The sequence below is a fragment of the Nesoenas mayeri genome (genome assembly GCF_963082525.1).
Source record: "Nesoenas mayeri genome assembly, chromosome: 13".
Classification (NCBI taxonomy): Eukaryota; Metazoa; Chordata; class Aves; order Columbiformes; family Columbidae; genus Nesoenas; species Nesoenas mayeri.
Genome location: NC_137550.1, coordinates 12573984 through 12718162, shown reverse-complemented (window position 1 = coordinate 12718162; position 144179 = coordinate 12573984). Strand labels below are relative to the sequence as shown.

Sequence of the window (144179 nt, the reverse complement as noted above, 5' to 3'; positions counted from 1 at the left end):
CCTGGGCAGTAACAGAGGTGACACTGCAAAGGACCTGATGTCACAGCAATGCCTGGTGGTCTGGAGCACTTTCATTTTCCATTAAATTGATGCTGCTGTGGAATTCTGTTGTGTTGTGTTCCACTATGGGGTTGAAAGTGGCCCTCTGGTCTTGCACTGTTGCTTTCTGGTGCATTCCTCAGCAGGTGAAGCACAAAGCACGGTACCTGCTGAGCCCAGGGGAGGGAACTCCACTCCTCAGAGATACCATGTAGTACGATACAGCACAAAAGGGGTCTCTAGCCCTTTCTCCCCCTCATTTGTGAAAACATGGCTGCAAAGATAACGAACATACAGCACATGGCAGCAGGTAGTATAGTGTCTGGCTAATTCCAGCAACAACCACCTGCCCTCAAGTTGCAGCAAAAGGAGGGGGTGGATATGGAGGCGACTCAGCTGAGAAAAGCAGCTCAGCTGAAATCCGACTGAGCCTGGAACAGACTGATTGTGTTTTTTAAAGGACCATTCCCACGATGTGAAAATACAACTGAAGAAACTTGCTTTGGCAAGTATTTGTTACAGATAACACAAGCCCTCAGCTGCATTTCATGGACATCGCTGCCTACTCCTTTAAATCGGGCTTCCCCAAGCACTGCTCTGAACTCCAGCTCTCATTAATGACTTGAAAGATGTTGTGACTCAATGCAGATACCAACCTCCCTTGCACTGCCACGGTACAGATCTCTTTGTGCACATTTCTTACTGCCCACACTCTTCCTGCAAAGTAATAATGTGGAATTAGCACCACTCACCTGGTGCTACACATCAGGACCACATCTCAACAGCAGAGCAATGGGAGCTGCAGCAAGAATCTCTGGAGCTTGGACTTCCACTTAATTTCTCTGAACTATCAGATTGTCAGGATAGCGACACTCCCCAAAAAAACCCAACCACAACACAAACGTAGCTTGAGTCAAAATATAACTGCAAATTATTTTTTTTTGCCAGTACGGCAGAACTATTTTGAGCACTAGTTTAGATTATAACAAAAAATTAACTCTTCTTTAAGGTGCATTTCCAGTAGGCTACTGGTAGTTTGGTGTAGGCTATAGCTGTCTTGACAAATCTTTTAAGGATTACTGAACTCTGAGCTAGAAGCTGTACTTTGTATATACTGTGTTGCAATATGGGACCTGCAAGGGTCCTCTGATTCTCTTAATTTCTTTACAATATCACCAAAGGAAGCAAAAATAGCTCCCATCTCCTCTATGATATAGCATATGTGCGAGGAAAGCAATTCTGTTGTCCCTTCATCTTACTGTTGAGCTCCTCTAATCACACAGAATGGAAGGGGTTTTTCAAAAAGGGCATTAGAGTTTACTTAAGATCTTGCTAATTATTGTCAAATTATGATTGGTTTGAAATAATGTGCTTTTTCCTTTGCTGTTATTTACACCATCCCTGAAAGAAAGAAAAAATCCATAGATGTATAGACTGAAAATAATAAAGTGATTATATTAAGTCAGTCAAGCTTTTCTGTATTTGAATTTCAATTTGACTACAGCCAGAGATGCACAAGAAGCCATTTCCCGAGTTGTGCACTCCAATCATGTTTCAAATCATTAGACATGATTACCACCCAGTAACTGTTTATGCAGAATACCTGTCTCATCACATTTATACACAACATCATTTTATTTCAGCACACAAAGTCATGGCCAAAGCAGCAGATGAAGAAGCTGACGCTGATTCTAGAATACAGATGAAACAGTTCTACAATTCTATATTACAAGCTCAAAGACATTATCACAAAACAGTGTTTGTTTAGACCAGGGGTGTCAAATTCATTTAGGACATTTATACAGACCTAAAATTACATTTGGCCCTTTGAAGGCAACCACGAGGCTGATGTGGCTGCCGGTGAAAATGAGTTTGACACCCCTGGTCTAGACCTTCAATTGGAGCTGGAAATAGCAGGAAGAAATACTCTAGTTCTGTTGCCACTAACAAAACTACAAAACATTCTCCTCTTCCTTATTTTAAGACATCATGCCTTGACGTATATGCTGGTTTTATAATTATCTTCAAAGCATTTACAGTTAACTGGAGATTCAAAGTGTACACTGGGCTCAAAGACTCCTAGATCTCTTATAGTATTCTCTGGGCTATTGTCTATGAATGGAGGAAACAGAGCATCTCCTTTATTTCTTCCTATTGCATATTGACATTTTATAGAATAACTTCTAAATAAAAGCCTCTCCCTTTGTTGTTTCACTACATCTGTGTACAGACCTGCAGATCTTCGTTCATGAGCTTCCCTTCCCTGATACACAATGTGTGCAGGATCTGCGCACCCCCAGGGATGCTCTCCCATCTGTAATTTCCTCATTTGAAAGGTGGTCTTTAATTTACCATTATTCTTTGTGAATCTACATCACAAGTAAGTCTGGTTCTTTCTATTTCTGGTGACATCCCCATAGAAGAAATACTATACTAACAAGTCTTGTAATACTCAAACTCAGGCTGCATCATCTGGCAAGATCAAACCTGCTCTGTTGGGTTTGGATCAGACGATGCCTCAGCAGCCAGCTGAGAATCCCCGTTGTCTCATAGCAACAGGACCATTTGCTGAAAAAGCAGCATTGATCACCAGCTGGAGCGTTTTTTTCTTGTCCCTTATTCATTAGGCAAAATCAGATGCTTTCAGTGGATCTGGAATATCACTTAGACATGCCTTGAAACCAAATTACATCGCCTATAATTAATTTGTTCATAAATCAGTTAGCAGTTACGAACAAGAGAGAGATGTAACTCTTTTCTTGTTTACAACAGTAATTTTAGGAATGTAATTAGCAATATTCATTACACCGATCCAGAAGTAGAAGCTGCAGTTCTTCGTTACCCTCAGGACTACCTAAATCTATCAAAGCATCTTTATTGTCTCCTTTCCAACAATTCCTGGAGCAAGGAAGACCTCACTGTACTGGACTTGTGTTGTGTTATGACCAGCAAACAAAACCAGCACGTTTTTCCTTAAAACTACTTTAGGAACTACGTGTATCTACAAGTAAAAACAATAAAAAAAAGCAAAGATAATTCACCAGAGATATTTCTATATCAGATCCTGTTCTGTGGTTGTTTTGTATTGGTGGATCACTCAGCAGAATCACAGAATCACAGAATGTCAGGGGTTGGAAGGGACCTGGAAAGCTCTCCAGTGCAATCCCCCCATGGAGCAGGAACACCCAGATGAGGTTACACAGGAAGGTGTCCAGGTGGGTTGGAATGTCTGCAGAGAAGGAGACTCCACAACCTCCCTGGGCAGCCTGGGCCAGGCTCTGACACCCTCACCGGGAAGTTTCTTCTCATATTTAAGTGGAACTTTTTGTGTTCCAGTTTGAACCCATTACCTCTTGTCCTATTGTTGGCTGTCACCAAGAAGAGCCTGGCTCCATCCTCCTGACATTCACCCTTTTTATATCTGTAAACATTAATGAGGTCACCCTTCAGTGTCCTCTTGTCCAGCTCCAGAGCCCCAGCTCCCTCAGCCTTTCCTCACACGGGAGATGCTCCACTCCCTTCAGCATCTTGGTGGCTGCGCTGGACTCTCTCCAGCAGTTCCCTGTCCTGCTGGAACTGAGGGGCCACAACTGGACACAAGATTCCAGGTGTGGTCTCCCCAGGGCAGAGCAGAGGGGCAGGAGAACCTCTCTGACCTACTGACCACCCCCTTCTAATCCACCCCAGGTACCATTGGCTTCCTGGCCACAAGGGCCCAGTGCTGGCTCATGGTCATCCTGCTGTCCCCAGGACCCTTTCCCCTATGCTGCTCTCTAATAGGTCATTCCCCAACTTATACTGGAACCTGGGGTTGTTCCTGCCCAGATGCAAGACTCTGCACTTTCCCTTGCTATATTTCATTAAATTTTTCCCTGCCCAGAGGTTAGTATCTAAGCCCAGATTTTATAAAGTCAACCGTTTTGGATGAGATAGGAGAAAATCCTAGTTGTGGTCAACTTTCAAAAGTTTTTATATGCAAGATTTGTTCAGACTATGGGGTTTGGGATTACAAACGATAACGCACATGGAGGCACTCTGATAAGTAGCAATATCCTCATCATAAATTCCTGAGAAATCAGGCTACTGATACAGACTATCGTTACTGCAAGACAAGAAAACACCTAAATGTATGCAACGGATGATCGATCAAGATCCATACAGTTGTACTGAGATGTATGTCTGTGCAGACTATGAGAGAAGGATGTTCCCAACCCAGTCTCCAGGCACAGCCTAAGTATAATATATCTATGCTAATGGAAAGCAGCTAACAGCTATCAAATATCATCTTTTGTCTCTGATTTGATGAGACCGGGCACATTTGACAACAGAGGAACTTGCAAAAATCTCAGAGATGACTTTGAAAATATGTCCCTGTAACATCACATCTAGTATTCTGTCATAGAAAAACTCCTACCAATGTATACATACATATAATCAAACAAGGGTTTAACCTAAGGCCGATATTTTCAATTGCTTTAAATATTAAAATTGCTGCTGTATTATAAAAAGTGATTTTATTAAAAAGTTGTTAAACAAAATCAGCATTAACACCTGAGCACCACCTCTGTCAGCCAGATACATCATCCTGACAAGGTTTCCCACAGGTGTGACTGCAGACAAAACTTGTCTGTGTAACAGAATGCTTAAGAGTTTCATTTTTAAAGAACATAGATGGTTCAAGAGCTGCTTCTCCAGCTCTATGAATCTAAAAGGAGTTAAAAAAAGAAAAGGTTTGTCACTAAAATGAGAAGATGGCACTTTGAACACATTTAAGAAATAGCTCTTTGGAGGAAGAGGCTGCTATTTTTCCCTGTTGATTTACAGGGTAAAACCGTATTTCAGCAGATGGCTCATTAAATCTTTGCACCATGACTGCAGGACAAAACCACCACCAACGAAAACAGAAAACGAAACAAAACCACCACAGACATAGGAACAAGATACGTGGGCTGCTTGCTTGCTGTGTAATAAAAACATTCCTTAGTTTTTATTCATGCACTGATCAGCAGACTTAATAGCAAACCTAGTTTACAGAAGAATTCTCCCCATGTTTACAAGCCAGTCTCTATTCCAAGTGGCATTGTTTGTGGATAAGATATGTCTTTAGACAAAAGACTGAAAACAGATTCCATCTAGCATTTCCTGCTAGGGCTTCTTTTCCTCGAAAACTTTAAAAAAGGGAAGGTTCATGTGTTTGTTCTGTACACCTTCTGCTACAATTTGAGATCCAAGCTTGGAAATCTCAGCAACAATCTTTATTGCTGTCCATTCCATGACCTGCCCTTCCTGTTTCCCAAACCAAAAATGGTGTATTTATTTTGAAAATGGGATATCCTGTTGGAAGGCTTTGAGAAAAGAAGAACGAACATACTGATCTTGGGACCTCAAGTACTCCTTCCTGTACCTTAAGAGAAATAAAGAAATAGCCCTGGTCAAAAAAGGAAACATGGCAGGAAAAATACTTGGGAGTTACAGTCAGAGCACTACATGAGGAATAAATAGTACAGAAACAAATATAATTCTATAAATGGCTATTTTTCCATGGAAGTTCCTACACACTCTGTATAAAACCCACTTTCAATATTGTAAACTTGGAGTAAAACACTTGGACAAGAACACATACGAGCCCCATTCATGGACCAGACTCGATTGCATTGCTCTTCAGCAGGAGTGGAGCAGAGGGCCCTTTTGCTAAATCAGGAAACGCTTGAACCTTCATTCGATACCCGTGGCTTGCTCCAGATAGCCGTCTGTACAGTCACCTCCTACACAAGGTCCCTCATTTTTATTTCAATAGCATTAGCCTTATAGAGCCAGACAGTGGATAAAATAATGACAGTCAAAGTGAAATAGTGAGAGTTTGCTCAGGTCTTTCTGAGTGAGACCCAGCTGCCCAAAGAACACTGGCCCCTGCTGCCATCTCCAGCACTGTGGGGCACCCTCTTCAGCCTCCAGCTGCCTTCCTAGAGGAACACAGCTCTTTTGCAGATGCTGTGTTGCATCTGCCAGCCCTGTAGAAACCTTTTGGATAGCCTTAAGGGTACAGCTACAGCAGCAGATACTGACTATAGTTTCCTGCTTCCCCCTGTGATTTTGTACCCTGATTATACACCATCTACTACAGATGTTAGTTTATCCCAAGCTCCTTTGGAGTGAACCACTCTGGTCACCCTGAAATGCATCCTAATGCAGCTCTAAGGAAGGAAGGCAGGAATCTCCTTCCATAGGACAGACCAGGTCCTCACAAGGCAACTACAGCTAATATCTTACTTGCCGCAGCTCAGATCACCAGAACTGAACTATCAGAACTTATCTCCGTTTTTCAGAATGGAAATTACATTACAGCAGTTTCCCAAGCTCCTGGTCAGCCTTAGGAGTCTACAAATGCCAAGTGCTAAGTAAACCCATAGAAAATAGGAGGCAATCTCTACTACTACCAAAGCTTGAAGTCAAAAAGGAGACAGGACATAACAGTTAGGAAGTGATGTTCACATAGCAAAAGGAGAGACAGAAGATAAAAATTACTGTTGCTGAAACAATCAATGTTATTATAGATTTATATGAACTGAAGCTTCTACTATCATATTTAATTAAATCAACGTATTATAATTGCAAAGACTGCACCTTAATATCTCACTCTGTTGCTGGAGTCATATTAGCTTTGCAGCTTGAAAATTCAAGAATGGCCAGTATATCAGAATATAAGAATTAAGAATGTAAAACAGAACTCTTGATGTTAAAGAAAGAGCTTTTTAAATTTAGCCAAAAAAGACGACATTTAAATCAAAGAAACCAGCTAAATTTCAGCGAAAAGCTAGGATAATCATTATCCATTTGTTCCTAGTGTTTTTTAAGCACTTTGTGCAAGGGCTTATGTGGGACTAGAAGAAATGCTCATCCCCATACGAGGAAAAAAAACAAACAAGCAAAACACAACTTCTTTCTTTTCAATAATCAGATTTCCCCCCAAAATCTTCACGGTAACTGGAAACACATGGATTGGTTGCAAAGGATGAGAATATGAGAACATTAACACTGCTATTCTTTATTACCTGTGCTCTGAGATATAAAGCAAAACTCCACCGTTATTTATAATGTGAAAAGCAAAAGATTTTTGTAAGCATGAGCCATGGCGCAGGGTTAATCCATGCAGGCTATTAAATTCATTAACATGCACTAAGTAGCCCCCTAGTCCAGCCACATTAGCTGCGAATATTCAGAGTGCTGCTACAAGAAGGAGAATGACATTTTGACATATCATATACAACTCAAACTATTCTAGCTACAATATACTGGTTTTCTGTGACATGCAGAATAAGGCTACTGGAAGATATTCACAGCTGGGTCCTGAGAATTTCTAAAGAGAAGAACAACTAGGATATGACTCAGCAGGAGACGGGTGAATGTTTGAGAATTGTGTAAATCTGAAAAACTGCAGAAAGCAAATGGTACAGGAAAGAATACACTGAGACAGTCTACAGAGCTGGGTCAAAACTCCTGGAAAAATTATTGGTTCTGTTCCAGAATCACAATGGGACCATAGGCAAATCTCAGCACCCTATTTGCCCATAAGAAAAATGAAGCCAACACTCGTATAAATTTAGACTTACAATGCTTATTCAAACACTTCGGAGACAAATAACTGCCTTTACATATCCATAAAGGAGTCAGAGATCCTTGGACTTAGAGCACTTCTCAAGTATTTCTCTACATCTCTAAATCTTAATGGAATCATTACCTTTGTGGATTGGGGTTTTTTTTAGTCTCCAAAGACAGCACATATTCTTTGAAGGCAGAGTACCAATGCTTTACACTACAAAAATGTGGGAAAGGTTCTATGTACTTGTGCAGCAACCATTCAGCAATTACCTGCATCTCTTTCTGTCACTGCCACCAAAAGCTAAGAACAATAAGCACCTACGAATGCATGGAAAATAAATCAGTGGGATGCTCAGAGCTCTTCATTGTGGCCTCCAGGCTTGTTTTTGGAAAAGCTATGCTGTGTGGTGATAATCACCTTTAAACATCACCTCCATTCTAAAAACTACTGTATCCTTCCTGTCCAACCACAACAGGATTTTTCATGCCACCCCTTTATGGATCAATGCAGGGATGACTCAGTTGAGGAGAACCAGAGAACTAAGAGCCAGGCACCTCCAATAACTTTTTCAGTCCTAAAGTCTGCACAGAACTAATGGTGTTGATACAATAATCCTGTTTACTCTGTATTTGTGAGACTGTATGACTGACAGCTATTGAGAAACATCTGCCATGGCGACATCAAGCACCGGTTAGTCACACATTATCTTTTAATCTCCTGCCACATTGGCAACAGTTTGGTTGTGCTGGTCTCAAAATTGAAAGGTATCTCTGCCTTACTTGGAACAAGAACTTGCCTGATTGAAGTGGTAATATTTCATTCTAAAGCCTTTTGTGGCAGGGAATAATTACTTCAGACAGACACACTAGAAAAGAAAGAACCAACTACGAAGTTATTTTAATGCTGTCTCATTAATACACAAGCAGCATCTTCCAAAACCTAAACTCAGGTGTCAGTCAACAGCTACATATATCGAAAGAAGAGAATAAGCTGATGTAATTTTCACCTTCATTTAGCATTTCTGCATGTCAATGATGCCAGCTGAGAGTCTCTCATCGACGTTCAAGCTCAGCCCAGCGAGCCGAACAGAAAACAGCCTTCCCCTCCACAGCACTGGAGTGGTGAAAGACCTGAACAGGCCCAAAGATTGATAGCGCTTGAGATTTGCTTCTCATTTTACTGCCTCTATCTTTTGGAGACTCATCACTTATGCAATCCCAGGACTACTTAAATATATGTATGTGTACATATATATAAAAATGGTATTCTTTAGTTATTTCTCCAGAATCCATATACTAGGACTGTGTGTGTCTCTTCAAAAGGATTATTTGCAAAATGAAGTCAGGATACAATGCAAAAGTTCTGACATTGCCACTGACATAATGATCAGAGTTTCACTGCTTCAACACATCCTATACATCAGGTCAAATGCCCAGTGACAGTTTAACAAGCATAAAGGAGGAGAAGGAACACCACAGTAGGTAAGACACTGGGTTGTGTTTTAAGAGCTATATTCCAGTTGTACTTAAAGTTCCTGCTGTACCATTGACTTCTTGCCAGATGAATTCTCTCTGCCTCACTTCTCAACTTATAGAAAATGTATATTATTGTTGTACCTACAAGTAGCACTACAAGGCTAACCCAGTTAATGGTTGTGAGATGATGCTGTGTTCCTTCAGCAGTAGCTATATAAATAGCTAGATACTCAGGATATTCAGCATAGCAAACATGCAAATAAACATTGTTAGTTAGCCATGACTCTTTATTCTCAAGATGCCCTTACTCCATATAATTATGCCAAGTGATTTATAAATAGCTCATAGAAGTATCTATGCAGATAATCGTCTATGTCTTAACTATCTCATGCTCAGTTTAGCAGCCACAGAAGTCACAGTGTAAAAGATTAGATTTGAGCAAAAATACTAATCCAGCTGCTAGAAGTATAAAGATAGAAAATATCTGCAAAATACTTTGATCTTCATGAATATAAGGCACTGCAAGCTGTATGAAATGCTATTATACAGTTGTAATAGTGGAAACAAGCATTGTCAGGCAAAACGAATGCAATGATGCATATACTCAAGCGTACTGTCTTTCAAATAATCGGAACCTAAGCTCAGATACTTTAGAAAAAGCTTCAGATTATCACACACTAGACAGTTCTGGAAAACTACCCCTGACAATTTGTACCTTGAAGCACAACGACTGAGATTCTTTAAACATTGTATGACTCATGTAATTATCACATCTTTACCCAAATCCTTCTAAGCTCTTTGTTCTGAATAATATCTCGCAGCAGTGAATTGCACACACCATTTGTCCCTGCATAAAAACCAGAGCCACTCCCACTTAGCACCTTTTGAAGAAAAGCAGAGAGGAGCGCCTTTGCATTCTCCCTTTTAGAAAAACTTTGCCACAATATCTGTGTTGTTGCGCAACTCCCCTCATGGCCAAGGTACAGATCTGAGTTACTGAGGAACAGCCTCCCAGCTACACGTTCTTTAGCACATCAAGGCTACAGTCGAAAAGGCCACTCACTGGGCAATGACAGATACGGTACCTTCCCAAATAAGCAGATTCGGTGCCCACACATTTCTATTTTTAAATCCATCTTCTGCTTCCACGTTGCAGACGCTGCGCACTCACAGCAACAGCTGCACGGTTACAAACCTCCCACATCAGACACTTCAGAGCTGCTTTCAGGGTGACATTGGAAGTTTTGCTTTTAACACCAAACTCAAATGTTTCCAACTCAGGAGTTTATACTGGGATTTGCAGAAATACGTTCAGCTAATCAGAACAAGTGAACCAAAAGTATTTGATTTATTTTTAATAATCTCATCTGGTTCGTAATGAATTTTTTATGATGTTAATTGCAAGCCTACTACTTAGAGTAGCTTCCCTCAAAAGGGCACAGTCAACATAAATAGCTTAAAGGCTCTTTTTGAGTTTACTGAATAATTTTGAACCCTATAAAGCACTCAGTTAGAAGACTATGTGCAAGCTTAATACTCAAAACCACTTACATATTTCAGCTGCTGAGAAAGTACTTGTGACCATAAGAAGAACTGCTGGAAGAGACGCAACTCAGTTCAGTTCTCCCAGTGACTACAACTCATGGTGAAGAACTGGATTTCATCATCAGATCCCTGAGCAGTGCAAGATTTATTGTACTGCCATAAATCAGATTATGTAATGTGCCAACAGCAAAACTGAACTTGATGATCTGAGCTGAAAACTGAATCTAGGTTTCCTCAGCTGCTGTTCAGTATCTTCATCCTTTCTGCACTCACCAAACAGCTGTACATTCAAAATTTAGGATAATAAGTGTGATCCATAGCAGTGAGGATTTATTGGTAGTAAACCGACATGTGATGATCACTGAGCCCATCAGTCAATATGACTCTGTTAAGGATATGTACGTCTAAAGCCTTTTCAAAGCTTCTATCCATTCCCCAATAGCTTTCAGTTTGGGCAGCAAACATCATGTCACTGTACTGAGGATCTTCTCCTTTCTAGGTCTTGCCTGTATTCCATCCTGAACAGACTACAGCTCACTCACCTCCAAACAAACCCAGCAAGGATTCTTATGTTTCCTTCAGTTTTTTTTCTTGAAGCTCCTGGGCAGTTCCAACAGCACTAACAACTACAAGAGCCGGAGAACAGAGCTTTAGCGTAAGTAAATTCTACACCACGTGGCTTTTGGTCATGTCTTATGTATAGAAAGGGCATTAGGAAAGCCCATTTTTGTAAAGTGCTTCAAATCCAGAAATAAAACATTAGGCACATTCAAACAACCACCCTCTAAATATATAAACTAACACTACCTGGGTCTCTATGCAGTTTTCCCTTTGCAACTCTCGTTTTTCTCCAAGTCATTTATTTCCTTGCCCTTCCAGTGTCACTCAAGTCCTTGCTTATTTGCCTATTTTATTTGTGCATATTCCAACCTCCTGTGCCATTCTGAGTAGAGCTTGGAACAACAATGGAAATGAAGCCTGGTGAGTTGGTGAGGGAGAAGGGTGGAGCTAAGCAACGATGTTTGATGCCCACTTGTTTATTAGCAGTGGGGAAATATAACAGTATTTCATTTTAGTTGTATCTGGCAACTTGAAATAAAACTTGTTGGGTTGTTCTGTTTTTTAAAGAACACTATTATATTTAATTTCTAGGAAGAGAAAAGATAAGTTGGGTTGCTGAGGGTGGGGGGATCCGTGGTGCAGCGGAGAAGGCTGGATGCAGGGATTTGGAGAGGATAATTTCTGAGCTAATTCTCTTTTACACTGAGTTGGGGCTGGGGATTTAATCAATGTTAGTATTAAAGGAGCTGTGAAACTTGCTGCAGGCAGCACTACATTGATCCTTTTTTAGCTTGGTCAATTACTAACTACAAATTTGAATAGCAGTTAATAGGGGTACTTAATCAGCTGCCTAGGCTTTGTCTGTGCTATGTATTCAAAGTGCCACCTAGTGGAAAATATCACCTTAGTGAGGAGGCTATTTCTGTGACTATTTGTAACGACTATACAGCTCTATGAAATGTAGCTGTAGATCACTCAGTCACCTATACTGAGACATTCTGTCATATCCAGGGATATTTTCCCTGCTAAAGGTCGGCGGTGGTGTTGGAATCCTTGACGGTAGTTAAGAATTAGACCACATAGTCTGCGGCTGGAAGTTAACTGCCTAATAACACAGACACTGCAAAGAACAGATTGTGCATCTAGAGACCTTTGTTCGTAGAACTCTTAAAACCATTATCTAAGATAAAAGCATTTCACCACGCAGGATTTAACAGCCCTAGTTTAGTTTTGCCATACATGAAAAAATAACACCATTTTCTTCTAAATTTCAAAGAGCTGCAGACATGTGAGTTTCCACCAGCAGAAGAGCATTAAACATATATGCACAAACACATAAAAAGCAGAGTACTGGTATGCCAGATTACATTTCACTTAGGTGGCCACTCAGTTCATTCTAAGCATTTGTTTCTCAGTATTGAGGGTTTTGGGCAGGGACTGCAAACATCCTGTTGTGCATCAGGTCTGCTGCGAGGCCAGGTATGGACTGTGGATCTGTTCTTTCCTCTGGAAAGCTTATTGAGCAGAGCCCTTTGGTTTCTTCCTGTGTTTGGCAGTGAATTATCAGGTTAGGCTGCAAGAATTTCAGCACTTTGAATCACATTGCGTAAGCCGCATGACTCACACAGCCTAAGGAGATCCGCCGTACTGCAAGGTGTTAAAAATTCAAAGCACAGAGCACTCTGAAAATAACAGTTAGGAAAAGAGATATTCTTTCCAGAACTAGCAACATTTTCCGTGTTCTTATGAGACAGTCGTTTACCTTAGCCATCCTAAAGGCTAAACAGACATCAACATATATTAGCTAATTCATCTCACAAGTGATGAAAGAAAGAATTCATGTTTTTGCGCTCCTCATACAGGATCTCTTTTTGTGGCATGTATTAAATTCTGTCATATAGCTTGAGGTCATGAGTGTTACTTTTATTTTACAGATTACCAGGTACACGCTATCTGGTTAGCCCAAGGTAACTGAACAAACTAGTGGCACTAAGAATCATCTCAATGTTTATTCTCCCTCACTTCTGTATCTTATTATCTACTCAGACAGGTCAGCTTTCTCTTTATACAACAGGACACTAAGCAGTGCCATCCTGGAAGCTGATGTCATTCTTTTAAAAGCATATACACCGATTAACAAATAAAATACATTAGAAACAGAGCTGCTCCTTAAGGAATACGAGATGAAAATACTACAGTCCTGCTCTGCATTCTTCACTGTTGTCACCTCATAAGACATTTCTACCTCCGTGAAGTGGGTGTGACATACCAGCATTCTGATGAGATGCCATCCTGCATTACACGAAATCAGCCCCATGTACTCACACCCGCCCGCCTGTGCCAGCTCAGTAATTCAGCTCTATACTGCATCACCTTTTAGACCTTTCAGCATCCTGTTACACAGAAAATCACTCAGAAAAGTTAACTTTCAGAAGCCTGGCATATTCCCTAACAGCATTACTTCAGGTTGCAAAAGAAGAAATGCTAACAATTAATTAAATAGCATGGCAAAAATCCCCGCAACACAACCAAAATTCTAAGTTAGGATTCTTCGCTGGCCTTGCGGCTTCCTCCATCAGGGCATGTGACAGACACGATTCACGTCACTTAAAGTATTCCTATTCCATATAGAGCAGAACAGACCGAGAACTTTGAAATCTGAATAAGGACAAAGTCACTGAAAAACCTACTTGAAACATCTCCTTGCCATTCAGACAGCTGCCCACTAGTTGTCCCCATTGCTTCACAGGAGTACAGGAGCAGTGCTGGAACGGGAACAAAACCTGGGTCTGAACATGAGGGCTGCTACTGGCAGGGGGAAGAAAAAAATATTTAAAAGAAATAAAAAAATATAATTAAAAGCACCTCTGAAAAATTAAAACGAGCTACTTTAGTTCTGTAAGTCTGTAGATTAGAAAAAGGATGTGTAGGACAAGGCCTACATCCCAGGACAGAGATGTGGTTACAATCTGAGATGACCAGCATGGAAAGCTTAAGATCCAACCTTAGCAGATCTATGGCTTTATGACATGACAAATGAAAGCCCTGGAGATTCATTCATGCAGCAGAACAGGAATAATCCAAGTGGACTGGCACATTCCAGCCATCATATCACCATCTGCACTATCCAATAAAACGTTTTCCCAGCTAGTATCTATAGTAGACACTACCTTCTAATCTCAGAACATAGAAACTATTTACATTTAGAACTGTGTATCAGAGGGGCCATACGGTGAAAGTGGTTTAGACTCATCTCAAAACCATAAAGCTCTTTCTTCTCTGGAAAATTCAGGACAATTTCTCAGTTCCATTCCTCTTTTGGCTTCTCAATGTGAGCCCGTAACACAGAATTGTAACTATATTTGTTAGATTTACAAGATTCTGGATTTGGTCTCTTCACAAATCAACTTGGAGAAATCTCGTTTCATGCTGGTAATGGTTGGGATTTATTATCACATAATAGATGCTATTAAGAAGGCAGAATAATATTTTACAAGGCAGTTAATTCCACCTTAATTGCTTTTTTAGCCTTAATGCTGCTACTCACGAAAGAATTATGAAAGCCTGCATATGCTTAACAAAATGTATGCTATGAATCTGGATGCTGTATATTGCTTTTTGTTCAGCCTTTGTAAATCCAACTGATTACCTACTCTATAATATTTGCTCATAAAAATCAAAGACAAGGCAATGTCATTTCTAACATGCCAGGCCTCCGGTACAGCCCTATAGCTGCTCATATGTCATCCAAGGGCAGCTGTCACTTAAGTCAGCTCTGGAGATCAGAATCTACCTTTTTGTTTGCTACATTCCACTCCAGCAAAGTTGAGAAGGGTAGTAAAGGATGAGATTCCTGTATCTTCAAAAGATAGTTACGGGGAAAACACACTTAGGGAAAAAAGACATTCCTGCTTTGTTACTCCAAGCTTCTGCTTTACTCTTTACTCTTACATCTCTTTACTCAGCCACTAGCATTTAATTCCTGCATGTCACAGCATAGCACACTAAGCCAAAATGTTTGCAGAGAGCTTTATCAGTACAGCAAAGCAAAATTCAGAATTGTCAGTGCAGGATTATTAGCAAAATAATATAAGAAGTAAAATGCAAGTTCTAAATTTCACCAAGTTGAAGAGGAAGAGTTCAGAATTCAAAATACACTGGCAATTTTATTTAAACTGGGCTAAAATCCTAAACCAGAATTCCTCTCAGTTTGAAATCTACAATTTAGTTCCAAATTCTAAACTTTGCTCTACGTAGTATGAATGGGCACAAAAATGCTGGGCATCTGATGTGCCACCAGCTACCTACCGAATGCCCATGTGAAGTCAATTGTGATTTTTTTCACCTGTGAGTGCACTGTATTAGTGCATTCTAACAGACTTAAAGCTTTATTCATCAAAATAAATAGCTCCAAACACTGTACACATATCGTACTGTTTACAAACACTTTACAGATGTAACAACCGACTGGAGAAACTTCTGAATTTTTTTTTCCTGAAGCAGCTTTGACTGAAAAATGTAATGTTTCCAAAGGACTGGGTGTACATATAGACTGATCTCCCCAAGATGACACCTGTTACTAACATATATTCTTGCCAGAAAGTATGAAAAGCAACTCAAATCCAAATCACTTCATACTTCGTGTTTGAGAACCTATGAAAATATTTAGTTTTAAATGAACTATATCAGCATGCCACTACTCACATAAGCCCAGCAGTTAAAAATGCACCTAAGTCTAAAGACTGGTTCAACCAACAGCTTAGATTCAAATGATGTAAATTCAAAAACAAAAAAAAACTTGGACTAACTGCAAATGAAATAGAGCTTGCTGAAATCAGCCCAACTTAGGGTACTTGGGAATCTAAAGGAATCAGTTTCCTGCTTAGTGGTCACAGCATGTGGCCAGAGGAGTGAAGTATTGTTAGTTTAACAAGTACATATTGTAAAGTGCTTTCTTTAAGCAGCATGGAACAAGGGGAACAGCCTCCTTCCATGTCGATACATACACACACTAGCTGAAAGCATCAAAATGTATTTTTATATAATAATTTCTATTTTTTTTCTAATAAACATGAATAAACATTATTTTAATGCTTATAGCATGACTACAATCTGGTGTATGCAACAGTGCTGACTGCTGAAGAAGGGCAAGTCAGGATCTAAACCGGGCAGTGAGACCTGGCCCTTCTGCAGCGTTCTGTGCTGTTGGTATATTAGGTAACTAAGGCCCGCAGGAAAAGTTTTGCTGAATCACAATGAGAACATTTTCCAGACAGCTGGAGGGCTACAACTAATGCTACTGTAAATAAGCAAATGCTGCTTCTTCCTCTGGCTGACTTCATGTTACACCTGGATTCAGGAGAGGTACAGAAATGCTTAAAAGGATGAGTCTCCAACAGTTTTGAAGAGGAAGAAAAGGAAATTGAAATGAATTTACAACAAAAAGCTGTAAAGTATCTTTTCTTTATAACTATTTCAATAAAGTCTGAACTTGAGAGGTACAAAGCAATGTCAGTGCTCTAAATGATTGACAAAGGGAGGGAAACACTCCAGAAAAAAAAAAATAAATAGAATATAGATCATGCTACATTTAAATCCCATTGCACTGCTAACTACAGACACAAGCTATCTAGAGACACCAAATTCAGAATTAAATGAATATTATTTACTCTGCTGCTACAGGAGAATTAGGCTGTTCAGATACATGACATACTGCTTATTGACCTCCCTAGATTTGAGGAGTCTGTACCAGCAGCTGTACGTGCCCACTTTGAATGGCCAGCTCTCCCAGATGTGTACGTTGCAAATGAATAAGCTCACATATACCAGCAGAAGAAACAGTTTCTGCCAACTTCCCCCCACCTAATGATTTTTAGACTACCTTTCAGCAATGATGACGGCAAAACATTATCCTCCAGAAGGGCACAAGAAGCAAGAAGTACAAGTTTTACCAAAGCGCGCAGGAGGAAAATCTTAAATACTCAGAGATGGCAGCCTGTGCTTCTCCACCAACCCCTGAAATAAACAGCCACAAAAGGTTTTTCCACAACTAGAGCTACAAACCATCTTGTGAACACTGCCTAAGGACACCATTCTCTCACAAAAGGAAACAAGGGTGTTGTCAGGTGTGCAAAGTGATTCTTCCCTCCTGTGAACCAGGAGGAACCTGTAAGTTTAAATGGTGTTAAAGTGCAAAAGACTCTCAAAGAAAAAATACACCTCTGAACAAAGAAAAAACTCATTATACTTTGCACCTGTTTAAGAAAAAATCCTTTTAACCAGTCGGTTCATCAATAAAGGTGCAACTGAGTATCACATCATTAAAGGAACAGGAATGAAAACAGAGTAAATTCTCATTAAGAAACAATCCTAAGTATCTATCTCATTAAAAAAACCAGCACTTTCTCTCCATGGTCCTGGTTATAGAGAATCTCTCATAAGAATGTGTTACTTACAAACATAGGATTGCTCCTGTAAGTTAGGAAACTGCTTTTTGAGCTAAAAAGCTAGAACTTGTACCCGTATTTCTAAGAAAAGGTGTCACTTATTGTGAACAAGCATAGCAATGAGAACAGAAAAACCTTTAGGGAAAACTGGCACTCATTTCAATATCACAAACAGGACACAAGCATAGGGAAAGTGACAAATTTTGCATTCTCTCAGTAACAGATTCTCTTTCTGTTAACATTGTAAGTAAGAATAGAGAAACTTCAATCACTGTGGCAAGCAGCCAGCTCATGAATAGGCTTGCTAACATCAACAAGACTATTCGTATGAACAAATGCTCAAAATGACTATGAGACTTCTTGTATATCCTTTGTAATGTTAAAATCAGAGGATTACTGCGGTTTCTAAGTGCTCTCCCACATGGACTAAGAGCTGAAGTCAAGAAGAGCACTCATGTGAGCAGCTAGGTAAAAGCTGCAATTAAAGACTGAACTGATGTTTTCAGTTAAAAAAAATAATATGGCATATTCTAAAAAAAAGAACTACTGGACTGGCAGATACCAGGCTTTAACTAACTAGAACCTAGCGCCTGAAGTTAGATCCTGACATATATTACTCAAGAAAAATGCTACTACTACTGTCTGAACAGTTATTGGTTAACTATATATGCAACTCTGCTTGAAGACCACAAGATTTCAAACTACATTCAAAAAGTATAGAACTGGGATGGTAATATATAAAGGCTCTGTGAGAAAGGAAGCACTAGAACTAGCAGCAAGGTGGGGTTGCCTGCATGGCCAGCCCTTCATTTGAATGCAAATGTAATTTTGGGGCAGGCAGTTATCTGTGACATCAGGCAGGACCTTAGTAAACTGTTACCACCAGCACCTGGTAAAACCATTGTTAATCATGTGTAGTAAAGGGACATCAGGGCTAGCATGAGTCATTTATAGAGCCAGTCAGGGCTAGAAAAGAGAGAGAAAGAGGAGGGGAAGAGAGATCAAACAAACCCTGTGAGGAGCAGGATGTCCCAGCAAGACACAGCCAAGCTGTGAGCATCATGTATGTGAGTTATCTTTTGGATAAAGAAACCAGCATGTATCCAGGATCTGCAAGGTGCAGCAGCAACAACCTGCCAGCGCAAAACTTTGTGTCTACACCGCCCTACTCCGATTACATGGGATATCATCATGTGCCAAGTCTGGACACCCATGGCCAGCCCGCAGGAACCTGGGGATCTCACTACGGCCCACAGCGGGAGGACTGGAACGCCTACGGCCCAGGACCTTCCAGCACGGTCGCTGCTGCCCAGCTCAATGGCTCGTCTCCTGGACAGGTCTCCTACAGTTCTGCTGATTACAGCTCCCTCCATCCTGCCGCACCTGGGGGGTTACCGCCTGTAGACACAATTAATGCCCAGCAAATCTCTCCCAACAGCCAAAGGCACAGCTCTTACGAATGGATGAGGAAAACAGTGCAATCCACTTCTACAGGTACGAGGGCACTGAGGTTTTATGCTGAGAAGATATTTCACATTTTTGTGTTGTGTTTTTTTTTTTTTGCCAGGTTCCCTGTTTAGAGGGAAGCATACTGTTTAACAGAGGAAGATCCTAATTGCTCTGAAGGATTCCCTTGCTAGCAGTTAAATATTAGTTCAATTACTGGATCCTGGTTTTGATCAGCTGTTTCTTATATTTCTTTCCTGACCTTTAATGCTGAGGCAAATGAAAAGCAATGTCCTTTGACAGTGAAGTATTTTCCCTTCGGATATGTTAACAAAATTTGTGATATCAAATAATTGCTTTTAATAGGAGTCCTATAGATCAGAACAAAGCAGCATGTCTGCAGAAAGAAGTAATGATGAAAGCATTGTCTTTCACCACCACCTATATTTTGCTTGTTTTCCTCAAGATATAGAGTACATACGAGGAGTTCAAGTAAAATATATACGGGGGGAGGGGGGGCTAGAAATCAGACTTTGTATTACAAACAACCTGTCTAAACCTCAGAACACCGAAATGAAATGAGTTCTGCTAGATCAAGCAGTCAATTCTTTTAAAAAATGAATGATATGGAAAGGGTTGCTTCACTTCGTAGTAGTAGCTCTCAGAATATGAAGAAATACAAAGATCCATGGTAACACAATCAGTTAATTCAGTGACAGATCAGTCTCTGATGCATAATAGTACACGAGTACAAAACATTTAACTAGTAAAAAGTATTTAACCAGTAAGAGTCAGTCATGAAGCATGAGAAATGTTCTGTTTGGTTGTGATGAGGAATGATAGAAAAAATACAAATATTGAGCATCCCTAAAACAAACATCTGTACCTTGCATGAATAGAAAAAAAAAAAAAAGAAGAAACAAGAAAGCAAAGAAGGAAAAGGGGGAAAACTGCCTGAAAGAACAGAGGCACGATCCATTATGTAAAAGTATTTGATCCTCCAAGGTGCTGAGCAGCTTTGACATGCACTGAGATCAGTAGAAATGAAGGATGCTCAACACCCTCCCTCAAGAGATGCTCACAGCATTTCAGTTACGCCTCAGAAAGGTTGCTTTCCTTTCAGCCCTTCCTCCCATCCCAGCTCTGGCCACACATGCCTGCAAATATTAGTTTTCAAAGCAAGTACTGAATCAGTCTCTGATGGGAAAGTAATTACTTCAAACATACTTTAGGAAAATGAAAGCAACTGTACAGAAAAACTGTTGTTATTAAAATAATGCATCTGATCTATACGGACAGAGTCACCCTCATTCCTGCTGAATACAACTTCAGTTCATAGTCCATAGAAGTCAACAGGACAATCAGAGTAGGTTGTTACTCTGGGTGAATAAGAATTTGGGTTTTCTAAAATCATATTTGTTCTTCGCTGAATACTACCAAAAACACCCCCCAAAACCAGAAGAGAGCCAGTCTGCAGAAACTTACAGCTTACTTTTGAGTAGTCCTTACAGGGCAATGACATTGCTCACAAACTATATGACTTGCAGATGGCAGCATATTTGCCCAAATAAACACTACTTCTCATCTCTTCTTCACCTATCTGCCTCTTGCTCCTGTGGATTTAAATTGCTGCCTGCCTGAAAGACCAAATTTGATCTGTCTGTGCTGTTACTTGTATAGTGGGGATGCTGTGAGATATCCATCTATATATATAATATAGAGATACAATATATAGATAGAATAGATAATAACATTCTATCTGCTTAAGAAGCTTTCTAACCTTCCAAATTTCATGCCTACAAGGGTCAGAGCATTCACAGGAGGTGTTGGGAGTCTCTTCGTTCTCAAATGGTCCAACAAGATATTGAGCATCTTCATCTCAAGAAGCTAAGAAATCAGCATGTCATAGGAGTGCATCTCCCCAAACACCCATGGGCCAGTGTAAGGCTCTCTGAAGTTAGCGGGAGCCCGTCCATTCATTTAATAGGTACTAGGTCATGCTTCAGGGAAAAATCCAGATAAGTAATTCTCCTTCTGCCTCTTCCCTTCTCTTTTTTTTTTGCTAGTCCAGCAATGCTTAGTACCAATACATCTGCTTCACTGGAGTTGGTTCCTTTTTCTTCATTAACTCCTTTTGCTCTGTTTAAAAGCACAGGCACTCTGTCTTTCCCCATTTTTGCCCCAACAGTAATGTCAAATCTAGTAATGCACTTGAGTTTGGTTCTGAGCATGCAAGTGTTTTCCAGTGTGTGACCAGGCTAACTGCAAGTACCAGTATTGTTTGCTGGATCATGATCAAAATCCTCAGCATTTTCTTAGATGGAACCCATTGCTTTTTATACCGTCAAAGCTGTATGCATACATTGAGCATTCCCTTTCTGTCTCTTTGCAAAACCTTTAGGAATTGCAGTAGAGGTTTTATATAGGCAAGAGTGAAGGAATCCTACCTATTATTTATTAGATTTCCTTATTCCAAGTGAAACAGATATGAGCCATTATTCTTGAGGGTGGAAAAATTGAAGCTCAGACTTACCTGAAGTGATCAGAACAGAAATTACTCAGAGAAATTAATCTTATTACTTGTTCATTACTTGTTGCAAAATACTAGTTATTATTTCACTATGGAAACAATAACAATTAAGGCAAGTGATTTTTGCAAGATATTCTTGAAAGTGTGCCAGAAATGCTCCTGTTATCTGCTCAAGATCAGGAGTGATTCTTTCCAAAGGTTTACTTACATTGAGTAGACTTGACTTGTAACAGCTACAGAAACAAGGCCCAGAATCAATGACATTCCATCTCCAGAGATATCAGGGTTAGCTTCTCTCCTGTGGCCTCATGACCTGAGAGATGACAAACAAAATACTTTATTGAAATTGCTACCACTGGCTCAGGCCCTACAGGTCTTTTCATACTCTGTTACCTACACAACTAACCTGGAACAAAAGAAGAAATTATTTCAAGTCTTACTCTGTAACTTCAAAAACAACATTCAGTATAAACCCACATCTTCAACTGGTGTTAAGTGATGCTTGTGAGGTTATGTTACTTGAAACCACTGGAAGATCTCAGTATTAAATGCAAGACTATCATCCTGGTTTAGTGCTACTGGAAGGCATTTCCCGCAGGAAAGACCTAACAAGGCTTTCATCCATCACTGTCCCGCTGGCTGAAGGGTGGCTGAATGCCTCTCCCTGTAGCTTTGGAACTGGAGGGATTGGGACCCAATCCTAAATGCAGTGCACACAGGATCCAATGTGTAATCACTGCATTCTTGAGGGTGTTTGGGAACCAGGAGAAAGCAAATATGTTTTGACTCAAAACACTTGAAGAAGGAAACACTGACTACTTAGTATTTTCAACTGAGAACTGCAAAAGACCCTTCTCTAACTCTTAAACTGCTCCTGTCCCCTCTCCTAAACTACCACTTTGACAGGGCAAGCAAAGCCAAGGCAACTAGCAGTTGTAACGGGACATAACAAAGCCAAAACTAGAGATTTGAGGTGGCAATTCCACACACACACACACACACACACACACACACACACACACAGCGTAATTACAGGCAAATTATTTCATGGAAAGCAGAATAAACCCACCTTAGAACAAGTTACAAATCTCCTCCTGTTGATTTTGAAATTTTTATGGAGATATGCAACCACTCACACAAAAGGAGCCTTTACTGTTTCCTTTGTGAGAAAACCATGTACATCTGTGGTAAAACTGCGCCCAAAACCATGAGTTTGAACAGTTAACTACAGGCAGTTCCAGCAGCAATAAGAATTTGCTCACAAAGCTGAAAGTACCTCTTAAAATCTCCACTTAGGTTACCATATAACAGGGAGGGAACCAGTTTAAAACAGACGTAAACTACGAGCAGAGACTTTTCCTGTAGATGACACCTCTCCTATCATCCGTGTTCAATAAAAATTCACTCTGATCATTACCAAATGGACTATAAATATATAGCATCTAGTATTTGAAGAAGGGTGAAGTTATATTCCCTCAAAGTTAGTGAAGAAAAACAAGCCTCCTAAGAAGCTATTCCTTAAAAATGCTGAATGCCTAAAGAACATACAACACTTGGGAAAAAAATCAGTTACTCATTTGCTTTTTAGTCTATACAGTCCTTGGAAATATGACTTCTCGGCAGTTAGAAATCCACCTACATTTTCTGCAGGTTGGATCCTTCTGGCAAACAAAATCCATACAGGCTGGTCTCTGTTCAATCATTGTTTAAAGGTGACAAAAATGAATCTGCTTTGGATTCAATTGCTTCTGTATCATGAACAAAAAAGTTTCCACTAGCAAAGGGAAGGACAGTATTTGGCCAATGAGCTATATGACAGAATAGCAGAACATAGTCAAAACGGAAAACTTCACCAGTTTAAATAGAAGCCAACAGAACAGAAGGCAAATTCTTCAAGTCTGTTGGAAGGCTTCAATTCTATGATCCTATCCTATTCTTTTTGGCACAAGTCATGTGAACACATATAACAAGAACAAATGATCAAGACTCAGCAGAAAATACAAACATAGAATTTCACCATGTTCCACAAACCTCTATGCATCCAACTTTGCAATAATGAATACTCCTACTCATCACACTAAGACTTCTGGCCAGAGTAATATTACTCACATGATAGAGGATCAGATCTGTGTAACATTTTCTAATATAATGGCAGTGTATGATAGGTTTGTGGGGTTTTTTAATTTAACTTTACAGAACGTCATGTGCAGCACATGTCCATCTTCAATACTTAACTGTCATATTACTTTTGCTTCACAACTTCAATTAAGTCAGTGAAATTACACTAGGGAGAATTTGCCCCCTTCTTTTCCCATACTTTTAAAGTGCATAAATATCAAAAATCTCCAAATTCTGAGGCCTAATCTCTGACAGTCTTTATCTTTATAAACTCAAAAACTAAGACTAATCTCTCTCTTAATACTGAGCTAACATAAAGATGCAGATTTAAACTGCATACAACTTCAGCCCAGAAAGCTGTTTCACATTTTGAGCTGACTTAAGCTAACGTCCAGTCATCAAGTACAGACATTAACTCCCTCTGAAACAACGGTAGACTATGAAATTCAGATTAAAATGTTTTATAAGTAATCTGACAGTAATCCCACATTATTCTATACTATGACATCTTCTGTCTAAATTACGTAGCTTCTGGAGTTGATGAAGGCTGCCAATTTTAGTAGACTAAAAATATCCTGAACATTGAAGAGAGCAAGCACTGAAAAAAGGACCAAAGCTAGTTCTAATGCTAATTCATTTTGCTTTGTAAACTAGTTGTGAGGTCCGATGGTGGGGTTTTTTTTCCTTTCCTGGGCTACATTGTCTGAGGTTTTGAGGCCTATCTGTCATATTGAGGCAACAGACCCTTTTAACACTTCACTTTGCTTTGATATGCAGTCTTGTCTCTTCCTTCTCCCTCTTTTCTTCAGGAGTTATATTGCCGGAAAGGGTGATGATTTTCACAGCAAATAAAGAGGCCTTCTCCTGGCTTTATTGTCTTCAGAAGAAATGCTCTGTGAATTTTATGACCAATGGGAAAGCTGTTCCCTTCCCCCAACTCGAAGCCTGGCCAGTCACAAAAATTGCTGGAGCGGGTGTGATAGAACAGGATTGTTAAACTATATCTCACGAAAAGTTTTCTAAGTCTGAAATGTCCTGTTTCTTGGTACTCCAAAGGCACTCTTGAAGAGCCACTATTTGCAAAATAAGATTTTGACAAAACTGTCTGTTCTTAAACAGCTCATTAAATGCAGGAAATCCACTCCCCCGACACAAAGGCACTCACACTGCAAAGGTAGTTGCTTCAAAGCTCTTTTGTGTCATCTTCCTTCCACCCAGCTACTAATAACCTGTCCAACCACTTGCAGCTCTGTAGTACAGCTGTCCAGGACAGAACCCATTTCCAATAAAAACGACACTATATTGCTGATCAAAATTATAATTTGTCATTAACAAGATTAATTTAGGTTGCAGAAAAGTAAATGTTGCTAATTTCACTCACCTGAGTAAAATATGCAGGATTTGACTAAAGAATTGGATTGATTAAAATATTAACTTCTATCATTGCACCATTATCTCCTAAAGAAGTCTGAGAAGTGAAGAACATCCTTCTGCTGTCTCTGGGGTGAAACCATTAGTCCTACCTCAAATTGTACTCAGGTAATACTTCTTGAAATAAAATGCATCCCTGTAAATAAAACCAGGAAGCAGATCTGAAAGATTTGGCTCAGAATGCAGTAGAATGGATCTATTCCAGCTCACAGATGGAATTTAGAGGCTGAAGTCTCAAACTGTTTAGTGATAGGTTTTGTTGCTGCTGTTTAACTTTGGCAAATAAAAGAAAGGTGTACTTTGCCTTTGAAAGGAAATGCCATATGCAGACTAATTCCAACCCAGAATCCAACAAAGGCATTAGCAAGACTCTCACTGACATCAATGGGAGTCTGGAGAAAGGCCTAACAGAGTCAAACACAGCTAGGCCAGAACTAAAAGTATCCTCTCAGAAGAGCCAGGCAGATCTCAGCTCCCATTGTCTGGTGTCTTACCCTACACAAATTATCAAATTATTAAAGACAAGATTTATGTGACAAATCATAGAGACTCATAGACTAGACTAGAAGGAAGCATTCACCTTTTGATTGTTTACTTTTAAATTATTCTCTTAACTTACCTTAAAGAAAGAAATTAGATGTGAAAGCTCCCAACCTTCCTTCAAAAAGAAGCCAGATATTATCATTGCTACTAAAAATAAACATAAAGCTACCCATACAAAATTAAAATATTTTTATGGAAGAAAGTTCTGTTTTCTACATGCATTTAATTTCTTCTTCAGTTTAAAAAGCAAAAGACCCAACCCTCTCCTACTCAGATAATAAGGGTTTTTAGCACTTAAAACCAGAATCAGGAAGGTTTATCTTGAAGTTTACCACCTTGTTTTGGCAATAGAAGAACATTTGATATTTGTCTATGGCTTCTGAATGAGAATAGAGTTCAAGATAAGATCACCTTGTTGCTCTTTTGCGTAATCCATCTTAACAACATAAAGGGGACTAAGGAAACATTTTTAAACATTTTCTTCCATCGAATGACCCTAAATTCTCATTTAAAGAGAGAGAAAAAACCTAACCAAACCACCATCTAGAGAGATCAAAAGTTAAAAAATATCAAGTGAGGCATTAAAGCACCACAGGTGACTGGATGTTAAACAAACAATTTACACTTCGAATGAACAAAACCAAATGTCCCAGTGGTTATGTGGACTGAACTGAATAACTGCCGCTCATTGGAGACTCTCAAATTCTTACCATAATGTTGTAAAATTAACAGCACTTTTCACTTGATTATCAGTGTAAACATACTTGAGCTAATTCTGCTTTCACTATGGTTTCACAAGGACAGAAATTCTACTGAAATGAGAATGTCCTGTGTATGTACCCCAGCCAAACACAGCACAGCAGACCCTGCAGAGGGAGGTTAACACTTTTGAGTCAAAGTGGTTTTAACTGTGCAGATTGAGCAGAAACCCGAGCATAAGGAACAAACACACCTATTTTCCCTATTGAAGTATTCCAAGTAAACAGGCTGATGGCCTCAAGACACTTGGAAAATACTCACAGCCTTGTAAACTCACTATTCACACATAGTCCTTGCCCAGGGTTGCACACCATGGTGCATGGAAGCTGAAGGATCAAATTCTGATGTAGACTTTGTTCTACAAGCCTGGGAAGAGTCCTAGAGAAACTCTGTTGTGTAGGGCAAGCAAGTTATTATTCACAACCAGAGGTGTAGCAACATCTGTTTACAGCATTACACTAACCAGGACTTCCAGTACAGAAATATATCTATATACTGTGTATATATATATATGTAATGTGTGTGTATATAGATAGATAGATAGATCGATCTAGCATCTATACCAACAGTAAAAAAAGGACTAAAGCCCCAAGAACCCTCTAATGCAAAGAGTACCCTGGTGAACTAAAAAGTCTTACAAGTAGTAAAATACTAACTGTTATATGCTTGAAGAGAAAATAGTGATACGGCTCTCGAGACTTTACCACACAGTGTATACAAGCAAGCAGAAGGCAATGTCAACTTTAAATATGTTTAGCTATTATAACAAAGGGATATTATGTCACCCTCAACAGATGAGAGGGGAAAAACAAAACAAAACAACATGAACCTGTGAAACTAAATAATGAATTAAGGGATAAAGTACTTCAAGATTCTGCTATAGTTCTGTACCCTGAATTGTGATCTCTGGGTGCTACTTAAACTTCAAAAGCAAGGGGAGTTAGAAGGAGGGGCCTTTGGTACCACTGATAGACAAAACCTCCAGCTATTCTCTCCTGCAGGGGGAAGCTGGTTGCTCGGGGCATTGTGCCGCAGTGATCTGCTCAGAGAATGAAATTTTACCAACTCACTCTCTGATAATCTATTTTAGTCCTTTCCAATCAAAATTAACTGCTCTCATTAGGAGTGCAACTATTACGAGTTCGAGGAACCTGTATTTTGAAGAGCTAGGCATGCACATATTCTTTTGAGAAAGTGATCTGTAAGCAAACACGAGCTGTTGTGTGCTACCCTCTGGCAACAGCAGACTGATACAGGCAGCAAGCCATGATATGCCTTGAGTTTTATGCATCATCTGAGAGAATCTGAATCCAAGGGGGCTGTTCTATTATAGTGACCACTGAGGACACAAAGATTCACAACCTACAGTGTGACAGCAAGACTCACTGCAAAACACAATACCAGCTAAAAATAGATTCCCTGACAATTTACAATCTAAATATATACATCTGAAGAAATGTCCGCATGATGACAGACAAGGAAGCACAAAAAAAGGTAAGACTGTGGTTAGCGAATATGGGAATACTATTCTCAACACAGCAATGATCCAATCTTTCAAAAAATGTAAGATGACCTTAGGCTAGAGCTCAGGATTCTTGGTTTTAAGCAGGTGTTTATATCCAATATATTCATTGCCTAATATGAACATAAACAACAGAAAAAAGGTAGGTGAGAAAGGAAGCATCAGTAGCCTTTCCCATTCTCAACTCTCTTTCACTACCGCCAACACATTCTGTTCTCAGGAATTATCCTGCATAGGATCCATAAAATTCCAGCTACTTGCATCTGTGTTCACTGGCTCATGTCATTTGCCATAACCTTTTAATGACCCAGATACTGCTGAGCCACGTCTGCTTCTGTCAGCTGTACCCACAGCTGAAAGGATGCAGCAGTGCTGCTGGCAAAAGAACAGATGCTGCAGTTCTATCATTGTTCAACGTCTTTTGTTAAGTATTATTGGTTTCTTTTTCTCTTTTTTATTAACCATCACCTGAAAATCCATGTTACTATTCCCTGTGCTATTATCAAGTCGTGGAGAGACTCTGCCAGACTCAAAGGAAAAACACAACCTCCAAATTGCAGTAACAATCACAATACTGTATTCATTTTCCTAGCAAAGAGAAGCGAGGAACTTTGGAAGCTCTCAACAGAAGTATTTTCTGTGCAGTAAAATATCCTTCACAATTTCCTCTGAAGCAGGTAGCCGTGTATCAGCTTTAGGGATAGAGGAACAGAGCGATTCAAGAGCAGGCAGGAAGCCTGCATCAGAGTTGGGAACAGAATCCAGGTTTCCTGGCTCCTTGCTCTTAACAAGAACGCCTTCCCTTTCCCAACCGATAACACAGGGGTGATAAAGGATATGAGAAGCAGTTTATCATCTATGTACTAAGAAGCAAACCCAAAATCTGATGGTATGAACCTCTTGTGTTGTAAATCAAGACCAAGTCCCCTGCAGTCAAGGGAATTACTCTGGGTAAGTGCATGGAGAACCAGGCCTAAAATACCCACAAACATTTTCAAATGTAAAGCCAGATATTTTGTGTTACTAAAGTTAAAAAATTCTAGCTTGAAGCAATGTGTTCTTCTTTCAAAACAGGTAAAACAAGAACAAGAGAGAAGTACCGAGTGGTTTACACAGATCATCAGAGATTAGAATTAGAGAAGGAATTTCATTACAACAGATACATTACAATCAGGAGGAAGTCTGAACTTGCTGCAAACCTAAGACTTTCCGAGAGACAGGTAGAGTATGGATCACCCATTCAGGATTTCCTTTGAATTTATTATTGTGGATGAGGACATAGCCATACTGGTTAAGAATACGAAAATGCTAATGCCTCAAATAACCAAACAATGTGACTGGGTTCCCTTTGCAGTGCAGGAACTCAAACTATCCAGCTGAACGGCCTGATAGCCCTTTTTGAAATGAGTGCATTTCTAAATATCCCATCAGCACTTCTTCAGCTCTCATAGTGACATCAGGGAGCTGTGCAACAACACAGAAAAAGCAGACACCGCTCTTATATACAGTCCTGTTCTGAGAAACGAGAGTTTAAAAATATCAACAAAATCCTGCCTGTATTTCTCTCTGTTTTACTGGGGTAGTTGTAGTAGGGAGAAATTTTTGCCAAAATTTCTAAAGCAGATATCCTGGTTTTGCTGAAGTCAATGGGAATACTATAATGAGTTTCAACAGGGTCAGTCTTAGCAGAGAATACAAGTGATGAGCTCAAGTATGTTGAGGACACTTGAAGGTATTTGTTTCTTTGGCTGCCTTTAGCCTTTTGATAAAGATTTCCTACATACTTGCTGCTCCTTTTTCCTACGCCTATTTCCCTGTACGTCCTCCAAATTCTACTTCTGTTCCCACAATGTAAATCGAAGCACAATCCTTTTGGTCAAAAAATATATATGTGCCTCATTCTTCAGTCATGCAGCTGCGATGCCTGTGGCACCCCCCACCAAAGCCAAGCAGGTCCATGGCCCCTGGCTCTCCTGCAAACAGCCGAGATAAGATGCCAAGCCAGATCTCCCACAAAGACACTCACGACACAGGTCGAGCAAATGGTCGGCCCCATTTTACTTGGCAGTTTCTTGATGCAGTACACTGAAGTACGCAGCCAAACAGAAAATTAAAAGCTTTACTGAAGGAACTCCCTGAAGAGATTTCAGCACACAGTATGCTCACTTGGTGCCTCTTCTATTTGCAAACTGTCACAGCACTGTTTGCTCAGTCAGCTGTTTTTCAGTATCATTCATTGAAGATTGTGCCTGATTCACCATTGTCTACTGGACAGGGATAGTCCAAAATCCACCTAGTTGTAGCACTGTTCATCCAAACTGGACTTGTTTACACAGCATTCACTGAAAGAGCTTACAGAAATGCAGAAGGGAAGACCCATTTTGCAAATATTTCTCAGTCAGCTGCTTAATGTATTTAATTATTGAAAATTAAAATTATTTCAAAGAGGTATAAAAGAAAAATACACTATGTGTCTTTTTGCTGGCTATTAAAACCTTAGGAACTTGGCTTCATTTTGCCAGATTTAAAAATTATGACCCCGCTTCTGTAAACAACCAAAAATATTTACTTGAAACTTCCTAGTTCAGTGATAATTCCTGATAAGCCTATTCATTAATAAATTTGAAGTGATGAAACAAAAAAAGACAGGATATAAGACTTGACATATATGGGGGAAACATGTCAAGAGTTTTGGCAATATTTGCTCTTCTTCATAATCAATATATGTCATGAATGAAATTAATTCCAGTGCATAAAGCCTACATCTCAGAAGTCAATTTTGAAAATGTAAGATTAAGAAATAACTGATCTATATTCCCATTACTACCCTTTCATGCAAATTAAACCACCTCATCATATGAATGTGACTGAACATGCCCTGTTCGATCCCAAGTTCCACTGTACTCAGCCTAAAACCTGAAATTATTTTTCTGGAAAAGCTTTTTACTGGCTATGCCAAAATCCCATCCAGGGCACTGGAAGGAACATCTCAAGACCAAAGGAAACAGAACAATTGTTTAAATGAGTAAGGAAAGATGTAATATCTAATGAAGAAAGAAGCAGACAAAACGAAGCTTTGCTAATATAGGAAGGACACAGAAATAAAGATGATGATGAGGACAAGAAAGAAGAGAGAAATTAGACTTCAGAGGAGGAGTTATTTGCATAACAAGTGAACAGTGGATAAAAAATACTGAAAAGAAGGAGGACAACACATGAAGAACAAGTGACCAAGTTGGCTTTTGGTCTAACGTTACAGATCTGTATTTACTTGTAGTTATTTGACAGTATTTGAGACTGGTTTAATGGAACATAAATTCATACTGAAATGATGTTCCAGAGACTAGACAACAAAATGAACTGCCAGATGTCACACATAACAGCCTGGGACTTAAGAGACCTAGTGCAAATTTCCACAAGCTTTGGCTATATCCAATTTTTTCAATTGTAAAATGCAAATAATAATGCCTCAAGGATAAGTACACCGAGACTGTCACAGATGTTCCTTTAGGTGTTTTGTGGGACTTCACCACTGGTTTTCTTTCCAAACACAACCTAGTAGCCACAGATGTTATCACTTCTTACTGTTTCACCTCCTTTAGGATCATCATTCGCTTTCTAGCTTCTAGGAAAGAATAACCGAACAAACCAGTATTTCTCAGCGAACTATTGATTGTTCTTTGGGTTACAGAAAACGGTGACAAAAGTTTTTCCTTTGCCATCTGAACAGCAAGAAAACACAACATATTAGAATGAGGTAGCTTGATTCATTACACTGACTAGACATAATACAGAGCCACTTCCAAGGATAAATAGCTGGCATGCACTGCTTTAAATCCAACACTGGGGATTCATGTCCAAAGACATTTCAGTTCCCATACAACATTCACCTTTTCACACCTAAAAGTTCTGCCATGTTTTCAACTGACCATTCCTCATCCATTTCATCTCATGTCCTCACTTGTTCCATCCTAATCAAAACCCATATGCTCTTCAATAGTTGCTTCATTTCTTCCCAAAGATGATTGCATTTCTGTGACAGCACAATGACCATGGGATCAAGCAGTGGACTGTGAGGGAAGTAGCAACAGATTCTGGCTCCATCTATGAATGCAATAAAAGGCACTCAGCTACTAAGGCACTGCTAATACAGTATTTTGAATTAGCGTGGTGCACCAAAAGTAGTGTGCTGGTGTTTCCATTGGGTTATATGTTGAAGCTAACCACCTAATGTGCAGCATCCAAACGGAAAAGATTTTGTGCCTCAGTCACTAGGCCAGTAACAGGTTTTGACTTGCTCTGACTAGCACATATAGTTTTCAATTTAAAGATACTCTCAGATTCTTTTGGCCATCATTATGATACAGAAGGTTCTGATCTGTTAGATTTTGTACCAAAAAAACCCCAAATCTAAGTTCATTCCATAAAGAAATACCTCCTAAAAATAAGGGATAACACTGAAAAAGCTCTTTTTATCAAGCTACTACTAAATATGTTATTACCAGATAGAAAAGATTACATGTATGAAGAACAAGCAAACAAGTCTGTTGTCTCAGTTTTCCACTGCACTCCTCATTGGTCCTCATGCAATTGGTACTTCCTATAACCCTTGACTGTATACATAAAGGACTGCATTGCATTCTATTAGCAACTGACAAAGAATTTTCCTTTGCTCGTCTGCAGGTGAAAATCTGGTTCCAGAATCGCCGAGCCAAAGAAAGAAAATTAATGAAGAAGAAAATGACTCATTTTGATGGCAGCAATCTTGGCTCTATGCAGAGTGACTCCGGCTCAGTGAGCCCGATGCCAGTTCCTGACCAACAGACTCACTCAGAGATGCCCAGTTCTTTATTCCCACCTCCACCTCCTCCACCGCCGCTTCCCATGAATGGTTTGCAGCACAACGGGAACCTGCAGCAGGTAGTGGCCTCTCAGTGAGGCTGCGCGAAGAGCGACTGCATCACGAACACTCTAAACTACCAGTACACGGAGCACTACAGTAGGAAAGAGAGAGGCCAGCGGTAGCTGTTTTGCAGGAGTCCCCAGCATGACACAGTTCTGGGCACATACGCTTCAAGTACAGTAAACCAAAAGCCACTTGCCAGGTCTGCAGCATAGCGCAAGTTCCCAAGGGCGACGGAACTGTTGTGTGCCAGAGTCCTAGTCGCAGGGAGCCTCTGCCAGAGGATGCCGTGCCGCGGTGGAGCCAGCCGGCAAGGATCCCTCCAGCCACGCGGTGGTGGGCAGGCACTGGGAGGGAGGAGAGCTGAAGACCAGATACAGCCACAGGTTACAGAACACTGCAGACAAAAACCAACACAAAACGGGCCACGAGCAACACAAGAAGTGCTCTGTTGGTTCCCTGCCCCTAGGTGAAGAGTATATTCCTTCTCTTTTGATCTCCACACAGGTTCCATGTACTAATCTCACTTTCATGGACTTCACACATGGATCTTGATAAATTAAAACCTGGCTTATATGTTTTGACCCACTTGATGGAAAGCCTGGGTCGTGGTGATTGCACTCACTACATGTTAAGGGCAAAGGTCAGTGATGAGCTTTTTGGAATGTTTTGGTTTTGACAGGTATGATTTCCAATTCTCCATACACTGGTATAAACATGCACTCTTCAGTTTTACCATAAATGTTTTGAAAGCATTCTGGAATTGTGAATCTGGGCCCAAATTCATTTTTGATAGAAGAAAAATCATGTCAGACTCATCTCATGTCCTAAAAGAAAGAGTAAAGTAGGGGGAAATGCTTTTCAGAAATGTAGGTATTTCAAAACTGACTGCATTTCATGAGACAGTATAGCCCATGGATATGAGACAACATAGCCCATGGATAAAGATGCAATAATTGCATTCAACCAATTTTAAATGTGGTCCAGCTTTCAGAGCTATCCTGACACTAAAAAAATCTGATAACTCAAATTAATGAAAGACAAAACAAACAAACATTTCACTTAAAAATAATCTCTCAGCAATTTTTGATTGGGTCTCAATTCCTGAAGTGCTGATCCTTTCCATCCTAAGCAGAATTTGGCAGGTAAGCAGTACTTAACAATAATCCAGATACTTACGCCTAACAACTGAATGTGTATAACTTGTCTGCAAAGGGAAAATTTTTAAAGCACATAAGTGATCTGGGAATTTATATCATTGTCAAAAGCAATTTAGAAATTTAGGATGCCCACTCTCACTAATTTTCATCAAGGTGTCCTCCTAAATATCTCTGTCACTGTTGCAAATAAGACTTAGAAGCATTAAGTCATTTAGGCACTATATTCTTGGTTTATTTTTTTTTCCTTAATTATAACAAATAGTACTATTAGATCATAAAAATGTTGGCAATGTAAAACTACTTTGTATATAAAGAACATTAAAATAAATGACTTTTTTCATAATCATTTTCTAATGTGGTATCCGAAACTGTAGAAAGTGAACATGCAGATTTTCATGATTAGCCTGTTATCGAATTGTAATATCAAATTTAAAAGCAAGGTGATGGTAACAAAGCTTACAAAAAGCAGAAGAAAGTAGTAAGACCAGGATGGTTCAGAGAGCTGGCAGTTTTCATGATTTCTTAATTTTTCTTGATCATTTTATGGTTGCAAGAAAGGCTCTTACTAAATAAGAGTAAAATTCCAGCTTTAAATAGATACATATCTACATTGCAGAATTCCCACTTTTTGCCCTCACAATGCTGCTCCTCTTGCTGGCAACAGCAGTTTGAAGCTTGGCATAGGTAATACAAATGAGATGAAGAAGCTGCAATTCAAAGTTCAGCACCAGAAAGGCTCCGACTGATTTCCACATCTTATGAAAAGTGGAATATGACAAGCGGCATGTAGGAAACAAAAGTGATTTATCATCTCTATTGATGAGCGTGGCAACCAAACTAAAACACTAGTCTCCCAAAAGAGATATCCATTGGATGTGTCCAGACAAGGAATCCATTGGAAGTATACAGAGCAGCCATCCTGTCTACAAAGAGAAATACTAGAGATATTTTACCTACAGTTAACACACACACATGCACATATATTTAACTTCACAGAGACTGCAAAAGGATCAAGGAGAAAAGCATCCTCACATCGGCCAATTAAATGAAGTATGCTTGCATACTAGAGAAAAATCAATCAAAATTTCCAGATTTAGGCTTTCAAAAGGTAAGAATATAGAAGAAAACTTTGTATTTTGTACTGATACACAGTAATCTAGGATCTAGTTCTAGCTCAGTGCACAGAACCCTGGCCCTAGGGTTTTGCAGTATCAAGCTCACAGCTACCTATTTTAATCACATTTCCATTACATAGTTTAATTTCGTATTAAAATTTTAAAAAGGAAAAAGAAAAATGTCCTTCAAGAAAGAACTTCAAGAAATATATCTGAACACAACCTCTTTCTCTTTAAAATTATTTAAACATCATTCAAAGAGAGGAGAATCTGGCAAAATGACCTGGTTTATCTTGTTTACATGTAGAAGAGTTATTGAGGAAGATAAGTGACCACTTTGAAGATCTGCCTCATTTCTGTTCCAGTTTGCTGAAAGCATGCTTGCTATAGGTTGCTATGTGTTTCCAATCAGAAGTTGTTAAGTACACAAAATAAGGCTGGATTTTATTTGCAGAAGCACATGTTCAAAGGTTAAAATTTATTGCTCCAAAAGCAGTATCTATAAAACAGGGCAATACCTTAGAGATTATTAACCTTCTAGTTATGCCAGGGATTGTTTTCAGTAGTACAATTTTTTTTGTAAAACCTACCAGCAATCTATTCAGCTAAATATTTTCAATAAGGCTTAATCCTTTCAACAGTTGCCCACCAAAACCAAAAGAAAGCATTTTTTTTCTCTAATAAGGCTGTGTAGTGCTGTTGCTTAGATGCTGTATTGTGTATAATTAAAAATAAGAAAGACGTAACAGTGGAGACAAATCAACTGCAAGTATTTTGGTCCAACACTGAGTCATGAAATACTGGTGCCCGTACTCAGAATAATACTTATTTTATTCCTGGCTTTGGGTATATCATATAACCTATCACTTTTATCACATCTGAAAACTAGAGACACTAAAGCAGAGCTGCTGTGAAGATTGATTGGTTGTTAGCAAAGTACCTTGAAGAAGAAAAGCATACCTTAGACTACATCACAAGAATATCTAAGCCCTTAATCCTAATTGTGATTAAAAGAACAATCAAGGTATGTCCAATTTTCAGAGGAATTCACTAACCTTTAAACCCCATTACCCAGAGAGAATTGTGGTCTATATGATACAAAAAGATCAAGAAGAGCATAGCAAACAAGACCTTGTGCAAAAACCTCATGCAGCTAAGCAAGACATATAACTCAAAAGTACACTTCTAAAACAAAAAACTTCAAACATGCAGTACCTGCAATTGCTTAGAGGTTATGCAACCACTAACATACACATGAGAGAGCATCTAATATGTGCTACCTTCTACTCATGGAGTAGATTCAAAAGTTTACTCATTCTGGATGTTAACATAAAAATTAAAAAGCATACTCATACTTTAGCACCCTTATTCGGTTTGCTGGTGCAGTACAGGCTTACTTCAACCTAGGCTTTTACATCCAGAAAATGTGCTGAAATGATGTGTCCCTGCAGATGACTTCCACAGCCAGGCACACTTCAGAACAGCATGGGATGCTACTACTAGGACACAACATTGTGCAAACCCCACTCAGTAAAGGAACAGGCACTGCTTTACAACTAAAAGTTTGCCAGCTGTTTTCACACGCAAAGAGCAGAAATAATTCCTTGTATGTTTTGTAACAAGCACTGTTCTAAGAGGTATCACATTAAATAGAGAGGCTTAATTAAGATACACCCTGAATGTTCCTGGTCTTCTAAGCCACAATAAAATACAGTCACTCTAAAGCAGAACAGACTTTACATAGACAATAACCTCTCTCTACGTGAGAGCAGGCAAGAAGAGTTACAGTTGTGCAACAAAAATGCCAGTCTACCAGAATATAAACTATGCACATGGCAAGAATGGCAAATGGTAAAGGCAGTCGATTACTTTGTTACTTCATGAAACACGACACCAAAGAGCGTCTCAAGGACTCAGTAGTGAGTACCCAATAATCCCATCAAATTATATTTTGGTCAGCATGAATTACTTACAGCAAGTGGGAGCTCTATGCTACAGGACTCAAGAAAGAAACCAAATAAATATCAATAGAGGGTTTGCTGTTCATTTTCATGGCTCTGCTAAAAACAATCTATTTAACCTGGAGTTCACATGCAGACTCTGTAACTTCTGCTGTATTGTCTGCTTGTGAGCAGTAAAACATACTCTTATTACTGTCAGCATTGATTTTGTAGCAGATTTTAAGCTATTTAGATTTCAGAATACTAAGACCTCCTTTAGCTCCAGACCATTCTTTCCTGGCATATACAACACTGACGCAGATCATACATGACATATATTTTTGCTCCTTCTAGTAAAATAAAAAGTTAACATCAAGAAGTGAAAGAAAAGTCATTGTTAGCAGCAGTTAGAAAAACATTAGTGGAACAGAGAGAAGGGCAAATACAATCACCATGCTCCCAACAAGTCACTTTTCATAATTTTTCAAATGGATTTGTTAACCAAACTTTCAGAGCATGGAGTTAAAAGTGAAACCATTGAGGAAGGCTTCATGGGCAACCGAGGCTTTTATTTCTACTACTGGTCTCTTATGAAAAAGAAATACATATTAGGGATGAAAAAGACACAGTACAGAACTGAAACGTGTGATATATCCATTTTTCTTTTTCCCCAGAAGAGCTCATTTCAGCAGGTGGAAATAGTTCAGCTACCATTGCTCGTTTGGGTCTCTAGGCTGTGCCACACTGTCAATTTGGAGATACAATTTGGTATGTGCTTGCATTTCAAACCCTGAAAATGAGACCTAACTAGGGTGTTACATATTAAACCAGCCCAATTAAAAAGGATAAATAAAATTTTAAGCAGCTCTGTGTTTGTAGAAGCTTCAGTGAAAGCAAGGGCAGTCTCTTTAGCAGTGTGTTCTGGAGTTTTAAAACCATCTACCCGCCTTCATGACTAGTCAGATTTTCTTCCAACAGAACTGATCTTTCCTCAAGATTTATACAGCTGACTATTAATTTTAGGAGGCATGGGTATGTGTGCAAAGCCCAGCTTGAATAAAGGGTCAGTAACATCTCCAAAATACTGCTTAAAACTATCAGCAATACATAGTTTGCTACTAAAGTCCTTTGTTAGCCATTCCACTCAAATTCCAAGTGTGATGTGTTATTAGAATGGTCATCTGGACGCACAAAAACAGACACATATTCTATCACCTTAGCTACAACAGGACACACAATGCTCACCTGCTTATTTTGCCTCAGAAACAAACCCTCAGATACGTTTCAATGAATTTTCAAGCTTCAAAGACGGACAGGTTTGTTCCTTTTAATATCCATATAAAAGGAAGAGTAACTTTATTGAGCAAGCATTCCTAATTAAAAGCTATTACAGGTATAAACACCTTTAATAGAAGTTATTGTTGTACAGGCCAGTTTTAATCTACCAGTAGTCCCTGAAATTGCAGTTGTTATGGCTGTCATTAAAATATTTGATTGCATGTTTGTGATTATATTACTACTACTCAGTTTGGAAATGTTCTTTAGAACAGCACATATACCATAGTATACTATCTACATTGCTTGTACAAACAAAACTTCAATAGTTCCAATGGTTATCAACATGCTTGTTATTATTGCTAGATTTTCATCAACCACTTATTAGAAAACTAGAAAATTTTCTTCCCCAAAGATCTCAAAATACATTTAATTTTACACACATACAACCACACTTCAACAAACAGTGATGCATCTCCTGTAGAGACTGGTTTAGATAAATTATATACAGCATTTTAACAGGTAGATGGGGAAAAAAAGGGAAAATTGTAAGCCTGGCATTCAGTTAGAATAGAATCATAAAATCGTTGCAGTTGGAAGAGACCCTCAGGATCATCAAGTCCAACCATAACCTAACCCAACTCTAGCATCAAACCATGTCCCTAGGAACCTCGTCTAAATGCCAGTTATCTGGCAATCACTTTCTCTGAAGTACACCAAGAGCACTCTTGCTGCCAACACTACACAGATCTTTCCTCTCCTGTCTTTATCACCCACTGCAGAAAATTGTATAAATACAAACCTCCCCATGGATGAGAGGCTTCTGGATGTCTAGCTCACTGCTCAGAAGTGCTTTTGTGTTCCCACCACCCTAGAAAGTCAGAGGGCCCATGGTAATATGATAGTTCCACAAGCACTTTACACAGGACAAGTCCTTCCTCTACTAGCAGCAACTCATTGCCACCTCCTCAGTGCAATTATGGACAGGGCAAGGGCATTTCAGGGACTCATTTCTTTTTCCTGAAAGCAATAACCACTGGAAGTATTCCTGGAACTACAGTGTAAGTTACAGCTGTACACTGCATATGCAGCGGTTCTCTGGCTCTGCAGCTACCAGCATGCTGGACCTGAGCATGAAGGACACGTGCGTGGCTAAGAAATGATTCAACATCAACACTAAAGTTTTGTTAGCCTCAAACTACTAGACTACATATGAAGGTATGGTTCCTTTTTAAAACATCCATGTGGATCTGTTATAGAAAACGGGAGGCATAAGAGTCAGGGTGCAGATGATCAGCTGAATGTTGCCATTTTAGTTATCTTATTCTCACTTCGGTGTTAAAAATCTGCAGTCCTACTTGGCAATCTTATCCTGCTATGTAAATCTTTTTAAACAAAATGCGTTATTCAAAGCTTACTATTGTTAGTTGATATCAAATCAGTGTAGCAATCCGCCATCAGTGTATCTTGATTTAATTATGTTCTGGAAAGAATTGAAATAGATCTAAAGAAAATTCAGATAATGGAACAGGCAAAACAAGAAAGGGAAAGGAGAAGCATAAACAAAAGATAAAAGAAGAACAGAGAATAAAGGATAAAGCTCTGAGATACAAAAAATAGGATTAGGTGATAGTGAAATTGTGGGGGGTATGCACAGAGGCATCTCACAAAGAGAAAAACCAGAGATTAAAAATGTTACCATCATCTAATGCATTATATGAAATTAAATGCCACTCAATGAGATGTGAAAATGGTGTGCTTACAAGTAGTTAAACAGCATGTCTGATCTGAAATCTATGAGCAACCAATGTTCATGTGTCATGTCAAGGGATCTCAGATATAGTCAATGGAGACAACACTTCACCCTCCTATGAATCTGCCTATGACTGACAGCTCTGCATGACATTTCACAATACCTTGGAATTTAACTGCTGGCATAATTACCACAAATAGGCCAAAGATACTTCCAGTACAAGACACAGATCTTGTTTAATTTGGGGTATGCTCAGTGGAGTTCCTTGGTGTTTTTAGTACATATCAGTACTAAAAAATCTGTGGGCTCTCAAAACTTTTATTACAATTACTTTTCTTTCAAGACAAAGAGAACAAGAGTCTGTTCCATTTTTTTAATATCTATTTTTATAAGGGTACACCAATTACAGAAGGCCTTTCTTTTTCCATGTCCTATCCCATGATGCAACTTTTCTCAGCATTCTCAGGACCCCAAGGATCAAGAAGTCTGTAAATATAGCAAAATGAATTAAAAGATTTTGCTACGCTTCTCAATAAAAAATATTCCATAAAAAATAAAAGAAATTAAAAAAAAACACAGAAGAGGAATATTTTTCCTGTGTTTAAGTACACATTTAGAATCCTTTAGTGCTGGAATTAGAAGGGATGTGTGAATACAAGTAGTGTCAAAATACAAAGCATACTGAATGAAAAACCACACCTTTGTAAAGGGAAACAACTCATTGTAATTTGCACCTCTTTTGCAAGCATATCCCTTGACAAATAGCTCAGTGCAAAGAAATCCTCCAAGATAAAAATATAACAAATTCACTCTACAAATTGTAGCATACAAATCATAATCATAGAGAGGCAATTCTCAAGTCATAAGCAATAGGTTAGTTCTTCCATGTTAATATTAAGATCTTAATAACAACATATAAACCCACCTTTAAAATAACTTTTCTCAATGGGAACACTTACATTGCCCTATAGAGCAAACACGTCGGGCGCTTTCCAGAAAAGCACCAAGGCAGTTCTGATCCACCAACTCGATAACCTAGATGTTCCTTCCTGCTGACTGCACTCACCTAAGCTGCCACCATAGAAAACAGCCACCCGGCAGCAGTTTCAGAGGAAAGAACACAGCCTTGCAGGCAGATAAAAGCTGTCTTCAGCTGCAAACAGAAAGCAACAATATTGCTGGGCCTAATCAAAGACTTTTTTCACTACTTTTTACAGTCATTTTCTTTGGACTTCTGGCACCATCTTTGTTAGGAAGATTTATTGTCTGCTTTTTAAAATGTGTCAGTTTGCAATGGCTGGTAGATGAAGGGATCTCTTTAATTTGTATTGGGAGGGTGTGAACATGTGCATTACAGTTACAGCCTGAATTTCTCCTCTGCTGGTAAACCGCTTACAAACATCAATAATCACGAGAAAATGTTTGCAACAGTTATATTCAAGACATGCAGTTTACAATGGTGCTCTGTATTCTGTTATTGCCTTACAATTATTCAAACTGTTTTCTTTAATTTAAGAAGTAAAAATTATATATATTCTTTTAGTATCTGAGAAATTAAGAACCTAACAGATTTACTTGTTGATTGAGAACACATCACAAAACTAAATGTTTCAGGCAAGAATCATCTGAACACCAAAAATTACTATTATAGTTACCACTGTCTTGTCTTAAAAACCAGTTTATTTACCAAGTGACAAATGCAAGCAACTGTTGCATCATCTTACAGTACTGGAATTGCTGTTGGATATCAGGGAAGGGTAATAGGATAGATAAAAGTTCTGTAAAAGAGAAAGCACCAGAAGTAGCAGAAAGGTGGGGTTGGTCAGCCCTTCATTTGAATGTAAATGTAATTATGAGGCAGGCAGTTAGGCTGACGTCAGACAAGATCTTGGTAAACCATTACCACCAGCACCTGGTAGCACAGTTGATAATAAAGCAGGATGAAGTAGAAGATTCCAAGCAGAGTAGCAATATCAGAGAAAACCAAACACAGTTATTTTTAAGCAGTGGAAGAAAATACGGAAGAACAAGATGTTGTGACAACATTATTAATAATCTGTGACAATCATGTATGTGAGCTCTCTCTTGGATAAAGAGAACAGCATGTATCCAGGATCTGCAAGAGGGAACAACAACCTGCCAGCACAAAACTTTGTGTCTACGCCACCCTACTCCGATTACATGGGATATCATCATGTGCCAAGTCTGGACACCCATGGCCAGCCCGCAGGAACCTGGGGATCTCACTACGGCCCACAGCGGGAGGACTGGAACGCCTACGGCCCAGGACCTTCCAGCACGGTCGCTGCTGCCCAGCTCAATGGCTCGTCTCCTGGACAGGTCTCCTACAGTTCTGCTGATTACAGCTCCCTCCATCCTGCCGCACCTGGGGGGTTACCGCCTGTAGACACAATTAATGCCCAGCAAATCTCTCCCAACAGCCAAAGGCACAGCTCTTACGAATGGATGAGGAAAACAGTGCAAGTGAACACTACTGGTAAGTATATATTCATCTTGAGCCTGAGAAAGCATCTTCTGCTATCACTGATCTTATAAATAATTAACTTTACTTGAAGCACACAGGCTGGTGTGTCATTTGTGACATTTATTTAACCTTTTGCTATTTAATGCAGTTTTAACTAAATTTGCACTAGTTTCACTTTCATCCCATAAAGGCTTTATATGGTTACTTTAGTGGAAAAGCTGTTGTGTTCAGATATGGCTGCATCTCACTCAAGTCCAGGAAACTTTGTTCTAATATTCTGCAAAGCATTTTGGATTAAGAACATGACACTTTTGACAATGTTATGGAACATTTAACACAGCAACATTTAACAGTTACAGGCAAAAATTTTGTGCCACAAGGTAAATATGAGTATAAAATCACGTTGATCTTCTTAAATCTTTACAGACTTTTCAATGATTTTAAAGAAAATTATGTCTTCTGATCCAACTCTAGTGATTATGCAAATTTCTCCTGTTGTTCCTGTGCCTTTAATTTTTCTACGTAGATTCATTAGGTGAGAAGAAATATTCCTAGGGAAGTAATCTGACTCAAATCATCAGCATAGGCTATCTTGTTTGCAGACCGCGTATCTCATCAATTAAGCTTCTTTTCACTTAGTTTCAAATCGGTTTTACAATATTTTTCTCACGTACCAGAATTTTGCAGCTTGCCACAATTACACAATTAAAAAAAAAAAATCACTCGTTTATGTGCTTGTTTTTGTCACAATCTACATGCCAGATGAACTTCTCAATGTATATTTCCAAGGTGTAAATTGGGTGTAGCAAGGTTTGCTAAATCTATTGTTAAGGTTAAAAGTAGTAAGTGCGTGTTAGAGAGCATCAAAGAAAATGCTCTAAAGAAAGAAAAGCGATTACGATTGGAGCAATCAGAAGACAGAACATCAGCACTGCCGCTTGAGACACAATCCTCCTTCAAATGGTTATTACTCTAGAGCAAAATTAGTCTGGTAATTGTTTCTTAGTTACAGAGCAGATAAACACTGTTCTCCCATTGTTACTAAATATAAAATGCTGAGTGAACATTAAGATATCACAATCTCATCCTTCCACTTGGAGCCTCTACAAAGGTCTTCAAAGCCAGACAGATTTATAGTCTGTTTTTTCCCCCCTATTTATACTCATGTAAATCAGCAGTAACTTCATTAACATCATTGGAGATTTCCAGGTGTAGAAATGATGCAAGACTTGCGTGTAGACCAAATTCAACTAACACTACTGAATGTCAATGAGGCAACTGTGCCTCTGTCATGTTGTCACTGAATTCTAAATGTGTGAGCATTCTTTAAGAATAAAACAGGCTAAAATAATCTAAATCCTAGTTTTACACTTACTGCACAGACATGCAAGACTCTGAAATGTTTCTCACACCCTTGCTCAACTTCATAAAATATATATGCAATTCAGAGAAGCAGTGATGTGCTTATATTCATCTCTTGTCTGAACTTGCACAGTGCACTTGCACAGAATTTACACACACTCCAAAATACTTTATGAACAATAGTGGACAGGTGAATCAGGGCCTGTCAATAGATACATGTCCTGAGGCTGCACATTCCTTGAGCCAAATCCTTTGAAGTGTTAAAAACAGCTTTGAGACATCAAGCCAGCTTAAAAAAAAGGGTTTAGGAGAGTAAAGCAAGAATGTTGTATTTTGCAAAAGAAGAAAAGTACCGAATAGATTTGGCTTTTCATGGGTGTTTTTAAAATAATGTTAACTGTAAAAACTGGAAAAACTTTATACTGACACAAAAAGTTGGGAAAAAAGAAACTCAAGCAATTAATGACAAGGCATGTAGCAGCTACATATTATCAATGCTTTCTCTAAAAGATAACTCAAGCAAACTTACTTGATGCCATTACAACCTCTCTTTGAAACAGACTTGCTCTCTGTTTTTCCTTACTGCATAATATTAATTCACACTATCAAAATAGCTACCGGCTCCTCTTCTTCAATATTATCACTACTTAGTACAGTTCATTCCTCTAAAATTCCAGAACCACAGCCTTAAGCTTTACAAGTATATATATAAATATGCATATGTCCTTAACCTCACTAGTGGTGTGTACTCATGTCAACATATGTGAGCAGCACACAATAACAGAAATCAAAACACACGTACTTAAATGAGGTAACCTACTGAAGAACTGTCCTAAAGATAATTGGAATTATTTTTGAGAAGAAGATGTTAATGAGATATTTTTCCCCCCCTCTATTTAGACTCTTATCATATACACTGTGTGATGATGAAATATTTCTATTGAACATTTTATACAAAAAATAAAATTGCAGGATAAGTGAAATGAAAATTTACCTGACCAAGTAAATTCTCAGGATGAAACACCATCACAAAGACAGCAGTGCTAGGTCCCTTCAACTGATAATATTTGATTTGACATTATATATATCCTCTTATTAAAATACAGTAACTGTATAGTCAGAACCAAGCCTGTTTTTATTTCAGATACACAGATACTACAAACATATAAGACAATGAGAAATTTTCAAAAATAAACATGGAAAGTGGGTTTGGTAAAGACATCTTCCCAGACCAGCTAACAAAATCAGAAAAAGAACATCTCCAGAATCCCTTATAGTCTGATCCTGTTTTCACTAAAAATCTATGACAAAATGCCCTATCAGATTCAGTTCTGTGAGAGCAGAACTTCAGACCAATTCACTTTGAAAATCTCTGTAATCAACAGTGTAAAATGTGTGTTTTATGAGAGTGAGTAAGCCTTAAAGGCATGAAATTTACTGCAAATAAGGTATCTAAACCAGGGACTAGAAAATAGATCTTTTAAAGCTTTAGATGAAACTTCATCTGGGAGTGACTCTTCTCAGCATGAGAATAGACTTTAAGAGGACTAAACAAAGTACAATATTATTTTTATATTTTGCATTGTCAGCATCAGCTTTTTTTTTTAAACCATAGTCAACATATTTTATGTCTTTGTTTAAACAAGTATTGATGTACGAGTAATTCAGATTACCTCACAGCAGAAACATAGCCAGAAAGCAAAATAGAAAAGCAGGAAAAAAGGTGAGGCCTCTGCTCTAATGCTAATTTATTTTGCTTTGTAAACTAGTTGTGACATCTATTTTCCACTGGGCTACATTGTCTGAGGTTTTGAGGCCTATCTGTCATATTGAGGCAACAGACCCTTTTAACACTTCACTTTGCTTTGATATGCAGTCTTGTCTCTTCCTTCTCCCTCTTTTCTTCAGGAGTTATATTGCCGGAAAGGGTGATGATTTTCACAGCAAATAAAGAGGCCTTCTCCTGGCTTTATTGTCTTCAGAAGAAATGCTCTGTGAATTTTATGACCAAGGGGAATGGGGAAAACTATTCCTTTTCTCCACCCCCTCAAATCATGGTTATATTTGCTGATTATAGTGAAGCCGGAATAACCCTGTTGAATTTTAACTTGTTTTCAAAGATTACCTTCTAAGCCTTTAGTTTACAAGGAACCTATCTATACTATTGTTAACATTATAACTATCATTAGAGCAAATATTTCAAAGCCAACAATTTGTACTCTGAAAAATGTAAACTTAGTTTGACAATTGTTTTAGTCCTGCAAATTTAGTCAGGAAAATCTTGTACACTAGAAGTCAAACTGCCGCAGGATTTGGAAAAACATCCTTAATTATGCATATTTCAAAATGTCTTCAGCTATGTCTACCCCCAGCCTTCAGATAAAAATATCACAGTCTATCCTCAGCGTTAATCCAAAATTAGAGAGAACTGAGGAAAACAATATTCCTTCATCTATTTCTGTCCTTTTTTCCTCTGCTAAGATGAAAGAGTCCGACATTTGTTTAGGGCTTGTAAATTCCAAACCAATTGGCTTGTGTTTCTGAATGTGAAAGGGGTTCTTGATAAGATCTCCTTGTCGCTCCTTTGTGTGGCGTGTGCTTCATCTTAACACCTCAATGGATTTTAGGGAACCACTTTAAAGGAGTCTTTGTCCTACAGTTTGTCCCAGAAAACTCACATCAAAAAAAACCTGGGAAGATCAGAAGAAAAAGGAAAACTATCTAGTTGGCTCTTGAAAGTGCAAAGGAGAACAAATAAGTTGAAAAGTGATCTGTATTATTACACGAAGTATTGTTTTTAAAAAGTCCATGAAATGATAGGTATCTTCTAAACATCAAGTAATGCTTCCTTAACAGTATTCATCCAATATATTTAAGAGTACTTCTTTTATACATTTGAGAGAGGATAATACCTAAATGCTTTTACAGGTATTTTATTGCCTTATCTTACAAATTGCCAAGTGTGTTCAACTTGAAAGGGAAGCTCAGCACACAGAGTACCCCAGTAATAGCTCTACAGGCACTGAGCATCTTGCAAGACTGGACCTTTTTGAAAAAATAAATTCAAGTTATAATTGAACTTAAAAGCATGTCCTATGGCCGCACAAGAAACCAAAAGGCATTCCTAGTTAGATATTTCTTTGTGTTAGGGAGGTGATCTTTAAAAACTCAAATAAAGAATTAGGACACGGTACAACTAAAATTGTGACTGAACTTCAGTCTTGAAACCCTGTGTATGTATGCCCACATACACATGGAAGTCACTTCAATGAGTGCTGAAATGAAACCTCTTTGAGTTCAAATATAGCCAGCTCAAATTATGTACTGCTATGGATTATTTAAGATGCTTCAGGGTGTTTTTCACATTGAGCGTCACATTTAAATGTGTGTTTACAGGGAGAGTAAGATAAAGAGGGAAAGACAGTTATGATAACCAACACTCACTCTGCACCTCATATTCCTTTGCTGTAACACACAAAACAATCCCATGCAAGTACGCTGTAGTTAATGAACATCTGTAAAACGTTTGAGATGTTTGAAAGATGTTGTAGAAAATAAAATTTAACATACTAATAACACTTCTTTCTTAAACAGGTAAAACAAGAACAAAAGAAAAGTACCGAGTTGTTTACACAGATCATCAGAGACTAGAATTAGAGAAGGAATTTCACTGCAACAGATACATTACAATACGGAGAAAGTCAGAACTTGCAGCAAACCTGGGACTATCTGAAAGACAGGTACACAGAGACTATCCATCATTCGTACGCACCCATTCACCAGACACTGTTACTGCCCGAGGACACGAGCAGCATTCACGTTCTGTACCCAAAAGTAGTGCGAAGGCAACCATGAAAAAGTTTGTGAGTATATTTGACACACAGAGAATACACTATGCAAATACAAACTAATAAATAGGCTAATTTGACAGAAACCTGCAGTTATGGGTAATTAAACAATAGGAATTCATTTGTACCAGAAAAAGTATTTACTCTTATGTGCCTAACAGCTTGCTAGACAGCTGGAATTTAAACAGTTCAGCTTAACATTATCTCAGCTATGTTCTCAGTGGTCATGACATTCACCATTTTATTCCTTCTTGCAGCCACACAAAATGGTGGCCAAAAAAAGTCTAGAGCACTGGATACATTTCAGCTGTAAGCCAGGAAAATAAAAACTCAGCATTCAAAGAACAATCGAGTGCGATATCTATGTATTTATTACAAATTTTTTGCCACTGTTTCCACAGGCCATATTCTTCCTCAGTCAGTTAGATTTCGGCACATTTTAAGGAGTTTTTCCAGCCTCTGATTTTCAAGTCAGGATTTATTTTTTGCTATTATATTCACAGGTACTTCACCTATCATAGTAGCTCACATCCACTTTATAAAGGTGCCAAATTTTTATGCCTGTTATACACATATATATAACCAAGATTATCCATTCAGGAAATTTTCAAGTGCATCCATTGTTTCTTTGGAAAGCAGATCTGCATTCATTCATATCAAGTACATATTGAAGCCCTGTCCTAAATAGCCTCCCAAGCAGGGTCCCAGGTATCTTAGCTTTGTTCATACAAAGACTAGAGGAATTCAGGATAACAATCTCCTAGAAATCCCTGTGTTGGAGAGCACACTCAGAAAGCACAGCTCTGCAGTCTGCAAATGCAGTAACTATTGAATCAAACACACCTTATACAACAGAATTTCAATGGTTCTGCTCCAGTTGAAGGATAAGAAGCTGAAGGGAAGAAGCCAGAGATTCGTGGTCAATGGGGCGGAGTCTAGTTGGAGACCTGTATCTAGTGCAGTGCCTCAGGGGTCAGTACTGGAGCCTATATTATTCAATATATTCATCAACGATTTGGACGAGGGAAAAGAGTGTACTATCAGCAAGTTTGCTAATGACACCAAGCTGGGAGGAGTGGCTGAAGTACTGCCATCCAGAGACCTGGACAGGCTGGAGAGTTGGGCAGGGAAAAACCTTAATGAAATATAACAAAGGCAAGTGCAGAGTCTGTCATCTGGGTAGGAACAACCCCAGGTTCCAGTATAAGTTGGGGAATGACCTATCAGAGAGCAGTGTAGGGGAAAGGGACCTGGGGGTGCTGGTGGACAGCAGGATGACCATGAGCCAGCACTGGGCCCCTGTGGCCAAGAAGGCCAATGGTACCTGGGGTGTATTAGAAGGGAGGTGGTCAGTAGGTCAGAGAGGTTCTCCTGCCCCTCTACTCTGCCCTAGTGAGACCACACCTGGAATATTGTGTCCAGTTGTGGCCCCTCAGTTCCAGAAGGACAGGGAACTGCTGGAGAGAGTCCAGCGCAGAGCAACAAAGATGCTGAAGGGAGTGGAGCATCTCCTGTGTGAGGAAAGGCTGAGGGAGCAGGGGCTTTTTAGCTTGGAGCAGACTGAGGGGTGACCTCATTAATGTTTACAGATATATAAAGGGTGAGTGTCAGGAGGATGGAGCCAGGCTCTTCTCGGTGACAACCAGTGATAGGACAAGGGGCAATGGGTACAAACTGGAACACAGGAGGTTCCACTTAAATATGAGAAGAAACTTCTTCATGGTGAGGGTTTTTGTTGGTTTTGTTTGTTTTTTTAACATATCTGTATTTTCATTGCTACTATTATTGTAAAAAGTTGAGCACTACTTTGAATTAATCTGATATAATTTATAACATCACAGGTGAAAATCTGGTTCCAGAATCGCCGAGCCAAAGAAAGAAAACTGATCAAGAAGAAAATATCTCAGTTTGATGGCAGTGGGGGCTCGGTTCAGAGTGACTCTGGTTCACTCAGTCCAAATGAAATATCTAGTTCTCTTTTCCCACCACCACACGGAATAAATGGATTACGGCCTGATGACATTCATCAAGTTATAGTTTCAGAATGAACAGAGGGGGGGAAAAAAAGAGGAAAAAAAGTAAAAGCAAGAAGGGATTTCTCCATCGCAGATGCCCCCTTGAAAACTCATCTTTGCAAAGGACCATTTCCATTTAACTGTCTTCAGAATGCTGGTTTCTAAGTACAGGACCTGGGACTATTATGAAAATATTTTAATTATTGGAGACATCTCAGGGAACTTGCACTACTAAGATTCATCACTCAAAATCTTTGAGTAGGAGGTAATTTGCTTCAGACACTGACACAAAGAATGATGCAACTGAGGATTCAAGTAAATGTAGTTCTAGTCTGATCATATATATACACACAAAATTGTCAGTGAACTGATTACAAAATAGAGTACTATTGCATAAAATATAAGATGTTGGGTGTCTTCAGTTTGTTACATTTTATATAATTAAGAGTAAACCATAGATGTTAATAAATATTCACACTTAAGCCTACTGAAAAGAATGCTACTTTTTGAAAACAAGAAAAACATTTAAACCACTTTTAAACCCTCAAGAAACAACTATGTTGCTCTACCAATACATTGCATTTAATTAAATTTAATTAAAAACAAATCTCCTTTCCTAATGTAATTGCATTCAAGAATGCCAGTCTCCTAAACAATAGTTACCCGCCAAGATTTGTTCAACTGTAAGAAATGCAGCGATTTGTCATGAACGTTAGTAAATGCTTTGAGTTAGAAGGGGCCTTCAAGATCATCTAGAATGACAAACATGTTTGCAAGATGTAAATATTACTCCAGTCTTCAATGAATGCACACATTACTGCTCAAAAATACGAGCACAAATATAACAGAAACAGAACTGTAACCACCAGCAAACCACCAAAAGATAAGTATTATCGTTTGTTTAATGTCTCTAAACCTTCAAGTCAAATAGTAGCAGGCTTGGGTCCCTGATTTTACACATGACATTTATTTCAGGCTAAAGGTAAGAAATATCCGAAAGTAGCTGACACTGTATTTTGAAGCTGTTATCAAGCAGCTTAGCATTCACAAAGTCACAGCAAGCACGCAACAAAAAAAGCGTTCACTCCATACGCACTCCTGAAAAAGCACAAATTAAGGATAAACATGTTCACAGTGTGGTCAGCTTTTACTATCAGTCCACGATGGCAGGGGAGAAGGCAGCAATGGTATCAAAAAGATGACTGATGAAGCTGAAAAAGTAGAAAGAAAATCTAAAGCACTAAAACAACAACAAAAAAAACAATCCCAAACCTTTCAGTAGTACTACCTGTACGAATTTCATAATATGAGCTTTTTGATAGCATAGAAGTGATCTACTGGGAAAAAAAAAAAAAACAACAGTTATTGAAAAGGTCATCAGGAGTAAAGATAATAAAAATGGAAAACTGAAGAAAACAAACAGAAAACACAGTTATCTGGAACATGAAAAGTAATGCATCACTCCCTATTTCAACAATCTCTAACTCTTGGTCTCAGAAACAGAAGATCAAATTCTACTTTTCTTAAGGTTACCGAACATTGACAATGCACGGAGCGACATGGGCAGGACATGTCAAAGCACTCACTGTCTGGACTCAATAAATAGATCACTTAAATTTGAAGATGTGACTCACTGTTTCCCAATTATTTAAAAATAACTGTTAGAGGAACTCCATGAAAGTAAGTCTATTAGGAGTTACAATAACAAGACTCTCCAAAAACAATGCCCCAAGCTGAACTAGGAAGAAAATCTGTAACAAAAATAAGATCTTACTAATTCTAAGCATTTTGTGGGTGGTTCTCCAATATGTTGCAAATAATCTCTTATTCATATGGCTAAAATAAACGGGCATATCTTAATGCAGAGAAACTACAAACAGAAAATACTATGTATATAAATATTTATAAAACTCAGCCCTATGAGAAATTTGGACTATATCTGCACGGCTTTAATTCAGGATCTTCTAAAACTGCTCACTGATATTGCGTGGACATTTCAGAAGACAGACGAGCATGTTACAGAACATGCACACAAACAGATCTACTTCTGTTTATAGTAATAGAAGTATACATGCTAGCAGACACATACACACTGCTCTGCTCCAGTTTTCATTCAAAGAAATTCATACATTTGCTCTACAACAGATTTGGGAGAGGAGGTTTTCCCACTTCTGGCAGCCCTTCCTTCTACCTGTGTTGTCCTTTTCTACATGAAGGATGTAGAAGACAAAATAATTTCCCAAGTAACTCATGAAGAAAGAAGCTGTAATACTTTAGACATACAAAAAAAAAAGGGAAGAGGACGTTTACCTTGCTACCCAACCTCAAACCATCAAAAGGCCGACCTCTACAAAAGAGCAATGGCTTTGCTGAAGGTATCAGTGACAGACAAATAGAGTGAGAGAAAATTTTTTTCCCAGTTTCCAGATTTTATTACTGTGATCAGTTATCAAATCAACATGGAAGAATGGCAAATAAAGAACCACAAACATGCAACACGCCATTCATTATACTTGTATACCAGAAACACCTAGTTTAACTTAAAATTTCTTTTTCTTTCTAATCTATGTTAAAATTGAAATAAAAACTATAGTTATTTGCCAAGTTCCCATTCAACATATCCAAAATTATCATCTTGCCATTTCTAAACAAGCTCCAGTTTACCTTTTCGAACCGCCTGGCAGTCAGGAAACACCAAGCTGTTCTGACCAGCTGGGCAGAAGAGCGACTGGAGACACTGACTGCACTTCAGAACAACCACTGTTCATAAAGGAAATGTTTTAAATGCGACTACTGCTGATGTCAAATGGGAGTTTGCACGAGATAAAAAGCACCTCCTGTGAGAGGCTTAAAATCAGTATTGTCAATAAAAAGTGTTTTCCTTTTTCATTATCTCCACTCTGAATTTTTTTCCACCAGATCTACTTTAAATGTACTCAAAGCATATATGTTTGGGAGAGACATTCTCTTTCATGCACTAGAAAATTATCTCTAAGCTTAAAAACTGCTAACTCAAATTAGAAGTTATTCTCCCTATCTTGTACTGTGCATAAGTATTCTCCATCTAGATTATAATGTCCCTTTAAATCTAAGTGTACTGAAAATATCATGGCAAATCAAAACACAGTTCAGAACTACATGCTGGCACATTTTAATGGCCCATGAAAGACTACATGACAGTCCATCCTATATACCCTGTGCTGCCAAGATCAGCATGGGAACACAAGGATCAGGTTATGCAGTTGGGTGGAGGCAACACAGCAATTACGAAGTCCCTACACTGCTATTATTAAAATATTTTCTAGGCAGCTTTGCTTGACTCTTCAAGATTGCTCATACAAAGCAAAAGCTTCAGAAGATGTGATCCAGCCCTTATATCTAATTTTTGTATTTATACGGGTGAGAAGAAACACTAAAGGCTATAAATAACGCTTTCCAATATTTATCTATCTTCCTTTGAAGACTTCCCCAGGGACTTTAATTAAACTCTCCCTTAGCACCAGTAGGCAATTAAAATAATAATAAACCAAACATGATCCTTCTCACCCAGTGGGTATTTTCCCCAAGCACCCTCAGTTCCCTGTCTTTTTCACTTTATGTAAATAGAAAACCATCACACTGTTTAAATTCAGTTGTTTGATTGGTATTTCGAGTTTGCAAAGTAGTGAGCCACTTTAACACCATGCTGATATCAAAAGAAAATCCTGCATCACACAACTGTCTAATTCCAGCAGCCAGCAAATCCCTTCTGACATTTAATTGATTCATCTTTATTCTTATGAGAATACTGTAGAGGTGCCAAAGCTTTGAGAATAACTGCCTTTCTCAGAGACATTATCTATAAATACTTAATCAAGAAGAAACACTTAACCACAAAGTGTTCATGCTGAGACTCAATGTAGCAGCACAGTGATTTGGCTTCATTAATTTCTAAATATTGATCTGTAGGAGAAAAAGAAAATTACAGATTTATCTGTACTTACAGTAATGACAGAATCCCAGAATGTCAGGGGCTGGAAGAGACCTGGAAAGCTCACCCAGTCCAATCCCCCCACCAGAGCAGGAACACCCAGATGAGGTTACACAGGAAGGTGTCCAGGCGGGTTGGAATGTCTGCAGAGAAGGAGACTCCACAACCTCCCTGGGCAGCCTGGGCCAGTGTTCTGGCACCCTTACTGAGAAGTTTCTTCTCAGATTTAAGGGGAACCTTTTGTGTTTCAGTTTGTACCCATTGCCCCTTGTCTTATCTTTGGTTGTCACCAAGAAGAGCCTGGCTCCATCCTCCTGACACTCACCCTTTATACATCTGTAAACATCAATGAGGTCACCCCTCAGTCTCCTCTTCTCTAAGCTCCAGAGCCCCAGCTCCCCCAGCCTTTCCTCACACAGGAGATGCTCCACTCCCTTCAGCATCTCCGTGGCTGCACTGGACTTTCTCCAGCAGTTCTCTGTCCTTCTGGAACTGAGGGGCCCACAACTGGACACAATATTCCAGGTGTGGTCTCCCCAGGGCAGAGTAGAGGGGAAGGAGAACCTCTCTCAACCTACTGACCACCCCGCTTCTAATACACCCCAGGTACCATTGGCCTTCTTGGCCACAAGAGCCCAGTGCTGGCTCATGGTCATCCTGCTGTCCACCAGGACCCCCAGGTCCCTTTCCCCTACACTGCTCTCTGATAGGTCATTTCCCCAACTTATACTGGAACCTGGGGCTGTTCCTACCCAGATATAAGACTCTACACTTGCCCTTGTTATATTTCATTAAATTTTTCCCTGCCCAACTCTCCAGCCTGTCCAGGTCTCTGGATGGCATCACAGCCTTCTGGCGTGTCAGCCACTCCTCCCAGCTTGGTGTCATCAGCAAACTTGCTGATAGTACAGTCTATTCCCTGACAGATAGTTTAGACTAGAAATTGGAAAGGACCCTATTACAAGATATTTCTAAAACCACAATTTACAGAGAAGAGACAATAACATAAAGCCCTAATTGTCTGCTTGTAGTAATAATACAGGTCAAACAAAAACCTGGATCAGAAATTTGACAACCTCTTGAAACTAAGGTTACTTTTGAAAATTGATCTACCTCTACATTAGGCATTTTCAGTATAAACAGCACAGAGCTGCATAACCCTGCACAAAGCCAAAAACCTTTTAGAGATTACAAAATATTTGCATGACAAAAGTAATTTCATTAAACCCCTCACATCACTCTTGACTTGCCTTACTTCAACAAAGGAACATATCCAAATTTACCTAATGATTTACATATTTCTATCTCTAAATAAAAGAAAGTGAACATGCAATGAGATGATGAATGCACCTGGAAAGGGGAAAAAAATATCTGCTAAGTGCAACAACCAAACCAACAGAAATTACCACGGTCTTTTTCTCATAATAAATTCCATAGCATTAAAAAGGATCACCTATACATTACTTACAGTTCACTGTCAAAAGTTATGCTTTTATTTCCCAAAGACGAGAGCTAGTAGGCATTGCTAACATTTTGGGAGTTATTTTAAAAGCCTCAGGTACTTATCCAATCTTAAAATATGTAGTCAGGATTATTTTTAAAACATTATTTGCATTGAAAGAACAATTTATATTATTCCATGGATGCACTAAATACTAATGATCCTACTGAAATTATCCACAGGATATAGTATCATGCCAGTTTGGGTAAAGGTTTCATAACTTGAGAATGAAAAACACTATCACATGTGAATGGCTCAACAGAAGGCTGAATGCTAGATGGCCAAGTTGTAATCATGGGTCCCAAACCCATTATTAGCTGCTGCTTCTCATCTGCAATTAAGGTTAAAAATGTTTCAAATGCCTATCAACTTAACACCTCGATCCATTAACTGAAACTGCCTAGAGCCTAATATTCTTCCTATCAGCCCAGATATCAAAAGTAGAGCAAGATAAAAAAAAGAGATAAAATATGAAACATTCAAATTAGTGAAGACTTAGAGCACTGCCTATGGAGTGCTCAAATAGACGGGATACACAACAACAGGCCAGTAAAAATCTCAACATTTCCCACGATTGTTTTCTACAAGTTGCAGGATTCCTTTCTGAAACGACTTATCAATACCAGTCTTCATGCAGCCAGTGCAACTTTCTCTGAATGAGGCATAGCTCTGCCTCAAGCCGCCAGCAAGAATACCTATAATTTTAGCAGCATGCATTTGGCATTCTGCAACCTGATTAGTTGTAGCCACGGGCCAGGCATTTGGTAATGGTTCTCTGTACTGATGGAAAGAGTAAGTATATCATATGTATACATAGGGCAGCTTGACGGCTCTAAGGGGCAGAAGGCTGCCCAGCAGTGGGCCCCTAATATTCTGTATTCAGCTTGGATTTTAAGGGCCCTCAGTCTCCCACAAAACAAAACAGACTCCGGCTTTTTGGCATAAACCCATATGCAATCACTGACCTTAGTCTTCCTGACAGCTAGTTCATCATTCACATCCAACACAAAACACACCTTTACGTTCAGTCATGTGTAAAAATCCTGCCCAGTTTGTCACACCACAGAAGGATGGCTGGAGAACAGCTCCACTGCTGGTTTTCTACACAATACACTTGCAGACCATTTTAAAGCTTTGTCTTCATGCAGTTCTGTATGCATTCTGCTACAGTCACTGCCTACTACCATAGCAAATTTTTCAAATGTGATGCAAGTTCTGTATTCAGATAGGACCATTTACCGCATCTTCCTCTCTTGGAAGAAGTGTGGAAATCAATCTCAAAGGCAATATAAATCACCAGCAGCCTAGCACATGCAGGGAAGCCAAGAAAACAGAAAGCTTAGTTGAAAGAGGCTTGAAACAGCCTGAAAGAAGGCGGCTGTCTGCCAAAATACTATGAAGCATAAACACAGATGTTCTGACATTACCAGAGCTTAACTTGCTCTTATATTAAGTTAATCCTGATTACAGCAGAGGTAAATTCTCCAAAGCTGTTCATGTGTCACACAGGTAGAAACAGTTCTTACAAAAATTACTCTTTTTACACCATACAATTATTTTACATCAATGGAAATTATCTGTATCAAGAGATACCTCATTACTAACCACCACATCCCACAAGTTGAAAACCAACCCCAATGCTTCCCTCACCACCGAAAAACTCTCAAGAGCTTGTATTCTGAACACTCCCTCAAAAAGGAATCAGTAATATCAGTTTGTATAAATTGACTCAGGAAGAGAGTGCCTTACAGGTGAGGTCAAATACTGTTTGTTCTGTTCACTCTTTTGGGAAAAGAGAATACTTCTGCTGTATCAAAACTGAGGGATTTGCATCTCCAATGGGGCCTTAAAGTTCCAAGTCCTCTCCAATTCTTGAGCTGATGTTGATCAAGAAACATGATGGTTCAACCACCAGCCTTAAAATACATTCTCCCAACTCCAAGAGTATATTCCCACACTAACAACCTCTTTCTTTGCTGAAACACAGAAGTATCTGAAATGAGTGAATTATGACAGTAAACATGACATCTCTTGTTGCATCTTCTTGCTTCTGAATAATGATTATGTGGTGCAGATTGATATGGAATAAAGAAGGAAAAAATATATTGGAATAAGATTCAGTATGCCTCAGGCCCACATTAGCATTCACTTTCCATGTTCTCTCAGCAGTTCTTTTATTTAATACTGTGCTTTAACTCCTATCTTTCCTGCACTCTCTTTTAGTGTTTCATGCTCTATATAAGAACACCTTTTACTCCAAGAAAGAAAGTTATTTGAATGGATAAACATTGCCAGACACCATCATCTTCCTCCACAAATCATTCAGTATTTTTGATATAATAATCTAATAAACAGCATCCTTAAAAATATTGAAAACAATGCAGTGAAATACTTCTTCCTGTGATGCCATAAAGTTTGATAAATCATACTGAAAAAATTCCCTATAGTATTTACATCTGAAGCTCAATATTAAGTAGACATTCTTCAGATACAGATATGGGTTACTAAAGGTGTTTTTCTAAAATGGTCTATTTTTCCTCCAGATAGTCATTACTCCTGCTACGAGAGAACCCAGGGAAAAAAAAATGAAACTTCAGCTGAGATTTGACTTCAGCCTATTAATTAAAAAGCTGAAGACATTAAATATTAAACTGGTATAGCAAATTATCTTTTCCAATTAAAGAGACTTCCTTTCTTGGTTTGCTAATATCTCAGACACTCATTATAAAGAGATCACACCAAAACTCTACACTTCCTTATTTTATGCTTCCATTCAGCAAATTATTTTACCATTTGAGCACCTAACAAAATTCATGCCTTAATTCCACCAAACACTCACTTCTGTCACAATGTCCATTTAAATGTCTGCAACATTAACTTATTAAATTAGAACACATTAAAATGTAGGCTTTTTAATTAAACACACATGATACTGCTGCTGCATCTCTCACTGTTCACTGCACCTTTCCACACCACCTGCATCTCATAATTGCCATAGCTAAAGTTGTAAACCCTTGCAGACAAGTATTCTGTTTCTTTATTTCATAGCACACATGCTGCTTGCCTCCTTTTGTTTTGCCCTTCTAAAAATAAAATAAAATTTCATCCTCCTAAAAATAAAACAAATTTTTCAACTGTTTTTATTTGAACAAAACTGAACACATACAAGGAACAGGAAGCAGGCTTGGCTTTATAGCATCCAAGGGGTGGTCTTAAGTGCTCTGAAAAAATCCAGCACAAATCTTCTTAGAGGGCTTGATCCACATCCCAAGTCAGTGCACAAGTGCTCATCCCAGTGAAAGCTGGATCATGCCAGTGGGGCGCACTGTCGTGACCACATGAAATCCCAGGCTACAACCCTCACAAGTTTCCTCTTTCGCTCTCATTAATTCACAGAGCAGGGTTAACTCCTTCACCCTCCCTAGCTCTGAGCAGCATGGAGTCAGTTTTGCCAAAAGACAGTAAAACATCAGTGGAAAACTGTCACTCTCTTACTCCAGATAATTTATAATCGTATCAAACAGCACTTATGGCTGTTAGACTTCATTAGAAAACTTTCCTTGTTATGAGGACTATCACTATATTTTATGTCCTTTAACTAGTCATTAAGCTATGCAAAACAGCTTAGTTTCAGCAATGAGACATTTTTATGAAAAACTATTCTGAAATCCAAATACTTTACATCAATAGAATCACCATCAGTGTCGTTTTAGTTACAGAGATGCTGTTACAAGCAGTCAAGAAAATTTTGCTATTTCTTTCAATGCTAATAAATCTTTGGTACTGATGTATTCACAATTACATTAATAGGAGTATTGCAAATGATAATCAAGAAGTACAGACACTGATAGCTAAATAAAGAGAAACATGCCAAATATATTCACAAACATGCCTTAATCTAATTATTTAAGACAATACATTTCACATCTACCTAGTTAAGAGTTAGAAACCTTACCTGTGGGTCTCTATTCAAAATAATTGAATATGGGAGCACCTGTAAGAATTCCTGTCAGTTTAAAACAGTCTAAGAAATAGAAATACACCAGCCAGATTTATAAGAATCAGTGGTCACACAAAGCTTTGAGAAAACAAGAAGTGTTGTAGCACTGTGAAGAAGATAAAGCAACTATATATTCACTATTGTACTTAGTATTTTGCAGGGACAATGCCGGAAAGTGCTTCAATAATAAACTTAAAACATGTTCCATGGATGGCTCTGAAATAGCCCTAGAATTGTTTGACTTCTGCTCAACAACAGCACAGCCTTGAACGCAAAAGCCGGTGCTCACCTTTTTAACACAGGAAATGCTGGCCAAAAGGACAGGAGGTTACATCCCCTCTAGTTTTATTTTAAATACAATTACTTTTCTCATGGATAGTTCACCAAAACTGCCAAGAACTAATACAATCTCAATTAAATATTAAAGCTTGCAATGTAAATGTAAGGTGGTTTCAGTTGTAAGTTTTATATTTTTGACTTTCACATCAGCAAAAGCAGAAATCCTGAATTTAACTGAGAGTAAAATAAAGGCCAGTACCTTATTATTAACCCCATATACAACTTCATTTCAGTGGCTGCAAGACTTTCTTTCTATGGGTTATGAATGGCAATCACATATATACAACTGAAGATGAGTGGAAAAAATATTAGATCTTCAATAATAGAATTACTTCTCTTTTTTTATATGTTTCTAAATAGAACATCTTTTTAATGTCTGGTCAATGACAGTGAGATACACTCTGTCCTGGACTTTCTCTGCAATTTATCCACAATATTCATCACTGGACAAGAGAAAATATTTTGACAAAAATGGCAGAACATAGAACATGTGTTTTAATTTCATTTTGTAACAACACTTTGTCTCTTAATTATGATTTTTTTCTCAAGTTATTAGAGTGTGATTTACCTGCAAATCCACATAACATGGAGACTGAGCTGAAGTAAGAGTATGCAGCAGTGATAAAATTGTAGATCTCATAATTTTGCTTTCCTAAGCAGCAAGAGATTTCCCAATTGAGTCATCTGCATTTTGCTGCAGTCTAGAAAGCCCTGAAAAACAGCAAAGACAATTTGCAATGAAAGTCTTTTTCTAAAAACAGCACACAGGAGATGCAAACCCTCCTCTTTTAGAAGCAGGCGAGCTCCCTTCCTTACAGTAGCTGTGGGTCAGGAGTTCATATTTGGCCAGATACCAGACCCAACACAGAGCTACACTAACAGTATAAATTAATTAATTAATTAAAAACCACACACACAAAAAACCCCAAACCTTCATAGAATTTTACTTCTGATCCCTATATTGCAATTATGAACACTAATATTTTTTTCTAGCTTACTTTCCATTTGCAATAGGTTACTAGTAAAGTGCTTAAAGTTACTTGAATGATAATTTACACCTGTGTGCAGGGGGAAGGAGCATTCCTCTCTTCTTACTATTCTGGGAGACTTTTCTTCCCCAATGTCGGTATATTGTTCCCTCTGACCACCCATTACTTCGCACAGAACTCAATTTCCGAACCAACCAACGAACCTCAGAAAACCACCTCAAAGCTTCGGGAAAATTCGACAGCCACAGGCCTCGTCATAAACATCACACCCCCCATCCCTCACTTTCCCCTCGGTCACCCTGAGTGGCGCGTTTAAAACCCGAGGAAGTAAGCGACGAGAAATGAAAGGGGAAGAACAGAAAGCCTATACCCGCCTGCTTTTATTAAAAACGCCACAAAAATACACCTGGAAACGGGGTGCAAGCGGGACGACCCCCGCCCGCCGCGCAGCCGCCTCCTCCCCTCAGCAGCGCCCTCGCGGCGGCTCGTGACCCACCCCGCGGCGGGAAGGAGCGCGCGCACGTGCGGCGCGGTGGAGCCGCCTCTCAGCGGCACCGGCCGCCGTCCCTTCCCCGCAGGCACCGCCTACCCGAGGCACCGCGGGGGTTGCCCACGGCCCCCCGCAGGCGCACCCTCCGCAGGAGGGCGGGGAAAAACACCCAACTCTCCCCATCCGTCCCGCAAACAGAGAGAATATTCCCTCCCCCGGCGGGGTGCGCGCCCCTCAACACTCTCACTGCCCCGCACTGCGCCTGCGCGGCGGCACTGGCGCACAGGGCTCCGCCCCCGGCGCGCAGTGCGCAGGCGCGCGGGGAGGGCTTGAGATGAGCGTACTACTCCCCAATATGGCGGACTTCGACACTATCTATGAGCTGGAGGAGGAGGAGGAGGAGGAGTCCGAGCCTGTGGTGCGGAGCCAGGAGCTGCCTCGGCCCCGCGACGCGCCGGATCCCGTAGCGGTACGGGGTGCCGGCCACATCACCGTGTAAGGAGTGGGGGCTGGCGGCGGGCACGAGGCAGCGTGACAGGCCGGTGTGGCGGGGGCGGCGGCGGCCGGGCGGGAGCACCAGGTGGGAGCACCGGGCTGGAGCACCGGGCTGCCGGGGCACGGCCGCCCGCTGGCGGTGCCTGGAGGGGGTAGGGACGCGAGGAGGACTGAGCCTCGTCCCTTTTTGCCCCGAGCCCCCCACCCCCAGGACGCGAGCTGCCCGCAGCGCCGGGAGCTACAGCTCTGCTCCCCCCCGACCTCGTCACCTATTTCGTGAGAGGAGCTTTGCTTTTAACGTGTTAAAACGGGACACTTAGCGTTTCCCAGTAGCTTGAGGCAACCCTAAGTCATGAGTGATCACCTGAAGTTCAGCCGGGTGTTGGGTGCAGAAGCAGCAACTGATCAGCCCTGACAGTCCTGAGTGTGCTTTCTGCAAACAGTCTGTTCGATAGAAAGTAAACACCACACCATGCGAGGGTCAGCAGCCTGTTCGAACAATTCGCCGTGACCCTGCTCTGCCTCAGCTGGGCCATGGAGTCCCCACACTGCACTGCAGAGGAGGCACATGGCCGCCCTGTAGTTTATTTGCTCCAAACTTAGTTAAGAGTTTGGTTTAGGCTAAATGTTTTTATCATGAGAATGTAACGTGAGCCAGAATGTTTACTACTCATTTAAACAGTTGGAACAGAAGATGAGTAAATTGTGATGTGATGTTTAATTGTAGGGATTTTCTTAATATTCCTACTCCTGCAAGTGGAGGACTTAATGTAACAAAGTACATCTGTAACAAGTTGCTGGTTGTTGCATTAATTTTTTGTGGCAGGAGGGGAGATATTGAAGTTTTTGTATTGCAGCGATCCATCAAGCTTGTGTTGCTTTAGGTCTGTCTGTGGATTGCATAAAAGAATGCACATTTCTCTCTGTAAATAGGTGCAGTGTGATGTAGCTATCTGCAGCAAAAACACTGGGTGGGGAAGGCTGTCTCATCTTAAGAGAACTAATGTTGGATTTGATACAGTGTCCATCATGTAAGTCTGAATCAGTTTGCATTGAGCTAGTGCCAGTGGGTAGTTGCCCTGCTGCACCACAGTGTACTTGCTTGTGTTGGTGGAATTTCTTTCTGTCCTTACCCCAAATAGCATGTGACCTGACTAAAGGAGGGATGTAACACAAGCAAAATGATCAGAATACCACCTACCCATCTTATTAGTTATCTGGCTTTAAACACTAAACTGGAAGAAATGCTACACACTTGCTTTGTCTGCCGTGATGCTTTTTGTGTATTAGTGATGTTCCTTAAAGTTTCTTCTTGGCTTCAGCATCTTTTGGGGTTGGGCAGGAGCATCTCCAAGAACTCTGTCAACTAGTGATGTCTACAGCAAAAGAAAGCAATACTTGTAAGTGATGTGGAAATCATGAGCCCTTGTAACTACCTGAACTGAATTTCCATGCACCTTATTTTCCCTTTCTTCCACTCCTCCTAGCTTTCTTCCTCTAACAAGTATAACTTCCTGAATGGTAGAAGGCAACTTTCATCAATTCATGACTTATTTTTAAATCTCTTTCTATTAATAGAAACAGTGGATGTTATGAATAAAATGCCAATAAACTCTGGACACTGTAGTATGTAATCCTAACTTCCTCATTAAATGGGACATATTTTGCTTCCTGAAGAGTTTCTGGTTTGTATGTGTCAGCTCTGAAATTCCATCGCTTTTTGATCACACGGATGCTGCTGCTTTTGAAATCAGTTGGTTTCAGAAGCAGCCTGCTCTACTTACTGAAGTAAGATACATCATTCAGTAAAACTCTTATTTGTTTTCTGAACCTGCCTGGAACAGTGCTGGTAAAAATTTCTGTCCTGACAAGTCAGACACTGTATTACAAAACAAACAAATGAAACCTCAAAACCCCAGTTATTTTTAAAAAGCCATCGTCTTCCTTGGATTTTTGTTTCAGGTGCCTTCTGTTCCTCATCTGATGTTGGCCTTCTTGGATGCTTTTGGTGTATAGGGAAGGGATAAGTCTCTAATTCCAGGGTCATTTTCTGGTCCAGCTTGAAAAGTACAGGCCTCTTATAAAACTCCCGAGTTAGTAGATTCAAACTATGTATTACTTTCTTGCATGAGAGTTTTTATTCTTATGACATTGTCAGTGAGCTGCTGACCCTAACAGAGTTCTACTGCAGTATCCAAAAGTACTAAATATACATTCCGGTAATCTTCTGAGGATTTTTAGCAGGATCTTGCTTTTCGCACTGACTGTTTTGCTAACCCTTTTGTGCATGTCGAGTGATCATGTAAAGTGTATTTGTTTTATTTTACTCACAAAAAGAGAATGTGTGTGAAAGCAGTTAGCAAAATTTGTGCTCATCCTGTTTGATGCTCTTTCACTCTAGAAGATTCTTACTTTGAAAAAATTAACTGGCAGTCATATTTATTGTTTTAAGAAAGCTTTTGAATTTTAGCACAGAGAAATTACTAGAACCTGGTAAATGCCTTTTCTTTGCTTCTGAAATTCCATTTTAGTGACTTATAAACCCATCATTCGCTGTTCCTTGCGTAGTCGGTGTGACTCTGGTTGGTGTATCCAAATATCTCAACAGAAACGTTTTTAGTGAAGACTGAGTCATATGCCTACCAAAACAACAGTCATGACTTTCAAAAACAGAGCAGTAAACAAACTCTAACTTGCTTTCAAGTTTTAATTTTTCTGACTTTTCCGTACTGTGAAGTCAGTGTGAATGGATAGTAATGAGGTAATGAAATGGCCATTAAACACATTTTTGCCCTTAGCATGCAGCTTGTGATTCCTGCTTAAATCTGCAAACTTCCTGATTTTTTGATACAGGTGAACTTTTGATCTTTTCTTTAGGAAGAAGGATTTGCAGTCCAGGTGCTAACAGAAAGCATGTTATCATCAATTAGGGAAGGCAGGGGAGAGCTACGTGCTCTCACTTGTGATGACCTTTGATTTTTGTCTGTTATTAGTCCATCTTCTGCATAATCAAAGTAGCGGATTCCATGTTTAAAACAGCAAATCACCTCAGCCTTCCGCTAGTTATCAGAACCTTAGCTTTCCAAAACATTATCCATGGGTAAGGATGCTCTTCAGTAATTCTATTGGTTTCATAGGAAAGGTCCTAGACTAGGAAAAGAAAGTATTCAAAGAGATTTCAGCTCAGGGCTCTGAATTAATGTCTTCTTTATTCTTTAATGCTGGACAAAGCTTAGATGATACTTCACAAAGAACAGCATGTAGGCTCTGGGTTTATCTGTTCAAGAGAGTTTAAATGTAACCAGGATTAGTTGTGGGGAAAGGAGCCGCGCTGAAAGGAGTTTGGGGAGCCTGTTGTACGAGAGTTGACTAAACGGGTTTAGCTCATGTTGTCTAGGAATACTGATTACTATCTATAAGTACAGAAGTGGCATAAACAAGAATGAAGCGCTATTAAATTCAAAAGTAAAAAGAATTTAAAAAATAAAGGTAAAGCACCTGTAAATATGTCTGTTCTAGATATGAGAAAGTGTTTTCCAAAATTTTCTGGTTTCAGTTCTGGGGACAGGAAACCTTCCTTATGCTTTGCAAACTAAAGGGAAGAATTTTATAATGTGATACCTGTTGCAGGTGGGGTTTGCAATTCATGATTCAGGGTGTTCCTTTCAGTCTTTATGTGGGATTTATGAACATTGTTACAGCTCTGGATGACAAGTTGCGTTCTGTCCACTTTATAAATGAGGGAAAGTGAGATGGACTTGTCTGCTGCCGTACATTGAACCAGGGAAATGGAGACAGAGAGAACTAGAAAGTGAGGTCACCCTAGTTCCAGCATTGTTGCCTATAGGCAGCAGTGCTTTGCTTTTCGAGATGTTTGTCATCCAGTGAGAAAATTGCAACCAAAGTATCCAGGTGACTTAGCTGAATTTCTAACCGTTAGTACACTGAGGGCTTGGAGAACTTGCCTGGAAGTAAGTTGCCAACAACTGATGTTTTAAATGATTTAAAGGACAGGTAATGGAAGTTATTTTACGCAGCAATTTTTAAATAAACTTAATTTTAGACTACTTTGTAGGCCAAATCATGCTAGATCATTAGTCTGTTGTAGAAGGTCCAGTGAAGTTGCTTGTCTCATAATCAAAACTTTTAAGTCTTAACTTTTATATTAAATATTTTAATAACACTTCATTACTTTTACAAAGTTGCTTGCAAAGCTATAGAACTATACAACATTCTGCTTAAACATTTCTAGAAAAAAGAAATCTCGTTGTATTTGGTTCTTGAGCTCTGCACTCCTCCCCTCCCCATCTAGTAAGAGTTTAACGTTTCTGAAAGGTGGTAGATCATCACAAGGAGGGTCTGTAAAACTTCTAGAGAAACTACAGTCAAAATCTTTAATGTTCTTCTACCCGCTTGCAGGTGTCAGTGTAAGAGAGATGCATTTCTGTCACTGGGGTTTCTTGGATGTGTTAGAACTGAAAGAAGTATTTTGGCAACTGATACAAAGTTTTGGGTGTTAAATATGCTTCATGACATTATCAGCCTTCAAATTTAATGTCATAAAATACATTTTGGTCTTGTATTCTTAATAGATCTAAATTGGAAAGCACTAATATATGTTATTCTTTATGGAAACCAGTGATGCAATGGGAATTTTAGTGAGTATGTGTGACCAATGAGATAAAAGATACTATGTATGACTTAGGAAGTTTGTAAACTACAAATTGTTGAAGGTCAGAAGAGTATTTTGGGGAAATGCTAGTATGTTTGCATTTTTTTCTTTACTTTTGCTGTTTCCTAGGCATCTGCTACTGGTCACTGTAGGAGTCAGTGTTCTGGGCTAGGGGGACCTTTAGCATGATTTAGTGGAATTAGCCTGTTAAATGGGTAGAGGAAATAATTCTGCAGTATTACCTGAAATTTCCATATTGTCTGATTGCTACTTCACTACACTTACTGTTTTAACTGTTTGATTTCGTAGCGCTGATTTAATATCGTTAACTAATTTGACATGATTCCAGTTCACTTGAATATGCAGTAGCCCACACTGTGCTGGCGTTCTGTTCAGTCACATTTGCTCGTAGAAACTCGGTGAAAATACGTTGAATAAAACAAACACAAATAGGTGGCAATTGGTTACGGTACTTAGAACAGCTTAAGAGAAAAAGGTTGAGATACCTCAATTACTCTTTGGGGTTGTTTTTTTTTTAATGTTTTACACAACTAGTGCTCCAGTTTGCTGCTGTTTTTATAAGAGTCAAGGCTCTGACTTAAATTAGCCATTGAAGTACTTGATTGGACTTCACCAGTATTGTTGACAAACATTTTAATTAGCTTCTGGGATTTCTCAAGACAGGGCAAGTTCTTTTATAATGCCTATCTGTTCTTTAAGGTTTATTTTACGTTGTTGTATACTTTTTTGTAAACAAGTCACATTGCCAGGTTTGGATATCTGAATTTTACAGTGTGCACGTAGGTGCGGATGTATTATGTAATGATAGGGGACTGATGACTTTTCAGCAACATGCGTATTTGTGCGAGTGACCAGTAAGGAGTATTTCAGGGGTCAGATTGACTCAAAGCAGTTACTCTCTTTCCAGAAGGTTTGTTTCTGCAATAAATATTGCAATACTCAGTATATTTGTGCTCCCTGTTTTAGCTGTGATCCTTTTGGATGTTTGTTTTAACAAAAATATTCAGGAGATAGGTTAGCAGAGCTGACAGTGAAGTTGATGTACACTGTATTTAACTTTACAAACTTAACATTAAGCTCTGTTGAAACACAGTCACAGTGATGCCTAAGACTTAATTTTCCTGAAGTTCATAGTTGTTTTGATGCTGTTCTTTGTGTAGGCTCTTAACATGTTTTACATGAGATAGTTTTACTCAGCCCAAAGCAGTTTTTTTAAAACAATATGGTTACAAATTCCAATGATGATGACGAATGGGTTTCTTATAACTAGCTTTATCTGTTGCATGTGAATAAATTGCATGAGTAAGAAAAATAGCACTGGAAGGATTTTTGAACCTAGTAAAAGTGAAATTTAATAGCTGGATCCCTTGTTTCTTAAAGCAAGTAAAGATTGAAACTCACTGCCCTCTAATCATAAAAGAATTTTTGCATTTTTAGCAACTTAAATGTATTGAAGTAAGGCAACAACTTATATTTCTTTGTCTTAGAAATTACCTTATGAGTGATACACAAGACCTTATATAAATTTAGATTGACAGCTTATGAAATAATGTAAATATAAGGGCAAAATAAATTAATAGGTGTTTTTAAAGTAAAGAAATCTATTACAGTTTTTTATTAAGGGAAACAAAAAAAGTTAGGTGGAATATATTTTGTTTGTCTCTTTTGTTTTCAAGGTTTGGCTTGAGCAACAAGTTTGATACAGAATTTCCTTCTGTTCTGACAGGGAAGGTAAGTGTGAGATTAAACTGTTCTTTTAAATGGAAAGATCCAGTGCATCCAGTGGTTTCTGTGTTACGAATACATGCTCATGAATCCACAGGCCAGCGCTGCGCTGTTGAATTCACTCTGTCCTCTATGAGCTACCTGGTTGATGGCCAGTCCCTACAGTGTACTTGGAAACAAGAAAAAATGATTTGCGGTGATTGCTGTCATTATTGACATTCTAAACACAGAAAAACTCAATGTGGCATCATACTGTTTTCATGGCCACAATCGACATGAAAGCAAGAATCACTTAACCTTGCTTTATAGATATCTGTCATTTAGGCTACCTCCTCTGTAAATGAAATTATTTCAAATACTAGACCTCTCCGTTTAATATTTCTGTCAAGCCTTGAGCTTATATTAGATGTCTGGAAGAGAATCTGTTTTATCTGAAGCTCTAGGGAACAAAACATAGTGTTAAATCTACAAATGAAGTAGCTTTGTAGTACATTTTCAGAAATAGAATCATTGTTTAGTTCTGAAAATGAGTGGTGACAATTCTCTTGCTTTCTCTGGAGGCCTGTCATCTTATTAAATGCAAGTTTAATAAATATTAATTTGTAGCTATTAATGAAATCTTGTAACAAAAGTCTTGGTTATAAATTCATAATCATATTTTTTGTATTAGACTTAAATTTTGAATTCTTTTTCTCTTGAATTTTTTTCTTTCTGCTCTTTCATCCTGTAGTGCTTTCATTTTGCCTCATTTTATATCCCCCTTGTCTATTTTTTCCAGAATTTGTCAAGAAAATGTTTATTTGGCTCTTACTACCTTCTCTAATGTTGTACCATAAGCTACACTGCCTCTGCAGCCTCTTGCAGTAGCTGTTGAGTCATATCAACAATATACTAAAATGCATCTGGACGGCGTCTCCTGGTTCTGCCAAATCCATCTGGGGTTTTTCTCCTTCATTTCCACCCCAGAGCAGAATGAATGAAGTACTTGTGTTGAATTTGTCCAGCTTTTTTGACAGCAGTGCAGTTGAAAAGCAGGTTGCTGTTTGGAGTTTTGGGTTGTTAAAGGACAGCCTGGGAAATCTGCGCTTGCTTGAGCGTCTTACTGAGCTCAGAAAGAGTCATCTTACTAATTCCATAGTATGTAATGTGAGGGCTGCTGATAACACCATTTGCGTTTCACCACGTTGCATGTCTTAAGGTTTATTCTTTTCTGCGAAGCTCTTCCTGATTACTGAAAAGCCACAGAGTACTTTTTGGAAATAGCAATTTTTATGTTCATGTAGCCAGGTTGTAGTTTATTATAAATAAGCATATAGAAAATACTGTTGGGGGTTTAGATTGCGGGGTGACAATAAAACCCTGGCAGATGTATTGTTAACCTCCTCTCCTCCCCTGCTTCCCCCTTTTGCCCCTCCCTCTCCCCCTTCCCACTCAGCACAGGCGATCGGGAGGGAGAGAAGGACAGAGAGAAGAGAGTTGGAAAAATTAAAAATGTTTTACTAATGCTACTGATAAAATAGAGAAAATAATACAAAATACACAAAACCAATCTGGAAAGTCTCAGCAACTACAGAGCTGGCAGCCGAAGTCCTGGACTGGACTCTGCAGCCAGCCGGAGCTGGATTCAGTCTGTCACTGGCCTCAGTTCGCAGAGATGACTACCAAGGTCCTCTCCTAATGTCGGCCATAAGGAAAAAGGGACAAGAGGGACGAGATCCTCGTAATCTCCCACTTTATATGAAGTATCACGTGAATGGAATGTTATACACAGTTGGTCAGTTTCTTGGTCACCTGTGTCTCGTTGCCCCTCTTGGGATATGTCCATCCATGCTTATCAATAACCTCACATTCCATTGCTATGTTTACCAAAACATGTATCTGGTTCTCCAGGAAAATGCAGCTCATATGAAGCTTTAGCTGACAGGCAAATTCACTAAAAGAGAAACTTGGTTTTTAACAAAACCAGGACAAATACCTATCAGGAAATGTTAAAACCTGATTACGTAGGTTAACCTCTTTCTCACTCTCTAAATTACGTGTATATTAAAAAACCGCAAAGCTTGCATTTTTAATACAAGCATCAATGCCATTTTCCACTTTATTTTTCTCCTCTTGTTAAATAGTGAACGAAATCTATATTTAAAGATCAGTTGACAACTTGGGCTTAATTTTGCAAAGAGAGGAAAGAGGAAGTTGTTCTGCTTGGCATTTACCCTTCTCCTTGCATAGATATAATGAGTGACTTTGCTCTATGGAGGTATGCTGCTTCTCTTGAGAATCTTGATATCCTGTTATCTTTTTCTCATATATGGATTTGAGTGGCTTGCTGAGTAAGAAGACCTTGAAAATAAATTAGTTCCCTTTTGTGGGGAAAAAACTCCAATCAAATGAGGTAGTAAACCTCATTTTTTTCTTACTGTCTGCCACATGCTGTTATGAAAGACATTAAAAACCACAATTGTGGGTTTTTTGGTTTTTCATACTTTCATGAATTGCAAGAGATAAATCTGTGACTTCCAGCGGTTGTGGCAGTCAATCACTTTTTTTCCCTTATTGAAAATGAAAACTCATTTTTTTTCAAGTAAGGTTTTCTTCAGAGACCCTCATAAATAATTCACAATAATAAGAATTTTAGTCAGTTGATACACCACTATAAGATCTTTTACTGCTCTTAAAACACAAGTTTTTACTTTTTGTGAAATCACAAGTTTTGAATCGCATAGCAACTGTTTATATTAACAATTTGTGATTAAAAGATTTAGTATGAACTTGCATTGGTTCACAGCTAGTATAAGGTAATGTCATACTTTATTCAGATTGTCTATGTAACATTAAGTTTAATGGCTTTGTTTTCCAATGTAAATTGATATTAATAATATATCCGATTTGCTAATGGAGTGTAAAAGATGAAGCTGTTAGGTGGGGTTGATAGATTTCTCTATGGTAATAGAGAATAAATACAGATGAAGATCTGGGGTTTTAAACACAGAATGAAAATCTATCTGACGCACAATAAAAATCCTAAATAGATAAAACTATTGAGCTACACCTTTCATGTGTTGGTCTTAGCTAGTTCAGCTAGATAGACTTGGTATTCATCTTGCCCGTTGAGACACAAGCTTCATCTGGTATATAAATACCGAGCTAGTTTTTGACCAGTGTGTTCTGCTCAATGGAATGTTTTAAGAAAAGATTTGACTACACTTAATACAGAGGCAATACTTAGGCCAAAGTCCAGTCACATTATTAAAAGCTAAATTTAAATTCTGGCTAAATTTAAATTCTGTGTGCTACAGCTTTATAGGATTACTAATTCTTTTAAAAGAAGCATTTAAAGCTTTTAACAAAATACTCTTCGTGATGTATGGCACAGTAGCACACACTGCTCCAGGTGACAAGAAAATAATGGAGTTGGCGAACCTTAGGGGAGAAAGTGGAGTTTCCTGCCCTGATCTTAAAGCAGTGAAGGTCCCGTACAGAGATTATTGTGCAGTGCAGGGAAATGTAAGCCATAAAACGTGCTCTCCGTATTGTGATCCCATTGCCACACGTGATGGATAGGGTTTGTGATCATGATGATTGGAGGAGAAAGATCAGGCCTGCTGGGCTTTGCTTGCTCTCTTCCTGTGTTTGTAGATTCTCTTGCATCCTGTTGTAAAATATTATGACACCCCCTCCCTTCCTTTTATGTTTGGTTTTTTTTTTCCTCCCTTAAAGACCTAAAAGGAACTTATGTCTCTTTACAAGGTTTACTACACAGCCAGGAGCTATGTACTTATCTCAAGTCTTTTCAAGACCCAGACACAAACTCTCCAAGAGACTTGCCAAAAGTACCCAAAAACTAGACTGTCTTAGGGAGCTTTCTTTGTGCAGGAGACACCATTCATTCTCTGCTTGAAATATATTAGTTATTTCATATTAACCTTTCAATATCTGTACCTGCAAGAAAGGTGAAATTTAAAATTATGACAGAACACCAACAAAATTATTTGGTGACTGTTTCATTTGGATACCATTTTATTATTAAATTAGAACAGTTCGTTTAGTTACAGATTTTTCATTCTTTGTCACTGTGTAACAATGTATAACTGTTCCTGAGCTGTAAACTGAGGGCAAGAAAACTGTTGTTTGCTTCTATTTGTCACAGAATTAGGCTTATCTTGGTCACCAGTTCCTTTAGTTTCAAATGAAAATGTGTCATTGACTGACAGAAATATTCATTGTCATTACATTTCCTGAAGGTAGAAAAATATCCAATAGCTTGGATATCGCTCATAACCATCATGAGTCATTTCATCTTGCAGCTAAGAGATTCATCTTTACATGAAAGTATCTGGTGCATTAGTAGGTAGCAGTGGTGCTTTAATAATATTATATTAAGGTAAACTTCATACCAAAATTTCTGAAATAGAAATTTTCTCCGTGTCTTGCTGGCATCCCAGGTTGGTTTCTAGTTTAGGCATTTGCAGTGCCATCCTCTACAGGAAGGAGAGTACATCAACATTGTTCTGGTAAAACAGCATCAAACTGTTAACCTGACAAGAAAAGGGGCTCCTTTAAACGCAGCACAGAAATAGGGAATCTCACCATCCCAGTGCTTTCTTATTATTAGGTCCCAAATTTTTCTACGCGCTCTGATCTAAGAATCTGCATGACTTCGTGTTGGATGTTGTCACCGGTTATAAGATTTCTTCATGTTAAACTAAATTTTACGCCGTGCGATTCCCTTGTCTTTGGTGGGTTCATACAGCTGTATTTTGGGGTTAAGGGTGCAGTGTTGTTAAGGGCGGTAAACATTGTGTCTAATAGAAAAGGAAACATTGTCTTTTCTTAGTGGGATTCATTGTGAAAATACCAATGGGATCAAGAAAAAAAACCACCACCACCACCAAACAACTTGCTTTCAGATAAACACATAGAATGATACATATAAAAATTTCAAAAGACTTACTAAAAAAGTGCCATTTGTGTACATTCAAATGTTAAGAACATGTAAACATCCCTAAGAGCTGAGAATGCTAGTTAATTAATGCGCATAGTCTCGGTTTACTTAGAAGCATGTCTGCAGAAGCTTTATGTTACTCATACTGCATACAACCAACCCAATTATACTTTACTACAACACTTGCTCCCACATTGAAGATGAAATGGTCTTACTCATGTCCATTGATGTTTGTGGTATCCTAAATACAGGAGCCAGCACTGCCAAAGAGATCTGTAAAACCACCTGTTTCAGATACGTGCAAGTACAGGCTAGTTTTCCACATTGCAATGTGATTTTTGTTCTGCTCATTGAAAATGTCCCAATATATGGGATTTCGGGGGGGGGGGGGGGGGTGCCTCCCTTTTTTTTTAATTAAGCTGTGTACTTAATTCCTGCTACAAAATAATCACAATGTTAAATTATGTTCTTATATTACTAACTGTAGACCTGGCTTGTGTACAAACGCAGCTGACCTCTGACTCCATCCTGCATGGTGATCTGAATGGCCAGGAAGCAGATGTTGTATTTATTTACTCCCTTTCCTGCTACGTTTTAATGAATTTGGCTCTTGTGAATAGGCGGAGGTAGCAGAACCAGGTCCTCTCCATTTCCCGTCCCATAGTTTTGCTCCTTTTGTGAAAGGAATCTTTGTCATTAAGTTAATGCTTTTGTTGTTGTTCCCCTTGTTTGCACAATCAAATGAAGGGAGCTTGGTTTGCTTGGCTGCAGTTACATAGCTTTGTATACAGGCTAATTTGGGGGGGGTGGGTTTCTTCAACACGGCAAGTAGTTAGGAAAGGTTTTTACTCTTTTTCTTTAGTTGTATCTGACTGGTCAAATCTATTGATATGGATCTGATTATTCTGCTTTGTGCGCTCGAATGCTGGATCGTGTTACATTTGAGAGTGTCATCTTGGAGTCAGTACCACAAATCTGTATTTGACTTGTCAGATGTAAGTTACTTAGATTCTGTAGAGAGAGGAGGGATTTGGGGTATGTAAGTAGGTAAGTGCTCTCGCTCTTCTGTAAGAAACATGCTGCTATTGGGGAAAGGAGCTTGTTTTTGATAGAAAATGTGGTTTTCCACTGTGACCCTGCAGTGGCAATATATAGAAAATATTATTTTGAGTAAGCTCTGCTGGATATTCTTTAAATAAGTCGGTTTTGAACAGCTAGGCTTTATGCATAACCCCGTACAAGATGCGTTTATTTGCCTTGAATATAATGTGTCCTTTCAGGTTTCCCTATTTTAGGAAACAGCCACAAATGAAGTTGTGGCCTCCCGTCGATATGGGCCACTCCAGGGATTCATCTGTAGACAGGGCTTCACCTTCATCCAGGCACAGTGTAGATTTGTACTGGTATGAAATTAATTTGGACAATATTATCCTTTCTTTTTACGTGACACACAAGTGTTTTTACTACCAAGTTGCCCCACGTTCCCTTGGAAACCAGATATCTGTCATTCTTCCTTTCTTTTTGGTCAGTGTAGCCAGTGCAGATGTTCCACAGCTGTGTCCCACTTCTAGTTTTGTTTGTTATCAGGACAATTGATTTATTAATGATGCAATAAATAAGGATGAGACTGTTCATCTAAGTGATGCTCAGCTTTTTAATACAAGTTTTTGGAAAGCATGCACCATAAATTAATTTGGTACGGGAAATGGACTTTTCACGCTCACTGGGTGACCAGTGCTTTAGAGGACAGGGTCATACTGCATAATGCTGTTATATTTCATTGACGTTTTAATCTGTAGAGGCAGTTATTGAGAAAATACACCTGTAATGGCTTTCCACTGAAGTTCAGCACTTCTGTTCCAGGTTGCCCCAGAAGAATTCAAGACCAGCATCAGTCGCGTGAACGCCTGTTTGAGAAAGAACCTCCCTGTCAATGTGAAGTGGCTGCTTTGCGGCTGTCTGTGTTGCTGCTGCACGCTGGGCTGTAGCCTGTGGCCTGTCGTCTGTCTTAACAAAAGAGTAAGTACATGTTCCATTCTTCTTATTCGATTCATTTTGCAATTACTGATAACATTAAGTAATGATGAATCATCTCATCCGCATTTCAAAACCCTTTTTTTGTTTCACTTACATTCAAAAGGTTATTCCATTTTGCTGTTTCTTAGAAAACAGAAAAAATGTTTGTTAATGAAGTAAATTACACCAAATTACCAATCTAATTAGTAGTTTTAGGAATAGCTAATCCCATCTCAGTTTGAAGAACAGGATGGAGTATATGATAACCTATTTTCCAGGATTTCCAAAGGTCTGAGAATTTAAATAAATGAGTGCAGAACTATGACACTGACCTGCAAAGACTGCCTGAACTGGAGGCAAAATTACTTTTCTTCTTCACACACAGCCCAGAATAATAATAATTATTTTAATTAAAAATCACATTTTTGTATGCTATAGATACTGTAACATTTCAGAGCTGAGGCTTATTCGATGTACTTTACTGTGCTGTTTCTATTAAGAACAAACACAAATTTGTTCTCTATTTGGGAAATTTAAAGACTTCCCTTTTACCTTTCTTTTTTTTCAACAGAAAGTCGACAACTCTTGTAATCAGGTCCAAAGTAATAATTCTGAAAAGCACTTTAGCAATATCACGTAAAGGTAATCCTAATTACCTCTGTGGTTAACATGGGTTACATTTAGAGTTGATTTCTCACAGAATCAACTGGGTTGGAATAGACCTCAGGGATCATCAAGTCCAACCCTTGGTCCAACTCCAGTCCATTGACTAGATCATGTAACTATGTGCCATGTCCAATCTCAGTTTCAAAACCTCCAGGGCTGGTGAGTCCAGCACTTCCCTGGGCAGCCGTTCCAATGCCTGACCACTCTCTCTGCAAAGAATTGCTTTCTAATCTCCAGCCTCAATTTCCCCTGGCAGAGTTGAAGCCCATGCCCCCTTGTCCTATTGCTGACTGCCTGGGAGAAGAGATCAATCCCCACCTGGCTAGAACTGCCCTTCAGGTAGTTCTAGAGAGTGCTGAGCTCACCTCTGAGCCTCCTCTTCTCCAGACTGAACAAGCCCAGCTCCCTCAGCCTCTCCCCATAGGGCTTGTGTTCAAGTCCCTTCCCCAGCCTTGTTGCTTTTCTCTGGACCCGCTCCAGCACTTCAATATCCTTCCTGACCTGAGGGGCCCAGAACTGAACACAGTACTCCAGGTGTGGCCTCACCGATGCAGAGTACAGGGGAAGGATCACTGCCCTTGTCCTGCTGACCCACGCTCTTTTGGATACAGGACAGGATACCATTGGCCTTCTTGGCCACCTGGGCACACTGTTGGCTCATGTTGAGCTTCCTGTCCATTAGTCCCCCCAGGTCCCTTTCTGCCTGACTGCTCTCCAGCCACTCTGTGCCCAGCCTGGAGCGCTGCAGGGGGTTGTTGTGGCCAAAGTGCAGGACCTGGCACTTGGCCGTGTTGAACTTCATCCCATTGCAATCAGCCCATTTTTCCACTCTATCCAGATACCTCTGCAGAGCCTCCTGCCTTCCAGCAGGTCGACACTGAAGCCGTGTGGTTTGTAAGACTTGTGGTGATGTGTTGAGATAAAGCCAGTTTCCTAAGTGAAGGAGAAAGAGGCAAGAAAACCCAGTGACTGCTTTGGAAAGAATAACCCCCAGTTTTATAGCTGAGCATGATGTTACATGGCATGGAATGTCCCTTTGGTTGATGCTGGTCAGTAACAGCTAAAACACTGATGTGGTATCAACACTATTTTAGCCATAGCTCTAAAACAGCACCATATAAACTGCTATGAAGAAAATTAACTCCAGCCCAAACCAGTCCCCATACACTCATCTAGCAACAAAAGGCATTATGAGATCCAAAGGCTGGAATATGAAACCAAGACAGGTAAAACAGGTAGCAGCATGTACTTTTTAATTCCAAGGATAGCGTTCTTACTGGAAAAACATCCAAAGAAGTGGTGTATTTCCCCCCATTAAGTCTTTGACTCAGGACTGGATAGCTTTGTATCTTTTGTAATGAAATGGTTTAGTTCACCTACTGTTACCAGTTTCAGCAAAGAAATTGGTGGATAGAATTTTGTGGCATATTAATACAATGCAGGAACTACAGTAGGTCATCACAGTGGTCTTTTTATGACCTTAAAAAAATCACTGAAATTCCCCAAATCTTCTCCTCTCCCACAATTGCAGAAAGAGCAAAACATAAAGATCACGTGCACTTTGGTATCCAAGAGTTGAAAATGCAGGCACTGTTTGTTGTGAGCTGGAGTTCTGTGCGACTGGGATTTTTTCAGGATTCAGATAACAATTCCATTAGGAAAACCTGGAAATGACATGTATGTGAATTATGTGTTGTCAGTAGACAACCTGTAGTGACTGCAGTATTTGGCCAACTCTGTTTTGCTGACTTGGCTGTGGTATAGACAAGATCACTCAATTCATAAGGATCTCTTACTAAGTAAATGAATTCTGGGAAGGTTGTAGTCCCAAGTTAACAAAAAACCCGTGGATGTTTTGTTTTGTTTTTTTTCTGAAGGTGATCTCATGTTGAGGAGCGGGGAGTTGAAGTGACAGGACTTCTATTTATAGTTTTTCTTTTGCTTGTTTCTGCTTCTATAAAACTAATTTTAAGTCAGAAATGTAGGAGCAGGATTCTTCTGGATGAGGCTGGCTAATGAACCATTTATAATACAGTTTTGGCTTACTTTTTTAGACTAGAAGATCAATTCAGAAGTTATTAGAATGGGAAAATAACAGACTATATCATAAGGTAAGTTAGAGTGTTTTCTTCAGCTTTAAGAATAGCAAGTTTTTTTACATAACTGGCATATAGGAATTTTACAGTCTTGTTATAATTCCATACCATACTGATCTTAAACCTATGTCTGAAGTGTTTCAGATCCTTGTAATTTGATATTGCTAATGCTTATTACATTACTCATCAAAACAATGCTGTGGTATGCATTAATCCTTTGATAATTATTCTCTTAGCTTGGTTTGCACTGGAAGCTGAGTAAGAGGAAATGTGAAACTAGCAATATGATGGAATATGTAAGTATTACTTCCATTACTTATTTGGTATTTAACATAACTATGATTTTATAGAGAAAATTTTTAACTCACTAGACTGTCACCTGTCCAAAAAAAATCTTTGAGAACAACATGTGTTTGATATACACCCATGAAAGCCACTTTTACCAAAAGCAACTGTGGCATATATTAAGACTTAGAAATAGTCAGCGCTAAACGTCTTTTTCACATCATAACAATGCTACATTTGTAGTGCAGGTATGCTTGTTTCGGTCTGTAATTTGTAATGAGGGAGACACACTGGGACTTTGTGCATTGATGTGATTCCCATACCAGTCCGTAGTTCTTTAACCATTATCCACCTTTTCCGTTGGTATTCATAATTGCTTTGATTCAAATTCTTTGTGCGGAAATATTGAAGCCCTGTATTTCAGAACAACTAGAATATCTGCTTTGTTACTTGGGGAAACATTCCCTCCTTACAGAATATCTCAGATACATTTAGTCTTAGGTACTAGCTAATGTTGCATGGAAATTGTGCTGACAATTTGAACTTTTTGGTTACTGTGTTCTGTTCTTGTCTCTTTCCCTTCTTCAACAGGTAATATTAATAGAGTTCTTACCAAAATATCCCATATTTCGACCTGACTGAGGAACAGCATTTGATCGTTCATGTTACCTGTCATTTTCTACCCTTAGTGCCTTGTAGATGATTTTGGAAAGAAGATGGTCTACTTTGCTGTGACTTAAAAATGTTCTTCAGTAGAATATCTTCCTTGCTATGTTACTTTCTTTTGTTAATAAGAGAACAATTTGCACATTTTTTTATGTTAAATGAGGCTTCTATGTTGCACTCTGAATTTTTAACATTAACTGATATAGTTGCCACTAGGGATCTAACATCAGTGCTGCTTAAACTTGTTCTGAGCATGCTGCCTTATTAATTTCTATATTTGCTGTCCTCAAACATGCATCCTAATGCCATGTCATACTATATTTCATTCAAAACATTGCAGCCCTATAAACCCTCAATAGAAATGTCCAGGTAAGCATCTAGTAGTAATGACTTCAGTATAACTTGCTTGCATAGGACTTGCAATCAACAGCACTGGTTTTGTCCTGCACTTTGCAAAATCATCATTTACAGTAGGGGGTTAATTATTTTACCCACTATGGATTTGTAAATATTGACTCTTTGCATAATGTAAAGTGTGGTATGCCAAGGTTTACAGACTGTAATATAGCTCTTATTCTATTGCCAACAGCCCAACATCGTTTTATTCATTACATTTGCTAGTATCCCTCTGATTGTATAGACCCATTCACATGCTGGTTTTATGGTAAAGCCATAATGAGTTTGTACATGTTATCAGATGTGTAGGGCTCAGTTGCACTTTGTTTAGTAAATGGATGAAAAATGCATAGCATTTCTGTCTTCTTTTTTTTGAAGTATTTCAGGTGGTGTTTGTAGCATCTGAAATAGGAAGCTTAAATACTGTTCACCTTTGAAAAAGTTGCATTTGTGGGGTAGATGGTGCCTGCTACTAGCAAAATACCCTAAGGCCTCTTTTTAGTTAGGAATATATGGATGTCAAGTTTTGTTTTCTTTTTGAGTAAGGTAAAAAAAATGGTTCATAATTGGGGACCTTCAGTACTAAGGACAAAAATTTGGAACAGCCAAATCAAAGCTGGAGTAACACTTTTTTTTTTCTGTAGTGTGATGGTACTTAACAGTTAAGTGACACAGCGCCCTTTTCTAGTGGAAATAAATTTAATCTAAATCAGAGTAATGTTTCAAAATATGCTGGCAGGAGGAAGTGGATCAGTTGAAGGTGTTCGTGCTTATTTTTTGGCGTTCAGAAACAGACTGAAGAGCCACAAACTGTGGAATTCTTAGGTATTTTTGGATTCTTCCCTGTTTGTCTGATCTCAGGACGGGAAGTAACTGTAGAAAAACTTTCTGTAATGGCTGGCCTAAGCAAGACCGCTCAATAATAGTAAGCGAATGAACATTGATGCCAAGTTCCCTCCCTTTCTTAACTAGAAATAAGAAAGCAGAGAAAAGACAGCAGATGGCTGAGTATCTGCATGTTGTGATGAATATCATCATAAACATCCAGGCATTTCTTTGCAGCAACTTGACTTCTTGCAACATCATCCCAAGTCGCTTTTTAGTTTCAGGGTGACTTGAGATTTCCTCTGAATGTATTTGCATCTTTTCAGTATGCAATGTTGTATTAAAATACATTATCTGTAAGATCATTGCATTCTACTAACTGTAGCAGGCCAGATTTCTTGTACGCAGTGTTTACAGCAGGCCAGTTTTATGCGAGTTGTTACTTCGAATTGTTTTGTGCTATTCTTACTGTACAGTGGAGGAGTGTCAGACTCCAGCGCTTGCAGTAGTTTCCGATCACAGACCAATGCTTCAGCTTCTGAAATCTGTATATTTAGTGAAGAGGTTTGGTTTGAGTGGTAGATTGGTGACAACTAACTGTGTAATTGCATTTGTAACATAATGAATAAAAACCTACTGTGTTTGAATTTAATATTAGCTACACCTTGCAACTTGGAATTCTATCACAGAACCGAGCAAAGTGTTCTCTCTAACTTATTTTTATTTAGGATGAGTGTTAACTGGAAGCAGAGAAAATACTTAATGGCAGAAAAATGCAGTGTAAACCAAAACTGAAATAGCATACTCGATTCTATGTATTTCCCCTACAAATAAGTTTCTGGAGTAAATGAAGGGAGCTTAGTATAATTAACAGGACAACGGAAGTTTCTTACTGTTAGCCAGAACTTTTAGTTATTTTATTTTTCTTTTTGTGTGTGAGAAACTCAACAATCTCAGCAGGTTCCTATTTTCTTCTTCATGTGACTATATTTTCAAAATGTTCTTTTCCAACTGACAGACCGGGCAAGCCAAATGTGAGTTGTAGTAGTTGCCAGCGGTGAATGCTGAGCAGTCTTCAGTCCCACTGCCAACAAAAATCCTCTTCACTCTGTGCTGACTTCATCGTCTTCACTTCAGAATTTTTCAGTCTGATTTGTCTTGTTTCTGTGAAGTGCTGTGCCAAGCGGAGATAATACCCAGAGCTACAGGAGTCACCAGTCGTTGCTGTGATGTGATCAGAGATCCGAGGCTTTGCATTCCCACCCTTGTCCCTTTGTCCCCTTTCCGTGGGCCTGGCCACGTCCCCTGCCCCTGCATCTCTCCTGTGCACCACAAGGCACTTAAGCACAGAATATTAGTCTTTAAAGTTTACATTTTAAGTACGTAAATTCTATACATTTTACTTTGTCCTTAATTATTAATTATATAGTCTTCAAACCATGAAAGGGTCTCTTCTTTTTGTTTTAATAGGCATTTAAATATCTGAGTGTAAAGCAACTAGTAAAGAATATGAGAGCCAAAACTGCCTTTTACAGTAAGTTTCATGTTATAGTAAGTAGATAAATTTTCATTAAAATCCAAAACCAGCACACAGTATTATATTTGCATCTGAAAGACACAAGTTCTATAGCTCATTTAAAGACGAAGGCAGCTATAAGTACTGCTGCGAACTCTCTGCACTTGGGTCTACAGGTTCACTTTTTCCCTGGACTATCCTTTGCTTTAATATGAAAACATTCAGCAGGTAATTATATATCATGAGACTGAAAATCTTGTTTTTTACAATAAGATGTCAGCATAAATTGGGAAACCTGTTTATGGAGGATACTTGTTAATTAGAGAAAGAGTTTGTAGCAATATAACAGAGATTGTCAGCAAAGTGTAGTGGAAGTGGTAAAGAAAGTGCCTTGACTGGCTCCAACAAAAGGGAAAACATTGTGCCGAGAGTAAAGGGAACTAGGAACTATCAGCAGTGTGAGTTTGCAGCAGATTTTTAAAAGCAGTTACCGTCTACCAAATCAATGTTTAATCTTTCATATAAACATGTTGACATTAACTTTCTAGTTTTTATCTAGGAAACATTTGGGTTTGTATGTAGCAAGTTTTGTATCTAAGGAGTATTGAAGTATTAAACAGCATTAAAGCTCTTACCTACTGGTTCCCACCTGCATCTGTGAAGTTTTACTATAGGAGGGGGAAAAAAATAATGTGTTCCAAGTCATGCACAGACAAGGCTAGGAAGTATGGATTCAGCTGTAGAAAACATTTTTGCCAAACCTGGTGTAGTCTTGATGAAAACAGTTCATTTGGTTTCCTCAATAGATACCAAACTCCATATGCAAAAACACAAATAGATGTTTATTATTGTCCCACCATGACAGTTTACTCATCAACACGCTACCATTGGAGCAATAAAAATCTCAAGCTATTAGTATTAAATGTAAATAATTTCTCATTTTAGTAAGTAATGTTATATGATTCTTCTGCCATTTTTTTTTGTTTTCTGCTTTTGGTTTTCTTATGGTGTAACGTTACTTGTACTGCCTAAGAAAAATGGTTTTGTTTAAGCTGTGTGAAACCTTGTGTTCTTAACATTTTTATTCTGTTTACAAGTGAACACCCACTTTTTTAATAGGACCTCACATCTTGAGAATTTTCTCTTTTTTTTTTAATTAAAATAAAATTCTAACTGAGCTTGCTTTCTACAGTTTACTGTACTGGCTTGTGCCATTAAAAGAAGCTGGAAGTCAGACATGCTTGATCACTTTGAGACATTTTTCTTTAATTAAATTAAAAGATGAAAACCTTTGAAATTGCAATGTGTTTATGGAAAGGAAAAAAAAATCATCTGCGTCTCTCCCTGTAGCAGTGCACTGATCAGCTGCAAGTGGAATGGCAATAGTGGTGGGTTTTCTTTAAATGAGACACATTCTGATAGAGCCAGACCAGGTGTTTGTGTTGTGACTAAGTATGGTTTGGCTGGCTTAAAGAACAAGACTTGGAAAACCTTGGAAGGTGCTCAAAAAAAAACCCCAAACTGCAGAATGATCATCACATTTAGCCTTTCAGATGACTTGTTTGCTTGGCTTACAGACCCTTTGTTGTAAGGACTTGTTGCAGAAGTGTTCCTCTCCCAAAAGCAGAGGGTTTTCTCCTGTGCTGTCACAGTTGCACCTCAAAGGGAGTCTAACCTGACCGTGGATAGTGTCCGTTAGCGAAATAAAACATTGGCTTATGTAGAGGATCGTGACTGTAGGACAATGCAGCCTTTTGTGTGCGTTAACAGGCTGGCTTTGTAGCTGTGAAAGCAGGACTTCAATTGAAAGCCTTTGGCTCATCCCTGAGGGAAAAATATTGCATTCCTGGAATGGGCACGTGCAATGGTTTTGTTGAAAGGTGACGTCCACAGTTGTTTTGGACAAATACAGGAGCATCTGGGTTGACGCGCTGTTTAAGCATTGAATGGTTACGGAATATTGCTTGAGAAATTTAGAGAATGTTAGTGTGGTGTTAGGCCAAATATATAAACATTGGGCTGAGTCATGAAGTTAATCCCCATTAGGGTTTATGACATGTAATAGCCTAAGCTACTAGAAAGGTCCATATTTGAGATTTGGCCCCCACTTCTGCTGTTGGAAGGCAGTTTCAGAACTGTTCAGTAGTGAAGCTTACTATAATGTCTGTGACAATGCATTCATAATTCTATACATCTGTCATGTCAGTATTGTTCTTAAATAGTGGAAGTGATCCAGCCGAGTTTATTTTTCTAGTTAAGCTTAGAGAGACATTAATTCTCTTAGTCTTCATTTGCTAGACAAAATGAAATGTTAGTCTCTGTTTCTGATCATCCTATTTGCATTTGCTTACACTTATTCCAGTTTGAATTCATTTTCCCTTGAATACAGGTGTCCAGAAACAATCAGATATTCCTGATAATGGCTCATGGCTAAGGCACCAGTGATTTCAATGCGGATAGTTCCATCTCTTCTGTGAAAATGAGGTGATCCATTGAATTTAAAGGATCACATTTCTCTCCATATTGGCTGTACTGTATTTCTGATTCATAGCCATCCTGTGATAAATTTGTGACTTTGTCTCTAGTTTATACAAGCTCACAACACTCATTACTAGTCCCATCAGGCCAGGCTCATCATTTGACACTTTGCACTGTTGAATTTCTCCATACTTACATTACATTGGTCCTCCCGCTCTTCTTGTATATGCCCTCCCATTCCTCCTGTAAAAAAATCTTTGCCACTGATTTCATCTGCAAAGTTAACAAAAATGGTTTTAGTAAAAAGATTAGTTCCAAGATTGATGCCTGAAATCTGCTTGTAATTCTCTAAAAGCCCTTTTACTTAGTCCCTTACCTGATTTAAATTTTTCTATTATTTCTCCATTTGACCGAACCAGTAATTTCCTTGTAGTTGATCTGCTAGATCTAGCTTATTTGGACTTAATCGACTTACACTTATTTATTTTGCAAACATGTGAACAGGGTAGTTTTGGAGTTTGGCTAAACTACTGAGCTTTCTCCATTTTTCTGTAATCACTGGATCTGTGTAGAGGATTATCCTTTTAATATATTCACATTTTATTTCACATTCTTTATATAAACCATATGATCCATAGTAGCCTTCTTTTGAACAGTAAATTAAAACATGTTTATATATTTAAGTTCACTGATAACAAATATGACCTCAGATTTCTGCTAGGAAGAAAACACAGTTTTTAAGAATGTTCTGGGTCATACGGGATATCCAAAGTTGTAGTAAAATTGTGAGGAGGAATTACAGTATCTCTCAGACTGAAAGGAATTTAAAATTAACAGGCATATACTAAACAAAAGGTAACGACTGATCTGTATTTAGTGTAAATTATTTGATGTGCAAGCTCAAATGAGTAATTGAAAATTACTGCTTCTCCAGACAAAATCTACAGGGATATCCTTGGTCATTGTTGACAATGAAGTGTCTGAATAGGGCAAAAAAGGAGTTCTCATTTCGCAGTATTGTAGACAGTACATTAACATGCCTTGTGGTTATGATGAGTGCCCATATTCTGCAAGTCATATGGATTCAAATCATCACAAGTTGGTCTATTAGGACTTTCTGCAAACAATAGCACTATGGTTGAGTGCATAAATTCACTCGAAATGCTAAAATAACAATGGGAATGGTGAGGAGAAACCATGGCAACGCAGTACAGCTCAGCAGTGCAGGGCAGCTCATGAACTTAATTCCACACTAGTTTCCTATATTCCTGAACATTTCATCCTTCAGCAAAGATGAATTTATTTTGACCTTAAAATGACAGTCTATTGGATGGTGAAATCTGTAGCCACAGCAGGTCAGTCCACATCTTCATCTGAGCTAAATAATGAAGTGCAAAGTTGTAAACTGAAAACCAAGCCAGTTATCCTAACTGCTGTTTCCGTCAAAGTACAAATAAGTTCCTTTCAACTTTAATTCCTGTTGGGCTTTGTGGGTTTAGTTTGGTTTTTTTTTAGATAATCTCAAGTGTTTGTAAGGCTCAAGTGCTGTTTTGAGATCATCTGGAAAATAATAATAATAATAAATCAACCACTGTTGTAAAATCTATTGATAGACAGCAAGAGTTGTTGGCCACTGCTGAGGTTCCTCCTATGATTGAACATTTTCAACTTTGTGTAAATTAATCTGAAATCACTGGTAGCATATAACCAGGGGATCTTGTGTCGACTCTCAATGTACTTTGGAGATCCTGTGGAACGGTTGTCTAATTCCTGCAGTGAGCATTTGTTCAGCATCTCTTTCCACCCGTAGCAGAACAGGGGACGAGGAGGAATGGATCACAGCCATGCTTGAACCACAAGAAAAGACACTTCCAAGGTAACTTTTTGATACAGTATTTTTTGTTGTTGTTGAGTGCGAAGAAAAGGTAGTTTGCTTTATGATCAGTTACAATTTTTGGTAGCATTGAGTAGTACTGAAAATCATGTTGCTGTAAGTTCCTATGTAGTACTGATGGAATTAAGAGCTTTGAAACTCAGAGAGGGTGACACTAACTGGTACAGCTACTCTAATGGAGAAGCTACCAGATGGTGACAAATGGCAGAAGAAATAAGCATCAGGTGCTACATCTTGAGAATGTGAAATTCACTTATGAGCTGCAAAGCTAGAAATGGGTCATGTAAATCCTACCCAAAAAGTACTGAACATTTTGATAGTGTCACCAGCTGTTTTGTGAATACCGCTACATTGGTGTAACAGCTGTTAGGGCTTGTGAAAGGAACACAAATAGCAGCAGCATTTGCCTCCAGTCACTTCCAAAAACTTCTTTGGAAATTCCACCGGACTCCTGAGCCCTTTGGGAGGCTCTTACCAAGATGCTGTGAGCATCAGGGACAAGAGCCACAGTGGTTGGTTATGCTCTCCTGCTCTCCATGTCCAGCACTTTACAGTAGCCAAAATCTCCAGGGTCTCAGTGTTACGAGGCTCATCGTGAAAGGCTGAAGAAAATTTTGGTATTTACAAAAATATGAATGCGACACTCACATTGCCAGACAGTGCCGTTGTAAAACGCAGGCACTTGTCTTTGCTTGAGAGGCAGTTGTTGAACCGGGCCCATGGCGTGTAGGGAGTCCTGTGAGGCTGCAGAGCCCCATGGCGGATTGTGTCAGTGAGGTTCATGAGGTAAAGATTTAGTGAAACCTGGGTGTTTCGCGTGCCATTGGACTCTCAGGACAAGGCTCGAGGCCGACAGGGTGATGCAAACCTGCTCCTTCAGCTGCTCTGGTGTGGTGCGGAGCCCTGCGCTGCATCGGGCGTGGCGCTGGGGCTGCTCACAGCATCCCAGAATGTCAGGGGTGGAAGGGCCCTGGAAAGCTCATCCAGTGCAATCCCCGCATGGAGCAGGAACACCCAGATGAGGTTACACAGGAAGGTGTCCAGGCGGGTTGGAACGTCTGCACAGAAGGAGACTCCACAACCAGCCTGGGCAGCCTGGGCCAGGCTCTGCCACCCTCACCATCAAGAAGTTTCTTCTCATATTTAAGTGGAACCTCCTGTGATCCGGTTTGCACCCATTGCCCCTTGTCCTATCGCTGGTTGTCACCGAGAAGAGCCTGGCTCCATCCTCCTGACACTCCCCCTTTCCATGCTGATAACCATGAAGTCCCCCCTCAGTCTCCTCCAGCTCCCCCAGCCTTTCCTCACACGGGAGAGCGTCCCCGCCGCTCTGTTCGGGGCCGCGCTCCTGCCTTTCCCGCGCGCCTCAGGCACTGCCGCTCCCCTCGGCGCATGCGTCCTGGCGCCGCGCATGCGCCCCCGCCGGCCCGTCCTGCGCCGCGGCGCTCGCCCAAGGCCCGGTGTGCGGCGGCGCCTTTTGTACCGGCGGAGCGGCCGGCGCCAAGGCCCGGCAGCGGCCTCCGCTCCCGCGGCAGGGGGGTCTCGCCCTCCTCCGCGCCTCCCTTCCCCCCTCTCCGCCCGCAGGAGCCAAAGAAAGAGCAATGGCGGCGCCTTAGCGAGGCGGCCCGGCGGCTGCGGACCTCCCCGCCCCGTGCCGCCCGCAGCGGATGCGCGCCTCGCCTCAGGCCCCGGCGGGAGCCTAGCGGGGCCGCCGCCGCCGCTTCTCCTCCTCCTCCCCCTCTTTCTCCTCCTGCGGGTGCGGGAGAGGGCGGGCAGCTCGGGGCACCCCGCTCCCCTCAGCCCCGCGGCGCGGCGGCCATGGCCACCGAGCTGGAGCCGCCGGCGGCTGGCGCTGTGCCGGGCGCGGCGGCGCTGGAGGCGGAGGAGGACGAGGAGCACTGGCTCTACGGGGGTAGGTACCGCCGGCCCCGGCCCGGGGCTGGGGGGCAACGCGAAGCACCCGGCTGCCCCCAGCATCCCCCCGCCCCCGCCCGAGGGGGAGGGATGTGTCCCCAGCTGGCCCCGGTGTCCCCCGCCTCTGCCCCAGCCCAGCGGGATGCAGCCGGGAGGGGCCCGGCGCTTCAGCTGCTTTTGGGGGGGGGGGGGTGAGGAGGTTATTGGCCTTTCAGCAACACTGTGATGTAAAGAGGTTAAAGTGATGCTTTGTTACCATTTCAGTTTCTTAATCATCCAAGTCTTGTTAACCTGATTGATGCAGGTGAACCTCTGGCCTAACAGGGGGGTGTGTGTTCAGGAGAAAGTGTAGGACTCGATTTAAACATCTTTGTCCTCTTTGTAGACTTCCCAACAGAATACTCTTATATTTCTGCTTCCCTGGTATGTTAAAAAGTCTGTGAGGACCTTCACAACTGACTTCAGTTGCTTATGCAATGTTTGCCTTTACTGCTTCTGAGACTTAAAATGTGCATTTTGGATTTTATTCTGTGTCAGTGGTGTGACACTTCACTACTACAGAGAGGTTTTGTTTGTTAGTTTTTTCAGTTGCTCTATTTCCAGGTGAACTTTGAAAAGAGAACGTTGGGGTTATAGTGTCTCAGTGATACTAGGTATTTCTCTAGCAGTGATGTATTTTGTGCTTAAATTTAGCTTGTTTTCTTTCACTTGAATAATTTATGTTTTTATTATTGTTTTTGCAGACGACACCACTGGTAAGCAAGAAGATGGACCAATTTCTGGGTGAGTCCAGAGACTGTTTATTCATTATAACAGTAAATGCTCCTCAGAAGATCAAGCCACATTAAGCGTAGCCTCGTGAATGCTTTAAACCAGAAACAGGAGCCAATCCTTTTCCTATTCCATGGGGTCTTCCCCAGCCACTACGCTTGGGCTGGCACAGCATTTATGGATTTGGAAGGTGAACCTGGATCAGTCAACTTATTTGGCTTCAAACTAACTTTTAAGCCCTTTTTGCCTCTCCCAATTAGTTTTAAATCAGACGTGTCTTCCAGTTTAATTCTCTGGAAAAAATGGTGCTTTGAGTATTGGTCTTTGTGCTGAGCTGGCATTGGTAAAACTGCAGCCTGTGCTTTAGCCTGGAAAAGCTGAAAACCTTGAGCCTAGGTTAAATTCTCAACATGATCAACAAATTATAGGAGATTTATGAAGTATGGGATTTGGGTGAGACTTTCAGATAAAAGCATTGGGGACAACTCAATGATCAGCTTTGCTTTCTGTGTCTGGAAAGTATTGTCTGTTCTTGATCATAACACCCACATATTTGTAGCAGTGTGTTTTGTACCAGAAGAGTTTTCTCTCAGCAGAGATATTATCTGCTTGCCATTTTTAAATGTAACAACGGTTTTCAGAAAACTCGATCTTCACTGGACTTCACTGTGCTCAGCACCTTCAAAAGTTCAGTTTAATATTTATTGTCCTTTAAGTTCATAGGGAATTCAGTATCTGGAATTTCTGAGATTGTTATGGATACTGTGCTACTTGGATACTTGTTCAAAAACAACTTTTAGACAGACTTGGTGAATTTTTACCTAAAACCATCAAATGACCTTTGTGAGAAGTATGAGCTTTTGTTTTAGGTGGAAGTTTACTGCTAACTTGCATAAATCTGTTGTTCCTTGTCACTTCCATCTGAATGTAATTTGACTTTACAAGCAGAATTAAAAATCTGAATTTCCAGCAACTGTCTCCTCTAACTGCAAGATGCACAAAGGAAAAGTATTAGTGGTCGTGCTAACTCTCCTTTATTTATTTGGTTTTTCCCCCCTCTTTGTTGTTTGTTTTCCCCTTTTTGCCCAATGAGAATCTTCTTAAATGAAGAACTTTGGGCTCTTTTAAGAAAAATGGCTTTTTGTTTGCTATGTTGTTGACAGCTGCAGCTCCAGAGATACATTGCTGGCCTGTCCAGAGTATTTGTCTCTACCTGTGAGGCAGAAATCAGTGCAGCACGGGATGCAGTGGCTGTTAACATCCCTTAGCCTAAAGGATGCGTTAATACCAGCAGTCTGTGCAGGATGCTGTGACATCAGCGGTGCACAGGGTTCTGTTGGCTTTCTGGGGAAATTAAATAGCTGCGACATTTTTTTGCCTGCAGATGATGGCTATGGACCTGTCAGATTGTTCATTCCTGGGAAGCAAACAGGTTAGGGAAGGACTGTTATTTAGCAAATGTTTCTTTGAACTCCGATTCACAAATTTTAATGCACACCCACAGATACTTCATGTGACTTGAAGCTGAAGGTAATACTTGTCACTCTTCCTTAATTCAGTCATCTTGGATTCTTAAGAGAATTCTGGGGTTGAGGTCAATGTTACGAGTTCCTTGGATTTGGCAAACAAAATGCAACAGGTTTTGGAGCCATCTGTGAGGTTTTTTTCCATTGGTGCATCTTTTGGTCCCTATGTAATTGCATATGTCTGCAGCTTTGAAATACTTTTAGAGGGTGATTGTTCCCTTAGATGTCTTGGCTAAGTTTTAAAACTTAAAGTGTCTTCACCTGCCACCTCTGGGACTTCGTGAAGATGGGACCTGTGCTTCCTTGGTTAGCTGCTGAACCTTCATCTCTTCTTTTTGTTCTTGGCTTGATTGTCGAATTTCTTTGTATATGGGGCTTTTCAAATGTGGGAGCTTCAGTAACTGCTCACACTGTTCCTGTTCGTTTGCTCTTTTTCTTTAATGCTCAGTAGCTGCTTTGTGAGTTGCCTCAGTGAGATCTTTCGGCTTACTTGTTTGGTGTCTCTCTTTCGTGCCACCTCTGAAATGGCTTTAATCTGACCAGTGTTTGGATTCTGTTAGGTGCCATGTATGTTTATTTTTTAAAATAATCTCTGTACGTTTATTATCCAACATGGGGTTTTAAATTAATAGCAATGTCTTTACAAAGTACTGGTGGCGTATTTGGTTTCCTGGGCATGGTCTATTCTAATTGTCTCTTTTGAAAAGACAGAATTATTTTGAAGTTCTACTAGGTTTTACCTGCAACATTAGAGAAAAATGTTCTCTCTTTGTATTTTAGTTTTGTAACACTTAGCATACTTGTTTCTAGCATGTGTATACCAGTTTGACTTTCTTGCTTGGCTAATGGCAATAAACAATGTTAACATCTGTATAAAAGCTCTTTAATTGGAGGTAAATTTGAACTTGACCATTGTTGCATCTGGACTAATTTGTAATGAATGAGAATACTGGGTGGATAATTATGTCTTGTCGTCTTTGAATTTTAACTGTTCATTAATGTAAGTTATTTGTAGAAACATTAAAAATCACTTTTTCTTCATTTCTATGGGTCAGATGGCCTGACTGCTTACTAAATATATGTATAATTATTAGCATCCTTAAGGAAAAAGTGAAGTTTTGCTTATTATGGTCTATTTGTATCAGTTGTGATTGTGCTGAACCACAGCTGAAAGCTTTGGCTCCACTTGTAAATGAGCCATTGAGTGGTGTTTGGACAGGCAGCCATGCTGTCTGTCAGGTGCTCTTTGCAAGTGCTAAACTGATTCTTTCCAGCAAAAGCAAAGCCAAGCAAGGATGATTAATTTGTTATCATATTGTTGAGCTAACTGCCAGCAGAATAAACACACTACATGAATAAAGCCATTATATGAAAGTCACCTGGATGAATGCTTTAGAAATATTTATAGGTGAACCTATAGATTGGGCTTGTCCACTTAATTTTATCTGTCACATTTCCTAGACATACAGAACCCTCTCATCCTTTGCAAGACACTCCTCAGGAGAACCGACCCGTCAACACTGAAGACAGAGAGATGTCACAACATGTACGTGTTCCACTGCGAATGGTAGATGTAGTTATTTTTGTGCTTCTCGTGGGTAAAAAGATGTAAGTGTAAAGACACTGGTACTGCCCAGTACGTTACATTTGTACTGTAGGACTGTGCTGGTAGTTCCCAGTGGTAACTACAGCCATGGGCTTCTCAGCCAACCTTGTGTGAACCCAAATTTAAGTGTTGCTTCTGCCCACTGAAGAGGCAAATGAAGGAGGGTCTCTGGCTCTGCAGTCTGGCAGGGAAAGCAGAATGTGATGTTACTTCTAGCTCAGTATTTAGTATGACTTCTTGAGGGTTAGTAAAATATGGGAAACACTGGGATCGAAAGCCCAAAGTGCTGGGAATCAGTTTTGATTCGGCCTCAGACCTTTTAGAATGCAATCTAGTGGCTCAGTGTTGAAGGAGGAGGAAGAGGCTTGCTTTTCCACCCCCTCTTCCTCCAGGCTTTTTGGTGGGTTTTTTTGTCACTGTGGAATGTCAAGAGGGCTCATGCAGAGTGGAAAAGGAGGGAGGGCTATAGGAACACCTTCCTCCTGCCCTTTTGTAGCAGTGAGGTGTTAATCCAGCTCATGCATCTTGCAGAACTGCACTGCTGGATATCTGGAAAGCTTCCTCTGCTTTTCTGCCACAGCAGTGGTGCTGCGCTGGAGTTGAATCGGCAGCTGTAAAGTTCTTATGTAAAGTGAGTTGGGGACCGAGTATGCTAAATAAGCCAAGCTGAGCTCCTACCACAGAAGTTGTGGTGAGAAAATAGTTGCTCCAGGGTTCTCTAGGTGAAGCCTGGTGGATATGCATTGGTGATTTTTATTTGTGATTGTATATTTTCACCACAGACCTGTGAAGGAGATGTGTCAGAAAAGCCCTAGCTCTTTCAAAAAGAATAGGGGAGAGGAACTGTGGGACATGATGACATTCTTAGAACCGAGTTAAACCTTCCCTATCTTTGCAAATCTTATCCTGATTATTGTGTAGGGTCACTTCTTCAAAGGACACAGCAGTTTCTTTGTGGGCACCTGTCTGTTTATGTTGAAAGCTGGTAAATTCCATGGTTTTTGCCTCCAGACACAACTTTTTATAGCTTTGGAGTGTAGTAGAAAGTTATATCCCTATATCAGAATCATTCTTTCTAATAGTCCTTTATCATACAAGCTTTGTAAGGTTTGGCTTTCCGTCCTGGGAAATTTATCAACGGTACGTATTAATGAGCTCCTGTGTGCTTTTGTTGTTGCTAGGCCCTTCCAAGCGGTGAAGATGATGAAGATGACAGCGATAGCGACAGTGATGATGATGACGTGAAAGTTACTATTGGCAACATTAAAACAGGAGCACCATCGTACATGTATGTATTGCTGATTATGGTGCTGATTTTTGATCTGAGGTGGCTCTAGGGGGTTTGGGATTGAACATGGGGACAAGAACCGATCTGTCTTCTGGGAGCAATGGGAGTAATGGCTAGAACACCGGAATGGGATTGGAAGCTGATGGGCAGCTCTATCCTGCAATTGCTTGTTGGAGAATCCATCTGTAAAATAGGAATGGTAATTCATGGGTCTGCTATTGGAAAATTAAGCAAATAATTAATGTGCTTTATTGGCAAAATCAAAGGTGGGAAGTTACATTTAACTTATCTGTGAAAACGTAAAGAACCAAAATCTGTATCGATGAGAATTTGCCTAAGTGGTGAATTTACTGATTTTCAGCTGTCTGATTTTTTTTTGTGATTCAGAACTGGTGAGGCTGGATTAGCAAACCAGGAAATTATGTCACCAGCTTAAAATTGTACTTCATTTGCATTGAATAAAAATAAGAAGACAGCATTTTTGCTTGCTGCTAGCAGCCCTTCTCTTAAGGAAATGACTTAGTGCGCTTTGCAGCATATTCTGATTTTTCCACTTTACAGATAATTCCCTTCTCTTGTTGTAGAGGTGGTTTCAGTCTGATGGATTACTCCGAGTAGCAATGCTCCATCCGTTAGCAGCTTGCTAGATTTTGCAGCCATCCTTTTTGAAATCTGCTTCTCCTACCTTTCTCTCCTCATTCTGTGATCTATGTGCAGCTGTGATTCCATGTTGCTCAGTTCCATTTAAATAGTAAGTACGTTCCTGGGCAGCATGGTAACTACAACTCTTAGAAATAACCTTTTCCTTCATGCTCAAGATAATCCTCTCGTGTTCTGTTGTTGGTCAGTAAGTGTGTTCGCTGGGTTTCTGTAGGTTTAGCGAAACTCATGTGACAATGAATCTCACTTTTAAGATGTTGAGACTTAATATTAAAAATGGCAGAGAGGCATGAACAAACCTAAGTGAACTAAGCACCTTCTGAAGGATGTCAGGGCTTTGAATATATTTTGCATGAAAACCTTCAACCAAGTAATTTGTTCAAATACCAATGTAGTGATTCTTTTCCATGTAGGGGAACTCCTATGAATCTAAACTTAAAAACGGGTAGAGGCTATGGAGCATCTGCTTCAGGTATTTCTGTTATTTTTACCCTTTACCTTTTGCAGTATTTCACTTACCTGGCACTGACAGCTGGAGCAGCTGCAAATCTTGGTTTCTCTTTGGAAGGGTATCAAATAAGTGCATCTTATTTAAACTAGGAATAGTAAGTGCGTTTCCTAAAGACAAGCACTGCTAGGACAGTCTGGGGCTCCAGGATGCAATGGAATGATTTGATTACCCATCACTGAACAAGTGCATTAAAATTCTGTTTAAACTAGAAAACAAACAAACAAACAAACATAGCTTCTTACTTTTATAGTAAAAAACCAGAGTATTTCTAAACTATATTGTGCACTGGAGCTAAACATTCTGAATTGTCTGGGGAAGAACTTTATGGTCAGTAGACAGAGCTGCTTGCAGTGTAAGGTACTAAAAGAAGCAAACTCTGTGGTTGAGTATCACATAAACATAGTTCTGCAGATGACATTTTTCCCCACCATTCAGTTTCAATTATACTGTATATTGTGACTTGGATTCTGTCCTTCCTCATATGTGAGGCTGTCCTTTCATGGGCTTCATATACTTCTTCCATCGATTTCTTTGTGCAAATGACTTATCCTCTGATTGGGAAAGTAAGACCAATTCCCCTTGAAGATTCTGTACTCAACATATTTTTGCTGACTCCAGTTAGCACACAATCCACTTCAAACTGATCCTGGAAAAGTCTCTTTACCATGAGAAAATGTGTGTATATTTGGAGGGAAAAATAAATATTTTGCATGAGGATTTTTTTTGTTTTCATTTGTGGTGAATTTCCTGCATGCTCTAATAATTTATTCTGTCTGTCTAGTAGCAATCTGGGTTGAAATGTGCTTCTCTGCTATTCAACTGCAAGTGCTGTATACCCTGGCTATTCATTTATAGAGTGACTGAAGTAGTTCTTAATAAGTTGATTGTGGTTACCTGTGTGCTATAAAGCCAGCAATTAATTCACAGTAGTGCTTTATTTTTGACTGGAGTAATTTACTCAGCAAATTGGTGGATTAAAGGCATTGCATTAAAAGTAGTAACGGTTTTTCTCTCTCCAAAGCCAAGTTGCAGCCCAAAGGTATTGACTTAGATGCCACAGGGAATATAAATGGATTGCCTGTTATAGAAGTGGATTTAGATTCATTTGAAGACAAACCATGGAGGAAACCAGGTGGGGCCTCACAGTTTCTTGTGGTAAATATTTGCTGTAGTTTTAGTTGTCTCTTTTTCATTTCACATGTAATTTTTGTCCATTTATTGCTGCCAGGGAACAGGGAGGTCAAAACAATTATCACTCAGCCTCTGCCTGTCTAGATAATCAGTGACACTTACTTATTGACCAAGTCATGCTTCTGCCTAAAATTAGGTTACCTTTACTTTATTAATTTAACTTCCCTAAAGGGAGCAACTATTTTTTTAAAATATTCTATTTTATTAATTCCCTAGTTCCAGAAAACACTGCACTGATACCAATATGATAATGTTTGTTGGCTTTAAAGTCAACTGAGTAGGATGAAGATTTGGCTGTTGATGACGTGTGGTCCCCTCTTCATGTACAGCAGCTTGTTCTCTTTCGCCATGGCCAAGTTCAAAGTCACCCCCATGCACCCTTCTCGTCTGGGTCCTAGGGATGTCCACTCTTCTGCAGGAGAATACTCCTTGCAGAGGGCAACGATGGTGGGAATTACCATATGAGCACGTGTCATCATAGGAAAGCTGTCTTTTTGTCTTGAATTCTCCTGCTGCAAACAATGCAATAAAAGGAAGGAAAACACTGTCTACTCTGACAAGGAAGGCTAGGATTTTTCTTTTAGAAAAGCTACATTACCTAATGTTTAGCTAGATGCTGCCCTTGGGTCCACAACTATGAGTGAGCAGTCCTCACTTATTTCTTCTGGACGATATTGTCTAGACTGTGTCCAGACAATTAGTACTTTGCACAGCAGGTTTTAATATATACATAGTCTCTTTTGTCTTCCTGATTAGTATTGGGGGATTTCTGTTAATACTCCAAAGCAGCTCTTGGGTGACAGCTGTAGGATGCTAGAAATAAACTTGTGTTTTTCATCCGAACTTGATACAAAAGTAAATGAAGGAACCAGAGATCCAAATTTCTGCTGTGCTACTCTCATGAAATGTTCTATGATAAAATGTTAACAGAAGCAAAAAGTCCACTTGCCTCTTCTTAGAAATAATTCTTCTCCCCGTTAGCCCCTGTACTTTCTTTATCTTTCAGAAATATTGCCGTGCTAAGTAGTGCTTTTAGGTTGTCTGTGGAGTGGTTTTGTTATATCTTGCCCACCTGAAATGAAGGGCATCGGAGTACCTCACAGTGCTATTATAATAACTACGTTGATGTGACATGATGTCAAACCAGCACTAAAACACTCTGTGATGAAGAGTAGATAGTATAGACATAATATAAAGCATAGCCTTTTATTTGCAGGGGATTTGCCATTGATTAGGAAGTGAGAAAGAGGAGGCTAGGAAGAAAATAAGTTAGAAGGAAAATAATGAAGTTGAATTTAGAGATAAAGCATGGAAATCATTGTCATGCTGACATCTCTGCACCAAAATGAAGCCAGCTGGGCTTAAAACAGTGTTGGAATATGGATAGAGGGAAGACGTCTGCAGAGGTGTGGTCTGTAAGTTTATTTTAGATGTCAAGTCTGTTGTTACTCAGCAGCCTTTCAGGTTTACATCCTGTACAGTTAATTGTTTGGCAAGCTGGTATCTCTTTTAGGTGAGGGAGAGGAAGAAGAAATACGGTGTGGAAAAACTGACAGAGGGATGAAATACAGTCTGATAAAATAGATATGTAAATGCTATGTTGCTGAGTCTGTGGTGAAATTTGCATATTTGGGTGGTACAACAGGAAGAGTGGCCTGCACAGGAGCTAAACTTAAACCTTGCTGTAGAGATCCAGGCTCAGCATGGTCAGAGTGTTTTGCTTAGAGCTTATGTTTCAGTTCCCTGTTTTAGAATCGATCTGTCTAGGAATACCTGTGTGAGGGGGATGTTTACGGGACACCGCGGCAGGGCTGGGAGATGCTCCGTGCTGCTCCCTGTTGTGAGGGGTGCCTCACAGTGTTAGATGCAGCTGTGTTTCTCCCTCTACATCTACATTTTCATGGCAAGCAGTTTGCAGCCGCCCCTCTTATTCAGAAGTGCTCCTGCTGAACTGGCATTTCACAGAAGCCGGATAACAAACTTGGAAGGCTATAATTGGAATCACGGCTGAACTGTAGTTACTTGTCTAGTCTGAGATGTATCAATAAAAAACCTTCCACTTTAGCCCTGTTTCACATAATGGGTGAGTCCCATAATCTCTTCTCAAAACAGTAGAGGCAACAATGGTCGAGAGAGGAACGTGTCGGCTTAACGCCACCAAGAAAAAGGTTCTGTGGCACCATCCCATTTTTCTGGTGGTACCTAGAACCATCATTCCTGTGCTCTTCCCAGCACTCAACTCATTTGGACAATTGCAAGAAGCCAGTCTGAAAAAATCTGGTTGGTGGATAAGTGGTTGCAAGCATCTCTTTTAACAGCCTGTGTATGTGCTGTATTCTAAGTCCCAAATGGTCCCACTGCTGTTCAGGGTATAGTCCCCCTCCCACCAAAAGATGCAGCCATCTCTGCTGTGGCACACAGTGGCTTTCTGACAGAATGAAAAGAAGAGTAAGCTGTGCTCTCTGGAAGATTTTTGTATTCTTAGGCAGTTAAAGGACAATTTGAGAACGCACATCTGCTAGAATCTATGTTAACTTCTACTCCCTTTGTCAGGTGCTGATCTTTCTGATTATTTTAACTATGGATTCAATGAAGAAACATGGAAAGCTTATTGTGAAAAGCAGCGACGGCTTCAGCTTGGACTGGATCCTGCTCCTCCCATCAGCACTGAAAATAAAATCACGGTAGGTGACCTGTCACTCCTGCATATGGCTATGATAAAACTGAGGCTTTGTTTTATAATCACAGAGAAGAGACTATAAGAGCAGAAGCTACCAAACTGTTCTGTGTTCTTTCAGTGATGAGAAATACAAAAATATATCTTTAAGAATTAATTCTCTCTGCTAAAAATCTTTTCTTTACGGAACAAACAGTTCCAACTGCCTGGCACATTTGAACCACCACAATAGCAAGATCTGAGTGAATTTCCAGTTGACTTGGAGGCCACCCAGCTATAGGTCCTGTGGATGTGAGAGGTGCAGAGAGGGGAGCTGGGCATCCATGGCTGTTTTTCTTGTTGCTATTGCCTGTTGTGGTTGTGTGGCTGCCTTGTGTGCTTGGAGGCGGCTTTGACCATCAGCCTTTGCAAGAGTCCATCAGGTGGCCAACAGTGCTTAATCAGAACTTCAGCCAATGAGTCAACACAGCAAGTATTAATATTTCCAGTTTTGATTTCAGGACTGAATGAAAAAGGTTATGAGATTATTAAATTTTTGGACTTCTAGCAGCAGGCATCAGACAGCAGGCTGAGGCTGAATAGCCAGCTAGTATACAGAAATATCTGCTGCCTCGACTGAAGAATAGATCACTTGTTTGCATGTGCCCTCTAATTGTTCTTCAAAGGAGCCCTTTTCCTTTGCTGAGAGTTAACCTTTGATGCTACATTCAGTTGAAAGAGCATTAAACCTATATGTTATGTATTTCCAACTGTAGGTTCAGCAAGGAAGAACAGGAAATGCTGAAAAAGAAGTGGAAAACAACATAATCAAAACAGAATTCAAGACAGACTTCCTGGCTCTGGTGGGAGGACGCATGAAGGCTGGGCCTCCTCCTAACAGGTAAGAGATGGTGCAGGCATGAAGCCTGGCTGCACTGTGCTTTTCACAGGGGTAGCTGGGATCCCCCCGGGCCACCTTTGAATCTCCTCGAGCCTGAAACAAAGGAGGTTTTTAATTTTACAGGAAGTTATTGTGGTCTTTAGCAGTGCTCATCAGAGGGTTGTGCAACCCCTGCCTACCCATTTACCTCTTCTCGGTGATATCCTCAGTATAGTTCTGCACAGGGAGGGAAACTTATCTCCCAGCTCAAGGGGTGAGCCTCTGGGCTTACAAAAAACCTCAGCTTTGGGGGCTTATGTTGCTGGTTGCTTATGCTTACTTGGCTTATTCTTACTCCCATGATGGTAATCTTTGTCTCCTGAAGCAGAAGTGGATTACATTTTTGGCAGCTGATAAGAGGAGCTATTGGTTTCTGAACCTGCATGCTGCACTGCTTGGTGCATGCTGATTAGTTACATGTTCCTGTGAGAGAGGATCCACAAGACTGGACAAAGCAAAACAGTTGAGTCATTTTGATTGGCAGCCTCTGCTGGGAAAACTGCTTTGTCCTTATGACGCTGATGGTTTTTTATCAAAAGCTTCAGAAAACCAAAATTATGTGAAGCCAGAAGAGGCAGAGCTTTAGGGTCTGTGTGTTTCTATTGCTTTATTCACGTTACATCTGCACACCTGTCTTGCAGAAATCAGTCTAGCATTCCAACTTTCCACTTTGTCTGAGAGAGAACCAGCTATATGCTTCATTACAAGCTTTAAAGCTCTGCTTAGTCTGTTTGCATTTAAGCATTTTGCTGGCATTTCTGCCGCCCTTCATAGTACCATGAAATCAGTCAGGTTTGTTTCCAGCTGTTATGTGTATCTCCTGAGATTCTTGAAAATTTACACCACTGCAAATGAAGCTGATGCTGTTGTAACTATACACCATTTTTGCCTGTTTTAACTTGGATTCTGGTTTTGAAAATACTGACGCACAAGAAAGACTCTGCTCCTGCAGCGGAGCTTTTAGTCAGGACCAGAACAAGTATCTTTATACACTGCAGCAGCATCAAAAACACAGACTTAGCAATGGGTTGTTTGGGTTGAGGTTTTTCTACTTAAAGTGAGCAGATTGCAGTGAGAAATCTTGCCAACTAGCCAGCATTTTTATATCCACTTTGTCTAAATTTCCTACTGAGACGGAAAATTCTGCAGTCTGACTTGGAAAGGTGATGACGTTTTTCTGTCCTAACTGCAGGAAAACATGTCTGAGGCCCTACTTACACAAATCAATTGTTGCGTGACTATAAGATGAGGGTTTCTTAAATTTCAGTTGAGAGTGCTTTTCTCTCTCACAAACCTTTACTTGTGACCCTACAATGAGCTCCTATAAAAATGTTCTTCCCTGAGGAGTGGCCTGAGTATGGAGATAAAAGAACATGAATATTGTAGGTTCTGTGACTGATTTCTTGGCTACATCAACATTTTTTTTTCAAGGATCTAGCCTTGATTTCACTGAAGACAGTGGAAAAACTTTTGACTTTATTAGAAACAGTGTAGACCCCAGGGAGGTGGGCTGGAAAGTGTCTGAGAATCTGATTTGTGAATAACTCCAGTGGTATCAACCACACTTGGGAGATTGGACAGAAAGTAGGAAAAATCTGGGCTGATAACATTAAAGGCTTCTCCTGATAAGTATTCTGCACTTTCATGGAGCCTGATGGGGGAATGATTATTCAAATCTGGAGCGTGAGTAAAGGATTTCAGCTTGGAACCGGAGTGTGCAATCCCTGTTATTAAACGCATTTGTGGGGATTCTTTGGAGCATGTTTCTGGGTGTCAAGAGAGACCTAACTCAGCCCTGCTGACAGAGCTCTAATTACTCTAAAGTGGGAAATGACTTCTCTGCCTCTTGTCCAGTTTGAGTGCTGCCTCTAGAGATTTGGCCCTGGTGGAAAAGAATGTACAAAAGAAGTCTGTGTAGTAGTGGGGAAGACTGCTTGTTCCTTCTAATGTTTTTGAGCCTAAAAAGATGCCTCTACTTTATACCAGGAAGCTGGGTGGGACAATTGATGTGATCGGTGGCCAGGCAGGCACAATTAGGAGAGTAGAAGGAAGACGTCGTGATAAGCACGCTTCTGAGGAAAACCCCATTCAGGTAAATGTTCTGTGCGCTCTTGACAAATTTCTCCTTCTATTGCACTTCTAGTGACCCCTGAGCAAACATCTGTGCATTCCTGACCTCCCACAACACTGTTTCTGCCTGCAGAGCAGTAGGTAGTTTATCAACCCCATAGAGGCAGATGCATGTATCATTCCCTTCTGCAGAATGAATTAATCTCTGTGTTAAAAGCTCTTTCTTGCCAGGAGCTGGGGATTATGTTTTAAAGTCTAGCCTTCCCATCAGAATGGTGAGGCCCAAGCTCCTTTTCTCATCAGCTCTCCCAAAGTATCCCTTGGGGAGTGTAGCTGGGAGGCTCTTACATGGATTATTCCCTTCTCCTCCACTGTCAGATTGGAATCTCCAGTCCTGCAGTGGAGGAATTCAAGCTGGGACTTATGTTTCTTTTTATTGTAAGATAACATTTAGTCTAAGCATCGTTAGGTGCAGCCCATGCTTCAGACTTCAGGTTACTGGATCTTGTCCCTTACAAAAGCCTGGGGTTTAAAGCTGGACTTGGTTCTGATCTTGCACGTCCAGTGTATGACCATAATGTCATGGTTGGGTTCCAGGTAGGAAGATACTCTATGGAGGCTTTGAGGACCATCTGCCAAGAACTCTAAACCACCTTCCTCCTACCAACCACTCCTAATTCACCAAAAAGCCCCAAATATGGAACCATTCCCCTCTCTAGACACAAATCCTGGTTTTGTTTTCACATGTGTTTGTGTGGTCTGTTTATTTTTTTTTTTAGTGGTCAGTTTTCCGAATTTTGCCAATAACGGCCCAAAAAAAGAGTTTGCCTAAGAGAAAGCATTTGCTGGGAAATGGTTGTTTTTCCTCCCATGTACAGACTTTGATAACCTGTTATTTCCAGGTCATTCTGATATGTGCATATTTTTCTTTCCTTCAGCAGTAGTGGGTATGTGATATGCTTTTGTCAGAGAGGTGTGAGTCTGGTCTTCCTTTGACCTATGTGGGCACAATCTAGACCAGAGTTTCGCCTCTTGCTGCTCTCAGGAGAGATAAATTTGGTTTAAAAAAGGAAGCACTACTGTGTCACCCTCAAATATGGCAGCTTTTAATCTGGAACCTCTATCAGTAGCCGTTCTGTGAACAAAATATGTTTGTAACAGTGAACTGTCAGCTGCGTTGCCCAGTTGTCTGACAGCTAGAATCTCTTCTCACTGCTCTTCTGCATAAGAGAAGATGCCTTGCTGAGCATATTGATTACTTTGATCAGCCTTCCTTCCTTCCCAAAAGACGTTATCCCAGCATAGCCTGGCCTTTCCATGTATCCCCATGCTGCCTCTTTTGGCGATACGCTCCCTTTATGGCAGTCTGGTGAGGTCCTTGCAGCAGGAGCAAAGAGATTAAGATGCTCTCTTCTCGTTTCTCTGCTTTCTAAGGTCCTTGGAGACCACGGCAGTAAACCACAACCCCCCCAGCAGCCCCAGCAGCCATCACAGCCCCAACAGCCACCTCAGCAACAGCCGTTCGCTCCACCAGCAGGCCCACCACCTCCCCCGCTCGCCGGGCCACCTCCACCGCACTTCCTCCACCCTCCTCCGCCCGTTACTTCTGTGCCACCTCCCCTGCATCCACCAGGTACGTGTTCACACAGCAAGATACAGCAGTCTGAGCCTGCAAGTTAGGACGTCCCAGGCTTGGTGCAAATCAAAGGTTTAATGGTTAAATGCGATGAGACAGTCAGTCAGTCAGGTAACAGGTCCTTAGACCTGGCCAATATTTGTTGAGTGTCTCTATCAGCCTACTTAACATTTGCCATTGAATACTTAAAAAATGGCAGCTGTTCCTTGAAAAAAAAACCCTCTAGGTTTTGTTTCCATGAGAGAGCCTTTGGGTGCTACTGATCATTTGCTTTATTGATAAGTGTAGTGAAAGGGGTTCGTGTTTATCTGTGGAGGAAGCTGAGGACGCGGGAGTTGCCATCCTATGTCACACCAGTGGGCTGGTTGGTTCAGGATCCTGCCTGGTTACAGCTGATTCCAAATGTTTCAAGGATCATACTGGAATTGGCAATTCTGCAACAGCAGTTCTAACAAGCAACTTTCCTCTTGATCCACCTCAGCTCTTGGTTGTTTTATGCCTTGAAATGCCACAATTCGTGTCTCTCCATGTTTGTTTCTGTGCGTTTTATTGTACCAACTGCCACTGCAGGATGATTCTTACTGCTCCTACAAGGGGCTAGTGTCCAGTGCAGACGTTAGAGCTGTGCTTTGTTTTAAAAGCAAAATATATATAACATAAATTAGGTCTTTACTATGCTTTTCTAGCCCTTTGGGTGTGGTCAGCCCTCAGCATTTGCGAGTTTGTGCGCTCTTATTAATAGCCAGATGGGTTTGTACTGTGGTAAGAGCACATGGTGCTTGAGAAGCCACTGTCGAGTCCTGTCTTTGCAGGGATCCCCGTTGCCCCTGCACTTAGTCTGAGTCCTGGAACCCAGTGAGATAGCTGAGGCAAAATTCCTAATGTTATTCTTCTTTATTGCCTTGAGTATCATGTTACAGAACTGTTTGACCGTCTCATCTGTGCGTGTAAAACCCAAGTTTCCAGGAAGTTTCTAAATGCATCTGCACCATGGAGGCCAGTAGTCCTCCTGGGCTCCAGGCAGTTCAGAGCAATACTGGTGGAGAGAACAAAGAATTTTCCAACTGAAAGGGGCAAATATGCTTTCTCTGAGAGACTGCAAATAATAAGATGTAGACATTAACACCTTGTGAATACGTATAACTTTCCATTTAGCTATAGCATTATTCAGCATGACTGTAGATAAAAGAAGCATCAAGCAATCATTGAAGCTTAAAGAACATTTTTAAAATAAGTACCAAGGCCTCATATTTGTTCTGAAACTGTTTTATTTTCAGCGAATACTATTTAGTTTAATGGTATTGATTCATGCAGAGCATTTTCCAGGGGGCGTAGCGTTGTTTTTTTCTCTTGACCCTTTTCAGTGCACGTTAACAGACGTAGTGGCGGCAGCGTAAGACACCTTTTTCTGTCTTCACTTCCTAAGCCTGGGCATCTTCTGATCCAGCCTGAGCCATGTCTGTGCCTCTGTTGCTCCTGGCTTAACTGTACATCGAGGCTGAAGCAGAGGCCACACTCTGGGCTGCCCTGGTCCTGAGGGAGCAGCCAGACTTGTGAGAAGTCACCAGGAGCGCCTCATGCAGTTTTTTGCACTGGTAGAAGATACAGAATAAAAAATATAATCAAGGCTTTTAATCTGAGGAGGATTATTACTGCGGTAGTTTCTGGTGGACATTGGTAGCTTTTCCTCCTGCCTTTCATTAAAATGATTGGCAAAATCAAGATAAATTGTTCACTCGTTCTTTTGGTTGTTGACCAGAGTGTCTGATTTCACTATGCAGTTATGATTGACATTAAAAAAGAAATGGACAAGCAAAAGGACACCCTGGCATCTGCAGCAGGTTCTCCTCTCCAGCTCCTTTGGTTGTTTTGAAGGCCAAATCAATTGTTTCTGTTTTTTACACTAGGAAAAAAGAATTCTCCAGTGTAAGAAAGCGCTAACGTTTTGAATTAAAATATAAAAGTAAAGAGATCACCATTTGGGAAAATGATATTGTTTATTGGCTAATTACTGCTTAACAGCACCAGTTTTTCTGCTGGTCCGTTTGCTCAAATATGTGAAGTTTATTCAAAAGTGCGCTTTTAGGTTTAGCTTCAGTTACAGAGACTACACCTTTACCTGTTGTCCTCACTTGTGTTGCTTGCTTTGTTATTTCCGTAGGTCTGCCACCGCCCGGTCCTATTCCAGGTAGGTCTTCACTTGGGCTTAATAACAGCAGTGATTGTGGGTGTGCAGGTGGCCACGTCTGAGCATTTGGATTAAGTCACACAAGATAGGATAACACCAAGACCCATTTAGAGCACAGTTAATTTAAGGGTAATAAACTCCAGTCCAGCGTTGAACTCCAGCTGCTTATCTTATATTCTGGACCTGAATATAAATCTGCAGGGCTTCTTAATACTATCCTGTTTCATCTCTGAAGACCAATCTAGAAAGTGAAATGGAGAGCTTCAGATGGCAACAGCCACTTAGTTGGTTTTGAAATGGTTTAGTTCTTGTTATGACATTTGCACAGTGGAAGTCCGAGTGACAAATTGATGCTTTGTGGAGGAATTTTGGAGTGTGAGACTGAGCAGAACAAATGCCGTTTCCATCAGAAGCCTTTGCTCCCTGATGTGCAATGAAGATGGTGAATAGTAATAGAAAAATCTAACAACCAATCTTGTGCATAAGTTAAGAGCCCCACTAATTCAGGGCTGCTATAAAGCTGAGTTTCCTCTAGCTGTAACTTTTTTTTGTCTATTGGAAACTTTGCCTGCTCCAAGGGACACAAATTTCACTGTTTGTGTAGCAGACTGGAGTGATAGCTCTGAGCAGATGATGTACATCTGAAAATCCAAGGCTGATGGTGACCGCGTACGTGCAGTCAGGCCACTGTCTCTGTGTTATACTGTATATTTGATTCATGTACTTGCAAAATGTCTGCACCCAAAGCACTTTGGACTCGGTGTGCTTGTCCTCGCCATGTGTCAGACGTGTTGGACTTGATTCACAGCTTTTGCATCCGTACGTTTGTATTCATGCTCTGCCCCAGGCTTCCCAAATGGAAATATGGAAAACCTATTCTGGGCTGTCCCTCAGGTGGACAAAATTCCTGTGTTTGTTAAAATGTCACTTTTCATACTTCTCGTACAATAATATTATAATAAACTTGGATTTAGAAGAAATACATCGTAGTGAAACTGGATGCAAAGTGCTATTGATTGCAGACATTGCAGCACCCAGTTGCAAGTGCATTTAGACTAAAGTAGTTTGGGAGGAGCGAGGTGGATGAAATGACCAGGCTGTTGCAAGGAACTTCAGGTAACTGGGTTGGAAAGGGAAATGAGGGAGAATACCTGCTAATTATGGTGATGATCCATCTCCATTAGAGTTAGGTGCTTATAACAGTAGCACTTTGAAATACTTGCGCTTGATGAGCAAGTATGATTGAAATGCTCTAGGCGTTGCATTTTATTGGAAGATCTTAGGAAAAAAGGACAAAAAAAAAAAAGCATCCAAGAGAGAGAGGTGTCCCCCAGCTGGTTTGCAGCACAGATCTCCGCCAGCTGAGCTGGAGACTTCGTGTCACCTCTTTTTGCAGTGAGACGCTTCTAGGGTGAGGTTCTACTGACCTGTTTGACACCTCAAGAGGTGATGACACCCAGCAAGAGGTGATGAATTGGCCCAGAGTTTCATTGACTCTGCTGGCTCAATCTCCATTGACTGGAACCTGGAGCTGCCAGCTTTAATGTAAATGACCGCAGTTAGTCAGTTGTCTCCTTTATATCAGTATAGTTTGCTTCTTTTCTTTTGTTTAATAATGAAAAGAGGAATTTTTATGCAAACTCAAGCCAATGGGCGTTCTTGTTGGCATTGGTAACTGCCTATAGAAATAATGGTTGCTTATAATTATTGATCTGAGTTTCAGAAGTTCGTGTAGGAGCAGTTAGCACATACTTCTCACTTGCACATTGGTCACGGTTGAGGACTTTAGTTTCCAAGGCTTATGTCACTTCTGGAAGTGGCCCTCATAAACTTCTGCTTAATTCTGCTTTCTGAAGCTACGGCCTTGTGATTTTGTATAACAACTCTTCATGCGTTTGACATTGGGCCCATTTTTATAGTGTCAGACCTTTCAGACAGCTCTCTGCATCGTTAGTGATGTGTCTTCTCATGATTTTTAAATGGATATGTGCTCAGAGGATTGACTTTCTTCAAAAACAAACAAAATCGGGTGACTGCTATGTTATGTGCTTTGTAAGAGACAAAGGTACTCACTTTAATCAATGGAGCAGTGTGTCCACAATGCAAGAACCAGATTTTTCTGTCTTCCCCAGGACTGTAAGGGTTAATGCTTAGTCCTTAATGACTCTTATGTTTATGGTGAATAAGCCAAAATAGAAAGTAGTTCTTCCTTTATTTTCCTTTCCATGCCCCTGCAGAACTAACACAGCTGTAGGGTTTTAATTTTGGTAGGAAATACAACCCTGAAGGAAAATTATTCCCTTTCAAACAGGGCCTTGTTTAGACTCAAAAGATGCTTTAACTGTTTTTAACCATGAACAGCAACAAAATCTTGTTCCTTCATGTTGAACGGTGAGATCTTTGTGCTGACTTACGCTTCTGTGTCTAGGGTTGTTTCCGCCTCCGCTGGCACCACCACCAGCTCTCCTCATTCCAACCTTGGATGGGTAAGACCACACCTGGGCCGAGCCATGGGCAGAGCTGCTCTGTAGCAAGGAAGGGTGGAGGACAGGTCTAAAATCAGAGCCAGTAACTCAGTCTGGTCATGGCTTGGGGCGGGGGGTGAGAGCAGAGTCCATGGGGAATCCTCTGTATATTTACCTTGATTTGTCATGTTCATGACACTGGAAGGAGTCAATAAAATCTAGGTGTGTGCTTAGGTCTAGTGCAGAGTAGTTGATGCATGTTATGTTACTCCAGATGTTTTCTCTGAAGGTTCTCCAGGTACTTTGTAAGCGCTGGTGGTATCCAAGGAAGCCTGCCTGATGTGCAGAAGGGAGGGGTGAAGGGGAGAAGTGATTGAATTACAGCTGTTTCAGAAGCTGTAGCAAAGCAAGTGCGCCTGTATGCACTTCCAGTAGTGACAGAGCTTCACTGAAACCGCAGCTTTGCCATGAGGATGTTCCACAGACCTTCAGAAAAAACGGGGTGAACTTGCAGCACAGACGTACCTGCAAGTGGTCACTGATGGTAGTGACTTGAATCCTTTTTTCTCTCTCCAAAGCCAGCCAGCCAGCTACAACAACAGGCAGCCTCCTCCGTTCGGGTACAACTCTGCAGGTGAGCACTGAAGATAACAAACTGCTTATGTCTCTGTTCTCTGGTGTTTGGTAGTTCAGGCTTTTCTTAAGCTGATGGACACAGAATCATATCATAGAATCATAGAATAGTTAGGGTTGGACGGGACCTTAAAGATCACCTAGTTCCAAGCTCCTGCCATGGGCGGGGACACCTCCCACCAGACCAGGTCTCACAGAGCCCCATCCAGCCTGGCCTGTAACACTTCCCAGGATGAAGCATCCACAGCTTCTCTGGGCAGCCTGTGCCAGGGCCTTAACACCCTTGTGGTGAAAACTTTCTTCCTTGTATCTCATGTAAATCTCCCCTCTTTCAGTTTAAAGCTGTTAACCCCTTCTGTCACTACATGCACTTGTAAAAAGTCCCTCTCCAGCTTATATAGAGAGCAAGAGCTGTGGGAGTGCATAGCACTTGCATTTACAGGCCGTGTAAGGGGCTGGGGAGATTTTGCAGTGATGTCTGTAATTATCTGGTCTTGCTTGCTTCTTCCGCAGGGAAGAGGTGTCCATGTGTTCTTAGCAAACTGCTGCAAGGAAAAAAGGAGAGTGAGGACAGAAGGGAGCTGGGCCCTTGTTGACTCCTTGGGTTCAGCTGTATCTCCAGAGAGTATCTTTGAAAAGGGAGGGACAGAAAGGATGCTCTGAATGCTCCAGATGAACAAGAATTCTGCTCTCGCTGCAGATTCAGGTTTCATCAGCTACCCACCCATCTCCACGTCCCACACACCCTGGGTGACCACGGTGGACAAAGGCACAAGCAGTTCCAGCAGCAGCCATTGGGAGTACTCGGGCTCCAGGCGCGAGAGGGAGCGGGAGCGTGAGCGGGAGAGGGAACGGGAGAGAGACCGAGACCGCACTCCGACCACCAGTGAATACAACAAGTGAGTGCTGGTTTTTGTCACCACCTGCTCCCAGCTACCCAGTAGGGAGCTCTCACCTTGCCCTGGAGCACAAGGTGTTTGGTCAAGGAATGGGATTCTACCAGTTTAATTTTCTGACATGTCTGGGGAAGAGATACTTTGGATCAATAACTAGAGGATAAACTAGGAGCCAGTGTCACTGGCTGGCTTCCCATGTCTGCTTTTTTGTTTAAATCCAGCAGAACCAGTTACTCTTGCTCTCCCACCTGTAATATGAGGCCAGTAAATGAAATAGCCCCTCTCTGTTTACTTGGTATTTCACAGCTCAGTGTGAAACATCAGCCAGAGAAGCTGCTGCTTCTTGTCTTCTAAATGCAACTGTCAGATCAAAGGAAGAACCACCCCTGCTTTGCTCTGCTCTCCTGGAGAGGCTTTCAGGGCAAGGAGTGCCATTCACCAGGAGTCAGCCACTAACTGGAAACCCTAACCGGGCGTTTCTGCTGGTGCTGCTGGGGACAACCACCTCAGCAGGAACTGGCCGGCTCTGGTGCGACAGCAGCGCTGGGAGCACCGGCGAAAGGAGGCTTTTGGCCTCCTAGTGTTGATCTAGAGAGCTAAAGTGAAGGTTGGCTGCAAAGACTCTTCCTAAACCCATCACTTTTTTGTTCCGCAAAGGCAGCGTCGGTGTTTTGCAGGCATCGGGCTCAGAAATACTAAGAGTCATTCAAAACATGATCAGAATGCGCATTCCTGGCAGAGAGGTGCTGCCTGCTGGGGAACTTCCCAACCCAGGGAGTGAGCAAATAGGGCAACATTTTCCTAACCTTTTTATTTCCTCCCTTAATTTTTTTTTCCCTTAAGAGTTTGTGGGCACTGTGGGTGGAAGGGCGAGGAACAGAAGACAAACTTGGTACAGTTTGAAGAGCTCAGACTCCCACACTTCCTCAGCAAGCCCACGCTTAGTCCTGTGATCAGCTCTCCTGAGCACATTGTTGGCATTTCTGGGTGCTTTTGAGCACACTGACCTCTGAGATCCTGCTTGCCAAAGCCGTGCTCCGTGGAGTCCTGTGGAGCACTCCCAGATGATTGATACTGGACATTACTTGCCTAGCTTGCTTCCATGAGCATTAGGAAGATGTTTCAGGCTTCCGTTCTCTCAGAATTTGAATATTGTTTCCCACAGTCGGACTTGATAGCCCTTTAGATTTTGGCTTTCAGAAGTTGATTAGGGACTGTGAGATGTAGAGGGGAGTGTGGGCTGTATCTGAATTTGGGGTACATCATGCCCGCCTCTGAGTGTGGGTTGAATGAGGTGCAGGCAGTTGGGTATAGGCAGAGAGACCGTGTCAGCTATACTCACAATTTGAGTTTTTCAACTTGTGGGGAAGAAAATATTCCCTTAGTGTAACAGGTTGTCTGGGACAACAGTGCAGCGAGGTGACGTCCAGCACCAAGGGAGGCAGAATGATGAGAGGACCATGTTTCTGTTGGTTTTAAACAAGGTAGCTGGATGTCTTGGACATATTCCAGACAGATTGTTCAGGTGAAAGCCCTGAGACGTTGGCCACATGCCTGCTGCTAAGGTACTCCCTTAGCAAATCCGCAGAACAAATATTGTAAACCCTTGACTCAAGAGGCCAGGAGAAAACCGTGATAACTCAACTGTTTTGGCTTATGTAATAGGCAAGTTACTTCACTGTGGTTAGAAACTGGGATTGGGTTGCAGTTTGGGTTCAAAAAGCAGCAGCTTGTTGTTACAGATGTTTCCAAGAGCACCACGAACAACTCAACCTGTTGATAGAATAAGAGGTTTTGTTGGTGAGGAGTGGGGTTCTACAGTCCCGTAAACATGGCTCCTGACATTCAGATCCACAAGTGGTGTGTTCCTCTGCCTCACTTTTCCTTTCTCTTCTTCAGTGATGATGAACGATACCGCTACTATAGCCGGGAGCGCAGCTACGACTTCGAGCGTGACTACCGCCGGAGTCGAGATCGCAGCAGGGAGCGAGAGGATCGTCACCGGGAGCGCAGGCACAGGGACAAGGAGGAGAGCAGCAAACATAAGTCTTCGAGACGGTAAGAGCTATCTAGGGCTGAACTGGGCTGGTGGTAGGAACACAGCTGCAGATGAGAAGGTTGATGTTCTCGGGGTGAACTGTCACCCCAGGTCATACTGGCTTCCTGTGACCTGCTCGTGTCCCAAGGTGTGATGCCCAGACAGAGCAAGCGCTCTTGGGCACGTTACCTGGGCAGGAGGCAGAACTGTGTAACAGGGAGAGAAGTCCTTGGTGTTTGTAAACTCTTAGTAAGGCAGCTGGCAGCATGTCAAATTGCTGCCAAGAAAATTGCAGCACTGATTAGAAAAGGAGAGGTTAACCTGTGCTAAACATCACATCAGAACAGCGTAGCTCCCACTGTTAAGAAATTACACCCAAAGCAAAACACACAACCGTAACAGAAGCATCAGCTTTCAGTATTACATGTTCTTGAGCAGAAGAGCTTTCTTCAGCCTGTAATCTGAAATTTCCTCTTGGAGCAGGAGGCTGAGCACTGCATGATCAGAGCTCCGTGCCCAGTGCTTCCAAGTGAGGTTGATGAGGATCTGGAGAAAGGTGAAACCCTTTTGGAGCAGAGCAGAATGTTCTAAAATCCCAGCTTTTCTGGAGAAAATGTGTTTGCTACAGATGATCTTCCTGTGAGAGCATTTCTCTAGCAAAGCACCAGCTCTGCTCTCAGATGTGAAGCAGTGCTTGTTTGTTGGGTCACTTTACATCCTGGCTATCACTTGGGCAGACTAGCTCATTTTTTTGGTGCTTCAACTTACTTCATCCTTTTGAATGAAATTCATGTCAGCTCTGTAAGTAACTACCCTTATTTTGAAATTAGTATCAGAAAATCTGCTACATAGTGACTGGAGGCAGGAGGCTGTTCTCATCCTTAAGGAGATGAGTAAGTTTTTCAAGGACGAACTTATTGCTCAAGGGTTGGAAACGAAGTGATGGGAAGAAAGACCAGGACCAAAGTCAAAATGGAATACAAAACAAATGGCAGCTGAACTGATCCCACACTAACAAGCCAACAGCTTTCAGGGTTATTTCTCAGCTTCCTCTGCTCAGAGTTGAAATCTGGTGTTAGATACCTGACTGCATGAACAGGGTGGAGTTCAAAGTGTCAGAATCCGCTTGAGAGCTTGATTTACAGAGCTGGGCTGTTGCGAGGGGCAGGAAGGAGCTGCTTTTCCTCTGCTCCTTAAACCACACACAGCTGCTCTCTGTCTTGCTCAAAAGGGTAGGATGGGAAGTGTTCGTTACCTCAACCAAATGGAGCAATAGTTTCTGTTCAAGGCCACTTCCAGTGCATTCAGAGTCCCTGCTTGAGGCACGTTGAGGTTTGAGCCCATTTAAGGCATTTGCAGGGAGATGAAAGGGTTTCCTTGTTTCCAGTCGATTGCAAATTGAGCAGTCTGAAGGAAATCACTGACGCTTGTTTAAATATTAAAGGACAGTCGCATTGCTCAAGCATAAGCCACTGCCACGTTGCTGTCCACAAGGTGGCTGAAGGTGCTGAGGAGATGCAGCAGCCTTTTTTCTTTTTTTTTCTATTTTAATGACTATGAAACTGTTTATTAAACAAGTCAGAAAAGTACTCGAAGCCAGGAGCTTTTCAGGCAGGGCTCCAGTGGTTCAGCCAGTCAGGTGTCTCTGCTGCCAAACTGGTCTCCCAGCTGTGCTAAGAATTTGTCTCTACATCTGATTCTGTCCCCACTCATGGAGCTGAGTGTCTGCACTGCGTCCGTCTTCCTGTGATAAATTTAATCTACTTTTTCTTCTACTCTCTGCTCTGTTTTAATTCTGCCACCTTCGCATCACTGTCTGCTCTAGAGACCTCACTTGGTTATCAACCTGTGAGGAAAAATAATGGCATGTTTGAGAAGCAGCAGAAAATCTCTTCCCAGGAGAGGCCAAGGACCAGAGTGAGCAAAACCAGAGCTCCCGCTTTCCCTGTGTCCCCGAGGAGAGACAGATGTGGATCCCAGGCTGTGGGGGGCACAGCTGGCTGCGGTGGGGGCCACAGCTGGCTGCGGTGGGGGGCACACACAACCTCAGTGCACGTACTTCTGGCTGGGATTTCTCCCGCCTGGCAGAAATGCTGTCTAAACATTCACATATACATGCTGTATAAACACCCACAACCATCCAGCTGCATCTGGAAAACAATTCTGGATGAGGAGATAGAGGAGTTTTGAAGCACAGAAGTAATGAAGTGCCAAGTCATTTATGCATAAGCAGAAGTAGAAGCAGGACTTGCCTCCCACTAGGAAACTCACGTTTCTCTAGCTGCAGTGATCCTGGGGACCCAGGGATACCTTAAGATGCTTAGAGGAGTGAAGCCTTCAAACACCGCTCGGATTGAGGACTCTTCCTCCTCTCAGCAGCCTCACTTTTTCACGTTAAAGCTTGATATGTGACCAGATCATTAGAGCTCCCTTAGGAGTGGGGAAGGACACAGAGATGTTGCTTATAAAAACTATCCAGAAATGATTCTGACAGCAGTCTGTCTGGTGTGCCGCCTGCCCAGACTGCCGTCTAGAAGCCACCTCCAGCCGTTTAGCATCACCTGCCTTCAATTGAGCATGTTTGATACCACATAAACACGACAAAGCGTTTCAATGGCACCGTGATGCCCTCAGCACTTGTGATGGCTCCTGTTTATTGGAGACCAAAGCGCTCTGTCCCCGTGCGTGTCGCGGAGCCGGTGCGGTTGGGTCTCTCTGGCATCGCTGCGCTGACGCGGGCTCCGATGTCACTTTGTTCTCCCCTTTCTCCCTCCTGCAGCAAACAGCACGAGAGCGAGGAGGGGGAGAGTCATCGGCGGCACAAGCACAAAAAGAACAAGCGCAGCAAAGAGGAGAAAGAGGCCAGCGAGGACGGCGCCCAGGAGGGAGAGGAGCAGGATGCCAAGGAGTAACCCCAGCCCAGCGTCAGCCCTCGGGAGGAACCCGCTCCTTTTGAACCAGCCTGCCCTTGGTGATGCTTTGGTTTGGGGGTTGTTTTTCTTTATTTGTTGTTTTTTCTCCAAGGGAAGAGAAGCCGCTGCCTCCAGGTGAGCAGTGAAGCAGGTGGCGTCGCTTTGAGAGCTGAGGCTGCACATGCAGTTAAACTTATTTTATTTTTATTTTCTTTTTTTGATACGAGACAAAATACAGCAGTACTAGTACACAAAGCACTGAGCTACTCTACTCATAAACATCCCTAGGGAGAACTTTGTTGTATCAGATCCTATGGTTTCTGATGGAAGATGGCTTCAGCTGAAACTAACACGTTTAGGTCATAGTTTTTGCTTATTTTTTGGTCATCATCATTCCGTTTTGAAAAATAGGACAGTAAGTGCGACTTGAAATTTATTGTCCAAAGAGAAGTGTGATTTAGATCCTGAGAGCCAGCTTAGAGTCTGGCTTCTAGTAGTGAAGAGTCTCATCCCCAAATAAATTTCTTTATAGCTACAAACACGTTTTCTGGTTTGTCTGCGGGCAGCCTGTGAGGAGCAGCTGCTCTTGCTGCTGGGTCGCAAGATCCCGCTTTGCTCTGGTGGGTCTGAGAAGCTGTGGTGTGTGTTTGCACAGGGTGTGCAAAGGCTTCAAACCCAGGGGGTTTTTTAATGCATTGCAAAATAGTTCTATCATATATGACACCTCTAAGTGGGAAATGAACAGAAGAGCCATAGTAAGAGCATGAGTTTCTCTTTATTTAGTTTTGACTTTTTTTCTATAAGTATCTTCCGCTGCTTTGATTTGTTATTTAAAACTCTCTTAAATCTTTGCCCTGAAATAATATTGAGAAAAAACTTCTTCTCAGTAAGGGTGACAGAGCACTGGAACAGGCTGCCCAGGGGGGTTGTGGAGTCTCCTTCTCTGGAGACATTCAAGACCCACCTGGACATGTTCCTGTGCAACCTCACTTAGGCGTTCCTGCTCCAGCAGGGGGATTGGACTAGATGATCTTTTGAGGTCCCTTCCAATCCAGAACATACTGTGATACTGTGATACTGTAATATGGTTCTGAAACGCTACATATTTTTTGTGTTGTAATCTTGCAAGTCTGAGTGTCCCGTGAAGCTTACAGCCTCAGCGACTCCAGCCAGTGTAGCACTGATAACAGCTTTTCTGCAATGACACCGCATTTGATGAGTCATTAACTGCAAAACCTGCAGGGCAAAGAAGAAAAAAAAGACAGGGTTTTCTGTTTGTTTTTTGGTTTTCACGTAGCTTTTTAAGCGTGCTTTGAGATCATGGGAAATGGGTGTGCGCTGAACCAGAGTTAAAGGGCAGGGCCTGCCATCAGGCTTCAAAATATTCCTCCCTCTGCAGCCACAGCGGAGCTGTGGTGGAACAACACCGGGATTTAGGAGTGTTGGCACCTCTCCTCGGTCGCCTGTTTGGGCACGAGCTGCAGGGATCTGAGCGAGGGGAAACCTCCTGGCTTTGCTGGATTTCAGCTGCTGTCGCCTGGCAACTTTCGGGAACCTGGGCTGAACCTTCTGTGCTGTGGGCGAAATCAAACCAGATCTGGTGAGGAGGATCCAGGAGCGCTTGGTACAGCCCCCTGGAAACACAGCTGTCTGCAGCACCGGGACGGATGTGCCCCCTCTGCTAAGTTTAGGTTTTGGGCCCAGTCAGTGCTCCTTCTTCTGTTTTTGCGTATGAAGGTGTATGTGGTGCCTCTGTACGAGTGACAGAGCTGTTCTGCATCCACTCTTCTTGTCTCTTGCTCAGTTTGGGGAGGTGGCAGAAGCTCCTCAACCTGTAAATAGGCACAATGAATGGTGATCACATCCACTCTGCACCTGGGCTTAGGGATGGGGCTGTTGAGAGGGGATGGAGTCAGTGCTGCAGCTTCCTCGTGTGTCCTTGGAATGTTTTTACAGATGGACCCAAGCCCTTCACTGTTTTTAGGAGGCTTATGCTGCCAGAAGCAGCTGTGGATTTAAGGGAAATAATTTGAAATGGTTTGGTTTTAATGAAATAAGTAGGGGTGAAATGTTTGCCTTTAATGTATTAGAGAAGTCTAACGGTGGGGCTTTGAAAATAATCTTTACTTACATCACGCGGGTTTCATGGTCGTGTTCCCTGGGGAATACTGAATGGCAACTAATAATTTTCAGAGAAGAGGCCACTTCTTAGGCTGGGGGCATCAGGATTTGCACTGGACTAAAGCCGGAGGTGAGAACCAGGCCTGTGTGGCACTGAGCACAGAATGCCTGGGGGGCCGAGCACCTCACGCTTGCACAAATGTCATTATGCAAGTGCCAGCTGTGGAGAGAAGGGGGACGGTGTCTCGGGGAGCCCGTGGCGGGTCCGGCTCCTGGCAGCAGGAAACACACAGAGCGGTGGGGAGGAGAGGCTGCCTTCAGTACGGCCGTGCGGCCTGCAGGTACTGCCGGTGCTGTCTTTCTCCCTGATGTTTTGTGCTGCCCGCGCTGCAGCGCTAGAAACCCCAGCAACAGACGTGCGATTCCTGTGGGAGCAGCAGCCCCAGCGCTGCCTCAGAGCTGCTGAGCTGTGCAGCACACTGAATCGCGGAGTTAAGCCTTATTTATCTATTCTCTGGTCAATTCTGAGCCCCAGTGGGCTGCAGCCAGGAGCAGGGGCACAGCAAGGGGAGGTATGCAGGATTTACTGTCATTCAGGTTTTTTCCCAGTCACAGTGTATTTTAGGACAGGGAGAAGCAGAAGCACTATTCCTGCTTCACAAGGTCACTTTCTTGGAGAAGCGTCTGTTGTTGAAGTGGCTTATTCTGGTCGTTGTAGCCAATACACTGGTTAAAAGGTTAAAAAACCACACAGGACACGTTTTTCAGTCATATTACAATAATTTATAAAGGCATCAAAACAAATTCAACATCTATTAACAAGCTGATCTTGGAAACACTATTTAAATTACTAGGACATTTTGGTGAAGTTGAAGGCACCTTGAAACAAGATGGAGTAATAGCAAAAATCACGCTGCCTTCTGCAGCATCCTCTTGGCTTCTACATGGCTTTTCCTACTGTACGTTCTCCAAGCGACATTTGGTGCTACCCAGTAGGAATCGCCCTCTCTCTACCTACAAAAATATTTACTGTTCCATACCAGGCACAGATTCTGCACATTGATTGGAAAGAGACAAAAATTGCTTCAGGCTTTTCTGTTCCTTTGTGTCAGACAGAGGTCGAGTGACTAGTTTTCCACAGGCACCTTTCTGACTTCTTGAGTTATTTTGCTTTCAGCATTCAGTAGCAACAAAAGGAGATAAAAAAGGCCCCAGAGCCCAGCTGGCCAGGCACTGTTCTGCTGTCAGAGTCCAACATGGGATTTATCGACCAGACAAAGAGGCCACACCACGTGCCAGGGAAGTTTTTGGATCCAAAGCTGTTTCTGTGTAATGGGCTCTGTTAACAGGCCCTGCTCGGTGCTGCCAACAGCCACAGGGAGTCGAGTCACTGCGTATAAACACCAAAGTCATCAAGCAAGGAACGATTCTGCTCTGCAGTAATTGCTAATTACGGAGTAGCCAGCCCTAAGAAAAGCACTGCTTAAGACAACGACAGCCACCTACCTGCAGCCAGTTCACTACAAGAAGGAATTAAACATTCATTCTAAGTAGCATTTTCACAGGAGAGAGAAACTCCTTTGATTCTGATAAGCTGAGCTTCCCCCGGAAAGGGACAGCAGAAACAGCATGAGATGAAAGATCACTCAATAAAACCTGCTCTGAGAACGATCTGACATTTCTATGGCTGATTAACAACATGCTAAAAGAGGAGGTTTCCAGGTAGGCGCTCAACAAGTTGTCACAGGTCAAACCAACCTGCCTTGGTTTTAATTCTTGTACTCTAAATTGTAACAATAGTGTGGATTTGACCTGAAGCCAAGTGGAGCACTGTCCTGCAGGTCACTTAGTTCACGCAGTTGGTCCCACATGGCTGAGGTGGCCAGTGGCCCTTGGGGCTCGCCCTCATCCAGCGAGGGGGTCACTTGCTTCAGCTGCACGAGGGACCAGAACAGAACTGCAGGAGCTCAGGACACATGCCTGACCCTGCTGGGTCAGGTACGTCCTCCTCCCCCCGCCTTAATTCTGCATCTGATCTCTGGAAACCTGGGACAGAGGTGTCTTGTAACAAGCCTCTTTGCATCATCATCTGCCTACTGTAGGAAAACTTGGTCATTTTATCGAGTCATAAAAGCAGGGAAATCAAGCTGAGGAAGGGGATGAAAATGAAACAAGTTCCTTGTCTCTGGCTACTGTGACGGATGCACTTGATTCCTTAACAAAACTAGTGGCACTTCGGTAGAGGGTCCAAAGGAGGTCAGGGCCGCAGCTGTAACCAGGCTGGTCTCTGACACCCCACAGTGACACCGTGAGCTTGGAACACCTGTCATGTGATTAGCACATGAACAGCAGGTGGCTTTTCCACAACTCGGACCAGGGACCGAGGACACTAAGAGTCTCACGTGTCCATCACGTGCAATTTGACCACAAGCCAACCACTTTATTCCATAAATATGACATCCTAAGAGACCCTTCTCTGAGCTCTCCTGCCAGGCAGCTGCTGCATGGACACCTCTCAAGGTTCCTCCTCAAAGCTGAGATCTTTGGGAAGCAACCAACACCATACATCATAACTTTGTTTTATAACTTGAATTTGTATCTTGGGAACTTTGAATCATTGTTATATCCTCTGTTCAATAAGAATGAACTTTGTTAAAGTCACGTCAGTGAAACCACTTTTGCTGGTACATGTAACAGTGGTTCTTTACACGGTCTAAATTGCCCATTTGTGGCAAATTGGCATATTCAGTGGGATCCTAAATTGGGATTCACAACAGCTACTTGTTGACCCATATGGGTCAACACATCCTGCTAACCTCAGTGCTCTTCTGCTGTCAGCCCTGAGAGCTACAATTGGTTTTTTATTGTATAAACACATTCATTGGGTATAAGTACACCTAAGAATATCAACGCTGGGGTCTACAGGAACAGCTCCATTAGGGAACCCATCCTTATGGTTTTATTATTGGCTTTTAAAAGCACATATAAAATAACTCATTGTCCAAGAATGGTGGTCAGATCAGTAGCAGAACTATTACATTAGCAGGGGAAATGGGGCAGTCGTGCCTGTTTTAACCTGATCATAATCTTGAAGGGAAAGCAGAGCTCTAAAATGGAGCAAAGCGCCTCAAAGGCAATTTGTAGAGAAACACTGGAAAAAGAGCTTTCCCTGCATCACCACCCTAAAGAGCTTTAATGAGCCCAGGAAGCCACAACAACTGTTCAGATGAACCGTTGCTTTGAATCAACCACCAGATTTGTTGATGACCTCAGCACAGGAATGACATGTTTTCAGCAAACAGGACACCAAAAGTCTTCCATGGCAATTCACTGCGGAGCAGGAGTTCAGCAGTCCCTTGGTCTGTCACATCTTTAGCTCTGCGGGATGGCCAACTGGTACCTGCAAGTGTTCGGTGTTTAGTTGGAGCTTTCACACGAGGCTTCCCGGCCAGGACACCACAGTCAGCGTCACTCTGTTCCGTTGTTCCTTCAGCATTGGGATTAGTTCAGAGTTGCTCATTCCTATCGCTGGCACTCCATTTACTGCCACTATTTCATCTCCACACCTAATCAGAAGATGAGAAACATGCTTGTCAGGACTTAATTGTTGTTAATGCTGTGCCCTAGGACCCCCAAGGTCATCTAACCTACCCTGAGCCAACATCATCAACTCCTTGTTGAAGCAACATTTTCGCTTCACAGTCTGAGATTCATCTCAAACTTTCCCTTTCCACTTCTATCATGTAATTACTCCATTAAAACATTACAGCCTTTTAAAACAACCGTTAATTCCTTTTAGTTGCACCTCTATAGAGAAACCAAAATGCTCATTCATGTAGAACTTGGTTTGTTACAACTTTGGTAACATCATTAACTACACAAATGAGCTTGTAAGAATTGGAAGTCGTTAACCTTTAGCTCGGCTTGTTAAAAGGGTAAAAGCCAGCCCCTCCGTAAAACACGGACATAAATACCCATCGCGTTTCTGACACAAACACAGGGACCTGCAGGGGAGCTCGTACGTACTTGAGTTTCCTGTCTCGGAAGGCAGGAGTGCCCGGCACGATGGTTTTGATGAAGAACGGCTGGTTTCCTTTGCTCTCCTCAAAGCCGCCGACAATGCTGAAGCCCCAGCTCTCCAGGTTCCCTTTGCTGAGGACAATATCCTGACAGCAGTGGAGGTGGCTGTGGAGACAGGCACAGTCAAAACCAGAGACAGCTTGTTAAGTGTGTTTCAAAGACTGCCTGACCAGGAATGTATGTTTTCCCTTCTGGAAAACGCAACTAAGTACCAGTCTCATATTTATTTGCGTGGTTTTTTTAAGGATTTGAGGCAACCCCCTTGCAGGGCATTCTCAAATCTAGATATGCCAGCCCTCTGGAAATCTGCTTTCAGTATTGTCAGTGCTAGCTTAAGAGGCAGCAGAAAATTACCATTACCTGAAAGATTCATTAATAACTTCATTAATTGTACTAATGAACATACACTGTACTTGTGACAAACCCAAATTGATCACAAACAGCAGTTACACCCATGCAATTAATGAGAATGGAGCTACGTGCTGGGTACAATGGAGGCATTCAGCAGCTGCGTATCACTGATGATGGAAGGTAAACACGGGAGGTCCGGCAGCCTTTCCTCTACTAACAAGCAAATCAGAGTGTGAAAGGTCTTTCCTGCAGGACCTACACCTGGGATTGCCATGTACAATTTAGTATTGGAGTCCTCAGAGACACCAGGCTGCTGGTTTTGAGCTGGTGTCCTCTCAGCAGGCTGCTGGGGTTCTGCAGCGCCAGGGCTGCCCTGGAGAACGCGACACACAACTGCTAAGAGCCCTTGCTCCTGGAGATTGCAGCGCAAAGACACACGAAGCCTCTGACGAGGAGCGCCAAGAGCTCACAGGTCACGTTCGCTGGCTGAAACTGCTCCCACCGAGCTGTTCCAGCAGCTAAACTTCTCCTAATAAACGGTTTTGCCCCAAGGGCTTTGTTTGAGCAGTTTGCAGATGAGTTTCAGATTTCAAAAGCCGCCTCAGTTAACTTCTCGCTAGGAGAAAGATCTAATTATCTGCTTTGAAACTGTAATTTACTTTTGTAGTTCTTCACACATAAACACTGGAAGACCCAGCTCTGGCTTGCCGACGGTTTTCCTCTCCTGGCACCACACAAGTGTAAAACCACAGCTATGAGAAGTGTATGTGGCAGCTAGTGCAAATAAATAAATAGCCCAGGGAGCAAGAGGGGTAAGCACCAGGCAGCACAGAATAGAAATCAAACCACTTTTCTCCAAGAGTAGGAAAAGGCTGTTTGCTAGAAATAATTTTTCCACGTGAAAAAGGGTTTTTAGGAAGAGAAACATGGATTGATTATATTATGACTGTGGGAAAAGAATGTTAGGCCTCACAGAAAGGTGAAGTTTTGCTCCAGATAAACCTCAAGGCAGGAGGAAAACTGCTTTTCCCCCCCGCGGAATTATCCCTAAGCCACATTGTGCACAGTTACTGGTTTTGAGAGTCAAAGCCTTTACAGAGAAAAGATAAGTTTATCTGTAAACTTGGTATTTCTAGTATCTTTAGGATTCGGTGTGTAATGAATTGGGATGCACATCCCCTCCAAACCAGCATTTGGAGATGGTATTTCTTACTACCAGTAGCTGTTATTGATTTAACATAATCCTATGGAGAAATCAAGTAAAGTTCATATGCTGTCTTAGGTGACATATACAGTGACGATGATAAACACTCAGTAGCAATAAGTCCCTATGATTAGCTTTGAACACTCACCCCCACCAATTAATAACAAAGCAAAGAATGGAGAAGTAAGTTTACAAGGACAGCAGAGCTACCCACAGGTGTATTACAAGACCAAAAATGCAAGAAAGATACTGGCCAGCTGGTTCAGTACAGCCAGTACTAGTTGCCTGAGGTTAGACTTTCTGGAAAATATTACTACACCATCCTTCTTATGTTTGTATCTTCGTTGGAAGCGTGGAGCACTGGCCGTGGTCGGAGGTGGAAGATACTCCAAGCTTACACACATTTCAGAAACAGCACGTCACCGAGAGAGCAAACAGCATTTGACATCAACAGAAAACCACAGATAGGAGAATCAAGGCTGGAATCAAACACTGTGGGCTCAAGTTTTGCAACGACCAAATACACTTCCTTGGCCTGGAGCACTAACTTCAGCCTTTCCGCACAAAGTTCAGCTTCAAATCAGAAATACCTGGGTTTCCTCTAAGGAGGAAAGGATCTTTCCGCTGGATCACAGTATTAACTGCAAAAAGAAGCTAAACAACCCCAAAATCACGCTCGCCATCAGCAATAAACTTTAAAGTTTCTCGCTGTACCGCCAGACGCTCTGTAATAGCGTTCTAAGGCTATGTCTGCTTTAGCAGGGCAGCCCGGAAAGAACAGCTCGGAGTGAAACAACTGGTGCTGAGGACACAAGCTCTAGTTTGGGTACATTTCAGGGCATTTTCTGTAATCTCACATTGCACACGGGGTCTGTTGGTGCCAGACTGCAGTGGGATTTCCTCTGCAGAGCTCCCAGTTTAGTCCTGTTGACAAGGAACCCCGTTTGTGCAGGTCGAGGCCTCTCTGTAACCTGAACTACAACAGCAGGTGAGGGCATCTGGGACTCTCTCTTCAACGGCACGTTCCTGAGCCAAACTAAAACGCTGGTGTAGAGGCACCCTGAACATTTACAGCTGACCAAGAATGGTGCCATTTCAGTTCACAGATTCTCAAGCAATAATTGAAAATAATCTGATTACGCAAGCCACAATGTCAAATATAAATAGTTAGCTGAAAAAGGCAGATTTCTTAGTGGCTTTAGGGAAATCATTCATTCTGTGGATGACCAGCTGGTTGCTACCAGGTCTTACTGTGAGCAGGTGGAAAAATGAGTGAGGAAATACAAGAATCACAGCCATTTTTATTACCGGAAAGAAGAAGGAAGATTATTGTCAGATCCTGAAATGAAATAACCTTGCTTTGTGCCTCCTAACCACCCTCACAGCCACAGAAGAACAGCAAACTCAGATGTATGAATTCAGGTCAGAGTAAGAAAGGAAGACTGAAGAGCAGCAGGGGCACCTGAAATCATTGCTCCTCCTTCAGCAAGGTACAGTAACAGTTAAACTAAGGGGAGCCAACAACCAGCAGCAAATGCATTTCAAGCCACATATGGTAATGTCAGGATACCGTTGAAATGAAGGCAGGTGGCAGATGAGCAAAGAGTCCCTGTAGCAGAAAGTGTGGTGAAGCTGCAAGCCACCAGACATCCAAAAAATGGGAAAAGGAAGAAAGGAGAAAGCACAGCCAGGTTTTCCCATGAGGAGCAAACACCAGCCAGCATCTGAAGGTTGGTGCTCAGGTTTGGGCCATGCAGGTGCAGCTCGGGCTAGTTCATACCAGGCCTGCACAGAACAGGCTGATTCCCCGGGCGAGCGGAGGAAATTTGTAGGACACTGCTGAGTATGAGCCAAGTTACTGTCGCTCGAGACAAAAGGCACCTTCCCTGGGCTGTTTTGTTTAGCATTAGGCTGCTAAGTAACACAAGGGCAAGGTAACGGAGGCTTTGTTAGTATTTCTTTTTTCAGGTGCCTCAAGAAACAAGGCTGTAAATAATCGGAGCTTCCCACAGAAGGGTTTGGCTTTGCTTGTTCCACGTGCCTCTCCTGCGCAATCCTCCTCCAGTCAGCTGGACTGAAAACAGGCTCTGCCTCACACAGCTGAATGCGTTTTGATGGAACTGCAAAAGCGAGCAAACCAGAGGTTCACCTCTCCAGGAAGGAGACAGAAATTCAAGCTTTCAAAGTCTTAGCTGTGTTGTCTGGAACTTACCGTGTTGCCGCTAAAATCTGTGCTAAGTCTACAGTCCAAAGCTTTGCAGAAGGAAAACTCAACTATCCAGAATCATTTCTGCTTTGTGCTGTAGATGACGCAGTTTTGACAGCCAAAAAGAATTGGACTGAAATAACGCCTGCCCCTAACTGAGGTTATCAGATCAGAAACTGTACAACAGCACAGGTATCTGCTGGCTTTTGTTATGCAATCCAGAAAGAGCCACAGACTGATTTCAGTTAATGATATTTTGGCAGAGACTGTATCTGTATTGACTAAATGTCAGCTCAGTGCCTCAAATGCCAGAATCTAAACTTCTTATTTTCTGTGTCAGTTCTCTTAGAAGAAAAAATGTCAGGAACTTCTGACATATGGTTACTGTCCAGCAGAAGCAGGGAATGATGGCTCACACTATAAAAAGCAATGGAAGTTTCTTATGCATTCAAAATACTATGATCTCATTGACAAATAAGGCTTTCCAGTGCCTTAGAGCTAAGTGAGAATACCAGTCATGCTTCCAGGTCAACCAACAAAGCAATTATTTGTAGCATTTGAGTGAAAGTCAACTCTGTGATTGAACAGAGTCACCAAACAAATGTACCTGGGCAATCCAAGCCATGTGATCCAGAGGGGAGACCAGCTGAATCCTTGCTCCTTGATGTCCAGAGACGGCTCTGCCGAGTTCGCCGAAATGATTTCCAAGGCTTTCAGTACGACTGAGTGGGAAGCAGCATTAGATTTCAGTGCTGAGACAGCTTCATAGTAGTTCAGGTGAGTCAAATCAATGCCATTTATGCTCAAAAGTATATCTCCTGTTGATTAAGTAAGATAGGATTATTACAGACCTTTCGCTATGAAGCCCATTTCTGCCTCAGGGTCTCAGGTGGAACCCTGTTCCAGCCTCACTTTAGTGTCCAAGTCCAACTCTCACTAAAAAACCCAAACCAAACAGTTCCGAAAGGATAAAGGGTCTCAGAGCCTCCTTACCTCGCTTGATTCTGCCATCCCTGAAGAGGCATCCGATGGGCTGCACACTCGTTACATATATAGGGAGCTTGTTTTTGTTATCCCTTCCACCTCCAATTGTTATTCCTAAAGATTCCTTTGGTTCCTTTTTTATTGCAACTGTCTTTTCATGACTTGCATATCCCTGAGGTAAATCCTACAAAGGAATGACAGTACAGAATGCAGCTTTGTTAATGCAATTCACATGAGACGCCCAGATCTGGAAGAAAATAACATAATCTGTATCTTTGACCCAGAACATTTCAGCAATATTGCTGGGTGGAAAAGTCAGCTTCTCATTTTCTTGTTCTGGGTAGAAATACTACCCTGTGTTTCCAAAGTGATACCACGACTGAGGCACTGCTCTCCTAATGATCCACATTAACTTGCTGTAGAGAGATGCTCACCAAGGAGAACAATTTTGCACTGAGGAACAAGCTATGAATTCATTTCAAGGCCATTCATATCAAGCAATTAACCTCTCTCTGACTACTACTAAATGTTTAGGTTGCAGTGGAAGCACATATTATAGCGTATGCTATAGAAACAATATTCTAGGATTTAAATCAGAGACACACACTCCAGCTGTTTATGACAGCTACTTACTAAACTCCGGAGACTTTTAGACACAGAAGTCTAAGCAGTTTTAGCATGTTTTCTCACTCAAATGGAAGTTCTAAACAGAGCAAATCTCTCTTGGTACAACAGGATGGTGCTTCTCCTCTTGCTCAGACTGTTTCATATAATACACAAATAAATGACATACGCGTCGCTGGAGTCACAGGAGCACTACGGTGTAATTTGTGTAGTTTGTACTTCTGTGCCATAAAGCCCTCTAGCTCCAAAGCAGAGGCACAACTCAGTGTCATGTGCAGTACCCTGAACACGTTGTGCTTGATGAGTGTCAAGAAGCCAGTCCCAAGCGTCTCATGGATGGTATTAGAAATTTCCCATTGCCCTTTCCAGACAAGAAAGGATGAAATGCTGGTTTGGCATCAACAGTAGAGACATTAGAAGAAATTTCGACACATTTCTCCCTAAAAAAACTCTTTTTCCCAGAAGGTGACCAATGTGCAGTTCTCCAGTACCAAAAGCCACAAACCTGCTTTTCAATAGCTCAAGAAGAAATGGAGCTACTGATCCGTCTTAGATGATAAATCGCCATCACGGAGCAAACATAATAGATCTCCTGGATCAAGAATAACCAGCGCTTTTGCCATTATTTACCAAACTCACCTTCTGGTAGTTAGATTTTCGTCTGTAGTGATTCTGGTCTAGTCGTCTCCGATGGTGCACGGGGCTCCCCCCATTGCTACTGCTGCTGCTGCTGCTGTTATTTGATGTGCTGCCGTCTTCTACCGGGTCCGAGAGCTGTACGCCTGCCTGCCTCAGGACAACAAAGTTCACTCTGGATTCAGTGGTCTGCCAGGAGAAACAAAAAGAGTGTAAATAAAATAGATAGAAAAATAAGTTAGGAATTCGGGACAGCCCCTGACATTTGTTGGGGAGAGAGAAGGGTTGGCAGCGGTTTCTCCAAAGGGTCTGAAACAGGGCTATGACACGCAAGGCAATGTTTTTGGAAAGAGACGCAGAATCCTACAGTGTAAAGAAAAAAGCAATTAGCAAATGTTAATCAGAAGGAAGAGGAGCAGAGGCAGGCTTCACTCATGCCTCCCTCCCCGCACAAGTGCCAAACGAAAAGGGATGATTCATTTCCTCCACTTCAGTACGAATAAGCAAAATAGTGTATTGTGTTGTGATACAAAACGAACAGAGCTAGAATGCTAACTGGTCCACACGATGGATGACCGTGATACAAGTTGGAAGCTTTTTCTTTATTGTAAAGAAACTTTTAAAGCTCTTTCCCTCCCAGCTTATGTAGCACATCTATTGTTCAACATCTCCCACCCTTTTTTTTTACCCAGAGTACCTGAAGACATGACCTTTTGTCTGAGACTGCTGCCAATTAAACGCTTAAGCAGCTGGATGTCTAGCCTTGGCAGAACTACAGGGAAAGTATTTGCTATTGTTACTGCTCTTCTAATTTGGTTTGTTCTTGCAGATAATTGGACAAAACCTTATTGTGAAGGACTCCACGGGGGTGAGGCTTGTGTGCTCACTTGGGGCATTTCCTGCAGCAGATGAGAGAAGCGCGGGTGCTGCTCTCGCTTCTTGACACGGGACCTCGTTCCCCTGGTGCTACCGCACCGAATTCCCTAGCCTCGGAAGAGAGACTGCATCAACCGTTTTCTTTTTAAACTAGTACAGGAGAGTTTTGTCTTCTGAAATGGAATTTAAAAGCCTCTTGCCTCTGAAATCACTTCAGATAGAGGAATTTTTTTGCAGACACATCCATGTCTTCATGAAATATATTGTAAACATCGTGTCCTAAGGTGGGGATTTGCCTTCCCCTTCAACCAGGAGTACCAGACTATGGCTGGCTGTGCATATATATGTAGCTGTAAATGGTACTTTATAATGCAGGTAGAAGGACTCTTTTCTGCAAATGGTTTGCAATTAAAATATGTTTAACTGAGAATTTGAATTAGTCTTCAGGAGAACAGATAACGTATGGAAGACTGGCACAGTTTTACACTAATGTCACTTGAAAAGGAATTCGATCCCCAAACCTAGTGAAGCTGGTTCTGATACTTTGGTTACTGGTTTCAGTGGGACCAAGACATAGTTCCTCACATGGGAGTTGTGTTTGCACATTACGACAGAAATACAGCAACACTAGTGGGATGCAAACAGAATTCTAAGAGGCCATAGAATGGAATCACATACATAACATTAAAAAGGATCTTAGCGCTGGAACTCTGCTCTTCTGTTCTCCCATTCCATTGCACTCCTCTGCCAATTACCAGGAAGAGAACAGTCTCTCCCTCACTCTGCTGACCTCAGATCCTTTCCGGAATATAAACAGTATGTGATGAGATGTATTGTGTCAGGATCTTTAGATAAAAACAGAAGCTGGAGGTCACCGCCTAGGGAGATGAAAGAATTTAAACTGATCTACATGATATCTGCTGCACATGTAGCAATCCTTAATCCTTAACCAGAATTCCTTGCCTACTCCTTTCACCAAAACATGTGGCATGCTGCAACAGAAGCACCCTTCTGTTGCACAGGGAACGACCACCTCTCTTTTACCCATTGAGTATTTTAGAATGTTTTTAGTCTGCGGTGCCTCGCATTGTGTTCTAGACTCCTTTCCCTAATGCAGGTAGAATGGTGAGAGAGTACTTCAGATCAACCAGAAGGGTTCTGTTTTGTGCTGCCAGCCTGTCACATCTCCCAGCAAATATCTTTAGGTTGAGTGCTTGAAGCACAAGCAGCTGCCCTGGTGTCTCCTTGTCGCCGCTGCACGCATCTACTCAGGGCACACAAGTATTCACTTTGCAAAAAAGGTTCCAGCCTCCACCCCACGGCCTTGGCTGAACTCAAGTGCCATGAGCCACGGCCTTGCTCCAGACTTGTCAGAGATGACTCACGATGGATTCCCACTCTTGGTGTTTATCTTCATTTGGAAGCAGTGCTTCCCACACATCTGCAGGGAAGTAATTTTCCCAAAGAGATATTTCAAGGATTGCAGTTTGCTCTGGTGTGTTCTGTTAGCCCCCAGGTCAGAACAGGAGCCCTGCCATCAACACAGGCAGCTGCAGAGTCATTAGCCATACAACATCACCGTGTCATAAATTACCTGGATTATCTGTGCAGCAGTCTCAGGTGTTCCTTGCCTCAAATCCTGGCCATTTATCGACAGGACTCTGTCATTCCGACTCAGCTTTCCATTTTTGGCTGCCAAACCTCCCTCTAACATATCTAGAATAAAAATCCCTGCCTCATCTGTCTTCCTGATCAGTTTGATTCCCAAGGGTTCGGATCGGTCTCTCTTTATTAAGGTAACGTGGATCACTTCCCGATTCGTAGCAGAAGTGGAATCCTGCTGTGCAGTCTTGTTGGAAAATCCCTTCTCCTGCAGGACCATGAGGTGGAGAACAGGACCTGGGTGGCGCAGGAAGGAGACAGCTTGGCAGTGAGTCACGCTGCTGATGTTGACGCCATTCACCTAGAAAGACAAACAAACCAGAGTCACTAATCAGAACCTACATAATTTAGGTACTGTCCGCAGTGTGGAACATCACAGAGTTGGAGACGGGCTGTACAACTCCCTGTGCAACGCTGTGACTGAAGCAGCTGCTTCTGATGCACATTAGAGAGCAGAGCTTTCTAAAAATGCAGAAGCAAGCAGATTAAATTAGACCATAATTGATGGTGAATAGCTGAGGATGGGGACAAGACAGGACATCTCACATAACTAACAAACCTGAAACTGCAAAATATTCAATCATTTCATCCACCCCATGGCAATGCAGAACTGCTTTCCCTTAACTTCCAGCTTTCAACACACACTTGGAGAAAACTCAAATTGGAGACTACCTGTCCTCAACTTTTAAGTTGAGGAGTGGTCCATAGTCTACAAGCTTCTGGAATCATCAGTCTAATCATGCTTTCCTTACCAACTCTGAGAAGTTACTTTTCGCTTTGTGTGTTGTCACATAACACTACGTGCAGTCTTCTTTTAGGATGCTAATAGGGCTATTAAGCATGGGGACCTGCCCTGTTTACAGCCCAGTCAAGACTGAGACATGTACAATTCAACTGGATAAAACAGAATTTAATCTATTGGTCTCTCCAAGAAACCAACCCAAAGACTGCATCAGCCACTTGTGCACATGGGTCCGCCTGTCCGTACTGAAGTCCACAGTCCAACAAGACAATTAGGTCTTTATGGCTTGTGAAATGACGGGGCAGCCATTGCCAGGAGGTGCTAACAGTTCCCCTGCGCGCACGCTTCGCTGCCATGCGCAAGTCATCCCGATCAAGCCACTGCAATGCGGCGCGATGAATCTGGAAAGTAAATCTGGCCATGGGTCAGCACAGTGCGAGGCTGCTGCTCTTTATTACTCACAGTACATATCTGATGCTTACTTCAAGTCGTAAGGCCGTAAACTTTGGACCTGCCCATGGAGAATATGCAGGTTAAGCAACATAGTAGAGCAAGCAATTATAGGACTTAGTAACTAGAGCAGAGCAGTGGTGCTACCGGGTGAAACTTATCAGATACAAATATTTTTGATTTATCCAAAATGATCTAAATTTCAAAAAGCAATCGAATCTGCAAGGTAAATGTGACTGGAAGGAGCCTCAAAAATCTGCTGCTCAGCCTCAGCAGATACACAATGCTACTGACATACAAATCTCATCAGTGCTTTAAAACTCAGCTGCAGAGATTTCCCAGTTTCTCTAAACAACTCTCCTCCCTTGGCCCTCATGTCAAGTCAAGAGAAGCAGTGGGACTGCCAGTGGGGTTTTACCTACCTCAAGAATATGGTCCCCAGGTGCTATTCTTCCATCCGCAGCAATGACAGAATCCCGCAAGACTTCCTGAACAACGATGTTTCCTAGCGGGGTGTCTTTACCCCCAACTATCCTCATCCCCAGCTCTTCCTCTGGGTCTTCTCGGTGAATTTCAATTGTGTTTGTTTCAGCCACAAGACTAGTTCTCTGAGGAAGCTCTAATTGTGGAAATGAAGCAAAAAAAATAACATATTAATAGAATTTTCCTTCACATAGCACCACAAGATTTGTAGCACTGGCAGGGTGTGTTCAAAGTAGTGTCTGGAGGGAAAGCAGCTAGCAGGAAAGAATAGGTCAGATTAAAAACTTTAAAAGCCTGTTTCTTTACAGTTTCTCCAGAATGTTTCCCATCTTCCCTTACCTTACAGCAAATTTAAACTCTTTCATTATTATTTCTTGAGTTTTATTAAAGGGCATTCAGTGTGTTTCACTTACCGTTTAGAGATTTATTTTTCTACTGTGACAGCTGGACTACCAGAAGCGCACACCTCACAAATGCCAAATTCCATGATGCCCATTAGAAAAGGGAACTCCTGAGCTGTAATTACTGGTCTGCTATTGCGGTGACTTCACCACAGGCAACTTCCCTCCTCTAATTTCCTTTCTTCCTCTTTTCCCACCCCCTCTCTTTTAAAACAGGAGTGATGTTTACCCATTTCACAGCATCCTGAAGACTAAGCAATGCTTCTCAGACACTTTGAAGATGAAAGTCATTGCTAGCAAGTCATAATAAATCTATAAGCACTGCAATGCTGAGGCAGGCCCAACGCTAAGGAAGCCAAGCATGCTGCCTGTCAGGGTGAAGTGCAGTTGTCACACAGGAGATGCACAACCTGGCCCAGGTGTACTTCAGGAAAAAGCCAACAGAGAAGTAAACTGACCCATGTATAAACCCCGACACGGGCACAGCAGCTGACCGCTCCGGCACCTCAGCACTTGGAAACTGAGACTAAGTGTGAAACAAAGGACCAAGATTCCACGCTGCTGCCTTATAGCAGGGGTCAAGACAAGGGGTTCTACACTGAAGTGGAGATGGTTACTTTTATCTGCAAGGTTTAATCCAAACACTAAGTTATGCTATAAAAACACACCTCACACCATTAGGGAGGCACTGACCGCTCCAGGAAACTGACTGTATATTTAACTTAAGATTAAGAAGAAGCTGGAACATTTCCTAGTCACTAATTATTTGGCTTCTGTAAGTGCTTGAAGCACTCCATGTTCACACTGACAGGGACTGCCTTTGTTTCTACAAATAATGCTGCAAACATTCACTGCAGTCTAGCAGAGATTCTCCACATTGTTTTGCACAGGCAGTTTTGTGCTTGTGAGCAGATCCCACCACACCTGATGTGCGTGAATGTGTTTCCCTTCTGCTCAAGGACAAGCTGAGGAAAGAGATTACTGCAATGGCTACTAATGGCTGAATAGCATTGAGGATATCTAAGAATGTTGGGGGATACTTTAAAAATTGAATTGTCTGAGATTATTACCTCTTTTTATATTATAAAAGTTAATTACATAATTACATTTCTGTATGAAACTCTCACCTTCTTCAGTCTCCTCAAAAGCTGGATTAACCAGCCCAGGTTCTGCAGTCCCCAGCGACACCACGGCCGCTGCGGAGCTTTCTGCCACAAGGGACGACCCTCCGCTCGGTACCTCTGGGTCCTTGGGCGTGTTTGGCTCCACCTTGGCAGGAGGATCTTCCTTCCCTTTGGAAACAGGATTCTTTTTCCGCTGTAGTTCAGATTTGTATTTCTTGAAACCAGGACACCTAGAGAGATTGTCAGGAACTGTGAGTGTTTAGTCTCTGCCTGCGTGGTTATTCCAGCACGTGCAGGCTCTGACTGACAAAGGTATGTGAAGAAGCACGTTCAGTCTCTTGTCAGATGCAAAGCTCGTATCATAGATGCTAAAATTTATTCTCATTTGACCTTCAGCTTCTACTTTTATCAGCTTAAGAGTGGGCTTGTTATTATATTACTTTCAAAATTATTAAGCAAATTATTTTAAAAAGGGGAATGCAATAGGAACCGGAGTCTCCCTTGCTAAATATTTACCTGGCAAACACTCAGTGAAGAAAACAATACTTCTTAAAAATATAAGCAAATACTTAGCTTGGGCCTTTTAGAGATGACTGTGAACTGTATCTCTATGCAGAGGAAGTGGCTCAAGTTTCAAGCTTAGCCTTGAATCAGGCTTTGTTTTTAACAAACCAGTAACACGCAAGAGCAGCAAGTGAGGCTTGCTTTTTGTTGTTGTTGTTGCTGCTGAATGAGATCTGACCCTCAGACAGCATTCTACCTCCAGTCCATGCGGGTGGCAGCTCTACTTGAATTGAGACAACTTGCAGGAGTTTATAAACCCACCAACTGCTCCCCACACAGAGGTTCAAGACCCAATTCTCCATTGAACAAAATGCGCTCTGTAGGCAGTGTCACCACAGCCAGCCTATCTCGGCAAAACGAGTAAGGAAAAACAAGCTCTTTTATCAAGAGTACTTATAAGAAAAAGGTGTCAGGTGAGGAGTGTGATGAATGCAAAAGCATCACTTTCAGAGACATGAGTAGTACTGGGTGTTTACCAGAGTCACTTTTCAAATTAAACTCGTCTATTTACATTCTGGATCAACAAGTCTCATCCTGATATTACTTCCACTGGTTTATTTCTAGTTATTTATTCTCCAAGCAGTAAGATGACCCTGAAACTCAAAGACAGAAGCTGATTGACTGGCTTGTGTACAGGTCCATCTTAAGATGTCAAGGAACAAATTCATTTTGCAAAGGGCAGAGAAATCCCCCAAGAAAACAAGTTGCAAGGTGCTTATTTCCGTAAGTCTCTTGCTATCAGATAGCCCCACTTAAAACTAAAAAAACAGAACACTCAAATCTCAGTGTAAGTTTTTTATCTTTTCATTTGTTTTTTCGTTTTTCAGCGTAACTATGCTTACAGCCCAGGTGAAATAGCCTCGATTTTCAGAACACACTCCCCTCCAAGGATGATATAAAGAACTATGAAATGTATGAGAGCATGATAAGAGTTTCCAGACAAGTCTCTAACATAAACATTTCAGGGTGCTTCCCTCTTCTGTATTTAACTCTCCTGCCAAAGGGATTACCAAGTGACAGCAGTTTACTGGTACCAGGGCATATTTTCAGAGCAGAGAGGAAGGTTCAGCCCTCGTACGGGCCATGGCCCCAGCAACACAACTGCACATCTGGGCAGTCTTGTTCCTGCCATTTGAGCCTTCAGCCCTGCCTGCTAACAAGAAAGCAGCACCAAGAGTTAGCTCAAGAAAAAAGGAGATCATAAGCTTTCATAGATCAAGGGAAAAGCACACACAAGCATCTTCCATCACTTCCTCTGGCTTTAACAGCTCTCAGCTCGTGGGTATCAAAAACGAGCAAGGACACATCCTTGGCTGGAACGGCAAAGGTATCCTGAGTGCAACTGTTCCCTCCACATTGCCTGACCTAATTTTACAGTATGCCATCGCCACAAAAAGCTACAACACAGCTGAGGGGAAACAACCCTGTTGCATTTCTCCTTGCTCACTGACAAAACACAGTGGCGGTGAAGGGCTGCTTCCACCTGCAGCAGGGCTTGCACTTCGCTCCCTCTCCTGCAATCATTAACTAGGTAGGAACAAGCGTTCTTCAAGCTCTATGGCGAGAGCTCTTTGTCGCTTCTTTGAAAGCTACAATATTCTGCCTGTCACCAGCTCAACCAGCACTGGAAGCACCAAAACACATCTCTGCTGACAAGAGCAAGGAAAAAAGTCTCCCTGTGCTCAAGGCGGGGGCAAAAAAAACCAAGAAAAAAGTAGTTTTCATTTGCTTCTCTTTCTCAGCAAAAGAATGAGAGAAGGTAATGGAATTGTAAATAGATGAGTCAGCAATGGCATAACGTGCAGCTTGAAGGAACTTACATGATTTGGATCAAAGATTTATCTTAACTGGACCAATTAAACCGGCAACACTGCACGATCCCTTGCTTCCAGAGTGTTGACTTTGTACCTGTCTTTCTTCTATGTGCAAGTGAAACAAGAATAAGCATGTTTGTAATAATTTTCAGAGTCAGGTGCCCCAGATCAGGAAACACAAATTTATATGCATTTGATAGGTTGTGTGTCTGTGGACAACTTGCACGGCAGCGGGGAGGTACCTCATTCTGCACCTCTGCAGCACGAGCTGCCCTTCCTAGCACACACATAATTACGCTGTCTTCACCCACCCACCTTTATGGCCTCACCCTCTCTCATCTCTGGTGTCCCACCTTGCCCCAGTTTAATGGATCTTCCTGGTCAGAAGCACAAGAGACAGATGGCATTATACAAGGAGCAATAATATAACGTAAATGGGAATGCACCTGTTCTGCAGATGAGCTTCTAGCTCACACCGCTGCATTATCTGCTGGCACTCTGCCTTGAAAGGACACAAGACAATCAGCTTATCCAAGAGGTTTCGTACTAGAAGGCTGGACTTGTGGCACTGCTGGAAAGAGAGCTTCTTCCGATCCATGGGACAGAAGTTGTACTCCTGCATGAAGTTTTCAAGGCACTTGAAACAGTATGTGTGTCCGCAGGGGGTGTCCATAGGCTGGAGCAGAGGCTGAAGGCAGATGTGGCAGGTGAGCTCATCGTCCACTTCATCCTGGAAGTTGTAGAGGTGATTGTCCAGCAAGAGGTGGAACTGCCCGCACTCGCAGCAGAGCTCACTGGCTTGGGACGCGTGTTCTTCTGCCAGAGGATCAGCCATGAGAGCCGGGAGTGGGCACGCTCGGCCCAGCAGCCGGGAAACGTGTCACGGAGCGGCTGTCGCACAGGGGACCCCTAAGGAAAGGGAGAGAAAGAGATTTCCAGCCAACTGGCCACTCTAGACCTAGCCCATTAAAAATTAAATGGTGTTCCTGCCTTCGGTTCCCCCCCGGTATCTTCACCCTCACCTTAGGGTTCTTCCAGAGTGACCCTGTGAATGATCAGCCCAGGGATCAGAGAACACAAGGACCTCATTCAGCAAAACGTTTAAGCACATGGATAAATTGAAGCTTATATTAACATTACTTTACGCCCACCAGTGACACAGACTAGATAAAACCCGGCCAAACACAGGAACTAGAAATCTGAGACAAAAGCTGCGGGTTCTTGAGGAAAAACAACCCAGAGAGGGAAGGGAAGGATAACCAATGTAGTGATTTTTAAACTGACAACGTTCCTCTCTGGCGTTCCAGATTATACCAAATATTTCAAAGATATGTTATGGTGAAACATCAGTCTGGGGTCTTCTAGCTGCTTGGATTTTTGTTTTGTGTTTTGAGGAGGGATGAGGAAAAACAAGAGGAGGAAATTTCAAAAGAAACTTAAATCTAAACTACATTTCCTTCCTTTTAAGCCCACTCCCTTCAAAAATGTTCATTTTAACAAACAATGCATTGTTCCCCACTCATCCATGCCGAAGTTCACCCATGGAAACAAATTTCCTATGAAAAGACTAGAGCTTCCTAAATGGAAAAAATGTAAATAATTGTGCACATCACAGCTTGCTGTAACGTTACAGAAAAGCTTCAGCTTCTTGCAGTCAGGGAGAATAAAATAAGGGGCAAACTGAGGTCTTTGTAGCTGCCACTCTACTGATTTTATTAATAACAGAGTTGTCTCCAGGCACATCCATCTTGAATCTTGCCTATTATAATTAAATATTAAATTCACTTCAGTTTGCTAGCAGATTACAGGCACAGAGACTAATGGAGGAAGGATTTTTTTTTAACCTCGCAGTTATTTTAATGAAGGAAATGTAGTACTAAGTGAAGATGATAACACTGTATTACAGAGTGGAGGGTTTTGTTGTGGTGGTGAGGTTTTTTGGGGAGATTTGGTGCATTTTTTAAAAGTCTATGTAAAAAATCCCAGAGCTTTTTAAAAGCAAGAAACCAAAATAATCACAGAACTGTGATGAAATGGAAAAATTCTGAAAGGCAACATGGAAAATATCTGAAAACAATTGCTTTATCTGGAAGAGGTAAAAGCCTCAGCAAGAGCGAACGCAGGTCTGCAGCAGTGCCCGCAGGACACGGCTGGCACGCAGCAGCTTTGGAGGAGGGCAGGCAAGAACAATAAGATAGCGAGAACGGCAAGAAAAAATTAGTCATGGGTTTCTAATAAAAATCACACATCACTCCAATTAATTGTCAAGCGTAAGTCAGCTATTTAATTAAAGGCATAACATATCACTAAGAGAATCAAGCCGTTTTACAGACTGATTTTTACCAAGCCATAGAAAGTTGTTCACTTCAAAAGATGAAAACGTTACTGTCACGGTTCCAGACGGGCACCGGGCAGGAGTTGTTTGCTTCTCCTCCTGTTCCTGCGCCAGAAAGCATCTTCCCCCTGAGGAAAGCGCTTGGGCTGGATGTACAAACCTGGCTCTTCTGTTCGCATTTACTCCTTAACTCTTGCATGACCGACTCGGTGCTCCCCAAAAGAGAACGCACAGTTCACACACAGCACCCAAGTGAATCAACACAGCTGTTTCCATGCGATACCCTCTTAGAAATACCCCTGTTCTTTGGTACATACCCCATCTGAAACAGGCATTCCTGCTGTTTGACTTATAAAGAGTCTTTATTTGATCTTGAATGATTTTACAAGCGAAAAGGAAACATTTCGACATCAGACAATCACTGAACGTCACCTACCAATTCTAATCAATCAGCTCAGCACCAGCAGTTACAGAAACACCAACCTTCCAAGGCAAACATCTACCCATCAGAAATACCTGTGCTTCGGGTTGTAGTTCTTGCATAAAACTTTGGCAGGTGATTAAACAAATCTACTTTCTCAGCAAAAACAAACCCCACGGTAATTTTGCTGATAAACTACTTTTATATGGGGTTTTTTTTGAGATTATTTACCAAATTAATTCTCTGCTCTCTGTGTTTAAAGGTTATACAAGATGAACCCTATTTATGAGTAACTTCAAAACTTGTGGAAGATAAAAGTATCACCAAAATCTTGCTGCTTTTTTCTTCCCTGTAACTCTAAGCTGTTCCATCCTCACTTCTAGGTCCTCGAAAACAAGGGGCGAAGATTTAATTGAAAAGCGCCAAGGTAAATTCTACTTTTGCACCACTGCCCTTTCAATAAGAAAGAGACAGACACTGGGGAACCTAATCCTGACACCTCGGTGATGAGAAGCAGCCCACACCCTTTGGCAAGGCAGGAGCGGAGGACAGCAGGCTCCAACACGCCTGCCGTGTGTTCCGCGGTGCCGTCAGAACGCACATGTTCTGTAAGAGGAAAATTGCTAACATCTTATTCAGCAAAGATGACTACTCCAGCACGACAAGACAGATTTTAAGTGGCTAGAAGAGGCATCATTTCAACATAACAGGCACGGTTCCCCTCAGCCTAAACAGACGAGTTTCAAGAGTCTGTCTGGACTCCCCAAGGATTCCAGCTTTTGGGGAGAAGTTGGATATATATCAATCTTTTGCAGTTTCCAGCAAATTTCAGTTACTTGTTCTAACCTCTGAAGGTCAAACCAACCCAACAACCCTCCGTGTTCTTGTGTTGCTCTTTTTGTTGGACCATTCCACCTCTCCAGCTTCCTTCCAAAGTGCCACATTCCCCCAAGCCTCGCGCATAGTGTGATGGAATCATAAAATCATGTGCACAATGCACATAGTATGAGGGAATCATAAAATAAGGATCTACCTTGGTCCCGAGTTACTACTTATTGGCTACATGAAAATGTTAAAGCCCAAAATATACACACGTTGCTGCTCTAAGGGACTCTGCTGTTCTAAAATATAATGCAAGGATTGCCTCTGGAGTCTGAATTATTTAGAAAGTAATACACCTATTCCTATGGATGACAAAGGACTAAAACAAATAAACCAGCAGAAATCTCTTTATATTTCCCTGTTTCTTACACTGTGCGATGCTAAAGAAAATATTTGGGATCACCTTTATCTTTACTGTATTTTTTTTTAAATCACTGTTGGCTCTTTTTTTTTTTAAGTATGATTTCTTGTACTGTAACACTGACTCAAATAATAGACTTTTTTTTTAAAGGAAGACTTATCAGGTTGTCTAATCTATTTTCCTGCCAAAGCAAGACTATTCCTGACAATATTAGCACATTGCCTATTCTTGTTTTAACTCTGCTGGGGCACAGAGCCTCAGATCTACACCCCTCTGCACGTCTACAACACTGGTAATAGCTCTAGTAGGGAGGATGCCAAGAACCACCCGACAGCAAACTACCCAGCGCCATTCCTCATGGACAAACTCCGTTCAGTTCTCCAAAGCACCCCAGACTTGTAAACACCGCTCATGAGATACTTTTACAGATTTGCTAGACAATTATGCTTTTTAAAAATGATTCTTTTTAATAAATCTTTCCAACATGGTGCCTCCACTTGAGCTACAGGCACTGAAGAGGAACTGTGTCTGTGGCACCTGGCTGCCAATCTTATCATCTGAAGTCTCAGCATCTCCAAGTGCACTTTGTGCTCCTTGTTTTTAGGGCATTTCACTCTGACATTGTTAGAGGGGAGTACAAATCGGGGCACAATTCAGTCCAGCCCTGTCTGCTCCTACAATTCCAGCTTTTGATACCAGTCACTTTCAGCCAAGAACATATTTACCTTAATGACATCTCTGTGAGGTATAAGCATTGTTGCTAATCCCATTTGAAGACTGAGAAATTACATCACCAGGGGATAAAACACAAACCCACAGAGGCATCAACTCCTAGGAATTTAACACTTCAGTATATCCCTGAATAGGATCTCAAGTGACCTACCTCAGATCACATGGGAAGCTCCTGGGAAAAACAAACAAGAACAACCAAACCAAACCAACCAACAAAACCCCACAACAACAACGAAAGAAAATCAAGACCATATTAACTAACCGATCAATCATATTAACTAACTGATTTAGAAGACAAGTATGGTAAGTGAGCCAGAGCATATTCATTATTGCAAAATAAAAAACCATGCAGGCAGACTGCAATAAGGACACAAACCAGAAGTATAACATGGATTAGGATGGCTAGAGGAATGTCTGATGCTGCTTTAGTTAAAAAATAACAACAACAACCTGTCAAATAACTAGTTCTTAATATTAAAAAAACCTCCTTGTACCAAGAAGAATATTTTGGAAATACAATGGGTTTATGTTTTTATGCACCTGTAGGTTAGCACTTATATGCTGATATAGACTGTGTTATTGAAAACCCCAATATACAAGTCGGCTTTGAAATTGCAGGGCGCGTGCCCCACGTATACTGCTATGTAATAGTTCACTACATTAATTATGCCAGTTATTATATTTATAGCTACATTTCCCTGGGAGACTGGAAATGCAACATTCCAACTAAAGGCTAAACAATTCATTTTTTGGGAGTGGACAAAACAAAAACCAGGACATTCTGGATTAAGATGACTGAGGGCACACACCAGTAGGGCACCAACCCCAAAACCATCTCCTTACATAAAAGCAACTTCAAGATGGGCTGTAACATAGAAATCCAGTGCTCTAGCAATCAACCATAAGAAAAAGGGGCAGAACTTTTGCTAAACTTTCCTCCAACAGTTTTCAGTCAGTTAAGAAGTTTTGTGTTTCACAGAACAGCAATTTTGTTTATTTCTAGAGATGGGGAGGAGTACATTGTGGCAGTGTTCTGTAACAGGGCTTTTTGGCAAATGTCATTGCTATTTTGACTGAGGATTTCACAGGTGAAATAGGGCACATTTTATACAAAACACACTGATGTCCTGAGCAAACATTCCCCATGTGGCTGCTGCAGCATTTCACAACCCTGAGTAAACTGTCCTGAGTTTACAGGAGCAGCACAGAGAACAGCGGCGAAATATCAGGGGATTTATAACTTCTACAAAAAAACACAATACCATACCCAGGAATAGTTTCAGGTGCTGATACAATATCCTGTTATCTTTATTATTTGCTGATATTTCTGAAGATCAGGCCACTGAATGGAGAAGTGGGAAGTCAAAGCTTCTGGAAATGGTAAATGTATACAGCTAAATAAGAAGCAACCCTTTCACCGACTGACCTTGCCTTCAAACCAAAGGCTTCCTGATAAGCCGCCTCCACAACCCACTGCTCTGCACATTTATGAACACTTCAGTTAAGAAACTCTAAATCAAAGCAGCTTCGCTGTGCTCAGTATGAAGGAAGAGCAAAGATTTTAAAAGTTTTGATTGCCCCCATCATTTATGCCCATTATTTAACCACAAATTTGAAAATAAATTGTATTCTAACTCTCTGGTGTTTCCGTGCTTGTTGGACAATTTTATATCTTGTCTGCTTGGGCTTCTGAGCAAGTAACCATTTTCTCAACTAGAAAACAAAAAATCAATTGTATTTCCATTAATTATGATCAGAATCATTATCCTGTTATACTAGAAAAGACTTATTATTCCAGGAAACCCTGCTTGAGAGATGTGCCAAAAGGCGTGGTTGACTAGGGCAAGACTATCCCAAGGAGTTTTCTCCTCAGCAACTTTTGCAACATCAGCTCTCCAGCATGGTATATGGATTTCCATTGTAACATACTGCCCTTCAAGAGAGATTTGAAAAAAAACAAAACAAAACCTTGTTTTATTAGTCTATTTGAAGTTCAACATAAGAAAAGATCGCTTTGTTTTGTATTACTTATTTTTAAAATCTTACTAGCAATCAACAGCTTCAATTGCAATTAAACACCTAACTTCAGGAGGAAGAAAAGCTGACATGAAAAATTAAGAAGCTGGCACTTATAATTCATTTCTCTTGCTACCTTTGCTTCTCAGCTCAGTTAATGATACCACAGAACAGTAATTGTCTCACCGGGGACCCAGCAGTGGGATTATTCAAAAGTAATTTCAACAATTAATCCCAATTCTTTCTACAGAGCAGGAAATTCTGCTGTTATTGTTCAATTCATGTTATCTAGGTAAGAAGAACCAATACATTTCCTCTCTCCTCCCTTCTTCTTAAGGAATTAAGTAGTGGTGCAAAATGTTTTCTACCTACACTTTTCTTCCAAAGGGATTAAACAGTGACTATTTTAACATACTGCTCTGAAAAATCAGTACATTAAATGGCCTCAAACAGAAGACAAGTGCTGCAGAAAAAGCTGGTTTATTTCTATTTCTTCCTGCTTTCTCACCATTTCTAGATGTTTCTGCTATATCCACCATCCTTTCTATACACTGTCTTCACTCAACTTGATGCTCACAGGAATTCTTCTGTTGTACCACTCACTGAAATCAATTTACTTCTTTGCAGAATTTGACCCAAAGACACCTATGGAAGTTCCACCACTGGCAGCATGTGTGGGTTTTCTTCTTGTGTCTAATTATCTCTCTCTGTGAAATTAAATACCCCTACCTCCACCCTCACATCACCTACAGTTTGAATTTGGCAGCTATCTACATTTTTTTATCCCTAAAAATCAGTTTGATGTTTGTGGGAGAAGCTTTCTATACCCAAAGAACCCAATGCTATAATGTAAGCATAAAGGACCTAATATGTAATTAATAGCCAAAATTCTTCTGCAATTAAAGCAAAAAGCCCCAAACCAAACCAAAGAGGGATTAGGAGATTTGATGTTAAGATTTAAGTTCATCTAAATATCTGGTAGCACACTTTCCAAAGAGCTGGGTTAGCTTTTGAGGACAGGAGGTAGAGATCATATGTCTCTTGGCTATATATGAATACCAGATGCTCTTACCACATGTGTGTCAACCTGTAAAGTTATTGTCTATAGAAAGAAAATAGCACCATGTCTTACAGAATCTAAAATAAGCATGTGATGTGCAGGGGTTTGTCTCAGGTATAAGGCTCTATAACTAGCCAGCCCTTACAGCTATTACTCTGATGAAACAAAACCTCTGCATCAGTGTCCATTTGTGATCTAGGTGTTGGATTTGTTATGCAGGTCAGAAAAAAGCAGATGCTTTCATACCACAGAGTTTCTGAAGCATAGATGGGAAGAAGCAGACTGCATTATAATAATAATATATATATATAATATATTATAATAACTGTATGTTTTTAAATGTCACTGTTGAAATATCCTTACCATGGTAGTCATTATCAAATATATTTTAAAATAACATGAGAAGCAGGGAGAGGGGAGAGACTGTTGTTTGGTAGGCATATGGTATTTCTGTAGCTCTAAGCCTTGCCTATCTGTGAGAAAGTCCTACAAAGCTTTAATCTCTATCACACTCTATCAAATGTTACTTTAAACTGAAATTAATTTCAGTTTACAGAAACTAATTTTGGCTATCCTCAACTTTAAGCATGAAATCACTTGTTTTCTATATTAGTTAAAATAAAAACCAAACAACACTTTTGCAAATACTGTTTTCTACATAACTTTACCGTAAGCGATCCAGCAGCATGAAAGCAGTTTCGCACCTGGTGATGAAGTATTTCCCATCAACAGACAGGTAGTTACAGTTGTTAATATCAGAAACATCAGACCAGGGATTTACTGCAGGACAAACCAGCACAGAACGTTTCACTACCCACACAAAGTCCAATTCTAGTCCCAGTTACAGCAGTGCTATTTGTTTGTGGGTTTTTTTACGGTTCTCTGTTTTAAGTAAAGAGTTTAGCACAATCTATCACAGCATCCCTTTACATCAGCAGACGCTTGGAATCTAAATTCTGCAAAATAAAACAAATTATCAGCAACAAGCATGCAGCACGTCTGAGAGCACTATCCTAGAGGGACCAGCAGCTTTCCCCAGTCCTGGCTCTTTTTTCCCCCTTGGTGGCCCCAGCCTGCACTTGATGCTGTCAGCAACAGGAGGACATATCACCCTGCTCAATAAATGATACCCCAGACTTCTTTTCATGGGGTAAAGGCATTTTATCAAAACCAGTGCAAAGTACTTGCTAGCGCAGACTTGTTCCCACTAACTAAAAAAGCTGAATTAAAAGATAATTAAGTCCGTAATTCCCCTTTACATTTCATCTTATTGTTAGATCATGGTAAAGGGGAAAGAAATAAAACAAGTTATCTTCATTTAAACAAAAGAAAACCACCAGCTAACTCCCTAGCCCACATCTTCTCAAGCTGCAGCCCCTCGGGGTGGCGCGCAGCTGAATTTGAATTTAGTTTAAACTCCCGCCAGTGCCTGTGGGCAGGCAGAGCTGCGGCTGCTGCAACCAGTGCCTGGATGCCCTTCGCCACAGATGACAGCCAAGGAGTAAAAAAGCAAGGAAAAAAGCACTATAGGAAACAGTAAAAAAATAATAAAATAAAATAAATAAAATAAAATAAGATAAAATAAAATAAAATAATCAGGATTAAGACTTACATTCCCTTAGAGATTTACAGAACAGTATTATGCCTAATTTTTGAAAGACTTGAGACACGTTCTGCTCCTTAGGACATCTGTATTACAGGTTCATGAGCTCAAGTGCAGTTGCACTTGTAATTTCAGAAGCCTTTTCATCATACAGTTTCTCCTAGTGTATTTTGTTGACCTTGAACAGGGAGAAACAAAACTGCAAGAGGCTTTTTTTTTCCCAAATCTTAACCTGATTTAAAGCTGTGTCTGAGCTAGTATCAGAAACAGGTCTTTAAGAACCATCATCATCTTACGTTATTGGGCACACATTCACAGTATACGTAAATTGAGAATTATGTTATATTTTCCCTTGTTCTAAAAATAATTTTAAAATAGGCGTGGCTGTCTCACCAGAGCTGGAACAACAGACCAAAGTCCTTCCACTATCCACAAATCAGTGCAGCAACCACATTCTTCCTTAGCCACCCGTGAACGACCTTGAGTTGTGTAGACAACAATCTCCTTTCTCTGCTCCTTTTCAGCCTGTTGAGATTACCAAACAGCCCCAGGTGTTAATCTCATAGGGAGCTTTTTTTTTTAAATCATATGTACAAAAAGGCCCAGAAGACCTATTATGGTTATTTTTATGTATCCTACTTGAAATAATCATACAGCAATTTTTGTCCACTACCAATTGAGACCATGTAAAAG

At 41.0% G+C, this 144179-nt stretch overlaps 5 protein-coding genes across 5 annotated transcripts; 4 read left to right on the top strand and 1 right to left on the bottom strand.

Annotated features, from left to right (window-relative positions):
• Positions 1 to 18727: 18727 nt before the first annotated feature.
• LOC308045418 (homeobox protein CDX-1-like) lies at positions 18728 to 32953 on the top strand (the record flags this gene model as incomplete). Its single annotated transcript, XM_080352695.1, has 3 exons — positions 18728 to 19160; positions 29090 to 29235; positions 32699 to 32953. The coding sequence occupies 3 exons, from the start codon at positions 18728 to 18730 to the stop codon at positions 32951 to 32953; spliced, it is 834 nt and encodes a 277-aa protein (XP_080208821.1).
• A 9275-nt stretch (positions 32954 to 42228) lies between these two features.
• Positions 42229 to 49904, top strand: LOC308045419 (homeobox protein CDX-4-like; the record flags this gene model as incomplete). The annotated part of the gene is made up of 3 exons (XM_080352696.1): positions 42229 to 42658; positions 47603 to 47748; positions 49698 to 49904. The coding sequence occupies 3 exons, from the start codon at positions 42229 to 42231 to the stop codon at positions 49902 to 49904; spliced, it is 783 nt and encodes a 260-aa protein (XP_080208822.1).
• An 11590-nt stretch (positions 49905 to 61494) lies between these two features.
• On the top strand, positions 61495 to 82739 carry LOC308045323 (cysteine-rich hydrophobic domain-containing protein 2-like; the record flags this gene model as incomplete). The annotated part of the gene is made up of 6 exons (XM_080352549.1): positions 61495 to 61655; positions 68025 to 68079; positions 74879 to 75034; positions 77752 to 77808; positions 78030 to 78089; positions 78670 to 82739. The coding sequence occupies 6 exons, from the start codon at positions 61495 to 61497 to the stop codon at positions 78718 to 78720; spliced, it is 540 nt and encodes a 179-aa protein (XP_080208675.1). The 3' UTR covers positions 78721 to 82739.
• Positions 82740 to 87323: 4584 nt separating this feature from the next.
• On the top strand, positions 87324 to 114354 carry LOC308045548 (uncharacterized protein). Its single transcript, XM_080352875.1, has 16 exons — positions 87324 to 87765; positions 88511 to 88550; positions 91526 to 91610; positions 92852 to 92958; positions 94032 to 94090; positions 95151 to 95261; positions 97874 to 98004; positions 98753 to 98877; positions 100903 to 101008; positions 102421 to 102619; positions 104784 to 104810; positions 107239 to 107296; positions 107854 to 107909; positions 108609 to 108807; positions 110704 to 110862; positions 113622 to 114354. The coding sequence occupies exons 1-16, from the start codon at positions 87672 to 87674 to the stop codon at positions 113752 to 113754; spliced, it is 1689 nt and encodes a 562-aa protein (XP_080209001.1). The 5' UTR covers positions 87324 to 87671; the 3' UTR covers positions 113755 to 114354.
• A 4951-nt stretch (positions 114355 to 119305) lies between these two features.
• On the bottom strand, positions 119306 to 134911 carry LOC308045482 (ligand of Numb protein X 2-like; the record flags this gene model as incomplete). Its single annotated transcript, XM_080352773.1, has 9 exons — positions 119306 to 119441; positions 119902 to 120060; positions 124324 to 124534; positions 124710 to 124884; positions 125964 to 126149; positions 128431 to 128799; positions 130113 to 130309; positions 131702 to 131928; positions 134523 to 134911. The coding sequence occupies 9 exons, from the start codon at positions 134909 to 134911 to the stop codon at positions 119306 to 119308; spliced, it is 2049 nt and encodes a 682-aa protein (XP_080208899.1).
• Positions 134912 to 144179: the final 9268 nt, after the last annotated feature.

Excerpts from the sequence above, each read along its gene's own strand:
- LOC308045548 (XM_080352875.1), top strand. The coding sequence starts at position 87,672 with ATGGCCACCGAGCTGGAGCCGCCGGCGGCTGGCGCTGTGCCGGGCGCG. Across the intron at positions 95,262-97,873 it reads CAAACCATGGAGGAAACCAG|GTGCTGATCTTTCTGATTAT; the intron begins GTGGGGCCTCAC and ends TCCCTTTGTCAG. Across the intron at positions 108,808-110,703 it reads ACCACCAGTGAATACAACAA|TGATGATGAACGATACCGCT; the intron begins GTGAGTGCTGGT and ends TCTCTTCTTCAG.